The following is a 123,711-nucleotide window of genomic DNA, read 5'->3' on the forward strand; positions in this document are numbered from 1 at the left end:
TTGATGTTAAGGGGTTAAATGGAACTGGAGTCCTGGTCACTTGTCCCAAAGCCCAGTCGGGCCTGCCCAAACAAACCTTGTGTTTGCTTGAGTACAGGACTACAATGGTAACCTGGGCCTAACATCCCCACCCTCCCTTCCAGTCTTTCCATGTCAAATTCCTCCTCGTGCTTTGAAGTCCAACTCAAATGCCCCCAAGAAGCCTCCCCAGGTCCCCCTGATCAGTAGCTTCCTTCCCCCACACACCTCTTACTGCCTTTCATTTTGTAACTCACTAATGCACTCAATATGTAATTGTGGGCAAAAGGGGAAGTGACGTAACCATACAAAGATGGTGGCCAACAGGGAAGAGCAAAGGTGGGCACTGTAGCCAGCTGCGCGGGCAGTCTGGAAGCTCTGACATACACTCTGATTCCCCCTCCACCTTCCCAGCCTCCAACTCCCCATCCCACCAGAGCCACTCAGGCTTCAAACTTTAATAAGAGAATTCCCAATAAAGAGCTGGTGGGATATTAACAGGAAACTACCCCACAAACCCTGAGGCAAAGCAGTTTGGTAGTCAACCACTGAAATGAGGGCATTCTCTGAATTGGATAATAAAGTGAAGAATTCAAGGACCCGGGAAACTTAACTCTTAACTGTACCACAGCAAGCGAGTGGCCAGAGAAGGGGGCAATGCTGGTCTACAAGTCCCCTGAGACTTAGAATTCATGCACCCTGGAGACTGGAGCCATACCAGTCAAAACTGGAGACTAGGTACCAGGCCTCATCTATCTATACTTCATATCCCACCCCCAGGGAACAGGCAAGAAAATAAGCATTTATCATATACCTGCTAATATGCTTTTTACAAATATTAGCTCATTTGATCCTCACAACCACCCCAGGAGGCAGATGCTATTATTATCCCCATCTTACAGTTGAAGAAACTGAGGCAGATGGAAATTAAGTGACTTGACCAGGGTCAAAGAACTAATGAATGTCTGGTGAATTTGAACTCAAGTCTTACTGGGTTAAAGTTCTTCTTTCAATGTTATCTGTGTGCTGCCTAATATAATACATATTAGCAATGCCCTCTAGAGGTACTCTGATAGACAAAAATCTAGATATCTCTGGGGTAAGGCAGAGGGTTGGTTCCTTACTTTATCAAAATAACTACCAGGCAAATCTTTTTAATGATCTGCTCCATGAAGAGAAGTTTTTAAATGATTCAATTTACACATGACTTTTGAGGAACATTTCTTTTTTTTCAGGTTTTTTTTAATTGTACAACATTCAATTTGTTTTTATTCTTTCCACTTTATTGTGTGTGTATTCCTAGTTGTTTACTTCACCATCAGTTCATATAAAAATTATCATATTTCAGAATTCTAAATGTTCATTATTTTTTTAGTTTGCAACATTTGTTTTTATAAGATTTCTAGTTTCAATTTTTCTCTCTCCCTCCCCTCCCCTACCCCTCCCCAAGACAGCTAGCAACTCGATATAGGTTATATATGTACAATCACATTAAACATATTTCTGCATTAGTCATGCTGTGCAAGAAGAATCGGAGCAAAAAAGAAAAAACCTCAAAAAAGAAAAAAAAAATGGAGATAGTATTGTTCAATCTGCATCTAGATTCCATAGTTCTTTTTTTTTCTGGATTTGGAGAGCATTTTCCATCATGAGTCCTTTGGAACTATCTTGGACCATTGTATTGCTGAGAAGAGTCCAAGTCCATCACAGTTGATCAACACACAATGTTGTTGATACTATGTACAATGTTCTCCTGGTTCAGCTCACTTCATTCAGCATCAGTTCTTGAGGAACATTTCTAATGAATAAGGGTTCCTTTTAATGGCAGTGACCAACATCTTGGTATAGAAAAACTTAAGCTCTTCAGGCCTCAATGTCCTAATCTGCAAAGTGAGGGGACTGGGGGGGGGCAGCTAGGTGGTACAATGGATAAAGCACTGGCCCTGGTTTCAGGAGGACCTGAGTTCAAATCCAGCCTCAGACACTTGACACTCACTAGCTGTGTGACCCTGGGCAAGTCATTTAACCCTCATTACACACACACACACACACACACACACAAACTACTGCTTAAACAACCCACCTTTGGCAGCTAGGTGGCATAGTGGATAAAAGCACCAGCCCTGGATTCAGGAAGACCTAAGTTCAAATCCAGCCTCAGACACTTGACATTCACTAATTGTGTGACCCTGGACAAGTCACTTAACCTTCATTGCCCCACAAAAAAAAAAAAAATGAATAATGGCCAGAAAGATGTTTAAAAAAAAAAAAGTGAGGGAGTGAGGGGACTGGACTGATTGCTTCAAAATCCCTTCTAGTCCTAACTCTATGACCCCATGATTAGGAACCATGTAGACAGCCATCCAGCTAATCCTGGAGAAGGGGCAACAGGTAACAGCAGTCCCCTCCTCAAGTGAGGAAAATCAAAGGTGAATTTAATAAGGAATTGCAGTCTCATCAAATATTTATCATCAGCAATAATAACAAAACATCGACAATCCATGCCTAAAAATGTACAATAAATAGCCACTCTGGTGATGACTAAAGTGTAATCTGTATTGAATTTGAGAGTGAAGAATTATCCTAAAAATAGTCCACTTCATGCCTCTTGTCCTGCTTCTTGTAAAATTCCTGATTATTACTGATGTTAAATTATTCTTAGGTGCTGCTGAGAAGGACTAAGCATCTGGGCACAGCACCTGAAGAAGAAGCTGGGAAACAAGGAGAAAGGCATTCTTTTATTATTACAAAGGTAATAACCCATTCTTTGTAAAGCCCAAACAATCCTTCCTTGCCCTGCTCAATCAGGGAGGCACTCCTCAGGGACGACGCCCCGGGTAGGACTGACTGCCTGGGCTGCTGAGTTTCAGCTGCTAAGTCCCCAAAGCTCCCCAGCCGGGAAATTAGAAAGGCTTTGGGCTGAGGATTTAGCTCCTGCTCAGAAAGGACCTTCCCATGGGATCTTGCAAAGCACTTGCTGGTGTGCTAATACAATACCAAGACAATACATAGACTCGGGACAGAATGCTGCCTATTACAGATGTCAGGTCTCCCTACTAAACTGTAAACTTCATGAAGGCAGGGGCTGGGTCTTGTCTGAATAACGTTATCTCTCTCCCCTTCCCTTAGCACAGGGGGAATTTACTAGATATCAAATATCATTGAGGTGGAAAGGACCTTAGAAGGCATCCAGTCCAAATTCCTCATTTTATGGATAAGAAAAGTGAGGTAAACCAAAGTTAAGTGACTTGCCCAGGGTCACACAGCTAGTAACTGTCTAAGATGGGATTTGAAACCCAGGTGTTTGTGATGTCCAATCTAGTGTTGACTTCCATTACACCACACTAACTAGTTAGGTGACCCTAGGCAAGTCACTTACCGTTTAGATGCCTCAGTTTCCTCAACTGTGAAATTGGGATTGATGACAGCACCTACTTCCCAGTGTTATGGGCCCAGAGTACCCCAGAAGTTCTCTGGGGCATATCAAAGAATCTTCTCCTTGAGAAACTAAACCAGAGGACAGATACACTTAGAGAGATAAGCGGAACCAGTTTGGACTGAGCTAGTTCTGGGACCCCCACCCTTCATTCTAGTCTCCCTTATTCCTGGGGAGATAAGTTTGGGTATGGCTGCGTCCTTTGTGTTCTGACGAGATGGCTTGACTGATCTGCAGCCACCCCTCACCCAATTCCTCCAGCCACCACCAGTGGGGGATGGTCCTCCCTCACTAAAGGAACTTTCCACAGTCAGATGGTCACCCCCATCAGTCCTCTATAAAAGTACCTGCCAGGGGCAGCTAGATGGCGCAGTGGATAAAGCACTGGTCCTGGATTCAGGAGTACCTGAGTTCAAATCCTGCCTCAGACACTTGATGCTTACTAGTTGTGTGACCCTGGGCAAGTCACTTAACCCCCATTGCCCAGTAAGTAAGTAAATAAATAAATAAATGGATGAATGGATGGATGGATGGATGGATGGATGGATGGATGGATGGATGGATGGATGGATAGATACATACATAGATACGTAGATTAAAATCAATAGGGGCTTCATCTCCTGGCATAATGCAAACCCACACCTTCCCTTTCCACTTGGCCCCAGGCTACTTTTCCAGGCTTATTACACAGAATTCCCTTAAAGTTCTCTAGGATCCAGATAAAATGGTCTCCTTGTGGCTCCTCACATAGGACATCTTTCATCTCCGCACCTTTGCACAAGCTGTACCACACGCTTAGCGTGCCCTCCCTTCTAATCTCCACCTCTAAGAATACCTAGCTTCTTTTCAAGTGCAGCTCCTGTCACCTCCAAGCTGCTGGTGCCTCCATCCCACATAGACCCATTGCCTCGTGTCTGTGTGTAATGTCTATGCAGTTGTGTTTCCCCTAATAGATTGTGAGTTCCCTGAGGTTAAGGACTGAGCCTAGCACAGTGCCTGGAACATTGCAAGCACTTAATAAATGCTTATCAATGGATTGGTTAAATTACTTTCAATCAGAAAGTTTTCCAACAATGACTGCTCAGGAGCAGCTGGGTGGCGAAGTGGATAGAGCACCGGCCCTGGATTCAGGAGTACCTGAGTTCAAATCCAGCCTCAGATGCTTGACACTTACTAGCTGTGTGACCCTGGGCAAGTAACTTAACCCTCATTGCCCCACAAAAAGAAAGGAAGGAAGGAAGGAAGGAAGGAAGGAAGGAAGGAAGGAAGGAAGGAAGGAAGGAAGGAAGGAAGGAAGGAAGAAAGAAAGAAAGAAAGAAAGAAAGAAAGAAAGAAAGAAAGAAAGAAAGAAAGAAAGAAAGAAAGAAAGAAAGAAAGAAAGAAAGAAAGAAAGAAAGAAAGAAAGAAAGAAAGAAAGAAAGAAAAAGAAAACAATGACTGGTCAGAGGGAAGTGGAAGGGCTGGGAGGGAGCAGGGAGGAGGTACAGACAGAAAGGGAAAAGTGAGAAGACTTTCCAAGATAAGATGGCAAGACCTCCCTGCTCCCTCTCTACCCACTCCCCTCCCTTCCCCCATGTACTCACCGAATAGCTGAGATCAGGATCATGAAGAGACTGTAGAAAGAGCGGAGCACAAGCCCAGGGGAAAAAGCCCCAGGCCCTCTGGGCTCTTTGTGGTCCTCCTCCTCCAGGGTCCAAGGAGCAGTCACCTGGATCTGGGCCTGCATCATCTGCCACCTCTGCAGCGGCTCCTCATCACAGCAGATGCGCCATTGGTTGTGGAAGTAACAGAAGCCACTGGAGAAACTTCCTATTGTGCAGATAAAGGGAGAGAATTCCCCCTAAAGCCCCAAGAAGGGGGATGGAGCAGACCCAAGGGCTCCCCAGCAGAATTCAGGCACTGACCGATTCACCGGGCGGGGTCACACCCAGCCGGGGTAGGCGTCCACATAGCCCTTGGTCATCAGCCCTAGCAGGGAAAAGATGGGCTGCTCTCACCCCTGTATCAGCTCTAAAGACAAGCTCACGATGGTTACATCTCACTTGTTTTACATCTTCCCTGCGTTGACCCCCGAATCATAAGCTTCAAGAAGGATGGGACTGGGGCAGCTAGGTGGTGCAATGGATAGAGCACCGGCTCTGGAACCAGAAGGACCTGAGTTCAAATCTGACCTCAGACACTTAACACTAGCTGTTTGACCCTGGGCAAGTCACTTAACCCCAGTTAACGCCCCCCCCAAAAAAAGGATGGTACTAAAAGGGTCATTGAGCCCAATCCTTTCATTCTAAAGATGAGGGAACTCAGCCCCAGAGAAGTTCTCTGAGAAGAACTCACCCAGGCCCATATAGCTAGTAAGTCCCAGGCCTTCCCGACTCTAGGTAAGGAAACTCTGGCCTCTAAGACACATCTGCCTCAAAAAAAAAAAATAGATTTAAAAAGGGGGGCTGCTAGGTGGTGCAATGGATAAAGCACCAGCCCTGGACTCAGGAGGACCCAAGTTCAAATCTGGCCTTAGACACTTGACACTGACTAGCTGTGTGACCCTAGGTAAGTCACTTAATTCCCATTGCCCCACCAAAAAAAAAAAAAATAGAAGACACATCTGCCTCTTCCTGGATCCAAGAAAGATGTTTATCACTGTGGCTCTAGCACCTAGCACAAAAGCTTCATATAGGGACTCCACATATGTTTGTTGATTAAATTGAATAACAACTTCTCTATGCCTCGGTTTCCTCATCTCTAAAATGGGATTAATAACCCTTCTACTCCCAACTTCACAGGGTTGTAGTAAGGAATTCACTATAGATATTATTTGTAAAATTCCACAGTGCCTAAAGTACAGGGTGCCATAGGAAGACACTGTCACTGTCCTCAAAGTGATAGACGGATAGAAGGGGATGTAGATTTAGATATCCCCCTCCCCTCTCCAGTAGAGAGGAGAAAGCTTCTTGATAGCAAGTAATGTTTCTTCCTTCCTTCCTTTTTTCTTTCTTGTCTTTATATCCCTGATTGCTAGGATGCAGTGGCTGGCACATAAACAGACATTTAATAAGCCAATCAATCAATGAACATGTATTAAGTGCCTACTATGTGCCAACCTGCTTGCTGAACTGAATTGAATTAAAAGGAACCTTGGGAGCAGCTAGGTGGAACAGTGGATAAAGCACTGGCCCTGGAATTATGAGGACCTGAGTTCGAATCCAGCCTCAGACACTTGGCACTTACTAGCTGTGTGACTCTGGGCAAGTCAATTAACCCTCATTGCCCTGCAAAAAAATAAATAGATAAAAATAAAATAAAAGGAACCTTGGAGGTTTTATTATTATTAGAGATTATATAGTACAATTCCTTCATTTTACATTAAAGAAGCTAAAGCTTATCAAGCTCCATGATAACACAAGGAGATTAGATAGATAGATAGATAGATAGATAGATAGATAGATAGATAGATAGATAGATAGATAGATAGATAGATAGATAGATAGATAGATGGGTGGGTAGGTAGATGGATGGGTGGGTGGGTGGGTAGGTGGGTGGATGGATGAAGGGATGGAGGAGGGGGAGGATTCCACATTAATGAAATAAAATCCCAATATCCCTCCTATTCAATTAAATTCAAGTATTTATACAACTGCTATGTGCAAGGAACAGTGCTAAATGTGGGGAAATAAATAATATAAATGAAAAACTGTCCCTGACCTGAAGGAGCTTACACTGACAAAAAGAGATATAACATGTAAAAAGATAAGTAAATAGGAAAATATAAGATACTGTGAGGAACCATCAGTACAACTGAACTGAGCCTTGAAGGGAGCTGAGGATTCAAAGAGGCAGAGATAAGGAGGGAATTCATCCTAACTGGTGCAATGCAGAGAGCATTAGACCTGGAGTCAGGAATACTTGAGTTCAAGTCCAGTCTCAGACATTTACTAGTTATGTGACCCTGGACAAGTCACTTAACTTCTGTTTACCTCAGTTTCCCCATGTGCAAAATAGGGATAACAAAGCACTTGACCCCTAGGATTGTTGTGAGGATCGAATGAGGTAATAGTTATGAAGTGCTTTGCAAGCTTTAAAGCATCATATAAATGCTAGTCATCGTCACCACCATTATAATTGTTGTCGCTATGATGATGGTGGTGATGACGACGATGACGATGATGTAAGGGAGCCAGGGGAGACCCTGTGTGAATGTATAGCTGAAATATGGAAAGCTGAGTTCCGGGCTTCTGTCAGAGGTTAAGGGAGCAGGAAGAAAAGCAGGTTCCGGGGGCAGCTAGGTGGCACAGTGGATAGAGCACTGGCCCTGGATTCAGGGGGACCTGAGTTCAAATCCGACTTCAGATATTTAACACTTACTAGCTGTGTGACCCTGGGCAAGTCACTTAACCCTAATTGCCTCACTAAAACGAAAGAAAGAAAGAAAGAAAGAAAGAAAGAAAGAAAGAAAGAAAGAAAGAAAGAAAGAAAGAAAGAAAGAAAGAAAGAAAGAAAGAAAGAAAGAAAGAAAGAAGGAAAGAAAGAAGGAAAGAAAGAAGGAAAGAAAGAAAGAAAAGCAGGTTCCATTTACCTTTGGTCCAGATGAAATCTGAGTTCTTATTCACCTAAAAGAGGAAAAGGAATAGGAAAATCATTTCTATAGCCCCTGCTGTGTTCCAGGCACTACAGTAAATACTTTACAAATAATATCTCACTTGATCCTCCCAACAGTGCCCATTTTACAGTTGAGGAAACGGAGGCAGAGGTTAAGTAATTTACCCAGGGTCACACAGCTCTCAAGTGTCTGAGACTGAATTTGCAATCAGTGTCCCTGACTCCAGGCCCAGAGCACCATGCACTGCTCTATCTGAGACTTGGTTTAATGTAAACAAATTAAGGGACAGATCCATAAGGCAAGAGCATGATTCCTACAGGTTGGGAATTTCGAATCTCAGGAAAGGTGGAGAGAGCACAGAATAGCTACTCCTGCAAGAGGGAGCTTTCTGGTTTTGATTTGCTTTTATCTTCCAAGAAGAAAGAGATCTATTGTTCCTAATCATTGGAGGGACCAGAAATGGCCTGAAAACTTCAGGACAAACTTGGCAAAGAAAAGCACTGTGACTCAACCAGACTTTCAAGGAGAGGTGACTCCCTCTGGAAGGCTAATTCATCTTTCAGACTCTCTCTGTTATAAGGCTAATATCTCTTAAAGCTAGAAGAGAAGAAAAAATAGGAGTATAAAAAACAAGACAGATCTGTTCTTAGAGCACAGTAAACTATGATGGTGACCCTGGGCACTGTATTTCTCCTTCCTTATTTCCCTAATTGGTTTCAACTCTTGATGTCTAATTAATTCCCAAGCGATAAAATAAAAAACTGATCCATCATAGATTAAAAGCTCCTTTTTCTTAAGGAAAGTTAAAGGGGGAGATTAATGCTCCGTATATCCAATTTGGCTCTCACAGCACTATGATCTTGTATGTGACAGGGGTGAAGGGGGTGGGAGGACCACACTGCCACAGCAAGCAAGCTCCTGAAGCCACACAGTGATCCACAAGATCTTGCAATCCTATCTATCAGTAAGTACAATTTCAATGTACCCCCATAAATAATTTGTTGATAGAGGAATACATACATCTACTACCGAATGACACTCTATCGAATCCAAGGGTTGCCTTGGGGTGATCTGGGAAGTAGAAGGCAGGTATACTGAGGATGGAAAAGAGAAATTGTCCCACTGGCACCTGTCAGTGAGGCTTAACAGTTAGGTTATAACTGCCCAGAGGAGCCCCAGTCAGAAGGGAGGAGTTTGGGAATTACAGAGCAGCTGGATGGGGAAAGCAGGGGAGTGTTGGGGTATACTGGGTGCTGAAGGGTCAGTGTGCTTGTGTTAGAGATGAGCTCCATGTCTGACTTTTTTTTTCTTTTTGGTGGGGCAATGAGGGTTAAGTGACTTGCCCAGGGTCACACAGCTAGTAAGTGTCTGAGGTTGGATTTGAAGTCAGGTCCTTCTGAATCCAGGGCTGGTGCTCTATCCACTGTGTCACCCAGCTGCCCCCTCATGACCGACTATTGTGGCAAGGGTGGGATTCCATCCCCTCTCACACCCTGGGATCTGTTGACCCTTAAGATCAGACCAAAGCCTCCACTTTAAAGACCTATGCCTTAGGGCATAGAATAAAGCATTAGAGTCTAAAATGTTAGTGCCGAAGGACCCCAACCTTCTCTTTTTCCACCATCTCCCCTTCAGCTACATCTTTCCTTCTTTTAGGACTGCCCTAGATTCTAAGGACATTCTATCCATATGAAAACATTACTTGGGAAAGAAAGGAGAAACAGTGAAGTTTCCCCCAAACTCTCCAATGGGTAGGCCAGCTATGAAAAATGTTTCATGGTAGTTGTCTCCTCCAGTGCTCTACTTCCTAACCTTCAGTCCAATCTGTTGGGGAATTAAGCCCAGTTCAGTGCTTTATCCTCCCCTGCCTGCCCAGTGCCCAAATTCTGAAGCTACTTTCTCATCAGATCACTGTGGTCTCCATTTCTACTACTAATTCTCCAAATTCAACATCCCTGCCCTTTCTCCCCCACTTCCCCATGCAACAACAAAGTCTCTTACCTTCCCTGGGAACCTGATTGATCGAGGCACCCAATAAGGGAGTGCAGCAAGCTCTCTTGGAACAGGGAGGTGACCCCCAAAGCTGTGACAGGAACAGACACAGGACCTGGGCTTTCCTGAGAAAGAGAATCGGGATTTCCTCTGGACCTGAGTTAAAAAAGAAGACATTTAAAGAGATCATTTATGTTACAAACAAAAAGAAAGACCATAAGAGATAACTAGACTTAGAACTAGGGGAAAAAACCCTGGAGAGCATCCAGTGTAATCCTTTCATTTCTTAGGGGATGATTTGTTCAGTCACACAGACAGGTAATAGCAGCGACAGGGATTTAACTCTGATCACTGGACACAGAATCCGTGGTCTTGTTCACAGTGCCACTGGACATCACCAAATGTGGGACAGTTAAAAGAGCACCAGGGTACAAAGTCCTAGCTCCTGGCTCTGATGACCATTAACTGGGTGGAAACCCCTGGGAGCCTCGTCTCCTCCTCAGTAAAATGAGTCAATGCCTGAACTCACAGGAAAGTGCTTTGTAAGCCTTCAAAGGGCCATACAAATGGGAGCTATTATTAAATTCAATTTCTTGAACATTTATTAAACACTTACTATGTGTAAGAAGGACCACTAGGTGGCGCCATAGTGCACAGAACACCCTGCCTGGAGTCAGGAAGACCCATGTCCCTGAGTTCAAATCTGCCCTCAGACACTTACTAGCTGCGTGACCCTGGGTGAGTCACTTAACCCTGTTTGCCTCAGTTTCCTCATCTTTCAAAAGAGCTGGAGAGGGAAATGGTAAACCACTCCAGCATCTCTACCAAGAAAAGCCCAAATGGGATCATAAAGAGCCAGACACAACTAAAACAAATGAACCACATCAACAATGAGCAAGACAAAATGGTAAATGTTGGGGATGCAAAGACAAAACCAAAACATTCTCTGGAAAGAAACAAACGTTTACTAAGCATCTATGTGCCAGGCACTGTGCTGATCACTTTACAAATATTATCTCACAACAACCCTGGGAGGTAGCTGTTCTTATTATACCCACTTTACAGATGAGGAAACTGAGGCAAAATGATTTACCCACAGTCACAAGCTCTCCTTCATTGCAAGCTCAGTGCCCTCCCTACCCACTGCACCACCTAGCAACTTCAAGGAACTTAAATCAAGGCCTACAGAAATTGAGAGTTGATAACTTCACTTTAACTTAACCACCTTCATTATCAGGTGGGATGAATCTCGTCCAATCCATAGGCCTTTAATCAGGAAGACTTTCCAACAAATGATTCTTAGATTTTTTAATATAGCCAATTATGGGGTTTTGTTCCATTTGCATATTTGTTACAAGGGTTTTGCTTTTCTTTATTTTTCCAGATGGGGCAGGGGAATGAGAGAAAGAGAGAGAATAAATGTTTGTTACTTGGAGGGAAATTGAATTTCTAAAGAAATTTCTAATGGATTTAAAGCCAGGAAGTCTATATAGCATGAGGGGAAGAACACAGGGCTTGTGCTCAGTAGGTCCCAGCTCTCTCTTCTAGAAGCTGTGCAACCTTGGACAGAATCACTTAACATCTTTTAATGTCATTTAACATTCTTTGTTTCCTCATCTGTAAGCTGAACCTGCCTACCCTAATAGGATATTAACAAGATCACAATAGGAAAGTACTCTATAAAGTATCCAGAATACCCCTTCACTTAAATGTGAGTCTGGAATAAGAAAATAGATACAGAAGGATGTTGAAGATCACTGGTCTCTCTGTAAGTGTAAGAGACAATTATGAACTCCTTTTCACTCATTCTATGATTCCAATCAAACTGGACCAGTCGTTGCTCCCTAATCTTGCCTCCACATACCTTCCTGGGTACTTTCTCTCACCTCCATTGGCTGAAATCCTTCTCTTCCTCTAAGGCCTAGCACAAGTGCCATCTCTTCCTTGAAGTCCATCTGAATCCCTCCAGCTGAAAATGTCCTCTTCTTCACAAAGTCTGAGTGGAGCACCTTGTCAGATTTGTCCTTTGCCCCTATCAAATTCTACCTCGTGATATCCTTATGTGTGTGCATGTTTCATCCCTTTTATCAGACTGTGAACTAGCTCCTGGAGGGATGGAATCCTAGAGATGTCATTTTTCATCTCTGTACACCTAGCACCTAAGCACAGTGTCTTGCATGGATTTTTGGTCTAGTCCAGACCTGTCATTTCATCCATGAAGGGAATTACCAATTCAGATCAACAACTATGGTCTGGAATACCAAGAACCCTAACAAACTTCCTAAGTGAACTAGCATCAGAGAAAGCTAATTCCTATAGCCCCTAATGGCTCACTCAGCATCCCTACCTCCACCTTCCACCCTGCTCTTATAGCATAGCTGCTATAAGCCAATCCAAAGACTTACAACAACAACAACATACAGAGAGAGAGAGAGAGAGAGAGAGAGAGAGAGAGAGAGAGAGAGAGAGAGAGAGAGAGAGAGAGAGAGAGGCAGAAAATCCAAAAGGAGAAACTTGTTCAGTCTGGGATAGCAGCCATGGTACAGGTCTGCGCTGCAATAGTGCGCATTCAGAAATAATGAAGAAAGGAAATTCAAATAACACAAGACTATTCTGGACTCACAATAAACAGTAGAAGAGAATGGAATGTGTTCTAAAGAGCAAAGAAGCTCAAACTGCAGCCCAAGATGACATGTTCTGCAAACCTAAACTTAACCATTAGTGAAAAAGATTGATGTTCAATAAAAATTTCCTGTCTCCAACCCTACCAACCTTGGCCACCAACACTACTATGTTCCCAGTTAGGATTATTAATCATATTTAGGATCATATTTCTAGAGCTGGAAGGAATCTCTAAGGCCATCTGATCCAACTCTCTCTCTTTACAAATGAGGAAGCTAAGACCCAAGGAAATTAAGTGATTTGCCCAAGGTTATAGATTTTAAATCCAGACATTTTTAACTTAAATCTTCTGCCTCTAAACTCTGTGTTCTTTTTTAGTAGCCTCACCTCTCAATTTCACAGTCACTTCAACTCCTGGTCACCTACCAGCTTGTGGGGTCTTAGTGACCGAGGGACCCAGTAAGGAAGGTTTGCTTCATCCCTGGGCACAGGTAAGAAACCTCCAAAATTGAGCTGTCGAGAAGAACACTGACAACACACCGGCACTTGGTAAAAACTATCATGGGTTGAGGCATCCTGGTTGAGCCAAGAAAAGAAAGACAAGTGAACATGGGGTCAGATGTGGGACTTAAATCCTAGTACTGGCTATAACAGCAAACCAATCTGGGCCATGAGGCTAAACTCAACCAAGAGGAGAGACAGATAGAATCCCAAGTGATGGATGTTGTTCTGAGTCACACTGGAACCCATACATACAAAATCCATGATGAGAAGTGAACACCTTAGCCCCAGCTAATATTTCAAGCTAACTTCATCTCCAATATTCCCTTCCCGAACTCTCCTCTCCAGCTAGACTGGATTATTCTCTGTCTCCACAAAACCCATCCTTTGCTTTCTCATATAGTCCTTCCTTAACTTCCCCTCTTAGAATTCCTTGTTTCCTTCAAGACTTAGTTCCAATGCCACTTTCCGGAGGTGACCTTTCCTGCCCCCCTCCACCTCATCCCCAGCTTTATACTTTGCGTTGTGTAAAGAATTAATTGTTATTTGAGGTTTTTATGCCTCGGTGCGCACTGGCCTGGGGCTCCGCAAATCGCACGGTGCTCCACCCACTGGTTGTAGCCGTTGCCATGGCGCTGGCACCTCAGTCATCACCATTCACCAACGCCTACATGGGCCTTGCAAAATTATAATGATTGGAAGCCTAGTGAGGGCAGTCATGTGACTGTCAGAGCGGCTATCCCATTGGCTGGGGCTGGGGGGGGCGGTTCTGGGATTGGGGGAGGAGAATTGGGCATTCTAGCTGGATGCTGGAACGACAGGAGGTCTGCTGCGTATTCTCAGCTGATTCCTGGGCGGTGGTATCTTTTGAGGTTGTATAATTTCCCTTTCCCCATTTTATTTCCTTTCCCTTGATCCTACTGATCCTGTTTGTTTGTTTGTGTGTGTGTGTGTGTGTTTTTTAAGTTCATTCTTGTTAAAATAAATCCTGTTCTGTTTTGAGGGAGGCTGCCAGTCTCCTTCCTTGCCCCACTATTGCGGCGAGGTGCTTAGCTAACACTCCCCAATTAAAAATTGGTCCCCACAGTTGGCAGTCTTGAAATACCAGTGTTCCAAGACTTCAAAGACCCATAGACAATCTTTTGAAAGTTAAATATCAGTAGAAAAATCAAGTGTTTTGTACAAGAAGAAAATGAACCCAGTGTACAAATTTCATATCAGCAAGGGCATAAATGATGGGTATCGAGGTCTTCGGTTTCATTCTTGCTAATAGTTTTACTGCTAGGTGTAATGACAATAGACTAGGTTATTTGTTCATTGTATAAGAAACTTCTCTCAGAGAAAGGACAGCTTTCTTGGATCATGATTTCCATTTTATCTATCCATTGGTTAATCTTTTTAATTATAATCGGTTAACATGGAGAGGTATTAACACCAGAGTTGTCAATAAATTAGGGTTGTTTTTTTAATTGCCTCTCAAGATCTCAAAAGTATTTCACTTTTTAAAAAATAATAATATGATGAGGTCATTCTAATACCCGTCTGCCAGTTTAAATTTTATTTTTATATGGAACCATATATGTGTTCTTCCATGATTATCTTATATTTGTTATACATACATACACACATGTATATATACTCATATTTATATATATACATATATATACACATTTTATATAAATATATGATATACAAACATGTATGGTACCTTGCGGTATATGTGTACATATACACATATGTGTATGCATATGCATGCACACAGGTTCTTTTGTAATATCATCTGAGTGTACCCTTGTGCGCATAGTTAGAATGTAAGCTCCTTGAGAGCAGGCATTGTTTCACTTTTGCCCCGAGCTCCTAGCATAGCATCTGGCATGTAAGAGGCACTTTAATAAATGCTTTTTAATTGATTCCCACTTTGAGCCTGTCACACACAACTTCCCCCTCCCTGGAATGCCTTTTCTACTTATCCAGGTGCCATATATTCCTCAAGACCCAGTTGCACCGTGTAGTTGAAAGAACATAGGTGTTAGCTGCAAAGACTTACGATTGCCACTTAATAATAACTTCAATTAAACATTTAAGTACCTACTGTATACAAGTCACTAGGCCAGACACTGGGGAAAGAAAGAGAGAAATGTTTCCTCTGGTAGCTTAAATTTTACTGTGGAAACACAATGCACACATAAGTAAATACAAAGTAACAGAATAACCTAATCACAACATAAAAATTAATAACTGTATCAGGAAAGGCCACATGTAGGAAGATGAGCATGAGTTGTGTTTCAAAGGAAGCTAAGGATTCTAGGAAGAGGTGGCCAGGAAGAACAGACATTCCAGGTATGGGGGACCACTGGTGCAAATGGAGATGGAAGATGGAATGTCATATGTGGAGAATAATTAACAGGCTATTTAGACTAGACTGGAGTATGTAAATGGAAATAATATACCATAAAACTAAAAAAGTATAAGGGAGCCAGAATGATGAAGTTCTTGAATGCCAAACTGAGAAAGGTGTATTTGATGCTAGGGACAATAAAGAGCTAGGGAGCCATGGAGTGCTTAGAGGGAGGGAGGAAAGGAGGAAGTAATTGATCAGCTCTGTGTTTTGGGAATATTAATTTGGCAGCTGTATGGAGGATGTATTAGAGAGGGGGAGAATCAGAAGGCAGAAAAGCCAATTAATAGGCTATTGTGATAACTCAGGCAAAAGATGATGAGGGTCTGAACTAGAGGAGAGTCTGTAAGATGAAGGGATGGATTTAGTAAAGCTGTGGGGGTATGATGAATAAGACTCAGCAATGGATTAGATTGGAGAGGTAAGAGGAAAGAGTCAAGATGTATCCAAATTTATGAGCGCTGGTGACTGAAAGAGTAATAGAGGGCAGCTAGGTGGTGCAGTGGATAGAGCACCGGCCCTGGATTCAGGAGGACCTGAGTTCAAATCCAGACTCAGACATTTAACACTTACTAGCTGTGTGACCCTGGGCAAATCACTTGGCCCCAATTGCCTCACCAAAAAAAAAAAAAAAGTAATGGGACCCTCACCAGAAATCAAGACATTTGGAGGCAGTATGGGCTCAAGGGAGAATACAATGAGTTCTATTTTGGATATGTTGACTTCAAGGTACCTATGTGATCCAAAGAGAGCTCTCCTCTTTGGAGCCAACATGACAATGAGTATCTGGCTCTGGAGTCAGAGGAGGAACTGAGTTCAAATCCCACCTCTGAAATTTATGAGGCATGTGACCTTGGACAAATCACTTAACCTCTGTGCCTCAGTTTCCTCATCTGTACAATGAATGGGTTGAGCTGGTTGATCTTCCAGCTCCAGTGAAATCTATAATCCTGAGGAATTCCCACGGAACATCCTGGGGCATTCATTTGTCAATTAATCACAGCTTGGACTCCTTTTGCTGCACAGTTATCATGCTTATTGATTGACTAACTGAAGGCAGGGGCCATTTCTGTATCTCTCTCAGTGTCTAGCGATGCCTTTAACAAAATAGAAGTTGAATAAGTATTTGGGGTCCCATTCATTCCTCCTTCCTTCAGCTGAAGGCTTTGCCCCTTCTCACTCCCCAAAAAAGCCCCAAAATCCCAGGGAAGCAGTTGCCCCCTGAGTTATTATCAGTCATTGATCCTCACAGGTGAATGAGTTTTCCATTTTTTCTCAGAGTTTGTTTTATTGGGGAAAACTCTTTATAGAGAAAGAATTCTTACTCAGGTTTGGGTTAGGTTAGATGTTCTCTGAGGTTTCTTCCAACTCAGAGAGTCTGTAATTCTCAATACAAACTGATGGGGAGGAGTGAGACTAGGAGGAGGAGGCATGGAGGCCTCCATTAGTGAGGAGATGCTGAAGGAATACAGAGACGGTTTGGACAGTTTTTCCTTGAAGGTCCCATATTCCCTGATGGAAGACAGAATCAGGATTGAGACAAGTTAACCCCTCCTCCTTTTTCTCCCTCACCTTAAAGTCTATGAATTTCACTTCCGACTTCAAGTATCGAGGTTCCTTATTCCTAGATAAGAAGAAAAGGAAGTCCTTAGAACATGTAAGGTTTCCTACAGGCCAGGGTTTGCTGAATGGGGGAAGCTAAGATAATAGCCTTATCGAGGCTCACCTAGGGAGCCATGACAGTGGGCAATCCAACTAGGCCACAGCAGGACCTCCTTCTGAGTACAGTGTGAAAGAGAAGGTCAGAGTTTGGGTGTGGGTGTGATGCAGATGTGAGCACAGTATATGAAAATGACCATGTGGGGAAGGGATTCTTAACCTATTTTGATATCATGGACCCACTTGGCAGTCTGGAGAAAACTATAACTCCTTCTCAGAATAATGTTTCCCCCTGCCTCCCTCAGGGCCAATGAGGGTTAAGTGACTTGCCTAAGGTCACACAGCTAGCAAGTGTCAAGTGTCTGAGGTCGGATTTGAACTCAGGTCCTCCTGAATCCAGGGCCTGCACTTTATCCACTGCACCACCTAGCCGCCCCCTCAGAATAATGTTTTTAAATAAATAAATACATAGGATGACATAGGGTGACAAAGGAAATCAACTATATTGAAATATAGTCATTAAGTTATTTTTTTCAATCACAGACCCCAAGTTAAGAACTCCTGACTTAGGGGAAAAGTTGCTTGATGTTCCAAAGAGAACTAGGTGCTAGGTTTAGGTTCAGTGGAACTAGGCTCCAATGCCAGCCCTCCTGTTTAATGACTACCTGTGTGCACACATGTGACTGCACTTCTTTGGGCCTCAATTTCCTCATATGAAATGAAGGTGGTCAACTACATGCTCTAAATCTATGTGCTTTAAATCTTATGATTTCATATTCTAAATTCCTGCACATACACCCACACATGCATGCACACACATGCACACCTCACTCTTGTGGACAAAAGAAAATCCACCTGGGGAAGCTAGGTGGTTCAGTGGATAAAGCACTGGCCCTGGATTCAGAAGGACCTGAGTTCAAATCTGCCCTCAAACACTTGACACTTACTGGCTGTGTGACCCTGGGCAAGTCACTTAACCTTCACTGCCCTGCAAAAAGGAAAAAAAAAATCCACCTACCAAAAGACAGACCTACTGGCCTCATAATTCCAATCCAGGTTTCTGTATTCTGAAAAAGATAAAGAGAAAACATGGTCTCATTCTCTCCTCTGGTAGCATAGGAGATGAGGATAAGGGGTTTGGGAATGAACAGTTCACAAGGGATAAAATTGTGACTTTAGGGAAACTATTTCTTAAGAACCTCAAGGAATGGGGCAGCCAGGTGGCGCAGTGGATAGAGCACCAGCCCTGGAGTCAGGAGTACCTGAGTTCAAATCTGGCCTCAGACACTTGACACTTACTAGCTGTGTGACCCTGGGCAAGTCACTTAACCCCAACTGCCTCATTAAAAAAAAAAAATGACCTCAAGGATTTAAAAATAAATTATCCTCACTAGGCAGCTGAAATCAGACAAACCCCATTAATTCAATGACAGGTTACTTTTACATTAGGACTCAATGCTCTAATCTTTTTCTCTTTCTCTTTAGGACAAGAGTTCTTAACTTGAGGTCTATGAATTTGTCTCATTTTCTTTTGTTCTTTAATACTCTGATAACTGTATTTCAATTGAATTGGTTTCCTTTGCAATCCTCTGTATTTTATTAGGATGTATTTATTATTCATATTAATAAAATTCTTTGCATGCTATTTTATTACTATTTATAATTTATCTTAATAAAACCCTCAGCATTTTATTTTATTATTATTCACTATTTATATTCATAAAATCCTCTGCCTTTTTATTATTTTATTATTTATCTTAATAAAACCTTCTATATTTTATTATTCATTATTTGTATTGATATAATCTTTTGCCTTTTTATTATTATTTATCTTAATAAGATCCTCTGCATTTTATTTTATTGATTTTATGCATTTAAATGCATGACTCTGCAAAGAGGCCCATAGACTTTGCCAGACCACTCTAGGGGTCTGTCTAGGACACAAACAAGGTTAAAAACTCTGGCTTTAGAATGATAGATCTACCAGATAAGAGAAACTTTTGAATTGATCTAAGCCAACTCTCTCTTTTCACAGATAAGGAAACTGAGGTATAAATTCATGTACATCCAGAATTTGAAGCTAGGACCTCTATCTAAATCTAGTATGCTTTCCACTGTACCACAATCTTTCTGCTTTTGATTCTCTCTTTATCTTTTCCCCCTTTTCTCTAAGAATTTTGGTTATTGGACAATAAGAAATGAAGATACTTCCAAATATTCTAAGTAAACTCAAGGCATGCCCATAGGTTTAGCCAGATCTCCAAAACATAGATTTAGGCAAGCCTAAATATTTTCCCAATTTTGAAATCTCAATTTTTCTATCCTTTGAAAAAAAATTAATTCTTTCTCTCACACACACACACACACACACACACACACACCCCTAAACCCACTACACTCTGACCTTATACTTTCTTTTTAATATGCCACAGCAAAAGTTTCTCAGATCTCCAGTTCTTACAACATATAATTCTTGGGGGAAGTTTCTTTTTCATTTATTACTTCATTATCTTAAGATCTTCATGTTGACTTTAAGTGCAGAAGATAATGTTTGGGAGGCAAATCGTGATTTGCCCAAACTCTTATGGGCAGGTCCAAGTTTCCCCAGCCATACCTAAGTATACATACCCACTTTAGTGCTCGACAAAAATATCTTCCCTGGAATAGCTAGAAATTCTCCACTTTTCTATGTGCCTACAACCTCTGGGCTTCCCTCCTCTCATCAAGAAAATGAGGGGTTGGACTACAGAATCTCTAAAGTAAAGCCTACTTTAACTCTACATCAAGGTCTTTCAATGGCAGGGGCCACTATGCCACGCAGTGAATAGAGTGCCAGGCCTGAAGTCAGCAGGACCTGAGTTCAAATCCAACCCCAGACACTTACTACTTGTGTGACCCTGGGCAAATCACTTAACCCTGTTTGCCTCAGTTTCTCATCTGTAAAAAGAGCTAGAGAAGGAAATGGCAAACCACTCCAGTATCTTTGTCAAGAAAACCCCAAATCCGGGGCAGCTAGGTGGCGCAGTGGATAGAGCACCGGCCCTGGATTCAGGAGGACCTGAATTCAAATCCGGCCTCAGACACTTGACACTTACTAGCTGTGTGACCCTGGGCAAGTCACTTAACCCCCATTGCCCCGCAAAAAACCAAAATAAAGCAAGAAAACCCCAAATGAGATCACAAAGAGATGGACATGGCTTAAATGAGTGAATATAACAGACAAAATGAAAGTATATCAGTTTCAGTAAAATCTTGAACCTTGATGTTTCAGGGTATAGACCACCTTGACTTTTTATGTAAAGCACAGCTCAAGTTGGCACCATTAAAACAAGCCAGTTCAGCTTCCCCAGTAATGTGGGGAGGTTAGATGCAACCATCCTCACTCACTATTGCCCTCTGACTTAGTTTGGAAATAGCTCCAGATTCCCAAGGGACCTGACCTCTGGAGTTCAGTTTTCTCAGTCATCATGCCCCAAACTTATTGTTCTCAGTGTCCCAGAGGGAACAAACAAGCTTAGCTAAGCAGCACCACTCTCTTCCACTTTGTCCACAACTTTGGAATCATTTCCTCAAATGAGGCTGGACGATAGGCTAAGATCCAGTCCAGTTCTCCCACTCTATAAATCTATCAATCTCTATATGTAGCAATAATCACACTAAGGAATAAGACCTCCTAAGCATAAAGAGTCAAAGAAGGGACAGCTAGGTGGCGCAGTGGATAAAGCACCGGCCCTGGATTCAGGAGGACCTGAGTTCAAATTCGGACTCAGACACTTGACACTTACTAGCTGTGTGACCCTGGGCAAGTCACTTAACCCCCATTGCCCCGCAAAAAAAAAAAAAAAAAAAAAAGAGTCAAAGAAAACCTCCCATGTTTAAATCTTTCACCATAGACTTATCATTTTGATGACTGTATTTGGTCTCTTTTTTTTTCCTAATTGAACTCCTAGACATCTGATATTTCTTTAAAACCCTCTTCCTGCCATCCTGGCTGGCCACTAGATGTCTTCGGACTACCTGTTTGGCTAATCAACTAAGGGACCACACCCTTTCTATCTCTGGCTATGTCTTTGAGACAGGGGGAAGGAAGGAACTGGGGGAGCTGGTTACAGAGCTACTGAGACCCCCTAAGCTGCCAAGCCTCAAACTCCAAAGAGCAGGGAGGAATGGAAGGTGGCAGAGTATAGCGGACCAGAAGTTAGCTGTGTGGCCCTGATCAAGCCACTTCTTATCTGTAAAATTAAGAAATTAGACCAGGTGATCTCTAAGATACCCTCCAACTTTGAAATTATTTGACTCTGAGTGAACATGCAGTCTTTGCCATGATGCTCCATGGTATCCTACTTTGAGAGTGTCAAGTTGGCCCTCCAATGTGAAATGTAGGATGGAAGAGGATGTGTCAGCATTCCCCATCCCTCCATCAGAGGGATACCTTGTCCTTCAAAAGTCGGACTTCACACAAAGTCTTTGCTCAGATAACATCCCTTTTTGCTGGTCTGAAGCACGTACCCTTAGGTCTCGAAAACACTGGCTTCATCTTTGCCTCTTCTTCACCCTGGGATCAAGCCTAGTAAGCTTGGACATTCCTTCCTAGGGCCTCCTCTCCAGTGGGTCCCTGTAAGATCCGTCTGCTGCTTAGTCTCCTGAGTTCCTTCTCCTCCTGAGAATCTGTTGGGTAACATGTCATCATCAGTCCCCATCCTCACCATCAACATTATTTTTTACCACCAAGAACCATTATTACAAGTGCACCAACACTTAAAAGAAGGAACAGATGTGCCAAATGTCCTTTTCCCACATGCCATTCAACAGCATCTCTCCTAGCTCTACCTCTCATAGTCACCATCACATTATCAGGTATGAGAAAGCTGTGACACCCCACCTGATCCGAGTCCCCCATGATCCTTCACATCACATAGGGAAGACACACTGTCTACACTCTAAGAATTTATCTTCTCATAGAATCTTAGAATCTTTGAAACACAGTGTAGGAAAGAACCCCTAGAGGTCATTTCGTCTAGTCCCCTGCCTCCAAGCAGGCTGTGCCTAAAGCATTTCAGTCATGTAGTAAGTAAAATCCAAAACTTTCCTTCATAACTTTTCCCAGTGTTTAATGGTCTTCTCTTTTGTGATAGTTTTCCCTTGTATCACCAAAACTCCTCCAGAATTATTCATCCATTGCTGTTGCTTGTCCTTCATTCTCCAAGAGGACTGTGACTTTGGGGTGATGTCATGACTTGTACCGAATTGGATTTAAGCAAGGGAGGGCTGTCACCATCTCCTCAAGTGGCAAGCTACAGATCAGGATCATTGGAGATGGCCCCGTATCCATCAGTTAGTCATCAAGTGCCTGCTAGATAGTGAGCACTGTGCTAGGGCCATATCAGGCATACCACAAAATGTAACTCATGGGTCAGGGAGCTCATGGTCTAGTTGGTCAGATGTGTCACAGGTGCCATGAAAAGATAAGTAACAGTACCAGGAAGTGTGTGACAAGTAAGGGCTTGATGAGGGGGTCCAGACTTAACCAGACAGAGGAGGCCAGAGGGGGAAGAAGTCTCTATGACCTGGTGTGGTCAAGGTCACAGAAGAAGTGGAGTTTGAGCCAGCAGGGCTTCTCAACCCTGTTTCACATCCTTGGGCCCCTTTGGTGACAGTCTAGTAAAGCTGTGTGTCCCCTCTCAGAATCATGTTTTCAAACGTATAAGATAAAATACATAGAATTACAAAAGAAACAAATTATCTTGGAATACAATTATCAGAGTTTTAAAAATGGTTTCACTGACCTGGGGTGAAGAAGTCATTACAATGAGAGGACAGGAGTTTGGGTGGCATAGCAGACACAGGCTTGGGTCTGGAATCCAAGGGTCCAAGTCCAAGTTCTGACCATACCCCTTAGTGACTGTGTAATGTGGACATCCGTAGTGCCTCAGTTCTCCCATCTATAAATAAGGAACCTGGAGTACAATGAGCATCACTTAGCCCTACTGGCTCTGATTCCTCTGATCCTGTGAGAACAGCACATTGGATAATTATGGGAAGAAGAGTTAAACCTGTGCTGCTTCGTTCTAGAAATCATTTCTGGTTTCCTTGATGAAAGAGAACCTGGTGGCAAAAGATTCTCCAGAGGAGGGACAAAGACTCTCTGGGGAAAGCAGGGATGTGAGGAAGGATAGAAGCATTCTGAGAGAAGCAGAGACCCAGGAAGGAGGAGAGACACACCAGATAGCACAGATACCCCGGGGAAAGCAGAGACCTGTGGGAAATGACGTCTAATTATCCATTTTAAATCTTCAAATAACATCTAAACATTTTAAAATTACATCTAATATTGCATTTAGTGCTCGAGAGAACCCGGCGGGGGGTGGGGGGTGCTATTATTATCCCTACTTTACAAATGAGAAAGGCTGTGTGATTTGTTCACAATCATACAGTGTCTGAGGCTGGATTTGAACTCAGGTCTTCCTTGGGAGTCAAAACCCAGTGCTCTATGCTCTAGGTGAATTAGTCCATCTAAGTTCCTCCTATCAGTCACTTCACTCCCTCATCACCATGGTGGTGACTCCTTGGGACTCACAAATCCCTGACAGACATGGTTTCCTAATAAATCGTGCTGTGGAGGGGGCAGCTAGGTGGCACAGTGGATAAAGCACCAGCCCTGGATTCAGGAGAACCTGAGTTCAAATCTGGCCTCAGACACTTGACACTTACAAGCTGTGTGACCCTGGGCAAGTCACTTAACACCCATTGCCCCACAAACAAACAAACAAAAACAAAAAATAAATCGGGCTGTGGGGTACCTATATCCTGGCAAAAGCAGAGACCCTAGAAAGAACAGACACCCCAGAGGAGGCAGTACCAACTTGTAACTCGGGATCTCTGCCTGAGGGATTCTGGGGGCAAAGAAGATGTCTCCAGAAAACACATTTCTTGCTGAAAGGAAATATGTTCTCTCTCTGACTAAAAACAATTTGAAATGAAGGACAAACAACAACAATGTTTCATCATGAGCCCTCTGAAATTGTGGCTGGTCATTGTGTTGATAAGAGCTACTAAGTCTTTCAAAATTGTCTTGGCAATGTCCTTGCTCCTGTATAAATTGCTCTCCTGATTCTGCATCAGTTCATACAAGTCTTCTCAACTTACTGCCTTTCAGTTCTGTCTGTGTGTGTTACTGACATTTGTCATTATTCCTTAAGGGATATTTGCATGCCAAGGAAGCTCCATGAAGCACCAATGTGGGGAGGGAGTTGAGTGACTGATTAGGAGGCACTTAGTTGGACTAACTCACTTAGAACATAAAACACTGGGCTTAGACTCCCAAGGAAGACCTGGGTTCAAATCTAGCCTCAGACATCATATGATTATAGACAATGACATTTCTTGACTAAACAAAAGATTTAGAGGATCATGGGAGATAAAACAGGCACTTTTGATTCTGTAAAATTAAAAAACTTTTGCACAAACAAAACTATATAAGTTCCTGATTAACTAGAAACACCTTCCTGGGACTGTTATCCACTCCTTAACCCTTTGGAAAGAGAGACCCACAAAACTCCCACACCAATTTGCTTTCCTTTTATTACCAATTAGCATCTGTGGAACATTTTGGCATATTCCTAGGTGGCACCTTTAGAAAATGGGACAAAAATGAATGTGCCTAGGAAGTATAATTGTATCCAATACTCAATACTGGGTTCTCTTCTCCTTCTTCTTTACACTCACTCAGTGAACTCACTAGCTTCCAAGGGTTCAAGAACCATATCTATAAAAACAATGCCCACTGGGGCAGCTAGGTGGCGCAGTGGATAGAGCACCAGCCCTGGAGTCAGGAGTACCTGAGTTCAAATCTGGCCTCAGACACTTGACACTTACAAGCTGTGTGACCCTGGGCAAGTCACTTAACCCTAATTGTCTCACCAAAAACAAATTAGGATAAAAGATGTTTGTCTTTAAAAAAAAAAAATGATGCCCATTAAAAAAAAAGGTGGGGCAGGGAAAGGACCTATTTGTACCAAAATATTTATAGCATCTCTTTTTGTGGTGGCTAAGAATTGGAAATCAAAGGAATGCCCATTAATTGGGGAATAGCTGAACAAGCTGTGGTATATGATGATGATTGAACATTATTGTGCTATAAGAAATGACCAGCAGGATGATTTCAGAAAGGCCTGGAAAGACTTATATGAACTGATGTATAGTGAAATGAGCAGAACCAGGAGAACATTGTGCCCAGTGACAGCAATATTTTTTGATAAAGAACTATGAATGACTTAACTATTCTCCGCAATACCATGATCCAAGACAATCCCAAAGGACTAATGATAAAGCATACTATCCACCTCCAAAGAAAAAACTGATACTGATTGAACACAGACTGAAGCATGCTATTTTTCACTTTCCTTCATTTTTTCTTTTATCCAAGTTTTCTTATACAAAATGCCTAATACGGTAATATTTTACATACTTGCACACATATAACCTATATCTGCTTACAGCCTCAGCAAGGGGAAAGGGGAGGGAAGGAAAGAGGGAAAGAATTTGGAACTCAAAACTTAAAATTAAAATGTTTATTTTTTTTAAAGTGCATCTGTCTTGGGCAGCTAGGTGGCGCAGTGGATAGAGCACCAGCCCTGGATTCAGGAGGACCTGAGTTCAAATCCAGCCTCAGACACTTAACACTTACTAGCTGTGTGACCCTGGGCAAGTCACTTGTAAAAAATAAAAATAAAGTGCATCTGTCCTCCAAAGCTTTCTATCTTTCTAGTCACTAAGATTTGCAGCCTAAATGTTTAAACCCTAAGTAATAAGGTGCACAAGCACTCAGAGCTATCACTCACTTTGCTCTCTGATACTTTTGTGTAGGCAGGGTTTCCTGGGTACTCATTCCTCCTTTGGGATATGACTTTCTCTCCAACATCCCACTCAACCCTATTCATCTAGGGGTATAGAATCTTTTCAAAGGCCTTAGTTAATTGATCATGGCTGAAATTACATATTCGTGGTGTCATTCTTTTATCTCAAGGCTTCTGTTGTTCAATTGTCTCATTTGTGTCTGACACTCCTTAATGCCATTTGGAGTCTTCTTAACAAAAATACTGCAACGGTTTGCCATTTCCTTCTCCACCTCATTTTACAGATGAGGAAACTGAGGCAAACAGGGTTAAATGACTTGCCCAGAGTCACACAGCTAGTAGGTGTGTGTCTGAGGTCACATTTGAACCCCAGGCCTTTCTGACTCCAGGTCCAACATTCTATCCACTAGTTACCCCTCAAGATAAATATCCAAGGTACTTTACAATTCTGTTATATAGGTTGAACCAAAAGTCACAAAAGGGTCTGATGTTTTAATACCTTCTTGAAAATTTTTTATTTCCTATATGTATATTATATATATATAAATCCTATATATATATATATATATATACTGTATATGATGCTATGATATTATAAATTTTTTAAAAACTAGCTGTGTGATCCTGAGCAAATCACTTAACCCAGATGGAAAAAAGGAAGGAAGGAAGGAAGGAAAGAAAATGGCAAGATTTGAAAGTGGGATATAAGGGGTGAGGAAAAGTGAAGAGTCAAGGAATGAATCTAGGTCATGAACCTGGGATTCTGGAAGAACATTGATGCTCCTGACTGAAATCAAGAGAGGAAGTTTTTCCTAATTGGAGTAAGCTAAATCCTCTGGGTAGCTAAGTGACACAATAGATAGAGTACTAGGTCTAGAGTCAGGAAGACTCATCACTCATCATCCTGAGTTCAAATCTGACCTCAGACCCTTACTAGCTGTGTGACCTTGGGCAAGTCACTTAACCCCAATTGCCTCACCCCCCCCCAAAAAAAAAAGAATCAAAGGGTAAAGTTGCCAAGAAGCAGATTGAGGTTTGACACATGGAAAACCTTCCTAGCAAACAGAACCATCCAAGGTGGGTTGGGCTGACTTTCAAGGTAGTAATCGTCAAGGCATTTGTCAGAAGGGTAGAGAAGAAACCTGTCAAGGCTGAAATTCATGCTTAACTGTTAGAAATAGAGTACATGGTGTGGACACAACCAAACACAGCTGGGAAGCAACACCACGATCTCAGGATACTGGTGTCATTCCTTTACTTTGGAATCTAAGGCAGGGGAGCAAGTAGGTCTGGGAAGGATTCCCCCTCATCTCCTAGTAATTTCCTGCTTAGTTATTCTTGCTAACTGGGTGATAAGACCCCATTTCTGCGCTGCTGAAATACACTGTCCCAAAAGTCTTAGTATCAGTTTGGGCTATATTGTGAGTGTTGACAAGTATTGTTGTTGTTTTTTAAATTTGGCACCCTAAGACAAAGCCCTAGTTGCACCACTCTAGTTACAACTTTGCTAAGAGGGTGTAGGAAAGGCAAGACAAACAAGAGGACTCCAATAGGAGACACAGCCACAAACATTTTTTTCTGTCTCAAATTCTTCAGATGATTTATCAACTAAACTGGACAACTCAGGGTGTTCCTTTAGTGCCATGAATCTCTCACTTAGTCTTAATTACAGAACCACAGACTTTCAGAGTGAAAAAGGACTTCAGCCACCATCCTTGTCCAGCCCAGACCTGAAAACATTTCGTGCAGATTATTTGCATAAGTATCTCATTGTCAACTAAAGGAAAAGGAAATAAAGGAATAGAGATATAAGCCTCAAACTTTGAGGTAAAACAGTACTTCAGGCAGGGGCTTGGCTGTATTCAAGAGCAGGTAGGTCTACTCCAGATGAACTGAGTTGTCTTTTTTTTTTTCCAATACACTGTCAGATTTATTGCATTGCAACTTTTTTTTTGAAGTAATAAGCATGTTTATTTACAGTTTTGGGTTCCAATTTTTGTCCCTCCTTCCCCTCCCCCTCCCTGAGGTGCCAAGCAATCAGATATGGGTTGGTTATACATGTATGATTATGTAAAACATGACCAGATTAGTCATTTTGTACAAGAAAACTTGAATAAAATTTAAAAAGAAATGAAATGAAGTGAAAAATAGCATGCTTCAATATCAGTTTGGAGGTGGATAGTGAGTGTTTCAGCAGTCCTTTGGGATTGTCTTGGACCTTTGTAATGCTGAAAATAGTTAAGTCATTCACAGTTCTTCATCAAACAATATTGCCATCTCTGTGCACAATGTGCTCTTGGTTCTGCTCACTTCACTATACATCAGTTCATACAAGTCTTTCCAGGCTTTTCTGAAATCATCTGCTTGTTATTTCTTACAGCACAATAATATTCCATCACCATCATATACCACAGCTTGTTTAGCTAATTCCCAATTGATGGGAATTCCTTTGATTTCCAATTCTTAGCCACCACAAAAAAAGAGCTGCTAAAAATATTTTTGTACAAATAGGTCTTTTTCTCTTTTGGGGGATGTCTTTGGGATATAAACCTAGCAGTGGTATTGCTGAATTGTCTTCTGATACGAGGCTTCTGGGAATGAGCTCCGTGAGAGCATAATCCACTAGTCCTTCGAGACTCCCCCTCTTTTAAAGGAGATCTGTTTTCTCTGTACACGACTGGATTTCTCACTAGACATTCTGGCTTATTGAGGAATTAGGTCAGAAGCAGACGCAGCTTAAGCCACCTCCTATAGTACATGAGGTCTTTCCTTGACCCTCTCATCCCTCCAGCTGTGACACCTTCTCTCTTTCTCTCTCTCTCTCTCAAAATTACTTTGTATTTTAAATGGAGCTAGGTGATGCAGAAGATGAAGTGCTATATCTCGACCCTGTGATCTACCTATGGCCAAATCTGGTCTCAGACACTGACTAGCCGTTTGACCCTGGGCAAGTCACTTAACTTCTGTCTGCCTCAAGTTTCCTCAGCAGCAAAATGGGAGTAATAATAGTACCTACCTTCCAGGGTTGAGGTAAGGCTCAGATAAGGTAACATTTGCAAACTTTCAAGTGTTATATAAATGTTATTATTGCTATTATCATATACTTTGTCTTTTCTTGTGAACTTGGGCAATCTCCCTGTTAGAAAGTAAACCCCTTCAGAGAAAGGGAGGGATTTTTTTTCTTCATTTTTGTCTTTGTAACCTCAGCCATTAGTATAGTGCCAAGCACTATACTGACAGTGCTGGGTAAATGTGAACATGGGGATGTGGGTATCAGGAATTTCTCATGGAAGCATAATTTCAAGGCAGTAGGTCCATAGATCCCTGATGCAGACAGACAGCCCTGGTGTCTTAGGTGATGGCTTTTCTAAATCTCTGAAGCCAAGATAATTCCCCATTTAATGGTCAACCCTCTGAAGATCAGATGCTCAACCCTTAGCTGGGGCAGCTCCCCAACAAACACAGTCCATTATCTGGCAGCAAAGCTGAACTTTATTAGAAGAGCTGCAGGATGCATTGGCACATAGAGACTTATATGTGCTTTAACTTTTTAAAAAACATTTATTGATCTTTTGTTTTTATATCATTTCCATTTCTGAATGCATCCTTCACCCTCCCTTATCTGGGCAACCATCCCCTGGAACAAATTAAATGACATAGAAAAAAGGGAGAGGGAGAAAGTAGCTCAGTAAAACTAACCAAAGCATCAACGAGAGTTTGATGATAAATGTGATGTTCCACACCCATAGCCCCACACCTCTTCAGAGAAGACAGGGAAGTGCATTTTCTCCTCTCTTCTTCAGGGACAAGCTTGGTCATTATAATCGATTTTATTTTTATTCTTCCCATTTACATGAATGTAATCCTTATGTAAATTGTTTTCTTGGTTCTGCCAAGTCTTCCCAAGATTCTCTTAACCATTCATGAGGTTCAGTCTAGCTAATATCTCAGCAGAGGAACTATGCAGAAGGAGCTGTCCAGCCCACCATAACAAAAATGGTAACAACTGTCATCAAGCATCTCATAGTCAGTCACTGTTCTGTGTTTCTGAAGCACTTGATCTGATCCTACAACAACCCCAGGAGGTGAGAAGTGCCAGGATTATCGTGCCTATGTTACAGGTGAGAAAATTGAGACCCAGAGAGGGGAAGATGCTTTGGCCAAGGTTGCAAAACCAGAATAGAAATTGGAGACCTCAAACCAGTACTCGGTCCACTTCACTATGCTATATGGGTGGAGAGCATTGAATCTGAACACAGAAGACCTGGGTTCTAGTCTTTGCCCACTCTCCAGGCAGATGGCCTCAAAGGTTTCCTCCAGCCAGCTCTACAATGTTTTGCATACAATGAGCACTTAATAAATAATGAATTAACTGTAGTTGCTAAAGGTCTGATGGATCATCCAAGTTGGGTAACAGATTGGCATTTTTAACATGCCCTACAAGAACAACAATGGAAGTCATAGGCACTGGGGTTAGCTGCCCCATTGTTCCCTTTCTGTTAGACATATTCCCCAGCTCCTGGGAAGACACAGATGCTGAGAACACTCCTCCCTGTTTGGGAAAGGAGGAGGTGCAAGCAGGGATGCTGATGGGTAACTGCAGGGAACCCTGACTTTGGGGCTATTAAATCATTCACAAGCTGGGAGGGTCAAAAGGGCCAGAAATGCAATCCAGGGAATCGGGATCTATCATTGTCTTCTTCAAAGTCTGTTTGCTTGCTTAGCTTTCATTTCTACAGGGCCAAAGGCAGCAGGAGAGTGGAGGGCATCTGGAGCAAGAGGCTACCCGACTCCTCCCAGCCTTCTCTCCTGCCTCTTGCTCTCAACATTTAGAATCGAGAGACCTGAGAAGAAAAAATGTCAGAACTAGCATGTTAAAGTTGGACCTTAGAGGTCACCTATATTATAGGAAAGCTCGCCCACCACCACTCTGACTACTGACCTCTCTGGCTTCCCTTGAGTTCCACCTAAAATCACAGAAAGCTTTCCCCAGCCCCTCTTAACTCCAGGGCCTTTCCTCTATGGGGACCAATTTTTAATTGGGGAGTGTTAGCCAAGCGGCTCACCACAATATTGGGGCAAGGAATGAGACCGGCAGCCTTCCTCAAAACAGAACAGGATTTATTTTAACAAGAACAAACTATAAAAAAAAAAAACACAAACAGGATCAGTAGGATCAAGGGAAAGGAAATAAAATGGGGAAAAGGAAATTATACAACCTGAAAAATATCACTGCCCAGGAATCAGCTGAGAATATACAGCAGAGCTCCTGTCGCCTTCCAGCTTCCAGCCAGAATGCTGGAAAGAAAAAAAACTTCCTTCCTCCCCACACACTCCACACAGCCCCCAGCCAATTGGATGGCCACTCTGACAGTCACATGACAGCCCTCACTAGGCTTCCAATCATTATAATTTTGCCAGGCCCATGCAGGCGTCGGCGAGTGGTGATGACATGAGGTGCCAGCACCATGGCAACGGCTACAACCAGTGGGTGGAGCACCATGCAGTTTGCGCAGCCCCAGGCCAGTGTGCACCGAGGTATAAAAACCTCAAATAACGATTAATTCTTTACACCTCCGTTAACCACTTTCTATTTATCCTGTATGTAACTTGCTTTGTACTATTTGTCTGCACTTTATCTCCAATAGATTGTGAGCTCTTTTAGGGCAGGGGTTGTCTTTTACCTCTTTTTGTATACCCAGTGCCTGGTACATGTTGATTGATTGATTGAATACTTAAGGCCATCCAGGTAGTATATGAGCAATCTAGATTTGAATTCAGATCCTGTGACAAGTTCAGCACACTATGCACCGTATGCTGTCCCTCCCCTTTCCACACACTGCTGCCTATTCCTCTGTTGTTTGGCCAACCCATCAACCCCTTCACCTTCTCCACCTCAGCCGGTACACATCTTCCCAGGAAATCTCAAGTCAAATGCCTGTTTAACCATCTTCACCAAGGGACTTTGGCATTTTAGGGTTCAAAGAAACACTTAAGCCAGCTCAACTCTTTCCCATTTAAGCTAGGTCATTAGAAATACTACCTGAGGAATGAGGGGAAGGATCATACTACCTTCACCAGATTCTGTTGCCTCCAAAGGGATGATTCTTTTAGGGTAGTGATGTAGGGAGCAGCTAGATGGTACAGTGGATAAAGTGTGAGGCTTAGAGCCAGGAAGATCTGAATTCAAATCGGCCTCAGACACTTACTGGCTGTGTGACCCTGGGCAAGTCGCTTCACCCTGTTTGCCTCGGTTTCCCCATCTGTAAAATGAGCTGGAGAAGGAAATGGCAAACCACTCCAGTATTTCTGCCAAGAAAACCCCAAATGGGGTCACAAAGAGTCAGACATGAACAACAACAAAATACCTTCTCTAGGTTTGAATTTACTCCTCTCTAACTACATGAATCCTTTTATTGGATCATAGATCCAGAACCAGACGGGACCACAGAGGGCTGCCTCTAGCTCTTCATTTTTCAAATGAGGACACTGAGGCCCAGGGGAGTTCAATGACTTAAAGTTATATAAGGGGTCAGCAGCACTGGCAGGTTATAAACCCAAGTCTCTCAACTCAAGACTAGCTCTCCTTCCACTTTGTCATGTAAAATGTCTCTATGACTCTCACCTACGATTAGGAACTGGGCCAGGATTCCTGCGGGAAGGGGACACATTCACTAATGAGGCTAAGAGGATTAGGGTGATGCTGTTTCAGAGTATTGGAGCCAGGTAAAAGATGGTCAACAGAGGGGAGGGTGAATAGGACCCCCCACAAAATTATCTCAGAGGTCAGAAATATAAGGCTCCATTATGGCTAAGTATGACCAGCTCAGTAAGGAAAGAAGAGATCAAAAAAGGAAGAAAGAAAAGGGAGCAAGGGAAAATAAAATAGGAAATAAGAAAAGGAAAAACTGGGTATTTCTAATGGAAAGAGTCCTCAGTTTCTAGACTGTTACGTAAATGACCTGTCTGACCTTGTACAAATCACTTCCTTTCTCTGGGCTTCAGTGTCCTCATCTTGAAAATTAGCAGGTTGGGTTGGTGAAGGGTCCTTCACCTCCGGGGGTAGGGGGCCACAAATTTGCTTTTAAAAAATATTTTCATAACTGTATTTTAACATAATTGGTTTTCTTTGCAATCCTCTATCTTTTAATTTATTCATTTAAAAATGTTATTCTGGGCAGCTAGGTGGCACAGCAGATAAAGCATCGGCCCTGGGGTCAGGAGGACCTGAGTTCAAATCAGACCTCAAACACTTGACACTAGCTGTGTGACCCTGGGCAAGTCACTTAACCACAATTTGCCCCTCCAAAAAAAAAAAAAAAAAAAGAACCAATTAAAATCATTAACATTTATTGGCTAGATGTTGATGATGACCAACCCAGGCATTGGTGGAAAAAGAGACAGGGTTTTCAGCCTTCAGTAAATTCCAAATTTGTACATATTCCATAACTACTTGGGGGGTCCTTTTATTACAAAGAGGCTGTCTGGTATTAGAGTGAAATGAGTATGGAACTTAGGAGTCAGAAGACCTGGGTTTGAATTCCACCTCTAATATTTTGTAACTGTGTGATCACTTTGCCTCAGATTCCCCATATGCAAAATGGAGATAGCATTTGTACCACTACCATGAGGAAAGCACTCAGAACTGTAGGATGACTCAGTTCCTGCTGGAAAGGCACCTCAGAGGTCATGTATCTAGTCCAACCCTTAATTGTACAGATGATAAAGCTTGGTTCCAAGAAATAATTTGCCCTAGATGTGTCAGTCATCAAGTATCTATTAAGCACTTCCTGAGTGCTAAATAAGCACTAAGTATATAAAGAAAGCCAAAAACAAGATTCCCTGACCTCAAGGAGGTTACATTCTAATGAAGAAAACATCCAAAAAAAATTTTAATTGTACATACAAGGTACATACAGGATAAGTGGAAGGTAGAGAGAAGGCACTGGGAGAGGTAGGGAGTGAGGAGAAGAGACCAGGAAGACCTCCTATAGAAGGTGGAACTTGAAAGAAGCCACAGAGATGACGAGAGAGGTAGGATCTGAACCTAGCTCCCCTCACTCCCAATCTATCATTTTTTCCACTAGAGTGTGCTATCAGAGTAAACCTCAGCATGACACAGAAATGTGAATGATTGTGAGACCATGGGATTAAAACTGAAAGAGGAACCAAAGAGGGCATCTAGTCAGAGCCCTTCATCTTCAAGGATCAGGAAAATGAGGTTCAGAGAGAAGTGACATGTTCAGGGTCATACAATATACTAAGTAATTGCTAGGAGCCAAGAGAGCAAACTTGGGTCCTCAGACTCCAGAATCATAGCAACCAGGACCCACCAGGGGTCTGGTTGGCTCCTTTATTTCTTCTTCTTTTTTTTGTCTTTTTTTATTTTATATTTAGAATTTTTCTTTCCCAAATTACATGTAAAATACAAAATTTGACATCAATTTTTTTTAAACTTTGTGTTCCAAGTTCTCTTCCTCCCTCCCTCTCCACCCCACCCCAAGAACTCAAGCAATTCAATATAAACTATACATGAGCAGTCATGCAAAACATTTCCACATTAGCCAGGTTTTGAAAGAAAACAGACAAAAACAAAACTGGCTCCTTATTTCTGAAATGACATTTTGGCGCTTGGAGCTTGGACAAATTTTTTCCTTTTGTCCCAGAACCTAAGAAACTTGGGCCAGTCTTTTGGGAGAAGCACCTCATTGGGAATGACCCCCATTTACCTGGGTCTTCTCTCCTCTGCTACTCTCCCCCCAAAAAAAAAAAATATTACTCTATTGACCGAGACAGTTAGTTCTACTATGTACTTAGGACTGATCAAGGTATTTCAAGAAAACCAAACAACAGCAAGTGGCTATATGCTCTGGTAGCCCAACATGGCATTTGAAGTAGAGTGAATTTTACTGGGCTACTATTTACTATCTGCATGACATTAGGAAATTCATTTCTCTTCTCTGTAAAACAAGGGGATTAGAATAAATTATCTCTAAGGCTTTTTAGAGTCAAAATCTATGATCCTAAATAAAGAAGACTCACATGAACAAAGATACTCTTTCTGTGGTAGCAACGAACCAGAAACTAATGAGGAATAGCTAAACAAGTCCCACCATGTGAATGTAATGTAATATAATTGAGCTCTCAGAGATTTTGAAAGGGCTAGTTTCAGAAAAACTTGGGAAGATAAGTCTGAACTGATTCAGGGCAAAGTGAGTAGAACCAGAGCAATCTATTGTTCATTAACAATATATTGTGACCTGAGTTCAAATTTGGCCTCAGACACTTAACATTTACTAGCTGTGTGAACCTGGGCAAGTCACTTAACCCAAATTGCCTCACTAAAAAAAACCAAAAAAACAATATATTGTGAAATGGTCAACCCCAAGTCAAAAGGACAGATGATGAACTATGCTTACAGAAAGGTGATGAATTCAAGATTGCAGAAGGAAACACACATTTGGGGCACAATGAAGGAATTTGTTCTCTATGTACATTGGTTACAAGAGCTTTTCTCTTTTTCTAGTTGGAGGGAAATGAGGGAAACTGATAAATCCCTCTCTAACTGTTCTCTTGCTTGTCAAAGAAACTAAAAGGACATTTTTTTTTAGCTCATTGCTTCCATCTACTGGACACCACATGTCCCACCAGCTCTCCTCAAAGAAATCAAAGAGGAATTATCCTGACTTCAGCCAAGAGTGCAGGGTGACGTCAGCAGCTTTCACATAGGGCCAGGTGGAGTGAGTTAAGTGCTTCTCCTTCCTGCTGTGAGCAGTTCAATTAGTCCTCAGCAGCTGTGTTGTTTCTGAAAACAGTGTTTTGAGAAGATGCAATAAAGGAGAAGATCCGGTAATGCTCCCCAGAGAAACCATAGGAGGGCAAGAGCATCAGAATGTGTATGGCTTGCATGTTGGGCTCAGCTGCTTCCAAGTTCAGTGTCATGATGACCCGCAGGAAGGGGTGCCTCATCCAGATGGGGTCCAGCCTGTGCCTCCTTAGACAATTAGCTGTACCACCAGAGCCCCACAAGGTAGGCACTGCCAGGAAACACTGATCCTGCTAAGCTTTTTTACAAAGGAACTAGGGAGGTAATATTTGGAGCAGATTAAGATAGGATCATGTTTTTCAGACTGGAAAGGACTTCCATCTTCATTTAACCTAATCTCCTCATTAGAGAGGGGTAAAGTGACTTGTCCACAGTCATACAGGTCTTGTCAGACTCCATATTCAAACATGTTTTTTTCCTTACCCCAGAATCAGTGTTCTTTGCCCTTGCAGCATCCTGTCTTGGCTATAAGCCTAAGAATAACCCTAATGTTGAATCACCATGCATGGCATAAAGGATAAAACTGAGCCAAGTGCAATGCTTAGCACTGCCAATTTTTGATTTGACTCCACTTAACCTTTCTGTGTCCAAATTTTTGCTTCTCGAAAATAAGTATTGAGATCACTGGCTCCCATCTATATTGCAGAAATCCCATGATGACAAACTCAATTGTCCAAATACAAAGATAGATAGATAGATAGATAGATAGATAGATAGATAGATAGATAGATAGATAGATAGATAGATAGATAGATAGATAGATAGATAGATAGATAGATAGATAGAGATATTGGAGACCATCAAAAAGCAAGTTTTCCATAAAAATTCTGACATATTGATTTTCTGTAATGAGAATTTTCATTGCAACTCATCCTGTAGAAATCTTGTCCCTCTGCTTATCTCCTCCGTAAATAAGCTACCTAGCACATTAAAGGACTTTCTCTAGGTCTTTTTTAATTTAAAAAATATTCAATATTTTAATAACCAGTATATTTGTAAGGTTACACATATTACATATATGAAGACTTTGGTTGCTGAAAGGGACAGAAAAAGATGCTTTCTGTAAAGAAAACCAACAAAATCAAGTTGTGAATGGCCTTACATAAAATGCCGAGGACAGCCAGAGACTGTTCTGAGAACCAAAAACTTCCTCTTAGCTGGACATACCAAGAGGATCCATTTGGATGGAGAAATGATCGACTGAGATAACTACAGGGGATTGTGATCCATCAGATCATTTGCATGAGACTTTAGGCTACAACTGACAAAAACACCAATCAAAATAGTTTGAGGACTATGCAAAGATTAGATAAAGACCTTGTTAGGTCCATAAATTTCTTGAGTTTTATCTCATAAGGTCATTATCACCAGGAGGTTCTGATTTGGGGCAATGGAAGATATAAGCCAGATATAGGGAAAGAGATAGCGATTCATAGTCGCATGGCCGTGGGAATGGTTGGCTCCCTTCTGGGAAAAACCCCCGGACTTGGTTGGGATGAGTGAGCCAGCTCAGAGTGGGAAGGGCTTGCAGGTACCATATGATATCATACTCATGGGCTACATTGGCCATGGAGGTAGGTTCTTGGAAATGCCTTAGATGACAAAAAGATGGATGGATGCATGCATGCATGCATGGGATGGATGGATAATTTATAGGGAAGCATTTTCTTGAAAAGCCTAAGCTATGGAAAAATACCAGTACCAAAGGGCCACAGAATCATCCTATAATACCTCATCTTCTAAGTGATTTTATTTTCTCTAAATTGTGATTTAATTGGTGAGAAACTTAGGCTTTCCCTTGAGGGTCATTATGTCAGCATGTACTTGGTGCTTTGGAGTTTAGAATAAGTTAGAACTGATCTCCCTCCCACCCCCACATACCACACACCATTTCCCCCACTCCACCCCACCCCTCTTCATGCAACTTACTTGTTTACCTTCTTCTGCACAAAATGCTCTAAGATCTAGCATTGTGAGGAGAGACCTGGGTTTGGATCTCAGCTGTGTGACCATGCAAATCATAACTTCCCACAGGCTCAGGTTTCCACATATTTATACTACTTAGCCTCATAGGAAAGCAACTCTGTACCCCACAAGACGTTGTTTAATTGGCAAAAGTACATTTCTTAGTCATATAAAATGACATGAGTTTTTAAATTGTCATGTTTTGTGTGGGGCTTTTTAATCAGGCTTTTTCACTTCTCCCTATGCTTTTTTTAAGTTTTATAATTTTTACTCCAAACTTAATACCAAATAAAACGTTCATTTCCACATATGAAGTAAAACAGAAAGACTGTAGATGAAACCACAATTCTCTATTGTGTGCAGCTTGCTTTTCTTTTTAAGTACATAATAAATTCAACATGTTATTTTCCGAGTGGCACTGCTTGTCTGTTTCCCACTGACCTTCCTTCTGTTCTGTGAATTTTGGAAAAAATGTTTCAATGACCCTCTTTTTTCACCTTTTTTAAAATTTTGGTAATTCTACTGCTAATTCTCCTTTCCCTCCAGGACCCACCACTAGGGGGCAACTTCCCCATCCTCCTCTATCTAGCCCTGAGCCTCTAGTCATATGCCAGAACCCACAAGGATGCCATGGAGACTGAGGGAAGACTCCACCTGTCCCCCAGTTTCTGGGTTGCTTGGTTGTTCACAGGGCTTGGATGAGATGGGAGTCAATGAGATAAAGAGGCCCACCAGCCTTTCCATCTGCCCTGCCATCTGCCCAAGGGCCTCTAGGCATTGCCACCTTCCCAGTTAGCTGAACTTTTGTGTTGTCTCTCAAGCATGAGCTCAAGCTCTCCTCTTCTATCTGAATTCCCAGTACTAAGCACAGTACCTGGCACATAGTAGTCGCTTAAATAATAAATGCCGGGGGCAGCTAGGTGGCACAGTGGATAGAGCACCGGCCCTGGAGTCAGGAGGACCTGAGTTCAAATCCGGCCTCAGACACTTGACACTTACTAGCTGTGTGACCCTGGGCAAGTCACTTAACCCCAATTGCCTCACTAAAAAAAATTTTAAAAAAATTAAAATAATAATAAAGGCCTTTTTCATTCATCAATTCGTTTGTCCAAAATTGCATCTTTATCCCCAGTCCATCACCTCTCCACCAGAAGGCGGGTAGCACATTTCAGCAGTGGTCCTCTGCAACTCTGGTTGGTTGCTGCACTAATCAAAATTCTTCAGTTTTTCAAAATTTTCTTTACGTTATCAGATCAAAATGCTCTAAAAGTTCTGCTCACTTCACTTTGCATCAGTTCATGGGAGTGAAAAACACTTTTTACACCTCAAAGTTCTACAGAAATGAATTATTTTTCATACACAGAAAGCATTGTATTTAAGATCAGATGGCAGGAGGTTTGAGTTTAAATAAGCCCTAGATTGTGGGAAATGAAATCAAACAAAGGCACTATTTATCAATCCAGTCTCCCAGTTCAAAACTGGAGTATCATATGTAAACAGAGAAGATAGTAAACTACTAGATTAAGAATCAAATTTTCGAGGCAGCTAGGTGGCACAGTGGATAAAGCACTGGCCTTGGACTGAGGAGGACCTGAGTTCAAATCCAGCCTCAGACACATGACACTTACTAGCTGTGTGACCTTGGGCAAGTCACTTAACCCTCATTGCCCCCACAAAAAGTTAAAAAAAAAAAAAAAAAGAATGAAATTTTCCCTCTCCTTAGAAAGGGACATATTTGTGAGCCTGGGAACTTGAACGGGTCCCTTCTTTTTCTGTTTTAGCAGGTTGTATGTAATGCCCACCTACACCCACTAGAGGTCAAAGTACAAAGAGACTACACTTTTACAGGCCAGAAAGAAGAAAAACAAATTCTGGTGCAGGATATTTGCAAAGGACACAGAGCCAAAGTCTGACGGCCAATCACCTGCAAAGAGAAAGGAACAGAACATGCCCTCTTCCCATAAAGAGAGTCAGCAAGATTGAGATTCTCTTAAATATGATTAAGCTAAGTATTTATAGAAGCAATTTGAGACTCCGCAGAGAAGTGACATCATCTGGCTCATTCTTGGCTCCACTCACTAATAGCTGCAACTATGGCCAGGAGAGCCGACTCAGTTTCCCCATTTGTGAAATCTGAACATGTTCATGACCTGATGTTTGTTATGTATACTTATGAACACAAGGTTATCAAGTCTGGTCTCAAATTATTCAGGGACTTTTGTCCTTTCTCTTTGTCCATCTTCAAGTCATTTGGATGCCAAGAGTCAAGGTAGCCAAAAGGAAAAGATTTAAAATTTAAGGGTTATAGCATTATTAAAGTTGGGTGGGAGTTTAAAAGGGGACCATTTCATTTTAGATTATGACACAAAGGCTGCACCAAATAAAATCCTGCCTCCCACGGTTCACGTTTAGTGGTATTTTCTATTAACACTGCTCAGCCTCTCACCAAGAGTATTGAGGTCAGTAAAAGCTGAAATCAAAGTTAACTTTTTTTCATCTGTGGCTGAATTTTTCACCTTGAATATGCTTTATTTGAAGGCTGATCATCAGCCTATCATAAAGCAAGCTGCCAAGCCACCACCTGACACTCAGCTGTAAGGTAGTTTGCAAACTAATTTCAATGTTATCTCATGCAAAATCAGTAGTCTTCTGTTATGCCAATATAAAATATCAGAGTCAAAACAAAATGATGCTGAGATCATGGGCTATTTTTAAGTTATCTCTATGACTGCAACAGATAAACAAAAGTTTACTAATTTTAAAAAGGGAAAACTGAGGGTCAGCAGTTGGGGAGGTACACAGTTTTAGAACATTGCATGTATTGTCAAATTATTCAAGATATGAATTTTTCCTCTTTCTTTTTTTAAAAATGTTTTTATCATAAAGGACAACTCTCTGAGGGAGGAAGAAGTGTACAGAAGGGAATTTAGGTAACACAATAACAAAAGTATCAATCATTTTTTTTAAAGAAGTACCTGAGTATGGCTCCCAGTTCAAATGCTATCTCTTCACTTGATTCTCAGGCTGCAGCATTAAGTACACATTTTCCTTGTGATGCCATAGAGCTCCCAAATCACAAAGTCCACAACAAGGTGTTTAAAATTCATTTATTGAAAACTGAAAAGGGAAAAAAAATCAAACATCTCCCCATGTAACAACAGTCTAATGTAAAAAGTACAGAAGCTCAATGAATCCAGAAAGTTCCCCCCAACACACACACACACACACACACACACACACACGCACGCACGCACGCACGCACGCACGCACAAACACAATCCCTCATCATAGAGGACACGGAGAAATCCATGGCCAAATGAGTGCTGCTCTGGCCAGAGGGAACCTCCTTGTAAAACAAGCCCTGCCCTGGCTAGATTGACTAGTTACAGGGTTTGAATGATGCTGGACGATGCCTTCAATTTCAGGATTTTTTTACAGATCGAGAACTGTAAGGAAAGACCAAAGAGCTATTTCCGCCCTCCTTCACTGCCAAGCACACTCCGCTTTCCCCACCCTACCAAGTCTTTAATGTAAGATACCTGTCAGTCGGGCCAATTTTTAACACTTCACCTTAACTATATCAACAAAGAAGCCAAATTCATAAAGCTTGGCTCTGGTGGCCCTCCTTAAAAATTAGTGTTCACTTCAGAGAGTCAGACATACCAGCTAGTACTTAAAAGTGCCAATTCCTGTGTGTCCAAAGGCCTCTCTTAAAAATATCTCAGCCTTTTTTCTCCCTTGATGGCTGAAAATGTTGTACATTTATAATTATCCTATAAAAATTTAAGACTTAAATTACACCTACTACGTGATAATTTAGAACAAAACCCACCATCACTCACAAGAGCGTTCAAACCTATGTTGTCTATTACCTTCTTCTAGCCTCTCTCTGAACACACAATTATGAGGTAATTGCCTCGCAAAGACAAATAAGGTGGCTGTCAATTAACCCAGGGAAGGTTCTTAACCTGGCTCAAGGAGTCCAGGAACTCGGAAGGGGAAAGAAAATTCCATCTTTATCTTCAGTAACCTGTTAGCTGAAATTTAGCATTTCCTCTAATTATGGGTGTAGGTAAGAAAATATTATTCTAAGCAGAAGTACACAGGCTCAGAGTCCATGACACCAAAAGGCTATGAACTCCTGAAAATGAACCAGAGAACAAGGGGAAAGAGAGGGGAAGGAGATAGCACCTTATCTCCTTACCCAGGAGAGGGAGATGACAGTATTCTCCTAAAAATGTTTTAAAGCTGGGACACTCTTAGTGGACACACCATTAGTAATGATTCTGATTGACACTATCACTTGTCTTAAATATAGCGGGTAAACAATTTCTCCAGCAGTTTGCATCTTAATACTACCACTACCATACCAAACAGCCAGTTCAACTATGCATGACAAGAGGACAAATGAACTCAAGACAATCCAAGAGACTAATTTTGGCTACTTCCCAAGACACTCCCCTCCCATGTAACAACAGATGCGTCCCCCAAAGAGAAGCAGAGCTAAGTTTTGCCTCTTCTCTGTTTCTTCCTAACTAAGAAGTAGAAAAGTGGTTGAACAACGAAGCACAGAAGGGTGGGTGAATCATGGAGACACCTCAGCCATGCATGAAAAAATAGCTAAAATTTTTATACCACTTAAAGGTTTACAAAGCACTCTACACATATTATCCCATTTGATCCTGAAGATGGAAACTGACCCTCAAAGAACCATGACTTTGCATAACTGGTACCACAAGAGACCTTGCTTGGTGGACCCCCAACCACTCCCCACTGCCCAGCCCCGTCCCAGAAGACTCAGTGGAAAAGAAAACATCTGAACACATAACCCTATCACGATCAAAGAGGCCCTTTTCCCAAGCTCTCCAAGAACTGCCTAAGATGAAGCAGGGCTATTTCTGGACTGGGTGGAAACCATTCTAGAACACTGCTCAACCCTCCCGTCCTAACTTGCCAACTAGATTTATCACAATTTAAGGCAGTGTTTCAAAGGCTGAGTAAGGGGAAGGAACAAGGAAGAGAAGGTGGATAAAATCAGCTGAGCTCCTATCAAGAGTAGAAAGCAGGCACTAAAGATGGGCACAAAGGTCAATGAAAAGATGGAAAGACTGCTAAACCATTGTTCCTTCAATTACTCTTGATACAAATGCTAACCATGTTTGCATTCCAAGGATGGACCCAACTGGTCAAGTTGTGAGATCCTAGCAAACCACCATCATTTAAACTACTGCTAAATTCAACATTTCCATTCATATCCCATAGGCAAAAATATCAGTTAATGACTGGTCAGGTTCGATCGCATCAACTCTTAGACTCCAAGGGAATAACCAAAAATGGACTGTATTCAAGTATCAAGAGATTTACAATAAACCTATCCCAATTCAATCTACCACCATGCTGCAAAAGGGGCAGAGTTTGCAAATAAAAGTAATCACTGACGCAAAAGGAGGTTGAAAGGGGCAGCTAGGTGGCGCAGTGGATAGAGCACCGGCCCTGGATTCAGGAGGACCTGAGTTCAAATACGGCTCAGACCCTGGGCAAGTTACTTAACCTCAACTGCCTCACCAAAAAAACCCCCAAAAAACAAAAAACAAAAAAAGGAGGTTGAAGAAGTCAAGAGACTCTCCAGATGGAACCATTAACTTCCCCAAAAACCAAATACTGAAGCTACATCATGTGCTCCCATAGAGGATCACAACCTGACCATAAATAGAACTGCATGCTGTAGAAAGTGCTGTCCTGGTTTTTCCACAGGAAAACTGAAATTTCCATCAAGTGTTTGATCACCAATGTTTTGACTTTTGTTGGCACTCTGGACCAAATTCTCACCTCAGTAAAAAGTAAAGCTAACCACAAATTTCAAAATGAGTGTGATTAAACCACCGTGCCATAACAGCCTTTCTAATATGAAGTTCTCCCTCCTCCTCACTAGGAAATTTACAGATATAATAATTTCCACATGTAATTTTGGGCAATTTCCCATTTACATGGATATAGCCTAGAATCAAAAGGATGGTTTCTGGGAAACCAAAGCACCCTCGTAGTCAGTACAGACCATCCCCTGTGGGAAAATGCCAGCTTGGAAGGTGCTGGCCCACGTGAGCCCTCCTGCAGTAAACATCTGCCCCCAGTGGCCACAGCATTCCCTATGGTCCAGCACAAGCTGCTCCTCAGCCAAAGCAGAGACTCCCAGTCCAAATAAATGGTCATGGGACTCCCTGACTGACACTGACCAAAGAGGCAGAGGATTTGTGTTGATGCCATCGCCCTGAATAAGTCCAAGTCCTCACCTTCGATCCATAGAAAAGGCCCATGGGTGTACTGACATGCTAAGCGGTAATAACTCTGGGAGAGTCAGCAGTCTACTAGGTCAGGTACAAGTGTCTTATTAAAAAATACCTTTTTAATTGAATTTATTGAAACAAGGCTGAAACCCAAAAAGGTGCACTCAACTACCCTTAGCTTTTACTTTCTCCAAAATCACTGCCCTAAGTGTCAGGATGAGACAGATGCTAAGGCTTCTTTTAGTCAGTCTTGTCAAGATAAGAACAAAAAGTTATCTAGTATAAAACATTTAATTTCTGCTCCGGGCTTCACCTCCCTGCTTCACAGAGAAGAATCCAGTACAGAAAAGTCCTTTTAGATTCTGTGGTTAGAGTGGCAAAGACAAGCAGGGGCACTTAGTCCTAATCAGACCTCTCTTGTGCATCTCAAGACACACACTCCCTTCAAGTGACCGGTGCTCTCTGCAGGAGCAAAGAAGGGCTCTTCAAGAGCTTTTCAATATATTACTCTCAGGGTTGTATGAGAACCTAAGAAAAATAAAGGATAAGCTGATTAAGGCCAGTGCCCAGAATACTAAATCTGGGATAATCTTACATCAAACTGAAAGATGCCAATTAGGAGCTATCACCAAAGAAACAGAAATACACAAGAGTTCCCTAAGAAAATCTAAGGCAAAGGTCTAGCCTCTCAGCAAGGACACCATCAAACCACCCCTTCTTCCACTAGATCCAACTGCCAAATGGAATAAATTGGCCAAAGAGATCAGAGAGAATTCGTATCAACCACATGTGCCACAAGGACAAAAAAAAATAAAAATTGAGCACGCTCCATAAGAGTCTTATCAGTACAGAAAAAAATCCTAGTTGGCTAGAAAGCAAAAGGTAAAACCTGGGTTTTAGTCACGGTTCTTAATAAGACAGTAAAAATAATGGCAATATTAAAGCTGGAACCTGAAAATGGACAGTATTTACTCTATCATGACATAACCCATCCACAACAAAGTGTCAGATGATGGCAAAGAAAGCTCAGGGGATAGATGGTACTCACTAGCTATCACTCACAAAGTATCCAGCATGTCTTGGGACAAAATTTCTCAAACCCTGGGACTTAATTCACATACAAACCAAAGGCCTTTGAGGAACATCCGTTTCAACTACTAAACACCGTGAGTGGAAACCAGCACCAATCTAAATAGGTTCCAATTTTAAGTGACTGTGACACGGCTGTCTAAGATGCCAATCCCTGGGCACTTCCCTTACACCTTGCCCTCCAAGAATTATCTGGCCTAATGCCTCATTCCCAGTATCACAACACAGGTGTAGAAAGCACGGCATATCTCAAAATTAATGCAATGTGAGCTTTTTACAAACACAGACATGGGTGTGACTGTGAAGACAGTCATCTGAACTAGCATATGGATGACACAGAGTACAAAGCAAGCTCTGTGGGTAACAGGAGGAGGGGGAATGGGCTCTATTTTCTTCTTTTCACTCTACTTTGTATTTGTATGTGGCTGCTCCGCTAAGAATCTCAGAGCACTCTGACATTCAAGTGCCAAGTATCAGCTTCATTTTACAAATGGAGAAGCTCGGGTTGGAGGTTAAGTGTTTTGTCCAAAGTCTAAATGAGTCAGCAGAAGAACCTGGAAGACAGCCCAGGCTTCCAAACTCCAAAGCTGGCATTCTAGCCACTGGATTCGACTGCCTCCCCAAAGGTTCTTTTTACTAGAAATGGCCACACCCAAGCTAAATAATTCATATTCTCATCTTCCAAGGACAGCCTGCCCCATCCGCTCAGCTCTCCAGTCATGATCTTTTTTTGTTTGATCCCAGGCAGAGCAGCCATCAGCCATCACTTTCTGACCAACCTTCTGCTAACTAGCGGCAGATTCATCACTGTGTGAGTCAAAGAGATTTCTGACACAACAGCACAAACCTCCCTGAAACAGGATTTGTTTTCCCTGGAAAGCTGTCAGAAGCCAAAGACAGGCCACCTGCCTCAATCTACCTGCTTGGCAAACCCCTGGACTGCTCCTCTTGGTCTTGTTCTGATTGAGTTGTGTTCTGTTTAAGTGGCGACATGCTCAGTGTTCTTCTCCAAAGGTTATTGGCAAAGATACAGGTCTATATTACACACTACATATAAAGTACTTCAAGGAAGGGTGCTTGAATTTATACTCCTTTGACAATAAAGTGTGCATTTTGGTAAAAAGGCCTTATTTCAAAAGTGCATGCTGCTTCGAGTCCTAGATAGCAATGTCTGCGAGTCTGATCTCATCCTCCAGAAGCCAAAGGAGATGAGATATTCCCTTCCAGCGAGTCTCCCTCTTTGAGGAGAAGTAGACCATCAAGTTGTCAACGACTGAATATTCTTGAGCATTTCATCAAAAGCCTCTGGGGAAGGGGGCTCAGCATTCTGGAAAGTGGCCTTGATCCTGCTGTAGAGGCTGAAGGATTTCAGTTCCAGCCAGATGAACCCAAAGCGATCCTCGTCAAACAAGATGAAGATGCCTGGAGTCCGCTCCGGACTGGTGAAGCCATGTCCCGCTATCAGGCCTGTGCCGTAGAAACTACGGGGAGAGAAAAGGAGGAGACAGTGAGGGAAAGAAAGGGGCGAAGAAAAGAGACAAATGAGAAGCCGTTTAAAGACACACAAACAACATACTCCAGTTATTCGTATACGCGCTTTGGGAGCGGAAGGAAAATATTCACATTTTAGTCAAACTCAAACTGCCTTTAGGGAAACCTGTTTTTTAAAAATCTGAGCAATATCAGGAATCACTCTGCCAAAAGGAAGCTGTGTATTCCACGTGGGGGAAGCCTGAGGGCTTGTGGGCTCTAGCAACAGGTGCTACACCCAATATAACAAGCAGCTCTCCTGCAAAAAAAGACCCAGCTCTTAGCAAAGAGAAAAGGCATGAGGTTACAATGCTCTTTTCTAGTACTGAGGTAACTTATATGTGTATCAATGCTTTAGCTTTTCTTCCTCACCTCTGTCTTTGCTAAACCTAAATATGACTACTGATACAACAGTAATACATTAGAACCTAAGCATTAATCAACAGCAGATACATAGAGAATGTTTACAATAAATCAATTAAGTTTATCAAGCTCCAATGATATACCAAGAACTGTGTTAAGTGCAGGAATAAAAATACAATGAAACAACCCCTGTTCTCAAAGAGCTAACATTCTATCAGGAAAAACAACAACAACCACCACCCGTCCACATACAATAAACACGAAGAGAATAACCACAAGGCCAGGAGGGAGGCCCCAGCAGCTGGGGAGGAGCAGGCTTTCCTGCTCCATGTATCTGAGCTGAAACTTGAAGGAAGTAAGTGGTTCTACAGGCAGAGGTGAGAGTGAGTAGATCCCAGGCCTGGGGGATAGTCCGTGTAAAGGCAAGGTGGTGAGAGATGTCGGTGAGGCAGAGAGAAAAAACCAGTGTGCTAATAGTGGACGACAGTACACTGAGGCAGGAAAATTAAGTCAGGTGTGGGTTGTGAAGGACTGTACAAGCCAAACAGAGAAGTTTACACTGGACACTCTAGACCAAGGGGCCCCTAACAAGGGGGCAGAGAACTTGCTTCTTTCATATTCTGATAACTAAAAGCATGATTCTGAAGAGGCCACAGGCTTTACCACACTGTCACAGGGGATGGCAATCCAAAAAAAAAGATGAAGAACTCCCCCCCAGGGAAGCCCCTGCTAATGTTTAGTGCATTGGGAAGTGAAGCGGGGGATGATGTCCCACCATCCCTAGAGAACACTAAGCATCAAGTGAGTTAGTCTTGGAGCCTGTTCAAAGCAATGATGATAGAGCAGATGCAGACTGGTAGCTCTGTGTGGCCCTGGACAAGTCATTTCACTTTCTAGGTCTCCATTTTCTCTGTCTATAAAACAAAAGGTTTAGCCTAGATGACCCTCAGCACTCCATCCTGTGACCATATGACCTTGGGCGCCTTCATAGGGCTATCTCAAAGCATAAATCCTAAAGAGAGTCAAGTCCACAGTTAGGCTTTCATCAGGAGCCCTCCCAGGGTGGAGTCCACCTCCACTGGCACAGGCCAACAATTCATCTGTCACTCACTGCAGTGGCATGAACAGAGAGGAGTGGCTTCTGGGGTCCTGACTTAAAAATTAGGACCTATCCAGCACCCAATAGCTTATTATTCTACTCAACTTGACTCCTTAGCTGCTGGAGCTCCACCCTGCCTTCAGGCCGTGACTGCCACTGCCCTTTTGGTAGATAAAGCCTCTGATCTGGCTTTAGGTAGTAACCCTCTAATCGTAGTGCCCTCATGAACTTGAGGCCCTCTTACTACGTCACAGGACACAGGCTTTTTCAGATCAAAGCCTCACTAGGTATGAGGTAACCCTGCTAGGAAATGAGAGAATCACTTTAAAGTGGTGTACAGTCCTTAACCCAGCAACTCTGCTCCCTGGCCTGATACTCTCAGGGGAGCCTTTGCATGACTGCACCTCTCCCTAGTTGACATAGCTGAGAAACCTCGTGATGATCTTTTTGATTTTATTTTCTATACAGACAGATCCTCTTATACATGAGGGACCCACTATACAGGTGCTGCTGTAGTTTCTGATTGTGATACTATCTGAGCAGCTTCTCTGCCCTCCCATCTTAGTGCACAGGCTGCTGAACTTGTGGCTCTCACACTATCATAGGATCACAGATTTAGATGTCGAAGGGACCCTTAGGGTCATAAAACCCAAACATCTCATTTAGAGATGAGGAAACTGAGACCTGAGACATTAGTCAATTTGCCAAGGGACAAATGAGCAACCAACTACAAACAATGGGCTCTCTTTCTCTTTGCTTTTTAGTCAATTGTGAGACTCAGATATCATTTGCTACAGAAGAACAATTTCAAAATGTTGCCAAGTCCCTTCCCATATTTTCTTAAAGAATACCCTCATTATGTGTGTATAGCATTCTCAGAAAGATGTCTGTGGATCAGTTATTGCTGCATTCTCAAACTCCCAACACCTTTTTTGGGTACAAAAATGGTCATTTTTTCCTGCTCTCTTCCTCCTAAAATGATCTTATAAAACAACATTAATCCCTCCAAGCTTATGTCACCTCCAGCATAGAATCCTGGGCACACGTTTGGTCTGGGCCACTCGCTCTTCCTGACTTCACCTTCTTAAGGGTCATTTTAGCGTCATCATCTAATACACTGGGGGGTCAGGTAATAGGGTCCAAAGTTGCAGGTCCTTAAATAATTAAAATAGATTTGTCAACATTTTTAATCACAATGGGTGCCATGTTCCTGTTTCATCTATAAATTCTTAGGACAATAGGGCTCAGCAGGGTCTCATGCCAAGTTTTCTGTGTATGTTTCTGCTTCCATTGCTTTTTGCAGTTTTATGAGGTGATATCACTCATCATCTTTTCTCATTCTTCCCTATAGTGTTTTACCAGTAAGTTTCTAGGGGGCAGCTAGGTGGCTCAGTGGATAAAGCTCCAGCCCTAGATTCAGGAGGACCTGAGTTCAAATCCAGCCTCAGACACTTGACACTTAATAGCTGTGTGACCTTGGGCAAGTTACTTAACCCTCATTACCCTGCCAAAAAAAATTTTTTTTAATTTAAAAATAAAAAAATTAAAAAGATGCATTCCTTTTCCCCAGTGTTTAAAAAAAAAAGTTTCTAAACCACTGTTGTCCACAAGGAGAGGAAGTGTTTGCTCTCTAAAAAGGTTTCTGAGATTATCTGTCTTTGTTGGGGGTAACTGCCTTACATCAACTTAAGCTTTGCTAAAAACGGTGATATACAAGGTCAATATCTTTGGTGGTTTTTTTCATTTCCCATTTTTTTTCAGTATCAACAACTCGTGAATAGTTCAGGTTGAAGTGACTAACTTTTCAGTGTTATCTTTATCCTCCTAATTTGATGCGGATTTTAATCTTTATTTAATGGTCTGACTGCACCAAGAAAGCCGATTCTAATGACTCTTGTGGATTAAGAATACTCATTCATTTTGTATCTGGTAAGATAGTTAATTTCAATTTGTGTTGTTTTTGTAATCTAAAAAATTATTTACTGAGTGCCTACGTGAACATAAGGAAAGTAATGAATTCCTAACCCTTCATAGGTTAAAAAAAGACTCCTAGAACCAATCTATTGCATCAACGACCTGCATTATAGGGACTGATGACCAGCATGCAGAAATGCCGATTGAAGCCAGTGGCTGTGGTCAAGACAAGGTGAAGAAGGTAAGCTGCTCTCAGCTAGGAAACACGAAGGGATGCTCGCCCATGCTAGAGTGTGAGCAGAAAGGCCTGGCTGGGCTAAAGAGGAGCCCACTGGTCTCCTAGTCCCTCCTGGGGCACAGGGAGGAGCAATCATCTTAAATCTATGGAAGTCTGGGGCCAACAAAAAGAAGAGAAGCAAATCAACCTTCACTGTTGGTCACACTCTCTCGTGTACCAGAGAGGGACACAAAAAGAATTGATAAACAGGAGGAGAAGAAACATGGGGAACCTAGGAATCTGTTAGCAGATCCCATAGGCCACACGCCAAGGTCTTTTGTTCTTCACTATTGAAAGGAGAGAGTCTAGCAGGGAATTTCCATGTCCAGAGGCTCTCCCAATGCCCCCAAGTCTTGCTGTGAGACCTCCAAAACACAGACCAGCCTAGAGAACAAGGGAACTAACCTGACCCTAGCTGCTCCCCACTGGGTTTCCCCACAGAGGGGACCTGAAACTCCCCAACTGCCATGCAATGGACAGGTGAGAACTTTACCCCATCTACCAACTCACAGCTAAGAAGATAAGTCCTCGTCCCCAGATGGGTCCCCATTTCTTACCACATCCGACATGTTCGAGGATAGTCTTCATTTCTGGAGATCACTCCTGCAGGTAACACAAAAGGCTGCCCAGCCTCAGACGGAGCTTGCTCTGGGGCCGCTCGTGGCACACCTCCCGAGGCCTCCAGACCCTTCTCGGTCCCACCTCCTCCTTCTGCGCCCTGAGAGGGAGTGGGCACAGGCGGCTCTGGCTTCTGGTAAGCAGGGCCTGGTGGACATTCTCTGGTGCTTGACCGGGCATGGCCCTGCCCTTCCTCCTGCCCCTCCTGTTGCTGCTGCTGCTGTTCCTGACGGACTTGCTCTCGTACCTCCAGGATGATACGAGAGAGCTCATTGAAGTTACGGAGGTTCTCGACATCCGGCAGCTGGATTCGATGCATGAGGTCAATTTCCACAGTTTGCTGTCCCGCAGGAATATTGGGATCGCCCTAAAGGAATCAGAGAATGTTATTTCAGAAGTAACCTGGAGAACATGCATTCACTCATTTGATGGTCCGACTTCTTTACTCAAGACCAAATTGTCTCATTCCTCTCTCCTATTCAGCTGTTAGAAACAACTAGCAATAAAGGAAGACATTTAAAAGGCCTTTTGGTAAGTCTAGTTCCCTTTCTAGGGTAGCCCATTGTGTTCCTAGGCCTGGCCCTCGGCCCTCTCATATCAGGGAGTCTGGTGATTATGGGGCACAGGTTGGGAAACCTTTTAGAACCAACATGAGCCCCACAATGTCCATCCATCTTCTCCTCTGTCACTTCAGTATTCATGTAGTGCATCTTTGTTCAAAGGTTTGTAGGAAAAATCAGTGTAAATGTGGAGATATGTTCAGTCTAGCTAAGTCAGAATTGATCTGCAATTATGCAACTAGTCTATATTAATCCACGAAAAGCAATGTTTAGGGGGGACGGTATATCTGCAAGGTTCTGAAGATATATGAAACTTGTAAGAAGAGACTGTGAACCTTGGCTGAGCTCATTTAAAAGTATTTCTTGCAAGGACAGAAAAAAAATGGCAGGGTTAGGGTAGGGTTAGGCTTGGGTAGAGAAAGAAGAGGTAGACCTAAGCAAGGATGCCTGTGGACAGTCAGCAAGGTACCCAAACAAAGTGGGGCTTCAGGAGGGAATTTCTACAAGCAGAGTTCAGCGGACAAAGTCTGAGATGTGGGGGTCAGGCTGCAGCGAGGACAAGTTTCAACCTGAAATCCCTAGGTGGGGCAGATTTGAGGCCAGATCCCTACCCACCTTAGCCCCTAAAATCCTACCAGCTCTCCATGAAACTGAAGGCCTCCGAGAACAAGCACTCGTTCTTGGTCAGAGGCTGAAATGGAATAAACTATCTAGAAATAACTATGACCTCAAAGGTAGGGGCCAGAAGAAATAATCAGCCAGGAGGAAATCAATCAGACAGGAATTAAAAAACTCAAGCTGCCTAGAAAGGACTATTTATACGGGACTCGATGGGGCTAAATGTTGGACTGTGGCTATACCTTACTGAGCCAAAGTCACTCACACTGGGGAAACATCTCTAGTTCTGCACACGCTCTCCTGTGGTGGGTTGTTTGATGGTGGCAAAAGTGGAACACCACCAAGGAGAAAATTCAACCATCTTTTACCTGACAAGTGCCTGGGGCTGAGAGGAATCACTCTTTCTCTACAAAAGTTCCTTAGTAACAAGGTCCAGCAGGTCTATTGGTCCCTGATTCCTCCCCAGCAGTGGCAGGCTGTCCTGAGAAACACAGCCAACCATCAGCAGGCTGGCTCCCCTTGGAATATTAGGCTGGGACAGTTTGACTTCACTGAATCCCAGAACATAAGAGTCAGACAGGACCTTATTAGCACTTCCAAGGTCAGTTTTTAAAAGGTCTAAACATGAAACACAAATTTATAGCTAGAAGGGACCTAAAAGATCACTGAATACAACTTCCTCATTTTGCAAATGAGGAAACTGAGGCCCGAAGCACCTCCCTTTAAAGCTGAGATCATCCGGATCAATCCTCCTAGCAGAGGAATAGACAGATGAATGACCCACTGGCCACAATCCTGCTGAGGGATAAACTCCCCAAGACAAAGCAACAAAATACTTTGCTAAAAAGCACCAACAGCAGCAGCATCACCATTACCAAGAGCCTCACCAGTGCTCTGTGGGAGGAACTCTCATCTGACAGATGAGAAAACTGAGGGCAGAGGCTAAGAGACTTGCCTAGAGTCATGCAGTACCGGAAGCAGGACCTGAACTCAGAACTCTCCTCATTCAGCCTCCAACCCAGCATTCAAATGATGTCACTTCTCCGCCACAAGGTGGAGTATTGGTCAAGCTGAGCTCTAACAGATGAGCAGACTCCCAGGCTTCATCACCCTTTCCTCGAGGAAGCTCATGCAGAGACACACTCTTCCTGGATGCTGCTCACCTGGGAATGGAGGCTGGTACCTGACAGAACATCAGAGCCCATCTGGCTCTTCCTCTGCACACACATGAAGAAACTCAAGCCTGAGGACAACTGCCCCAGATCACACAGAGAGGGCGGGTCAGAGCCAAGATCCAAGTCCAAGTCCTCGAGCAGTGGTGACAGGTCTTCCTGTTACCTCCCCTTCTCTGGGGCTGGAAAACCTAAGAGTAGGACTAGACAACATCTAGGGTCTCTTCCACTTCTAAAACTAGGAGATGATGGTGGGTTCTTTCCTCTACCTTGTTCAGTTCGCATTATCCCTCCACCTGATCACGCTAAGGAAAGGTAAATGCTGGAAATTACTCTGAAGCCAAAGGAGCACGAGAGCCACGTAGGCCAGGAGACAAGGGCCACAGACTCACCGTTATCTTTGTTCCTTTGGCACATTTCCCATGGAAGCTCAGCATGACGATCTCCAAGCCATGACTCCCGTAAGTTCCCTTGAAGAGGCCTGGCTTGATGAGATCATCAGGTCTTCTAGGCGGGAGGTAGATCCTTCTGTATGTCAGACAGTTGCTGCAGAAGACGGAGACAGAGCAGAGACAACATCACGGAAGAAAGATCACCTATTGTTCCTTCTTGAAGCCCCGGGGAATGTCATGGATTCTTTGGCCACGGAACTGCTAAGATATTCACTCCCAAAAACCAAACTGACAACATCTTGGGCAGGTATGGCCCACAGCTGCAGAAAACAGAGGCATCCATCCACTCCTCCCCCTCATGCAGTTTGTCAATCCTATCACCAGCCTAAGTCCCCATCCAAAAAACCCTCCCCAGCACACAATTTACAGAATACTCTCTCTTTTTTTTTTTTTGGTGAGGGAATTGGGGTCAAGTGACTTGCACAGGATCACACAGCTAGTAAGTGTCAAGTGTCTGAGGCTAGATTTGAACTCAGGTCCTCCTGACTCCAGGGCTGGTGCTCTATCCACTGCGCCACCTAGCTGCCCCTACAGAATTCTTTAAAAACCAGTAAAGCCATTTTGTTGTTGTGCTACAAATATCTCAGATCTAGTTCCAAGAACTCCTTAGGAGAGAAAAGGGAAATATTCTGCTTTTGCTTCTATTTTCCCTGAATAAAAATCACATGTCACCGAGAGGAAGCAACATATGACACAGTAGTCCAAACAGGGTTTAGAACATGTGAACGAACACCTAGGGCATCACCAGCAAGGACAAGATTTAGAAAATATCTTGTCCAAAGAATAAGACAAAAAAATTCACAGTTCAAGTAGAGAGAATAATATTTCATGTCTATGCACAAATATAAGTCCATACAGCAAGGATCAAAGATCTCATTGGTGTGGTCTCACAATCCATGTATAACTCAATAGATGAGGCTTAGAGAACTGTCTGAGGCTCAAGGAGGTGAAGGAATTTGCATGCATCACACAGCTAGCAAATGCCAAAAGGAGGAACCTAAACCCAGGTTTTCCTGACTCCAAGCCCAATACTCCCTCACTACACCATGTTTGCCTTTCCAAAGGTATCTTTACCTAAACAACATTTTTGTATCCTATGTGTGTATGTGTATATATAGATATATACATATAATGTTATATGTGTGTATATGTATATAGAACATATATACAGAAAGTGAAAGACTTAAGAAGTCTGACTAATGCAACAACCAATGAAAATCCAGAGAAGTGATGAAGTGTGTTATGAAGTGTGATTTCTACCTCCTAACTGTGGTAAAAAGTTTTAACAGTCGATTAGATAATGGAGAGACGCCAGGTTTTTTTTTTTAGGACCACCCTTTTGGGGAGGAGACCTACAGCATGAGCTACGCACACCAGTCCGCCTGCGACGCACGCCAGATTGCCTGCTGAGCACTCGACTTCCAGGGTGCGAGCTTAAAAGGCAAGGAGAGAACGGAAGTGGGGCCTTTTTTTCCTGCTCCGCTGGTCTCCTGGCTGCGCTGCACAGACAGACGCGGACTGGAGTTTGACTCGGCCCGGCTCTCGGTTAACAGCACGCGCTTGACTCAGTCTCTCTCCCCAAAGGTGGCCTTCGGCTTTTGGTGAGTTTTATACGGAACATAGACTAAGCCTAGACTTAAGACGATTTGTATTGTATTTCTACTTTCCTATCCTTCTAATCAACATCACCTTGTGACTACCATACAATAAAAGCTCTATCTAGAAAACCAGAAGCTTCTTCCATTTACTAGTCTGGGAGATAAATTAAGGGAAAGGTTAAGTAGGGTAGATTTATGATCTAATATCCAATTTTAGTCTCACATAACAAAAGGGTAGGTGATGGGACTCGAGGTACAGATTTAAGATAAATATTTTTTGGACACTGCTAATGTGGGAATTAGTTTTACTTAACTATCTATATTTGTTACAAGAGTTTTGTTTTTCTTTTTTTTTCCCCTAGGAGGGAAAGAAAATAGATGTTTGTTAATTGAAAAAAATTAAAATTTTAAAATGAATACATATAACTAAATCTATTGATGCATAGACACATATGTATATATATCAAGATATAAAGAGAAAATACAGAAAAAGGAAAAGAAAGAAAAATACAGAGAGAGAGAAAAAGAGAGAAACTTTCTTAAATTCTAACTCTGATATAAGGAGAGAGACAAATTCCACTGAAGTCTAATAACTCTGATGTACAAGCTCTGGAAGTCCTACCAAACCAGGAAAGCATCCAGTACAAACTTGGTGAAAGAATGTTTGTCTGTCATCTGAGGACTAGTCTCGATAATTACAGAAGAGAGGCTCATTGTTATCATGTCTCCAAGGTAGTAAACTGACAGCTCCAGTAAATCTCAAAGACTCCCCCTACTGAGCAACAAGCAACAGAGAGGCTGTGAGGTGCATGAACTTGGGAAGGAATGCACACACACTGACTAGATTGCCAAGTACTCAAGTACTGCAGTGTGCGTATATAAACACGGGCATGTTCCATGTGTTTTGGGGTATCTATTTTGCACAGACAACAATCCAGCCAGCCTTTTGTCCAACTGCCTTTCAACCTAATCAGCTTCCAAGGAGACAGGAGGCAACCAGGACTTCTGTGCATGTAATGCTGACACTTACTCATACTGACTGGTGTAAATGAACTTCATCAAGATAAGCTCCTGCATGTGTTCATGGAAAATGTCTTCCAAGGTCCGTCCCCATTCTTCTCTCAGCCATGTTCGAAATTCCTGCCAAAATCATAAAATTTATGAAACTCTCCACAGAAAATTGGCATGCACAGATAGCTCTAAATGACCACCTCCCAACTGTTCAGGAATAGACTATGTACTAGTATATTTCCACTGTGTACTGGAATATAACATTTAACTCTTAAAAACTAGACAAACTAACACAGTTTATACAAAACTCTTAGTTCCTAATTCTACAAAGTGTTTTTCAACATTATTTAGAATTAATCCTAACATTCAGCAGATTCAGATTTTATTTCAAAATTAATGCAATTTGTCAACTGTTTTGGAGTATTTTGCTTTCCCTAAGCCAAGCAGGTTAATAAAAATGAATCAACTGCCCACTGTGATGGAGTTCTTTCAAAGAAAAGTATCATAAAGACCAAAGAAACATTAACATAAATGTGAAAGTGAAAATGGAGGTGTGATCATAACACAAACATTTTACTATAAACGCTGTGAATGGCATCAAATACAAGGCCACAGGTAAGAGTTAGAACTTCATTTTCTATGAACACAAAGGACAAATCGATATGAACCATAAGAATACCAACCAATCAAAACAAACCAAAAAAAAAATTCTTTAAAGTATATTTGTTCCAACAAAAGCTTATTAAGAGGGGGCAGCTAGGTGGCACAGTTGGAGTGGAAGACCTCAGACACTTGATACTTACTAGCTATATGACCCTGGGCAAGTCACTTAACCCTCATTGCCAAGAAGGGAGAAGGGGGGAGAAGGAGGGAGAAGGGGGGAGACCCCTAAACATTCTAAACAGAAGCAATGGCTCCAAGCCCTGGGTAAAATCAAGGAATAATCCCAGAACCTCCACAAAACTTCATACACCTTGCTAAGCAAATATATGGCAAATGGCAACATGAGGTGGTTTTTAACAGTAAAGCAGCTGGGGTAGCATGTTATACCCTAGACTTTCCCCCAGCCAGTGTTCTCTATCCTAGGCCCACAGGTACTAAATGTCCATGGGCTTCAAGGCTGGGAAAGATTATTACTACTCCTTATAGCTGGCACTCGTTAAATACTTACTAATAGCTTGCTGAAGCCACGAGCTCACTTAATGAGATTTATTATTTCTCATCTCACACCACTAATTACAGGCATCCCAAGCACAAAGATTCATAATGGCCACTATAAATGATTAAAAATCTAGGGGCTGGGCAGCTAGGTGGTGCAGTGGATAGAGCACCAGCCCTGGAGTCAGAAGGACTCTTAACACTTAACACTTACTAGCTGTGTGACCCTTGGCAAGTCACTTAAGCCCAATTGCCTCACAAAAAGAAAAAGAAAATCAATAAAAATTAAAATCTAGGGGCAGCTAGGTGGTACAGTGGATAGAGCACCAGCCCTGGAGTCAGGAGGACCTGAGTTCAAATCCAGCCTCAGACACTTAACACTTACTAGCTGTGTGACCCTGGGCAAGTCACTTAACCCCAATTGCCACACTAAAAAAAAAAAAAAAAAAAAGAATTTTTTTTAAAAAATCTAGTCAGATGGCTAATACAAAAATTATGTTTTACATGGTTTCCAAGTATTGCTTTCCTTCTCAATAGGTGAAAAAGGGATGAGAGGGAGAAAATTTAAAACTCAAAACTTTTTAAAAAGGAATGTTAAAAATAAAGAATTAAAAACAAAAATTTTAAATAAAAAAAATCTAGCTGTGTACTAAATCTATTCATTTTAGTTTTACTTTTGTAATCAATGGCCAATTATGTACATTTATTAGCAGACAAAGTATATGTGACTTTAAATGGGACTATAAAAGGTTTCATTTAACTGACAAACAAGTTAAAATATAATCAATATTTTGTTGATTCCTATTCTTCCTGAGGACCCTAGAAATATATTCTTAAAAAACTTAGCCTTGGGGGGCGGCTAGGTGGCACAGTGGATAAAACACCGGCCCTGGAGTCAGGAGTAACTGAGTTCAAATCCAGCCTCAGACACTTGACACCTACTAGCTGTGTGACCCTGGGCAAGTCACTTAACCCCCACTGCCCCGCAAAAAACAAACAAAAAAACTCAGCCCTAACAGAAGACTGCTCACAAACTTTTTATGCACCTCTTGAAAGGACTAATTCCTGCCCCTGCCACTAGAGTCAGTGGGTAATGCTCAAAGCATCTAAAGAACAGTGCAACTAGAAAGGGCGCTCAGAAGGAGACAAACGGGGGAGCGGTTTTTTAATGTGCCCTTAACCCCCTCCAACCCTGAAACAGGCAACCACAAACTGAGCCAAGCAGAGAGAAGCAGGCAACAGCAAATGAATATCCTTCCACTCGAGGGCAGCCTAGGAGACGGCCCCCCACACAGCATGTGGAACATCCTCCTTGAGAAAGACCAAAGCCAGAGCAGCATTTTCAGCCTCTCTGGGGAGGCAGGCAGGACGGTCACTTTAGGGCACCTGCTTCCATTTGTTATCACCTCAATCGACCACATGTTCAGAAGTACAAAACACTCTTAAAATGTTAATATTGGGAACATTCTCCTTGTCTTTAATTCATACTGTAAAAAACAGACTTTAAATAGAGGAATTAATGAAAGGCAGGGGGCTGGGGACTGGGACAGCTGCCAACCCCTCTTAGAGACATTTATAAGAAATAAACACAAACCACTATTTTAACAACATTTTAAAAGACGGTCTCTTAGATATTTTTAACTATGTGTGCTGCCTAGGTCCTTACAACTCAAGTTGATAACAAGTTGAAAGACAGTATGGTGTAAAGAACACTGGACCTAGACTCAGGAGAGACCTGAGGTCACATCCCACCTCTCCCAATGACCAGCTATGTGACTGTGGGCGAGTCACTTAACCTCTCTGAGCCTCAGTTTCCCTATCTGTAAAATATGGCTAATAATGCCTATGTGGTACTGACCTCAATGGGGTTGTTTTGAGGGTTCAAATAATAAAAATGCTTGGGGCAGCTAGGTGGCACAGTGGATAAAGCACCAGCCCCAGATTCAGGAGGACCTGAGTTCAAATCTGGCCTCAGACACTTGACACTTACTAGCTTTGTGACCCTGGGTAAGTCACTTCATCCTCATTGTCCCACAAAAAAAAATAATAAAAAATTTTAAAATGCTCTACAAACCTTAAGAACTATGTACATAGACACACATTCACCCACATCAGCTACTATTAGCAATATAATAAGGCCTACACAAACAAAAGGAGACCTTAAACCAAATCAGTTCTTTTTGATAGCTTTGTAGTTTACACTGAAAGACAGAATCACTGACTCATGACAACAGCCCTTCAGTTGTGTCTGACGTGCAAGCTTCTGGACCACCTGATCTCCAGTTAATGGAGTGAGAACATGAAGGTTCCAAATAAAGTGCTGTATCTGATTGTCTCTGAAAGTCATAATCCAAAGGAGCCACCTCACTACATAACTCAGCAAGATTAGCATTTCAAAATCTTTTCTTCAATAACAGCACTTCCCTGCTTAGGAAATTTAAAATAGCTACAAAATGTTGAGAAATCAAGCTCAGGAGCTTCTTAAGTCAAACCAATATATTATTTGAACTAAAAAATGCCTTTTGATCAAATTAAACTTTCACTATTCAGGGGGTTTCTTTTTTTAAAGCTTTCGACAGATAGTTTCAGTCACAACAAAGAGAATATAAATATCAGAGCTTAGTTTATTCATTCATTCTAGGGGAGAAAATCTATACATATGAACACATTCATATGGAACAACTTCTAAAAATGCATTAAAATACATCTCTGTGCTGAGTACTCTGCTAATAATATCTCTACACTCTCCTTCTCCAAGCGGGATACATCAACAGTGAGTAACATATCCCTGTTAAGCTATTCTTAGGGTGCCCACCCACCTGCATCCCAAAGACAGACTTACCTCTTGTCTCCCACCAGACATCCTATGGTGATCTGTTTGGTTGCACTTGGTAGAAAACTCATCCTTCTTTACAATCTAGTGATTCAAAGGAGGAGAAAAAGAGAACTGACAAGAAGAAATATCATGTGAGCACTGGCAGAAGGGATTCGAGCATCCATAATATGAAACAGGAAATGGGGGACACTCTAAGGGACCCCGCTCTGGTTTACTCAATTAACCAAGCAATCCTATCTCAAAGGTAATTTTGGCAATCAGTAAGTGAGAAAAGGTTAAAATGGCACAAGCACATCAACATCCTGAAATAAGAGTTCCCTTCTCAGAGGCAAGGGGACAGGTGACATTAAAGGAAGACAGAGGGGCATTCTGCCCTCACAGAGCTTCTCCGAGTGAAGCAGAAAGTGGCTGTTTGCTATTTAAGTAAATAATCCACTTCTCTCAGGGACAGTCCTGAGTATTTGCCAAAACCTGATGCCAAAGGGATGGTGGTTTACTGCAATGCAGGTTCTCCTGAAACAGGAAAGACCCAAGCATGGAAAAACCACCATAAGATAACCCAGAGTTCCATCTGAATGGATGATCAATAGTTTCCTCTGAATTATTCTTTCAAGAGTTACATCGAGTCAAAAGAGATTATTGAATCATTCATAAGAGGGACGGCCTTCCTCTCTCCCAGAGTCATTGCTGGCAGGAGAGATGGACATGTGAGCTCCTAACTGGAAGGGTGCGGGACCACGCCCGCGCTCCCAGGCTTTTCGTTGCTTACCTGAATGTGACCGTTATGGGGCCCTTTGTGGCCATACATACACTCAACAGTTGCAGACTTTCTCTCCATTAAGTGAATCCTAAATAGAGGTTTAAATCTCATGGGGTCATCCACATGGGGGTCATGGGGAGGCAGATACATCCAACCAATGATAAATAAACCGTCTACCTGTACCAAAAGAGAGGAGGTCATGACAAAGAGTTACAGACCCTTCCATGACTGACTCACTGAGAATGTTCCCACAGTTCTAACCCAGCTTCTTCAAACATGCTGCTATTTCCCTACCACTACCTCCTCTGTGCACACTTTAGTTCTGGAGACTGCTTTTCCAAGTGACCAGCTGGGGACTGACTCAAGTAAATGGTAAAATCTCAGGGAAAGACAAAAAAGAAAAGTACTTTCTAATCAAAATTTTGGTTTTAAACACTCAATGAATCAATGTTTGATCGATCAAAATCTTTGTCCCGCAGAACCTAACTGCAGGCACGTGGCTTTTAGTTTCAGATACGAAGGCTGGGAAGATGAGATGCTTCAGTTTCTAGCTCTTGGGATCACAGGTTTGGAACTGGAAGAGATCTTACAGTACACCTAAGCCCACTAGTACATTTCATGGTGCTATCAAACAAAGGCCAAAGGAAGTCACGGGACCTGCCTAAGTTCACACAGGTGGGAAGTTGCAGAGTTTGACTCCCACTCCAGAGCTGTGTGAACTGCATTATGCTGCACCAAGATGAGTCTGAGACAAGATCACAGGAGCAGTTACCCTTTCCTAAGGAATTAGCTCTTTCCTTCTACTTACTCACTGGCTTTTAAAAGATGTTTTTCTCCTTACTCTACTATTCACTGCCTATAAGAAAAAAAATCCTTGCCCTTGCTCAAAGGAAAGAAAAAAATCTACCACACTCATCTCAAAAAGAAAACAATCAAAAAGCAAGCCATATTTTTTTCTTTAATAATATTAGCTATAAGCCCCTCCCAAAATGAATTAATGCTGCTGTTTCTTCCAAGTTGCAAAGGACATTTATCATTTAGAAGAACTCAAGACAAAGGAACAAAATATTGAATTGTAACAGCAAAGGCTAGTCCAAATTGTACAAGGTGGTTCATTTAAACAAGCTGAAAACGAGGCAGTGCGATCCCCACTCATCCAGGGGCCCATCTCTGCCTTCCTCTGTCTCACTGGCTAGATCTACCTTGTAAAGTGAGTAGGAAAAAGTCAAGAGGATTCAATTCATTCAAAAAGAATGCTAAAATCTACAATTAAAATACTGGGCATGGAGAGATGAGGACAGAGGTTTTAATAAGTATCTTCATCTTCCTTCCCCCCCTCACCCCCCCACCCCACCCCCAATTAACTTATCTACAGTAGGTCATAACCGAACTTGTTGTGTATGGGCAGGTAGCTCTACAAACTCAATGGTAAAACAGACTTGTGGGTCTAAGTGGGCCACTTAGACACTTACTGTGTAAAAGAAGTGGCAAAGAGCCAGCTTCTTACCTCGACTTCCAGAACTCTAACACTGGGTATATACAAGAGGGTGGGCTTAAAAGCGAAAAGGAAGCCATTCCCAGAGCATTATCATCACCGCTACAATCATGGCAATGAAATCTCACAAGGAATTATGAATTAAAGGTATTCTGGAGCTGGCACACTACTCGCACAGGCGAGGCTGCCCTGCCACCCACCTGGGGAACCTTGGGAGCAGTACTGCCTTAGGGTCCCAGGTGAAAATCAGAGTGGAGAGAGGACAATTTCAGCTCCACCCCCTCCTTCCATCCTTTCTGCTTGGTCACTTCCCAGCCCAGAGACAGCAAGGGAGATCCCAGCCAACTGAGAGGCACCCATAATAGGAGTGCATGGGCTGCAGGCTCAGACCAGGGGTCACTAGAACTCCCAAGGAATTCACTAGATCTTTAGGATCAGCCAAGGATTCAAAGGAACTTTTCAGGATCATGAGGTGTCAGAAGAAGCCTCAGGAGCTCATGCCTTGGGTGGTCCCAGTAAACCCCCTAATTACTAAACTGGTTTAGGGTCTCAGCAACAGAAGTTGGCTTATTGTGGTCTAAGTCAGTGGTGTCAAACTCAAATAGAAACTAATCCCTGCTGAAGCATGTTGACTTGGAAAACAACAATCTAACATTAAGTATGTTGTACTCTATCTTTATTTATTTTGTTAAACATTTCTCAATTACATTTTAATCTGGATGTTGAGCCTGGTGGATGTAAGGCACTACCCCTTTAACATATAGATGGCAGAAAACACCATTATCATACGTTGCCCTCAGGGTGCCAAATTACCACAGTCTACTCAACATCTCCACTGTTTACTCACTCTTACTAATGCCCAAAATCAATCTACTCACTCCTACTAAAATCCAGGAATAAATGTCTTTCCTTTGGACCCGAGCTATAAACCTTAATAAATCTGCATACTCATAGTGCAAAGTAAGGATGGATTTAACAGCAGATCAGATGAACCCTATTTCTGAATGCCAATTTCAATTCTTCCCATTTGCCCAAAGTGGCCTGGAGGGGAGTGAGCCGATTTCGGTGGCTTTGCTTCCCTGGTTTTAATGTCACCTCTTGCTGAGGATAGGAGCCTCCTCTGCATGCTACTCTATTAAATTTAATGCACAGATAAATATACCATGTGATACTTGCATGCTTTTAGAAGCACACACGATTTGAAAGAAAACATCAGTTCATGGGGGTACCTGCTCCCCAAAGGCAGGGACCACAGTGCTCTGGGAGAAAGCAGCAGCTATGCGTGGAGGCCCTGTGGCATCCACTCTGGGCCTCTGCTCTGATACTCTTTGTAATTGCTAGTCAGAACCTAGCCCTACAGCTACAGGTCCATGACAATACCATGCCCCAGAGGGACACCAGTATCTGGAGATATACAGGGTCACTTCGTTTTGACTCAAACCCAGTAAATGGCTTCTGTGTGCAGGACCTGGTCCTAGGGCCAGAGGTGACAGCTTGGAGCAGTTCAAGAGGGAGGCCTAACCCTCAGCCAAGGCCAGTGGCAGACTCTGCTCCCCCAATGCTATCTTTCAGACTGAGGCACAGACAAATGAAAAAGATCACCCTGCCATGAATTACTCCTGAGGGGAAAGCCATTTTGATGAATCTCTGCTTGTCATTCACTAGCTTCAAGAAAGGAAACATAAACCAGGCTAGATGGAAATGTTTCTCTGACAGTCAGCATCTGTTTATCAGAAAGTCTATGAATAGTCAGATTAAAAAAGCTACTTCTAGTCAGCCTTTGCTTGATAAGATAATAAAATCTGGCTCCCTGAAAAATTCCTTTTGTAGAACTTCTTGATAATATTCCAAATTTCATAAGAATGAATGTTAGCATATACTAATGGAAAAAAAAAACAATGAATGTTAATGGAGCCCCAGAGGTATGTTTATTGGGTACATAAAAATATAAGGAACTAGAAATGAGAACTTCCATCTGGGGCCTTCCATAGCATTTCCCCAAAATATCCCAGTGTGAGTTTGACCCTAAACAGAGATCATTACAACAGCTCTGAATTTCATGGACAAGGCAACCACTAAAGCCCCTCTGAAGGCAAAAGGTTGGTAGGTTTCATAAGCGAGCCCCTTTTTTTGATTCTTTACATGCAGAAATGTTTGTGCTAATTTGTGTTTGTTACTTAATTAACAACAAAAGGGAAGTGTGCTTTTTTGTTGATTATTCTTACATAAATAAAGCTTCTCTGGGTACTTACCACAACATTCAACAGCCCTCCATACGGCCCAATGTCTGGCTGCCACAATCCCAAAATATGTCTATATCGGTGAAGCACTGGGGAAACAGAAAAACAGCTAGGGTACAAGGGTACATCTCCAACTGAATACACTAAGCTACATCAAAGAGGCCAACAAAGAGGAGGGAGCCAAAGAGGGGAAAGATGAGGTCACATCACATGGAGGTTTGGGGAGAGAGTCTATTATGCAAACAGAGAAAGCAGCAAATATTATCTAGATTTGTTTGGAGAAGGAATAATCAAAGATATTTCCAATTACTACAGATGCTTAATAAATCTTTGAAAGACACAAAGCTGAGCTTTGGTAGGTGTTTTGGTTTTTTTTAGACAAACATCCCAGTAAGCTCATTTGAACAGCAAGTATTTACAGAGCACCTACTGTTTCCAAGAGATGGTGCCACATGCCATGGGGGGTTATATGTTAAGACAGTGCTGTAACTCTGCCAAGGAGAGGAATGACCTGTACAAAAAAATAACCCTACCACACAGAGGGGTTAGAAATTACACCAGCTCTGGGAAGGACAGGCTGCAGTCCCACCCAACCAGATTAGATTGCACATAAGAAGTGGTGGAAGGAGCGAGGTGGGCAACCTAACTCAAGAGGGACAGCATTCCAGGAGGCACAGAGGCAGGTAAGCCCAGGACACGTCAAGATAAAGGGGAGAATAGCTAGGCCTGAAAAAGGGCATGAGGCCAGCGTGAGTGGCCCTGAAGGACCAAGCTCGGGTGCCTGGATTTCGCTGGTAACTAATGGGAAGACAGGAGAGGTTGTATATCCACATGTGGTATGGTGGCTGTATGCAAAGGGCTTAGGGCCACACCAACAGTCTGGAGGCCACTGCACTAGTATAAGCGTGAAGAAATTGTACCTGAAAGGTAGGTAACAGGAAGAAAGACAAGGGCCAACAGAAGAGCTATTTGGGAAAGATGAATCAACTTGGTGACTGATTATCAGTATGGGGATAAAAGAAGATGAGGTTGTAATAAAAAATTCCTGAAAACATACACATCCAGTAGTAGTGTTTTTCAAAGCTGTCATCCTGGTAGGCTCCATCCTTGTTCCAACAATGTTGTTAGGCACACTGACTCTGGAACCAGTACAGAGGCACCCCCAGAAAACAGGCTCATTATCTTACAGTCACACCTTTTTCTGGAGCAAATGGGGGATTATTATTCAGTTCAAGCACCAGACTTAGCTGCAAACAACTTTTGGTTCTTTCTCGAAATGAGAACTATACTCAAAGGAAAAAGATTTGCCACTTGTGGGGAAATTCTAAAGTACGAGGCCAAGGCTCTGAAGACAGTCCCCCAAGAGAAGTTCTAAAGATGCACTGAGAAATGGAAGCATCCCTAGAGTAAGCAGAGGCTTCTCCATCCCCATCGACACCCCTCCAAGGGGACACCCCTCCAAGGGGACACCCTGGGAAAGACTCTGGGATGTCTGTTTAAAAAAAACCAAACAAGTAACTGTATTACCTTGTAATCACATGTGATACACTTTGGAGGCAGTTACTAGTACTAGTACAGCACTACCATTACTACTGCTGCTGCTGCTACTCCTACCATTAATGTTGGATTTACTGGCCTGGTACAAGTACACAAAGAAACCCTGAAAGATAAATCAAAGACACTGGTATCATTCAAAAATAAATGTGTACTTTAGCAGGGTGGTTTTTGTTCTAGACCTTGATTTCATCTGTGTGGGAAAAGCTTTCCATGAGAAAATATCCTCTTTCCTACTGCACCGGGCCTAACTACAGATTGTTTGCCTGGGGCACAGCTAAGAAGTTAAATGACTTGACCAGATGGAGAAGAGGTTATCCTGGCTCCCAGGCCAGCCCTCTCTACCCCTCTGCCAAGGCTGCCTTTCTTCAGTAAATATACAGGATTAAAAATTGTCTCCCTACAGCACAAAGCCTCCACTTCCTACTATAGCCTTTTTAAGGGCTAAGCCATGAACTGATTGCTGTTAATAAAAGGCAAAGCACCTATTTTTAGTTGAAATGAAAGAAAATGACAGGTTGGGATTTGTTTAAGTGAACTTTTGCTCTCTGTAAACAGAGACGATCCCTGGAGGGAAGCCCGAGTTGCGTGTCATTTTAATGCAGCACATCGCATTGCATTCTAGGTGTACAAACTCAAAGGTCACACAGACAGAATTAAATGATGATTCAACACATCGAAACGCTTTTAGTCTTAAACAGCATTCCTCGGGTCTCAATAGTGACTAAGTAACTCAAGTTCGTTCCCAAATGGTGGGTCTAGAGCATTAAAATGTTTGCATGTGGTGAAAATGTACCTAAATTCCGTGTGATGAAGAAATGACAAATAGTGTTAGGCAAAGTCAAGGTTTGATTCCTTAACACCCCCATAAACACTTCTCATTCAGAATAAAATACTTTAGAATCAAGGATCAAAAGAAAGAAAACACTGCCAGGGAAATTTAGACCATTACCTATTCTTGGTAAATATAATGTTCCTTAGGACATTCCCCACCCCCCCCTCCCCCGCGCACGCACGCACACACACACGCACACACACACACACACACACACACACACACACACAACTAACTAAAAAGTTTAAAGCTCTGTATGAGCCTACTAAAAGAAACACTGAATTCAGGGGAAAAGGATGAAGATTTTATGAAATTATACTTCCACATTATCTTAAAGGTACTAAAAACACAATGGTGTTGACTACCACTAGAAGAGTTAGGAAATACAAACCAGAATTTAAAAATAAGAGGAAGTAAAATACCCCAGCAGGAAGGGAAGATGTGACTGTTTTTCTATACGTAACACAAGACCAGGGATCAAGCAACCTGATTTCTAGTCTCAGCTTTTAACTGTAGTCAAGTCACTTCATGGCTGTAGGCCTCAGTTTCCTCACTTCTTATGTCAAAGTAAGATTCTGAAGGTCAGTTCCAAATCTGATTCTCAGTATAAATACTACAAGCAGCCCAATGAAAGCTTTCCCTGGCTTATTTCTATCTTTATCAGAAACCTCCACCTTAAATAAGGTGAGTTTACAATCTGATACCTTGAAATTCCTCCACAGTGTAAATAACAGAATGAAACGATAGTCATTTCATTCCATAATTCCAAAGCAAAGAAACTCTGCTAAATATGTCTAAAATTTTTACTTATGGAACTAATTTGTGTTACTTAATGTTTAATAAAAACATTTTTTTACTTACTGTAAGATTTCCAAACTTCCTTCTCTCCCTCTCAATCTTTACATGACCACTGTCTCACATAAAGAACACAAAATGCCAAACTGTATCTAGGAAGATGTGGTTTCAGACTTGCTTCTGATCTTCCTGGCTATGTAGCCCTGGACAAGTCACTTAACCACTCAGTGCTTCAGACAACTCCCTGGGATATATTTGGTAAGGCACAGACATTGTGATGAGTGGTAGAGGGAATTTCCACACCAGAACTTCCCTATCTCAGCCTGTAGATCCCTTCACATAACAATATCCTTTGTGTATTTGTGGAACCAAACTAAAACCCACCTTTAAAAAATGAACAATTATGTTGAAAAGGAAATTTTTTTGAATACTTTGCAAAAATTCAGTCACTAAACAAAGCTGGTTAATATTCCAAGTGCTAAATTGTTTATTGGTTGGATTCAATTCAATGCCATAGAGCCATACTTATGATGATGAGACACCAAATCATTACAAAAATTCAGCTTGGTGGCTCAAATTTACAAAGAAGTCTGTTTTAGACCCTTAGCTTATACTATCAAAGAACAGATACAGTTATGGTGCTGTCAAACTCAAATAGATATAGTGACCTAGAAAACCACAAATTAACAACATTTATGTTGCACTCTATTTTTATTTAGTTAAACATTTCCTAATTACATTTTAATTTGGTTCAATTGACACCTCTGGCTAAGGTATATTCACTACTTGGGTAGAAGTGGTGCAGTGGATATAGTACTGGGCTTAGAATCAGGAAGACTCATCTTCATGAGTTCAAATCCCACCTTACTAGACACTTTCTAGTGGTGTAACCCTGGGTAAGTCATTTAACCTTGGTTGCCTCAGTTTCCCCATCTGTAAAATGAGCTGGAGAAGGAAATGGCAAATCTCTTCTGCACCCTGGCCAAAAATAACAAAAAAAAAAGGGGGGGGGGGTGTCACAAAGAGTTGGACATGACTGAAACTATACAACAAGAAAAGGAGAATTCTATACCAGTATTAAGATATGTTCTGACAACTACTCAAAGTAGCAAATATCCTAAGTGGCTCAACTGGAATAGACTATTCTCATGGTAGCCTTCAATGGAAACACTGTAAGATTTCTCAGTGTCAACTCTGGTGAACAGTGTGCTAACAGAAGCTGTATTTTTTTCAGTAGTATTAACCCTTTACATTCATCAATCCTAATGTTTTCCATGGGGTGGGAGAGAGAGGTGGGAAAAGTCCTAGATATCCCACCCACCCTTCCCCCCTCATCTACTCCCTTGCCCCAGAACACATCGGGGCGCTTCACCACTCAAACCAAGTGGATGAGAAGGGAGTTCCCAACTTTATTTCTTCCAGTGAGATGCAAGAGCACCAGGCCTTACCATCTGCCCTGCCTCTCCACCCTTAAAAATTCCCAGGCACGACAACTGGGCCTAATGACAAACTCGGGCCTTGCTATCTCCCCCTCCACTAAACCCTTAAGACTCCCACATCTTCTAGCCAACATGCGGCTGAACTGTCTTTTATGTGTTGTCTCCTCGATCAGCTTACTTTAACCTCATCGTACCTATTCCCATTTTACAGATGAGGAGACTGAGGCAGCCAAAGGTTAAGTAACTTGCCCAGGGACCATATGAACTGTCTTAGGAATATTCCGAAGATCACCTGGCAAGATAAGGTACCAGATGCTGGAGTTGCCAAGCACTCAAACTCTCCTGCAGAATGTGACCTCCTTGAGAGGAGAGGCTGTGGCTATCTTTCTCCATTCGGACAAGAAGGAAGAAAAGAAGCAGCATTTATACAGCACCTGCCGCGTACCAGGCTCTGTGCTAAGAGTTTTTTCAATTATTGTCTTATTGGATCCTCACAACCCTTTGAGGCAGGTGTGATGGTGATCCCCAATTGGCAGTTTAAGAAACTGAAGCAAGCAGAGGGTAAGTGACTTGCTCAGGGTCACCCAGCCAGTAAGTGTCTGAGGTCACATATTTGAAGTCAGGCTTTGCTGACTCCAGGCCCAGGCGCTCCATCCGCTACACCACCAGCTGCCTCTTCACACTGGGCCAGGCACCTAGGAAGCACTAACAAATGCTCTTTCATTCATCTGGACAGTTTACAAAGCACATTCCCATCTCAGCTGACCCTCACAACCCTCTTACAAAGGAGGAAACAGCCCTTCAGTAAATGCCTCAGTCAGAGTGCCATCCCAGGCAGTGAGTGACAGAGAGAAGTCTAGAACTCAGGTCTCCTGACTCCAAGTCCCCTTTTCTTTCTACTGTAACATGTTGTCTTACTTACATTGGAAAGAAATCCTTACAGTATGACAGCTCTGGGTTCCCAATGGGCCTTTATTCAAAACGGGCAATACAATGAGAGAACAAGAGCTCTATAAATATGCTGACACAAACAGGGAGACCTGAAGGGGAAAGGACTTGGCAGCGTGTCAACCTGAAAATATATTTTAAACCCTTTAATTTGTTTTGTTTGTTGGTTTGGTTTTTGTGGGACAATAAGGGTTAAGTGACTTGCCCAGGGTCACACAGCTAGTAAATGTTTTAAACCCTTTAAAGTCTGTATTTTTATTTATGTGACTTGGAATTGCATCAAAGGCAACTACAAAGACAGACAGACACACCCAGTACCAATCACACAGATGAGAGAAACCAAAAAGCTGCCCTGATGTTATATCTAAGACTGGTTAATAAAGCAAAAATCCATACCCAAGGAACATGCTCCTCTTAAAATAATTCAAAGGATCATTCCAGAGATCTCCATATTACCCAAAGACAAGCTAATTTTCTTTCTTTAGGTTATTTTACTCAGCTCCAGCTAAAACATTTCTCCCCCCCAACTCAGAAAATCATTTAAAACAATTTACAAAAGTTTCCTATTACTCATTAGAAGTGCATCTTGTTTCATACAAATCAATTTAATTTATGAAAGGTCACAGTGTAATACAAAACACAGGGTATACCTGGCCATAAAACAATCTCAGCTTTCTGGCACTCAACACCCTAAAAAACCGTAATGTTCCCATGTGGGGATAAGGAATTACTATTCCCAACATAAATATCAAAGCCAGAATACCAGATGTTAAGAACATTTAGAACAATTTCTAAATCATAAATTCTCTTTTTGCCAAAAAAAAGAAGCTCCCAGAGGGAAAAAAGATTAAGTATTAAACAGATCTTAACACCCAATTCAGGTCTGGAAGAAAATCACTTTTTAAAATCAGTAATTACATCTGCTTCCAATTAACAGTAGTGTTAGTAACAAAGTTAGTTCCCTATTTTTTTTAAGCCCACATCCACAGAGTCACAGCACATAAGAAACGTGCTGGAAGCCTAATGTGGCAACAGCAGCAAACCTCAGGGCCTTCTTTCTGCGGACACTCATCCCTCACCCCTGTGTGGGCTCCCCCACTGCTCTTCTTTCCTTTTCTCGAAGGAGATCTCCCCTACCTTCCTTAATCAGCTTAATTTCCCATCACTTTTTGTCTTCACTGTTTTCAAGGGTGGTTGATGCTAATTCTGAGCTTCTACATCTTTCAAAGTACTCCTTCTGGTTAGACTCTACCCCATAGCTGATATGCATGAGGGCTGGAGGGTGAAGAGGAGGGATTGGGAGTTTGGGGGGGGAGGAGCAGAGAAAGGGTTAATTATGAAAAAAGCCTGTATCCCCTCTGACCTACTTGTAGCCAATATTATCGTACCTGGATCACCTTCACCTTTTTTTACTTGTTTGATCTTCTATTTTCATCTGTGTGGGAAACTCCTACTCACTTAAATCAGCAACCTTGACCTGTAACTTATATAGTCTGAGACAGTTGCATTGCCCAGGGCACCCCAGGAGGTTAGGTGACCTGCTAGATTTCTTGAGAGGCAGGACTTAACACCAGATCTTCCTGACTCCAAGGCTGGCTTTCCATCTACTATGTCACATTGCCTCTCCCAAAGTTCTTTACAACTGTATTTGTTACATAAAAAGTATTGTTTAACCAATCTAGATAACTTTACCTTAATACCATAGACCTTGGAAGGATTTATGATGCAAGCATACACTCATCCTTTTAAATGAGAAACAGGATAACTTAATAGAATAATGGATGGAGATGATACTGATGACAGTAGGGAGGGTAAGTGTAAGTTTGGAGGGCAAGTTAATATGTGGGTCCAACAGATTTTTTAATATCAAACTGCCACACAGCAAGGCAGCCCATCTAAAACTCAAGTGCAAAATGATGACTACAGCTCAGAACAAGTGAACTGAGAGGAAGCAAAAAGGCTTCTGTTCTGTTCTCTCTGCTCTGATCCTGCAGGAACCTAATTAATTTTTCAGCATAGAGCTCCCTCAGTAAACTTTTAATGCTATCGTTGGTAGGCTCCTAGGACACATGGCACTGATCAGAAGTAATGCCAGAAACTTGATGAAGAACTGCTCCCTAAGCCTAGTAAACTTTAGCCAATGCCAACCATTTAGAAATACTTTCTATAACCAAAGCAAGAGTACATCTTCCTGAAAGTGACAAGCAGCCAAAAAGCCAAAGTGATCATCAGCTTGCTCTGAGACCAGCACGATCCTAACATTCTCTGTGAGTTAGGGTCGTCATGCAGCATCCTGGGCGTGCTCTCTGCAAAAAGCATAAGCTGACAGCAAGTACGTACGGCAGGTGTAAACATCTCTGTATTCCATGTGCTCGTAATCGGGAAGAATTTTCATAAAACGTCCCGACTTCACTCGTGGATTTATACCTGAACAGACACAGCAGGGAAAGTACTAAAGAAGATGTTTCCAATTTGCAAGACTATATACACATTATCATAGGCTGTAAAGTTCTCTTCCTCCTTAGTGCTCAATAAAAAACCACTTATGTTAACCAAGCACAATGCAAGGTACAAATAATTCTTCCCCTTCTAGTCCAGGACTTCAATCCCAGCCTGGACACCCAATTCTGGGAAACACTAGTCCTCTAAAGGAGTAATTTCCCACAACAAACTCAGAATGAGATATTACAAGTTTCTACGATCATTTTCTGTGTCCCCTGCATTGCCTAAGTGACAGCTTGATCTCACTCCCCACTCCCATTTCAACAGCTTGTGCTTAATCTTTTCTAACAGAGATAAATAAGGCTGGTTAAAAGCAGGCATTAAGAAGAATGAAAGTGTTTATAAGACATGGCTCCCCTGACAGTGGAGAGTCAAATGATTCAAACACAGCCCCTCTTCATGTATCTGAAGGTTAACTTCAGGTTGACTTTGCTGATCTGAGCAGAGAGGCCACTATCTGACAATCAACATGTGGTGTCTTTCTACCACCTGTCCTTATGGTAAGCTAAATTATTACTTAGAACCCTCTTATAAAATTGGATATGGCTGCCCCTCATGCTACTTTTGGAGAAAGGAAAAAAAGCCCTCAGTAGCTAGCTCTGTTTTGCTAATTCAATTGGTCGAACCATTAAATTGATTTTGTCCTGAAAATAGCTGCTCCTGTTCTAAGGAGCAACAGAAAACTGGACTCTTATCTATGTCAGCTTAACTATTTCAAGGTTGCTTAAGCACAAAGATGATGACTATCACCGGAAACATTCTGTGGAGACTTTCACACTGTAATGTAATGATATTCACTGTTTCTACATACTACAAAATTCATCATATACAACACTTTCCCCAACCCACACTCTGTTACACTGACCTCTACACACACACACACACACACACACACACACACCTCTGCTCTGTCTCTGTCTCTCCCCTCCCTACACCCCCCTCCCAGTCCCATAAACACCTCTCTCCTCTCCTCCCTCAGCTTTAGCACCTGACCAGATCCCCTCTCCCACAGAGACAAAGGCCAAAGCCTGGGCAGCCTCCTACACCCTCAGCTGGGGTAAACTAGCCAGAAAGTGTTTCATTTCTCTCATTTGTACACTTGTCAAGGTCGTATGGCACACCAGCTAACTACTAGGAAGGTATTAAGGGATTTCCTACCATATTAACGCCAATACTGTAACTAAGGTTAAAGGCAAAGCTAAGCCTTCTTGGTTCTCTGAGAGAAACCTAGGATGACACAGGCCCAGTGTCAAAACCAGCTCCAAAGGACAATACAACCAGGAAGACTCATTTTGTTATATTAAATTCCATTTTCAATAAAATGGCCAGTAGGGGCAGCTAGGTGGCGCAGTGGATAGAGCACCGGCCCTGGATTCAGGAGGACCTGAGTTCAAATCCAGCCTCAGACACTTAACACTTACTAGCTGTGTGACCCTGGGCAAGTCACTTAACCCCAATTGCCTCACTAAAAAAATAAAATAAATAAAATGGCCAGTGCTGGTCAGGAAGATCTGAATTCTAATCCTGCTGTAAACACTCTGGGCAAGTCACACTCTTAATGGAGAAAATCACAACACTTACAACACAAGATTGTATGAAGCTAAAATGAGATAATATATGCAAATCACCCGGCAAACCTTAAAGCAGCAAATGAATCCTAGCTCTAAGGTCTCCTCCTACAAGAACAAAAGTTCCTTCAGGGCAGGGCTTGTCTTCCATTCTGTTTGTATGTCCTCAGGACGGATTTACAGTGCTTATCACAAGAGGGTTTAATATACAAAGATTGAGGATTAAGAAGAAACTCCACAAGATTCACAGGAACAAAGGATTTAACACTGGAAGGAACCAGAAAATCCAAGCCCCTAGTTTTATAGAAAGCCAGGCCTCAGGGAGGTGAAATGACTTGTCCAAGGTCACACAGGCACAGCATTATCATGGTGACTAGATTCTAAAACCTGTACCTCACTAAGACACTGACACCTGATTTTCTTAGGAAGATGCTTCTCTCCTCTGTATCTGTGTGATTTCTAGGGATTTGTAGAAGAAGCAGGTTTGGGGCAAGCCAGGGTTGCCTTGCAGTTTAGGAAGAACACAGCAGAGAGCCCAGGGAACCAGGAATGGGTGGGAAGCTGCAGAGGACAGAAGGGTAAGGGGACAGTGGAGAAGAACTGACAACAGTCCTGGAATGAAAGAAGAGACAAGGGCTGAGCCAGTAGGACTGCAGCAGCAACAGCCAGGAGGGAGGACAGGGCAAAGCCACTCAGAGCCCCAGAGAGCAGTGAGAGCAGCCCCAGAGAAAGCAACAGTCTCAAGTTGAGGGACAGGAGGAAGACCACGTGGCATGGATGAATGCCACATCACAGGAAGAGCCTGGGAAAAGAAAGGAGGAAGTGGATTGACAACCCACTTGTAACTATGATCTCTCCTCTACCACGGTAGCATGCTGTCCTGATTAATCTGGGGCATACGATTTCCTGCAACCCCAAGAGTTTTCAAGAAGACAGAAAAGCAAGACAATAACCAAAGCATCCCTCTGGGAGCCGAGGATTAAAAATGACTCAAGCTCCTTTACACTGTAGCTCCCCTGGAAACAAGCAGCCACCCACCAGAGGACTACTCTGATCTAGTGTTGGATCTAGGGCTAGGGCTAGTGTGGAAAGGGACCTCACACAGGCAAAGCCCCTTCTGACGAATGAGGAAATGGAGGCCAGAAAGGGGAAATGACTTAATAAGGGATAGCAATAAAGCGCAGAGCAGACACTGTCGATGCTCATTCCCTTCCCCAAGGTCACATCAATAACTGGCATCAGAAATGGAATCTGAGGAGCAGCTAGGTGGCACAGTGGATAGAGCACCGGCCCTGGAGTCAGGAGGACCTGAGTTCAAATCCGGCCTCAGACACTTAACACTGACTAGCTGTGTGACCCTGGGCAAGTCACTTAACCCCAACTGCCTCACCAAAAAAAAAAAAATTGGAATCTGAACTCAGGGCCTCTGCCTACAGACCTAATGCCTCCCCCAGATGCTGCTCACTTCAGTTCATGGCTAACAATGGATAACTTACACGGGCAGCTAGCATGTCTGAATTGTAGGTCTTTCTTCTTAGAGAATAGCAACATGGACAGGGAAGATCCTGTACTTTTTTCCTGACAAACCTGACAAAAAGGCTTGGGAAAGGGGAGGTCTTATTCTCTCCTGGGAGCTTCAGGAGGAGAACTTTCTGTGTAGGGGCAAGTCTACTCCTGATATTAACTATGGAAAACTAATCTGCTCATGAGCAAAATCTTGGATAAAAACTTTAACACACAGCAAAATCTGCACCCTAACTGCTTCAAGATGGCTGTTAATGGTCCTTTACAAAAGTTTCCTTACATTAACAAAATAAAGAGGCAGAATTTTGGGTTCTACCTTTCTATCTTCACCTCTGGGGCTGAGACTAAAAACATCCCTAATGCACTGTGGGTGAAGCTATGAATCAGTCCAATCTTTCTGGATAACAGTATGAACAACTTAGTGCCCCCAAAGTCATGAAGCCTTTAACCCTAGTTGTAGGGCCACGATGAGGCCCCAAAGAAACCAAATAAAAAGAACCTATATTCATAAAATATGAATAGCAGCTCTTTGTGTTACATCAAAGAACTAGAAACTAAAGGAGTGCCCATCGACCAGAGGAATAGCTGAACAAGTGATGACCTAGGAAAGTAATGGAATATTATTATACCATAAGAAAAAAAAAAAGGGACAGTTTCAGAGAAATCTGGGAAGAAAGGGATGGAGAATGCAGGGAGCAGAACTACCCCCCGCTCTGTCTCCACTCTGAATCGTCTTCAAAGGTACCTGGTGCCCAACTCTCCTTACCTGCCACGGTGCCCACTGAGGTCTGTCATCACAGATAATGTCCTAAGTTCCAAACTGTGCCTCACAAGAAACAATCTTTTAAGTTTTCATTTAAAACAGACCAAAAAGGCAACCGCTTTGCTATATCCCATTCCCTTCAGGTTGATGACACTACCAACAAGTAATCCAAGCAAAGGCAGCAGCTGATAACAACTCCCAGTGCTCCCCTTAGCAGCTCGCAGCTATATCTGAACAGGAGCCCTAACTGCAGACAGAAGAAGGAAGACAAGGCAGAACCAGTGAGGGTGAAATTTGCATTTGTGTCTACATGAAATTTCACTTGTAGGGAAGCAAAGGTAGGAAAAAAGGGTCATGAAATTTTAGAATTGAAAGAGACCTTAGAAATCATCTAATCCTAGGCAGTCTGTGAACTGGTATTTGTGGGATTATTTTTTTTAATGTTATAACTATTTCCATGTAAATGTTGTCCTTTGTAATCCTAATTATTTTATTTTTTATTTTTCTAAAACTTGTTTCTAAGAAGGGGTCTGTAATAGGGCTTATCAGACTGCTAAAGGGTCTATGGCACAAAAGTTTAAGAAATTTTGTCCAGTTGTTCCAGTTGTGTCCAACTCTTTATGACCCCATTTGGGGTTTTCTTGGCAAAGATAATGGAGTGGTTTGCCATTTCCTTCTCCAGCTTTAGGTTACAGATGAGGAACTAAGGCCAACAGGGTGAAGTGGCTTGCCCAGGGTCACACAACAGTAAGTGTCTGAGGCCAGAGTTGAACTCATAAAGATGAGTCTTCCTGACCCAAGGCCTAGGACTCTATCCACTACACCACCTACTGAGGACAGAAGAAGTAGCATGACTCGATCACGTCTACCAGGGTCCCACACTTGTGATTCAGTTTGGAAGAAAGCCACTGTTAAAGGATTTTTGAAAAGGGAAGACTTCATCAAGATTATGTCTATCCTACCCAAAATCTAGTAAGTCAGGGGATAAATGCCTACTATACTCTCTACTATGCTCTCCATAAATCTAAAAAAGCAGCAGATCCTTGTAAGGGAATCAAAGAGCATTCCTCAAATCACAACATAAATTCCTAAAAACAAAAGCAAGTATTGCTCCACACAACCCTAGGACTTTGCAGTACACATGCTCCCTGCCTTCTAAGCATACAATTTCTTATCCTAGGTAGGCTAAAAAACAAGGATAGCTACATAACTGTAATGCAAATGTTATATAATTTTCTATATCAAGTGTAGTGTTAGGGCATTTAAATGGTGACAAATGCCTAATAGCTTTAAATGGAAATGTTGGAAAGATGGGACTGCCAAATATGAACCAAATTTTATGTATTATTCAAAGCTGAAATTTAGTCAACTCAGCAACTTTCATTACAGGAAATACTTATGACAAATGGATTAACTCACGCTTGGCATAGACATCTCGACAGGACACACCAGTAATTTCCAGCTTCCGTAAGTTTTCACATACACCATACTCTGAAAAAAAAATAGAATTTTACTAAAAATTAAATTCAAAAAAGCAGAGAGCCAAAACAGGGGATGGGGAAACCAAAATCTTCACTCCATCAAATTTCAACCTTTCCGTCTCTGTGGAGATGCCTGAGAATTTGCCCACTGTTCCACTTTGGGTCAGTCAACCAGAACTAAACACCAATCAACATTGTGCATTTCCAGTAAAGATTAACAGACTTAAGTCATGAACAGTTGTGTGTTCCTAAAGTGCATCAGTGTGGAAACGGACTGCATTTATCCAGAAGAATGCCATTTTTATGGTCGTTAGGCTCCCCAGGTATTCCAGGAAATAGAGATTTGCCCAACCTATAATGTAACTGCCCTGGGCAATTGTGGACCATATTATACAGAAGAGAGAAGAGAATGTGAAAGAATACCAAAAACGAAGACAAGGCAGTCTTGAGGGAAAATGTCTGAAACAAATAAAATCTTTGCTGCACTCCCGCCTCTGCCTTTCCAGAAGAGAGTCCCTTTCACTAGGTCCCCAAAGACTCCCCCATTGTTTAGAAGTAGACTTCTTAAGTTTACCTGGTGCTCCGTCCTACACAAAGTACTCATCCTTAAAACGAGCACCTCCATTCTCCTCCCACAATCAAAACCGATGACCGTCAGTATAGGAGACCTAAAAGGTATCAGAAGGGAAGCATTCTAATTGGGTGAATTCCTCTACTAACAGAGTGAATGACTAATAGCACCTTCATCATACAATAGCTATATATCATCTTTTTTAAGTGTGCTTACTCCTAAAGAAGTGTTAATAGGGAGAATTTTGGACAATCCAATTCAACAAACATTTAAGCAGCTACTATGTTCAGGACACCTTCCAGTCTAACAAAACAAAATAGGATTCACGTAGGGAGAGAGAGCAGGAAAAAACTGAAGCAGGCAAGTCTGGAAAGATAAGCTGATTTTCATAACTATCTTGTTTCTTAAACATCTGAACCCACAACAACACATTAAAAACTCCAAGTTTTCCAGTCACTCCCATATGTTTACACATATATACACTTAATAAATGCTTTCACGGGGGCAGCTAGGTGGTGCGGTGGATAGAGCACCGTCTCTGGAGTCGGGAGGACCTGAGTTCAAATCCGGCCTCAGACACTTAACACTTACTAGCTGTGTGACCCTGGGCAAGTCACTTAACCCCAATTGCCTCACTTAAAAAAAATAAAAATAAAATAATTGTTTTCACATCTATCCATCCACTCACTCATCCATTCACTCATTCATGGCACAATGGGCAGCTAGGTAGCACAGTGGATAAAGCACTGGCCCTAGAGGCAGGAGGACCTGAGTTCAAATCTCACCTCAGACACTTAACTAGCTGTGGGACCCTGGGCTAGTCCCTTAACCCCAATTACCTCAGATATCCACAGTCATCTCTAGTTATCCTGATATAAAGATAAAGATATAGATATAGGTATAGATATAGATATAAAATCATTAGAGATAGAGATAGAAATAGAGATACATAATCTTGTCACTGGACCCAGATGGCTCTGGAAGAGAGAGTGAGGTTGGTGACCTTTCACAGCCCTTCCTCACTTAAATCCAATTCACTAGGGGCAGCCAGGTGGCACAGTGGATAGAGCACTGGCGCTGGAGTCAGGAGGACCTGAGTTTAAATCCAGCCTCAGACACCTGACACTAGCTGCGTGACCCTGGGCAAGTCACTTAACCCCAATTACCTCACCAAAAAAAAAAAATCCAATTCACTGCAAGTCATGACATCACCCCAATGTCATGGTCTTCTCTGAGAATGAAGGACAAAACACACGTGTGTGTGTGTGTGTGTGTGTGTGTGTACACATGGCAGCAAGTAGTAGAGGCTTGCTCTGGACAAAGGCCCAAAGCTGCTGTATGGATGGGGAATTTGTTTTAAACAAGAAACCTATTCGACATCTGATTTAAGCACCAGCTCCCTTCTCTATGGGCCCGTGCTCCCTCATCCCTTTTACAAAAATCTACTAGGCAGATATATACACACATAAATGTATGTATGTGTAAGGGGCTAAAATTCTAGCTATACTATCTAAAATCTAATGAGCGGTCACCAATAAATTATAACCTTTAGCAAGAGTATTTAAGTGTTTAAGTTTTTATTAAAGAGCATTAGGATCTAATGATCAGAGAGAAAGGTAAAAATCTAACTATTTCTAAGAGACCCCATCATCCAACCCACCATGGTGAGATCAGGAACAAAAAGAGGAAGAACTCCGTCAAGCATCCGCTTCCTACTTCCTGTGTTCCTCCCAGAAATGGGAGGCTCCTCAAGTTGATTGGCTGACAGCTTTGATAGACAGCACTCATGAGCAAATGTCACTTCCTGACGCCAAGGACCTGACCACCCAGGACCTGACCACCCGGCTTGACCTCAGATGCCTTCTCCTCATGGCGGAGCTTTCTTACAGTAGCTCTCCAGCAGGTGGGGTCATTCCAATCGTTACATATGCATGTATGTAACCTATTAGAATGGTCTCAATCTGGTACCACTTAGGCAATGATTGCCCACCAATTTTAGAATTGGCAGACTCTCCTGGCTGCTTAGATGCCCACAGAAATCTGGGCCAAACAGGGTGAGCACTGCCTGCCTGCCCTATTCTGCTAAATCTGAGTATTATTACTAGCTCTTTAGTGGGTAGTAGGAAAAAAAGATTGTTAAGAAGAAGCCAACCAAGTTTAGAGACAGTCCAGGGATTCGATGACTAAAACCAATGGTCAAGTCTTAAATCTTAAGAGATGCCCAAAATCTGACCTCAGTAACTTTTGATTCTGGGTTTGGACAGTGCAATACAGGATCCAATTCTAGCTAGTCAACATGATATGAAAAGGCAAGAAGATGGGGCTGACACGTGTCTTTAGAATCACAAACACCTCTGACGCCATCTGGTTCAGCCTGGACCTGAAACAAGACTCTCCCCAACAACACGTACAAGTGTCCACAGGGCTTTGGCCCAAAACCCTCAGTGAGGGAAAACCCATTATACCGCCTGAGGAGGCCCCATTCCACTTGTGTTATTCAGTCATTTTCAGTGGTATCTGACTCTTCCTGACCCCATTCGGAATTTTCTTGGCAATGATACTGGAGTGGTTTGCCATTTCCTTCTCCAGCTCATTTTTTGGCTTTTGGTTTTTGGTATTTTTGTGGGGCAATGAGGGTTAAGTGACTTGCCCAGGGTCACACAGCTAGTAGGTGTCGAGTGTCTGAGGCCAGATTTGAACTCAGGTCCTCCTGAATCCAGGGCCGGTGCTTTATCCACTGTGCCACCAAGCTGCCCCCTCCAGCTCACTTTACAGATGAGGAAACTGAGGAGAACAGGGTGAAGTGACCTGCTCAGGGTCAAACAGCTAGTAAGTGAAGCCAGATTTGACCTCAGGAAGATGATAATTCCTGACTCCAGGTCCACATGGCTGTCGACAGTTCTATTTGCAAAGAAGTCTGTCCTTATGTCAAGCCTAAATTGCCTCTTTGAAACCATATGGCCAAAAGAACAGCCTAGGCAACAGTAGATCAGGAAAACCTGAGTTCAAACCCAGCCTCCCACACAGACTAGCCGCGTGACTCCAGGCAAGTCACTAACCTGTTTGCCTCAGTTTCTTCATCTGTAAATTGAGGATCATAAAAGCACCTACATCCCTGAGCCATTGTGAGGACCAAATGAGATAATACTCGTAAAAGCACTTAGCCCAGTGCCTGGCACATGGGAAGCACTCATAAATGTTGTTATTCTTGTGGTTGTTAATCTGCTCTTCAGGACAGCCCTCCACATACCTGGAGAGAGCTATCATACTGCTTTACCTAAGTCTTCTCTCCTCCAGTTTCTCCAACCAAATCTCCCACAGTTTGAATCGGAGGCCCTTCACTGCACTGGTCATTCTCCTCAGGGCAGACCCTGGCTTATCCACGTCCCTAATAGGCCCCAAACTGAACTTGCTACAGGAGATGTGTTCTGACCAGGGAAAGACACAGTAAGATGAGTGACACCTTCCTATTTCTGGACTTTCCACCTCTATTTGTACAGCCAAAAGTTACATTAGCCTTCTTGTCCAATGTACCATGCTGTTGGTTCATTTTGAGGTTTTTGTCTACTAAAGTCCCCAGATCTTTTTCAGAAGAAATGGTATGAAAATAGTGTGGGGAATGCTAAAGCTCTGACGGATTCGGGCTGGCCAAAGAAGGGACGGACAATAAAAAAGGTCTGGGTTGTTTTAGCTTTATTGGGGAAGAAAGGACAAAAATGGGGTGGGGCCTTTCCTTGGCACAGGTGATAAAACTAACAGAGGGGAGACCAGCTGAAGGGCTTCTGTTTTCTCTGCAATGACCTTTCCCTTGGAAACAGCAGAACAAAAAAGCCTAAGATGAAAAGAGCCAATCTGGCCTCCGACATTCATTTGCTGGGTTCAAGCAGCCAAGCTACTTCACCTCTGCCTGCCTCTGTGTCCTCATCTGTAAAATGGGGATAACATCACCCCCCTCCCAGGTTGTTGTGAGGATCAAATGGGAAATCTGTCAAAGGTTCTTGCAAACCTTAAAATGCTTTATAAATACTAGCTACTGTCATGACCCAAGATACATAAAGAGAGAACATGTAGCCATTCTGTAAATCCCAGTGGCCTCTGACTGTAACTAAAAGAACTGACAGATGTCATTAATGAGCCACTGACAGGGACGCTGGAAAGATCAATGAAAACAGGAGGGGGTCACCAAACTGGAGGAGAAATACTGTCCAAACGTCTGAAGACAAAAACTGCAAACTAAATGCCAATGAGCCTGATTTCAACTCTGGGGAAAACTCTAGAAAGAAGGGCTCATTTAAGAGAGAGCTGGCAAAACATCTAAAACGGGACCCAGACATGACCAAGAGCCAATGTAGCCTCGTCAAGAACAAGTCACGCCAGAGGAACCTCATCTCCTTTCTGGGCAGGATTCAAATTCGGCCTGTGAGAAATGAGGTGGTGTTCTGAGCTGAGCTTCTTCCTAAAATGGAGGGTTTGGAGTTCATGGGAATGTAGTAGGAGACAGCAGACCAAAGCTGATGGCATCTTGCAAGATGATGAGGTTTTCCTCGCCATGAGCTTCCTGGAGCAGGTGGAGAAGTAGGAGAGCTCCCAAAGTAATGAGAAAAAAAAAAAAAGTGGATGGGATCTTGGGATGCATGAAGAGCTACACAACTTCAAAGAACTCGGGGTTCATTCCTGTCATGTTCATGGTCACAAGTGGCTGGACTCCAGAAGGCAGGAAGAGAAATAATGTACAATCAGGCTGGAAAAGCAGATTGGAGTCAGGTTATAAAGTCCATCAGAGGAGTTTATATTGGATCCTAAGAGCAGTAAGGAGTGTCCAACAATTAATGAGCAAAGGAGTAGGTAATCTGTGTTCAAGGAAGGTCATTTTGGCAGCTGTGTGAAGGACCTAAATGGGGAGGGGAATGGGATCCTGAACTAAGGAGGTGGCTGTGAGAGGTGATAAAGCTGGAGAAATGACAAGGTACAAGGTTTAAGCACCTGAATGAATATACCGGGCAAGGGAGAGTGAGGAGCTAAGGTTAATTAATGCCTGGGAGAATGCAAGAACCATAGCACCCCTGAGAAAAATAAAGCAATTAGTGAATGGGTTAGATCTGGGGGGAAAGATAACTTTGCTCTGGACTTGTTGAACTTGAGATGTCCATGGGAAATCCAGTCTGAAATGATCAATAGGCTGGCTGCTGGTGATACTACACTCAATAAGCAAAGAGAAAACACTGAACACGCAGTCTGGGAGGGAGGGTGGGGTTACCAACCACCACATTAACATTCAAAATCTCTAAATCAACATAATGTAAATTAAGACTGATTCAATCTGACAGGGTTCTTTTCAAATTAGGGGGAAAAAAAAGAATAAAAGGTTAATAAACTTCACCTCTGACCCAAGAGGGATAAAACAAATTGATGGAACTGAGAATTGGTCCAGCTTTTAAAAGAATAATATTGAGGGGCAGCTAGGTGGCGCAGTGGATAGAGCACCGGCCCTGGAGTCAGTTCAAATCCAGCCTCAGACACTTAACACTTACTAGCTGTGTGACCCTGGGCAAGTCACTTAACCCCAATTGCCTCACTAAAAAAACAAAAAAAAAAAGAATAATATTGAACTATACAAGTTACAAAGACGTATATGTCCCTTTAACCCAGAGTTTCCACTACTAAGACTATACCTCCCCAAAAGATTAATAACAGGACCTGTCATTAAAAAAGAGCTATCTGTACAATAGTATTACCAATGGCACTATTTGTAATAGAGGGAACTCAATAACTGGAATAATAATAGCACCTGCCTCCAAGGGTTGTTGTGAGAATGAAATAATACTTGTACAAGGGCTTGGCATGGGACCTGGCACACAGTAGGTGCTATATCAATGTTTATTTCCTTTTCCTTTCACCCTTCTTTTCTTTTTTTTTTTGGGGGGGGGTGAGGCAATTGGGGTTAAGTGACTTGCCCAGGTCACACAGCTGGTGTCAAGTGTCTGAGGCTGGATTTGAACTCAGATCCTCCTGAATCCAAGACCAGCACTCTATCCAGTGCGCCACCTAGCTGCCCCCTCACCCTTCTTTTCAAGCACAGATTGTTTCACTCATTGTATCTGTTTCTAGACTGGACTTAGGTGCTTGATTAACTGACTGATATAGTTATGTAAAGACAAAAACAAAAACAAAAACCATAGCAACAAACTCAAGTTATAAAGGTCAAAAAGCAACACAAGACAATCAACCTGATGGGTTCTATTAAGTTCAGTCAATAATACACTGTGTTAGGGTCAGGATTAGCCCATGTCAAAGACGTGATTTCTTCTTTGGGGGTTTTGGTTCCACCTCATTGACTCACGTTTTTCTTATTTCCATATAACCTTGCTATTAGGCTCAAATAGACATATCTGAACCTGTTTGGGTATTCTAAGATAACAAAAAAACAGATCTACCCCTGACCAGAGAACACACACATACAGATAATGTTCACCCCATACTATATTTTCATTACCCAGTATTCAGCCCACTGCAGTCCACAGTGGGCACTTAATAAATGTTCACTGATTGAACTAGATAGTATAGCTTAGGTCTCTTAAAAAGAAATTTAAATAGTGAAAGAAGAGTCAGTTCCTCACTGGTCAAGGTTTATGACAGGCTCTGCTCCCTTTTCCAAGAATATTTGATTTCCAAAAGGCCTGATTACAAAACAAGGGTCTTCAAAAAGGGTACAAAGAATTGCGCAAACCAGCTCTGGGTTTGCACTCATCTCTGCAAATGGCACACGCTGTACAAAAAGTACAAACAGTAATAAAGAATAGAAATTTGGCCCAAAACCACAACCAGCTTGGACTCTCTTACTTTTGGTGTTTTCTTAAAACTAGTTTATAACGTATCTGAAATAAGTTGCTATTTGAATTGAATGAATCAGGGTATGGGCCAAAGCTTCTTAAACTGGGTTGTGAAAAATTTGACAGTAAATGTTTGACTTGTATACCTATTTTGTATACCCGGGGTTGTGTAAAAACTTCTTTGAGAAAAAGGGTAATAGCAAGTTGTATGGGACAATTGCCTCCGTTTACCCAAATAATTCTAGGAGACCACCAAGTCAAGCAGAGACAGATTTATTTCATTCTCATGAGAATGGGCGACCCCATGCAAGAGATGATGAGCACGCTGATGAGCTCATGAGGTGGGTTTTTATGGAAGTTTTGAGGGGGCAGTCCCCTTGTGCACAGGGTGAGCTCACAATCCAACATCCAATCCTGTCTCACCCAGCACACGTGTTCAGCCCGTATTCATGGTATGGATGCATGCTCAGCTACGTCCCAAAGCAGGGGGGAAAGGGAGGAGGAAAGGGTGAAACCACTCCACCCGTATAATAAGGGGGAAGAAGGGAGAGATGGTACCAGGAGCTAGTACCAGGAGCTAGGGCTTAGGAAAGCAAGAAGGGAGAGGTAGTGTCAGGGTGGGTCTACGCTAACACAGGAGACAGATCTCCTGCTTGACCACAGGGCAAGGTAGGGAGAAGTGTGTTCTAGCAACAGGATGGAATATGGACAGAATGATCTAACAATAACAGGGACTGGTGGCTTTGGAACGCAAGCAGGGAGGGAGGGATGGTATCAGTGTACACCAAGTTCAGCAAGCAAGATACATGATTACTCCAATATTCTGTTATTAGCAATGGGATGAAACACGGACAGAATGATCTGGCAATAAACTTCAGAGTCTAAACTGACTCAAGTCCACCATATCCCACTCAAAGTGGAAAAGGTTTAAGAAGCCCTGGTATAGGCAAAAGAAGTAGCGAGGAAGTCAAAGTTTATCTCAGACATGAGATAAACCAAAAGAACACTTTACTCATGCAGAAATCAAATGTTTGGAGGGCAATGGAAAACAGTGGTTCTAGTTTCTAGCCATGTGACTTTGGACAAGTCACTGTAGGTTTCAGAACTTGTGGATGTAAATAATATAGACTGAATGAGATTGGGGGTTCTCCATTGGTTTGTGTGTCGTGGAATCCTTTATCAGTCTCCTGAAGGCTAGGGACTCCTCAGAATGGTTTCAAATAAATGAAGTGCTAACATTCCATTAGAGGTTAGTGAAAGTACATGTAATTTTTTCCTATTCAAATATACAAATCCCCAAAATCTATCCACAGACCTCTTAAGGGTCCAAGTGCTCCAAGAAAAGAACCCCTAACTAGAGAATCTCCAAGGAGCTTATGTCAGAGGGTGAAGATATGACTCTTTTCTTCACACAGTTTAAGATAAACTATGTGGGTTTCCAGTTCCATAAAACAAGATGAACAGTTGAACAAATACAAAAAAGAATTCTCTAAAGGAAAAACCCTCTAGGTCTTGAAGCAGAATTAGGATTTAAACCCAGGTCCTCTGACACCAACCACAGTGGTTCTCTTTGAGAAAGATGGATGATGAAATCCAAAGGAAAAAAATGAACTTTAACTGCTATTTCAGTCCCAATTTCATAATCACCATGAATTCAGGGCTTTGAAAAACTCTCCCTTGTCAAGGGTGTGACCAAAGCTGCACAGCAATTCCCACCAAATGCAGTCTCTGATCTGAAGTGTGTTAGGAAAGCTCCTCTGGTTGTTAGTATATAGAAGAGATTGAAAAGAAGATGAAACCATTGTCAAAAAGACTAGTTAGGGGGCAGCTAGGCGGTGGAGTGGATAAAGCACCGGCCCTGGATTCAGGAGTACCTGAGTTCAAATCCAGCCTCAGACACTTGATACTTACTAGCTGTGTGACCCTGGGCAAGTCACTTAACCCTCATTGCCCAAAAAATAAAAATAAAAAGTAAAATAATTATGGGGGCAGCTAGGTGGCACAGTGGATAAAGCACCAGTCCTGGATTCAGGAGTACCTGAGTTCAAATCCGGCCTCAGACACTTGCCACTTAGTAGCTGTGTGACCCTGGGCAAGTCACTTAACCGCCATTGCCCCACAAAAAAAAAAAAAGACTAGTTAGGAAATCATTTTAATGGTCTAGGCACAAGGTGGTTGAGGAACAAAAATAGAGTAAAAGTAGGTAGTGTGAATGAAAAAGAAGGCAGAGAAATGAGGACAACTTAATAGTGTTCAATACTCCCTGAACATGGTGGAAAAGAGAAATTAGGGGGGAGTCCATGTTTTTAAGCCTGGGTAACTATACTGCACAGTGACACCAAAAAATCTAGTGCATTTTGTTATCAAATGGTAATTTTGAGATCAAGGAAAAAATAAACAGTAAAAGCAAATGAACTATATATGCATGTAGTGTATTTGTACATATATGTAATAAATGCATGAAAAATGCCTGTTAGCTCCACGACATAAATAAAGCAACTGTTCCTGAAAAGCTCTAATATACACAAAAAAGGGAAAAATTGAAATAATTCCAGACTCATTCAACTTCCCTTGTAAATGTAAGGAGAAAAAGTAATTTTTAAAATAGTGGCTGAGACCAACTTGAAAGCAGCCCATCTATTGCGTAAATTCTACCTTAAATGCTTTTGAAGTTAATTACATTTGCTAGCAACAAAATATCCTTCCCTCTAGTCACAATTCCATCCTGCTGAGTAAGACACATTAGTTCAGAGATGATGATGAAAAGCAGTGCACAGACACATGCATTCAGGCTGTGCCTTCTAAGTAAATAATAGATCTCCATATTGCAGGAGGCTGTCAATTCAAGCACTTGGGTTAGTAATACTCTCCACTGAGGAGCACAATTTAGAAAACTGCTCTCTGTTGGGGAGCACATGAGTTTTCTCAGACCAAAGCCATCTGTTTGCCTCAAATTTCTTACATGAAACATACAGAACCTTTTAAGATCTATGGAATGAAGGCATACTCACCCCCCCCCCATGACTGATGAGATCATCCAAACAAAAAGGAACTTAAATCCGATGTAGCTCCTACTCCCATATGCTGAATCATTAGCAAGTGACTGAAGTTTAAAATGGCTCTCCCGCCAATCTCCAAAAACAAAAACTCGGCCTAAGACTAAAAGAGCACAGGCACGTTTGAAGCACTGCTCTAGGCTGGAGCAGCACCTTGGCAAAAAGACACCTGCAAGCCCCTTCCCTCATCTTTAGTCTCTTTTTAGCTCTGGGCTTTTCCCCTACTGCCTATTTAAAAACAACAATCCATGACACCTTCCCTCCTCTCTCCTGGAATCCCTGATTCCACTTCCTCAGTCCTTCTCATTCCCTTCACATCTGACATCTCAGACTTCTGGTCCACCAGGCCCACGATTTCTGGATAGCCCTTTCTCCATCCTCATCCACTGTGCCCTATAGAATGTCTATTTCATATGGCAACAAACTTCCTTTCATTCTAAATCTTTTCCTCTTCCATTCCTTTTACCTATCAATTACCCTGAAAACCCTTTGCCCCCACACAGCCTTCCCGGCCACTTATGTTATACAGCCTCAACTGGGCCCTTGCTGCCTTATCAACTCACTATCCCATTCCCCAACTGGTCTCTCACAAACCTTTCCTTCACCCCTCCTCTTCAGGGAAACACCTACCAAAACCCCCATTGCTCCGCTCCCACCACACTCTCAGCTCAGAATCTTGCCTCAAGTTAACAGGAGAAACTGAGGCTATTCACCATGAGCTCCTCCTTTCCCCTCTTCCTCACCTCCTATCACTCCTACCCCCTACCCCCAGCATAGAGTACCACAAACAGACATTTTCTTTTCCATCAGATCTTTATAATAAAGTACCTTTATAAGGTGATTTGGGGTTTTCATAACCCTATCTTTGCTTCATTATGGTCAGACTAAAAAAAAATGTAAGCTTGAGAAGCCTGGGGGAAGATAGGTGTGTACTTTGGGAGATAATGGAACAAACAAGAGGAACTCTGACCACAGGGAACATTTATTGAAAATAAGTAACTAGACCCCACATGGGTCTGGCTAAATTATAATGGAGACAAACCATGTGGGTGTGCTGAGCCAATCAGAGACTCAGCATGGCTAAGAACCGTCCCTCCCCTTCCTGTGGAAAAGTCAGTTATGGATACAGTTGAGATTCGGTTAAGGGGAGTTAGAAGTAGTTAAAAAGCAGTTAGTTAGAAAGGGTTCTGAGGGAAACGGGGAAGGAAGGCAGACATTTAGAAAAGCTGCTGGTGTTTGACCTTCAGACAAAACCAGAAGAGACTGCAAGCTAATTCTCCTTAGAGCTACAGATTTCAGGTGTACTGAGTTTTGTGTTTTCTTTGAGGCAAAATTAGTTCTTTGGAGCTAGCTGGGCTGGAAGCAGGTTCCGGTTCCTGGGGCCTTTTTACCCCAGAGATGTATATATTGTTTCTAGTTTTATTAATCTCACTTCTGTGATTCAGATAGTGTTTTAAATTTGTTCCCATTAATAAACCTGTTGTTTTTGAAAGAAGCTGCTTCTTTTCTTACTCCAATATTAAGGTGAGGTGAGCCACCCAATTAACTCTTCCCATACTAAATTTGGCCCTTATAATAGTATATTTGGAAATGTTGTGAATTACCAGAATATCAGCTATAACTAAAATATCTGAGTGACCAAAAAAAAAAAAAATATATATATATATATATATATATATATATATATATATATATATATATATATATATATTGGGGGGGGGGCGAGGCAATTGGGGTTAAGTGACTTGCCCAAGGTCACACAGCTACTAAGTGTTAAGTGTCTGAGCCGGATTTGAACTCAGGTACTCCTGAATCCAGGGCTGGTGCTCTATCCACTGTGCCATCTAGCTGCCCCAACAAAAATATATTTTGATGCTAAATAATGATTTTTGAATTGGCTGTGGTTTAAGATCATTTATGCCACCATTCTGCCACATTTGCCAAGATTTGGACAACCATACTTCCCCTCCTTGGGCTTTTACATTTATATACTGGATTGAGTGTTTTAGTGGGGTGTTTTGTTTTGTTGAGCAATGAGGGTTAAGTGACTTGCCCAGGGTCACACTGCTAGTAAGCATCAAGTGTCTGAGGCCGGATTTAAATCCAGAGCCAGTGCTTTATCCACTATGCCACCTAGCTGCCCCTCAGTGGGAAAAGGGGGAGGGGGGGGCAAAAATATACGTAAAATGAGCTAATATCACTGACAAAGTATGCTGTGCAAGATATGAAGAGAACGTTATCAAACAGAGAATACAAAGAGTTATCCCCTGATAAATAACACTCAAAAGTTTTACAAAAGGAAAAATACAGAGTCTAAAAGGCCACCTGAAAACAAACAATTCTGAGGCTCCTGACCTCACACCCTGCATGCAAATTGACAAAGATGATAAAAACAGGAACAGTCAATGATAGAAAAGGAGTAAGTTAGTATACCTGTTGGTAGGACTGTGAATTGATCCACCCTTCTGAAAGTTTGCAACTGTTCAAGAAAAGTTGCAAACTGTGATCCCACATAACTGGCCATATATCCCAAGAAAATAAAAACAGAAACCAAGGTCCAATATATAACAAAATATTCATAATAGGATGCTTTCTGGTAGCAAAGGACTAGGAAAAAAGTGGGTATCCATCAACTGATAAATGACCTAAAAAAACTCTGTGCATACCCTTTGACCCAGTAATACCACTAAGTAGGTCTGTATCCCAAAGAGATCATAGAAAAGGGAAAAGGACCCACATGTACAAAAATATTTATAGCAGCTGTCTTTGTGGTGGCAAAGAATTGGAAATTGAGGGGATATCCATCAACTGGGGAATGGCTAAACAAGTTATGGTATATGAATGTACTATTGTGCTATAAAAAGTGACAAGCAGGGGACAGCTAGGTGGCACAGTGGATAAAGCACTGGCCTTGGATTCAGGAGGACCTCAGTTCAAATGCAACCTCAGACACTTGACACTAGCTGTGTGACCCTGAGCAAGTCACTTAACCCCCATTGCCCTGCAAAAAAGAATGTTTTGGGGCAGCTAGGTGGTGCAGTGGATAGAGCACCGGCCCTGGAGTCAGGAGTACCTGAGTTCAGATCCGGCCTCAGACACTTAACACTTACTAGCTGTGTGACCCTGGCACTTACTAGCTGTGTGACCCTGGGCAGGTCACTTAACCCCAATTGCCTCATTAAAAAAAAAAAAAAAGTTTGATAAATGAATGAAAAATGATAAGCAGATGGATTTCAGAAAAACCTGGAAAGACTTACATGAATTGAAGCTGAGTGAGATGAGTAGAACCAAGAGAACATTGTACACAGTAACAGCAACATTGTGTGATAATCAACTGTGACAGACTTGGCTCTTCTCAGCAGTGCAATGATCCAAGACAGTTCCAAAGAACTCATGATGGAAATGTTCTCCATATCCAGAAAAAAAAAAAAAAACCTGTGGATTCTGAATGCAGATTGAACCATACTGTTTCTACTTTCTGGTTCGTTTTTTTTTTTCTTTTTTGAGGTTTTTCCCTTGTGTTCTGATTCTTCTTTCACAACATGACTAATGCAGAAATATGTTTAATGTGATTGTACATATATAACCTATATCAGATTGCTTTCTGTCTTGGGGAGTGGGGAGGGAGGGAGAAAAATTTGAAACTAAAAATTGTATGAAAAATGTTGAAGCTATCTTTATATGTAACTGCAAAATAAAATACTTTTATGATTAAAAAATAAAAACTCTAGCATATCAGTATAATTGAGTATTAACAAGAAGGAAGAAATGATGAATTCAAAGAAACATGGAAAGATTTAGATGAACTGATTCAGAGGGAAATAATACCAAAAGCAATTCATCAACAAGCATTTATTAAACCCCTACTAGATACCAAGCATTATGCTAGTCATTGGGGATACAAAAAAAAAATTAAACTATCCCTGCCCTCTAAGGAAAAACAACATATACACATATAAGTATATACTAAACATATAAAGTAAATGCAAGGTAATTTTGGGATGAGGATGGAAAGTGGAGAAGCACTCACTAGTGGCTGGGAGACAAGAACTCATTTAAGAAGTGGAATCTAAGTTGAAAGCAAAGTACTACAATGTTAATGAAAAAGAACAATTAAAAAATGCCGGAGTAACTGAAAAACCAATAGTGCGACGTACAGATGACAATAAAAACTTAAATGAACAAATTTCAATAACATAAATATGCAAGAGCAAACTCAATGCATAACTTTATATGGGAAAAAGTAAACTAGGGAAAATATTTGCAACAAATTTCTCTGTTAAAGGTAATATCTAAACTAAATAGAGAACTAATACAAATATATAAGAGCCATTCTCCCATAGATAAATGGTCAAAATATGTGAAGTGGTAATTTTCAAAAGAAAAATTTCAAGCTATCAATACTCATATAAAAATGCTCCAAATCACTAATATGAGAAATGCAAGTTAAAATAACTCTGAGGCTCCATCTCACATCCATCAGATTGGCAAAGCTGACAAAAGCAGAAAATAACAATCCCAGGAGGGTCTGTGGTAAGGACAGGCATACGAATGCATTGTTGACAGAGCTATGAATTGGCCCAACCATTCTAAAAATCAAAAAGTCACTAAATTGAATATCCTTGAACCTACTGACACCATTACTAGGCACATACCCCAAAACGGGTCGAGTTGTTGTTCTTGCTGCTGCTGCTCCTATTGTTGTTGAGTTGTGTCTGACTCTTCATAACCCTATTTAGGGTTTTCTTAGCAAAAATACTGGAGTCATCTACCATTTACCTCACCCGCTCATTTTATAGATGAGTGACTGACACAGAGTGAAATGACTTGCCCAGAGTCATACATTGTCTGAAGCTGGAATTCAAACTCATGAAGATGAGTCTTCCTGATTCCAAGCCCAGTGCTCTATCCATACTGAGCAACCTAGCTGCCCCTCAAACAGGTCAAAGACAGAGGAAAAGAATGCGCACATACAAAAATATTTAGTTATACTTTTTGGTAGAGAAAATAACTGGAAATTAAATGGGTGTCAATTAATATGGAATGGAGTATGTGCATCATAAAAAACCTGTATGAACCGATATAGGGAAAGCAAGCACAACCAGTACAATTTACACAATGACTATGATAATGTAAAAGAAAACAACTTTCAAAAATTTTGGAATTTTGATCAGTGCAGTGACCAATCATACCTTTAGAAAACTGACCCCCTTACCTCTTGAAAGAGAGCTAACAGACAAGTGTGGAATGATGAGATAAACATTTTCAGACATAGCCAAAGTGTTGTTTTGTTTTACTTGACTAGATTTAAATGTCAGAAATAAGAGATGGGGACAGGGTGGGGGTGAGGGGAAGGAAAGAGAACTGGTGGGTAGTGACCCTCCCCCCCAAACGCAAAAATTATTAATGAAACATTTAACAAATACACAAAAGAGAAAAGACAACACAAACAAAACAGGACTGTTTTACTTCTATCATGTTCAATTTAATATGCCCTTTAAAGAAAACTGTACATAAGAGAAGTTCAGTTTCATATACAGTCGTCTTTTCTGGTCTTCTCTGTATAGTGAAATATTCACATTGGTTGATTTTGAGTTCATAATTTTAAAAATTTAATTAAAAAGATCGTCCCAGTCAAAGTCAGTCAAAAGACATTTATTAAACAGCTGCTATGTGCCAGGCCAGGAACCCACGAGAGCACAGTGATGTCTATTTGTCAGATGCAGTCCTGTTTACTGGATGGTTTTGCTAGTTCTTTTTTTTTTTAAGTGAGGCAATTGGGGTTAAGTGACTTGCCCAGGGTCACACAGCTAGTAAGTGTCAAATGTCTGAGGCCAGATTTGAACTCAGGTACTCCTGACTCCAGGGCCGGTGCTCTATCCACTGCGCCACCTAGCTGCCCCCGGTTTTGCTAGTTCTAAAGGAGGATTCCACTGGGCTGGGGAAAGAGAACTAACTAATGAAAAAACAAAAGACAATAAAATATTTGGGGAACAAAAAAAAGCAATGCTTTTATTACCTGAGAGTGGAAGAAACTCTCTAAAAGTGGGACAGGCTGCCATCCTCACCTTACGAAGCAGTACAAGGCCTGATGATTTCCTAGGAAATGTTATGGAGAACTGCCCCTTTTTTCCAGACAGCTGCTGAAGCCTCTTCCAAGTGTCAAAGTATCTGATTCTATAAACTGTGGTAGTTGGATATTATTGACAGTGAGAAACGAATGATGAATATAAGGAGCTGAAACATGGTAAGTCATAAAACTGATGTAGAATCAAGTGAGAAAAATTTGGGATAACATATTAAGTGACTACAATGATATAAATGAAAAGAACCATGAGTAAATCTAATGACAAATAATAAAGCCTATTTCCTTGATTTGGGCAGTAAGGTATAGAATGTTGCATACACTGACAAGAGGTACAGGTGTCAGTTGGTTTTACCTAACTTTTTCATTTATATCAGGGAGGGTTTCAATGACCAGGGAAGCCAGGCCATACCTCTAAATGACTCAGATATAAAAACAAAAACCATCAATAGAAGGTTCTTTTGGGGGGGGGGGGGGGGTTTGAGGCAATTGGGGTTAAGTGACTTGCCCAGGGTCACACAGCTAGTACGTGTTAAGTGTCTGAGGTTGGATTTGAACTCAGGTCCTCCTGACTTCAGGGCCAGTGCTCTATTCCACTGTACCACCCAGTTGCCCCAGAAGGTTCTTTTTAAATTACTGGGGAAAGCCACAGGGCAAGCATTAATTAAGCACCTACTAAGTGCTAGGCACTCAGCTAAGCACTTGACAAACACCTCATTTGACATCATTTTCATCACTAATAAATGTTTGCATCAAATATTATCTCATTCTATCTTCACAAGAGTCCTGGAAGGTAGATGCTATTTATTATCCCCAATTTACAGATGATGAAAATGAAAGACAAAGAGTAAAATGATTTGTCCAAGGTCCCACAGCTATCAAATGTCTTGAGGCTATATCTGACCTCAGGTCTTCCTGACTCCAATCCCAGCACTCGGTCCACTATGACATAAATACCAAAGCAAGTGCTCATCTGCACTGAGTTTCTTATAGCAATGAAATCTCAGGTTCAGCCACCTCTAAACCCTCCCCCAACCCCCAATCAAAGAATGATATGAACATGACAACAGCAACTTTCCTTCCAACTTGTCTAACTTATTTTCCAGAAATAGAATCTCTCCTCTCCCCATCATGTTTGAAAAGGCTCTTGAAAGGTAATCAGTTAACCTTAGGCTTAGCCTTTAGAAGAGAGAAAATCAGGGTGAAGTAGAATGATACAGCCTGTTCAACATGACCTCTGAATATAACAAGGGCTGGTCAGTGGCTTTATCTAATTCATTTAAGAAAAACCTTGAAGTTTGCCAACAAAAGCAAAATCTACCTTATTTCATATAAACACAAAATAGCTTTGCATTTTTCATCTAAATAAAAAGCATGATGATAATTATACATTTCCTATTTAGTCATCAAAACAGATTAGTATCATAGGAAAAGAGAATTTCTGACTATACACAACAAATTTAGATGGAAATTCTTTGGTGCCCTGGATAAAAATAAAGACTAAAAATTTTCTAATTTGAAATATAACTTTTCTCTTCAGCTAAAATATTTTACAAATATTGTGAGAATCCTAAAAACATCTACCCCTCATGTAAGACAGAAACACGTTCTCCTAGTTACATTTCATAAATGGAAAAGCTGAGGCTTAGCGACATCAAGAAATCATCCAACACTATGAAATTCTAGTGTCCTGCTCTCTCAGGTTCTATCTACAGGGGAATTTTGCTTAAGAATCAGTGCGAAAGCCTGCTTTCTGTTCTCTTTGTTTAAATGCTTTAAAAGCACCTCAATCTTTGTTAGCCACTCACTGGATAGGTTTAAGTTTCTCTGAGTTAAAGCTGACTGTAACACTTTCAAAAGTGTTCAGTAAATTGTTATGCATTAACCAAAATAAATCAAGTCATGGTCACAGACAAAACATACTTGCCTTCTACTCTCAGAACATTGCAAAATGATCACTTACGTATAGAACTACATACAAGCTGCTGCCAATGTTCTCCTGCCAAAGGAGTTGTGTTTCAGAAAAAGTGTTTCCCTTACTCGTAAAAATCATCCTTTCTTATTTATTTCTGAAAGATGGCAAATGTTATCTTGTTCTGTGCCTTTCCCAACACAGGAAGCACAAAGTCACCTTCTCAAATGGAATTACCCTGCACTGAACACCACAATGGCTAATCTGAAAAGCATTAGAAAAACAGTCAACCTAACAGATCCAAACTGTTGAAAATGTTGCAATGCTAAGGTTGGGTTTTAAAGCTTGATTTATTATTTAAAATAGAGAAGGTTTTGGCCCATATGTATGTTCTGCAAATAAGTCTAAGATAATGTTCATGAGAATCTTTAAAATTTAATTCAAATTAACTAAACATGAAAATTAAGAATTCTGAAATCATCCCTCTCCTAGATAGCACTATTTAAAAATACAGGTGTCTTTCCACCTCCTGAAATTGAACCAATACCCAGAATTTCTTTGTAGTGGAATAAAAACAAATTAAAAGAGTCTGTTTCCCTATTTCTATTTGGTTTTTTTAAAAGTAACTAATTAAAACACTCTGACCATGCTTTCCTTTAAGTCCCAAATGAAATCCCATCTTCTATAGGAAGCCTTCTCCAACCCCTCTTAATTCTAGTACCTTCCCTGTGAATTATTTTCTATATATCCCATATGTCCTGTAAAGAGTTTGCTTTGTTCATCTCTGGTTAGCATATTGTCTCCTCTGCTGGACTGTGAGTTCTTTGAGGACAGAGACTGTCTTTGGCATCCTTTTGTATCCCTGGCACCTTAATTGTTTATTGATTGATTGTGCATAACTCAAATTTACTAATTTCTTATCCACAATTAAGATACTACTCTCTTTTAAAAACAAAGATGATTCTACTGATATCATCAATGTATGACGTTTGAGTTGTTTTCACAAGACTATGCTAGCCTTATACACTGTCATTCAGCTTTGCTAAGAGACACACATTTGGGCGACTTGAACCAACTTAACCTGACACCAGCAGAGACATTACATCTAAATAAAAGATGATACTCCAGGCTGAAAGCAATAAAATCAGTTTATTTTAGGAAGATCATCCATAGAATTGAAACATTAATTCCTTATTTGCATCGACATTCTCTCCTGTGTAAATAGATATAAATCCCAGGTACACTTGTCACCTGTCCAGTTTTTATTTCAACAGAACACCACATTCCTAGAGTTGTCTATTTGCCCAGATGAGCAGCTCTATCCCTAAGCACAAAAATTCCTAAATTAACGCCTTTAAAAGGGCTGGTAGCTTCTTCAAGTTGTGTCCTGATGTCAATATCAAGCATAATCCAACATGCTAGGGAAGTTATGTTTAACATCTTATCAGATTTTATCTGATATGTACACCAAAAGATGCACTTTAGATTGAAATTATTTGTTGGAAGTCAACATCTTACAGCTTTGACAATGTAAACAAAGCAAACCCAAAACAAAACAAAACAAAAACAAAAACAGAATTCTCAAAATCTCAAAATTGAAGGGAACACCAGAGACCTAACCCACCCCTAAACTTTAGTCCAGAGGGGGGAAAGAAAACGTGGTTTTCCCCTGGTTTCATTTTTAAATGTTGAAAGAATATTTGGAGTTATACAATTTAATCCCACACTGTCATTTTCATGGAATCAATAGGTTATTTAGTCAACAGTTAAATCTAGTTAATGTTGAAATCTAGAAAACATATAAACCGTTCCCCACATTAACCTTTAACAGAAGCACACACTTATTAAAAACAAACGAACAAACAAACATAACACCAAAAAGTCGGCATATTCCACTCCTTCCAATTTAATTACAATTCTGTCCCTGGCTTCATCCTGCTTATTATTAGTCAGTACCTCTATTCCCAACTTCACCACTCATTTGCCTCATAGCCCTTAGACCTCAGAATCACAGAATTTGGGGTCCTTGAGACACACAGTGCACTTCATAACCTTTCCCTCAATACCTTAGGGAATCACTGTTCCCACAACAAACTGCCCTCCCCTTGGTGAAGGGGCATTCATTGCCCCTCATACCCCTTAAACCCCAGAATCACAATTTGGGAGTCAGAAGGGATCTCAGGTGACATCTAGAACAACGCAGGCTGGAAAAGGATCCCCATTGTAACAACAGGTCCAGCACATGACAGTGACTGGGACATGTGGGTAATCAATAACTGCTTGTTGACTTGACAACCTCCCCCTTACACACACACACCCCTTTAATTTCCCCTTTCCCTCTACACAGGCCCTGCAAAACCCGGGGCTATCTCCTTCTCCACCCCCCACCCCCCAATATACACATGGTCCTCGTGATTTTCCCCTGAGGGCCCTGTAATTAGTTCCCACATACACTCCTCTACCTTGCACAAGATCCTATGATTTTCGCTTTTCATGCTGTCGGCCTCATTCATGGGAATGAGCTGCCCTGTGCCTCTTTTGGTATCCCCAGCTCTTAGCACAGGGCCTGGCACAGAGCTGTCTGACACAGGCCCGTACTGAGTGTCCCCCCTTTCCCTCCCCTGCACACAAACACCAACTCCTTCCTTAAATACACTCACTCCCCCCTACCCTGCACACCACGGCAAACACTCCCCTTCCTTCCCTTGGGCACTCACTACCTCTTGCACAAACATACATTCTCCCCTCGCTTGCACACCCACTCACCCCTCCCTTGCACACTCACTCCTCCCCTGCACACCCCTGCAAACACTCCCCCTTCCCTTGGGCACTCACTACCTCTTGCACATATATTCTCTCCTCTTGCACACACACACTCACCCCGCCCCTGCACTTATTCACTGCCTCCACTCTTGCGCACACTCTTCCCCCCTACGCGGCGCCCTTCCTTGCACACACACTCACTCCTCCCTTGCACTGATTCACTGCCCTCTCTTGCGCACACACTCTTCCCTCCTACGCTGCCCCCTCCCCTGCGCGCATACACCCCCTCTTTTGCACCCCCACGCCACCCCCGGCCCGCTCACCCTCCCGGCAGCGCCTCCTCCAGATGGTGTCCGTGTTGAGGATGCGCCGGAACTTGGTGCAGACCTGGGCCAGGCTGGGCAGGTCGGTGCCGGGCAGGGAGGCGAAGATCTCCACCAGGAGCTCGGGGGGCAGCTCGAGGAGCGAGCAGCGCGCCGGGGGCTGCGGGGGCTGCGGGCAGGCCGAGGCCAAGCCCCCAGTACCCCCAGTGCCCCCGGCGCCCCCCGGCGCCAGGCCCGCCCCTGGGTCCCCCGCGCCCCCGTGCCCCACGGACCCGCAGGCCCCCGACGGCTTCGGCATGACCGGGGCGCCCTCGATCCTCTCCTCCTCCGGGTCCGTATCGGGCTCGCTCTCGGCCGCCGCCCCCGCCGCCTCAGCCGGGCCCTTGCGCTGCTGCCGCCGCCGGCAGCCCCGGGACTGACCCACCCCACAGAGCCGGGCACACACCGCCATCCCGGCTCTTGTGTGACGGGGCTCCCGCGCGCCCCCGCGCCCGCGCCGCCGCCGCTGCCTACGCGCACGCGCGCGCCTGCGCCTGCGCCCCCGCACCGCGCAACCGCTTTTGCCACCCCCGGCGGGGCGGAGTCGGCTCCCGGCCTTGGCGAATGCCGCCACACGCCCGAACGGACACGCGCTCGCACTCCAGCCTCCCAGGCCTTGGCCCCGCCCCCGCGTCCTCTGCCCCTCCTCCCGGGGAGGCCGGGCTCCGCCCCGCCTCTCTCCCCGTGTGACGACACAGAGAGGGCACGCCCGTCAGCCGAAGCCACGCCTCCCTCCCGCCCTCCCTCCTCTCCAATCACTGAGAGTCCAAAGCCGGCCCTTTAACTGTACTCCCCGCCCCAGGGGCCGTCGGCTCCCGACTCCCAGGATACTGCGCCTGCGCTGGGAGAAGCGCGGTGGGCGGGAAGAGCAGGCGAGGAGCCGAGCTTTTCACCTGCTGCAGTGACATGAACAGCCGCTGCTCCCCCTCCCAGTTAAGAAGGGGGACTCTAGAGCTCCCATGAGCCCGTAGGACATCAAGAAGCATTTATTAAGAGCCTACCGTATGCCAAATGCTGGGCATGCAAGTGCAATGAATCAAACAACCCCCACTGCAGGGAGCTGAAGCATGTGTTAAGCCCCCACTGTATGTCAGCTACTTGGTATACAAGCACAGTGAATGAACGGAGCTGAAGCATATATTAGGCACCTACTGTATGCCAGGTTTAGGGCGCATAAGAACAATAAATGGAAGAACCCCTGCTTCTAAGAAGCTGACGTTGTATTGGGGGTACAACAAAGGCATATAAAAAAGTATAAAGTCAGAGCTGGAGCCCGTGGATTTTTGTGGACCGCTGTACTCCCACAGGAGGTTTTTCTTTGCAGCCCAATGCATTTAAAACACCATCCTGAGAAGTCTATGAGCCGTCCTTTGTCTCCCCAGCGCACTTAGTAGGCGCTTGTTTGTTGACTAGACTTTTAACTTGAGAAGGGGGGCAGGGGAGTGTTCTGGAGGTTTCACATATCGACAAAGGGATCCAAGATAAAACAAACAAAACAAACCAGTTCAAGATCACTACCACCCCCTTCATTATTCACATGGGGAGACTGAGGCCCAGAAGCAGGAAATGACAAGTTCCCTGCTGCGCTCACAGTCGCCGCCTCCAAGAGCTTGCAATGCACAGTTCTGAGACTAGCACCAAGCTCTCCCCCTCCCAAGGAGCCAGACCTGGGCAGTGTAATTCCCACTTAGGAAAGGAAGGGGGCAGGGCTTTCTCGCTTTCCTTAACCCTAAAGGCTCCGGTTCTTGCTACAAGTTAAAAAAAAAAAAAAGATAATCTATAGAAAAAACAAGAAATCACTTTTCGAACTCCAGCCTCTCCCTTTCCAGTTTAAACAGCATCTTCCTTTAACCTCCCTTCAAGATTAATTCTAAAATAACCCCGGAGGGGGAAAAAAAAATAAAACAAAATCGTTACGGATGCCCCGTGTGAGGATCGAACTCACGACCTTCAGATTATGAGACTGACGCGCTACCTACTGCGCTAACGAGGCTCCTTAGCAACCCGCTCTGTGAAAGGGCTTTTGAATAAATTTATAAGTTCGGTAGCTTTATTTCTTTTCTTTCTTTGTATAATTTCAAATAAATATGCTCCAAAATGTTTAGTAAAACGCTGGATTCTAACTCTTTAAATAAATTAAAACCTCCGAGACGTTAAAAAAGCGTTCCTTGAATCAGAATGTCGATATCACTACGCTCCAAAACAATAAAACTAAAAGGGAAAGAAATCAGGTTCCAATTTCCACTACGTTCTTCTGGGTGGGTATCCAGCTCCATTGTAGAAATCCATTCACATTTTTATAGCTATTAATTATTATAAAAATCTATGTAGAACACGGGTAGCATGCGTCCTGCAGGATGCAAGTGCTCATTAAAGGTTGTTTTAACTCAATAACTGGTTGGGTTGGCTGCAGACTGTTCTTTCACCTTTAAAAAAAAAATCATGGATACCCTTCCCTTCTTTTAAGGCCCAAAGTACCGCCGCCATCAATTAAGACCTTTGCTGCTGAACCCCAGTGGGTTCAGGTGCACCTTAGATAACAACATTTTTTTGAATGATCCTTTGGATTTGAAGAAAGGAGATGATAAACATTGCCTCTTCCTTAATACATGGTATCCTATTTTAAACCTGAGTGTGTTTTGTCTGATTCCTTTTCCAGTTCGTGCAAATTAATTTTTGTTTTTTATGTTGAATAACGTTGTATATGTTTTATATAATATATCATTTTATATAATATTTTATTTTTTCCAGCTACATGTGAAACCGATTTTTAGCATTCTTTAAAAAAAAAATTGAGTTCCAAATTCTCTCCCTTCCTCCTTTCCCCTCTTCCACCTGCCTGAGACGGCAAACAATTTAATATAGCTTATACATGTACAATCATATAAAACTTATTTCCATCAAATTAATTTTTAAAAAAACAACAAGGTTAAATAATGAGGGAATTGGAGATGATTTCTAAAAATCTCTTAAGCTCTCACAGGCTACCATCCCAAGATTCTAAATCTAGTTTTAAAGAAACTACCAATTTTCACAGATGTTCTAACAGAATTGTCTACAGAGACAGTAAACACACTCTGCCTCACCCTAACAGCAGCCTCATCCAAATAGCTTCAGTTTTTTTTTAATTAGAAAGGACTGTTAAAAATCACTGCTACCTGCTAGGAAACCATTTTGTTTTGATTTTCTCCTATTTTAACATTTCCTTCTTAGCACGTGAGTTAGATTGTTACAGCAACCAGTCTACCTGGTTTGGCAGCCACCTGGGGAATGTACTTTGATAAGCTTTTGTCCAGTTATGATACATAAATAAATGTAAAGCAGATTTTAATATGATCTATGTTTAACCCCAATGGCAAATTTAATGATACTTTATCAACATAACTGTGTATGTGTTTGTGTCTGTATGTGTGTGTGTAGTGTCTGTATGTGTGATATATATAGTATGTGTATATATAGTGTATGTGTATATATACAAACACACATATATAGATATGTGTGTGCATCTATACATATGTTTACATGTATTGTGTATTATATGTGTACATATGCATTATTGTTTTGTAGGTGTTGTACATATATGCAAATATAAATGTATGTATATATAAAATGATACCTTGCATATAGAACTTCAGTAATTATCAAGAACTTGATATAGGTGAATATACACAAATTATTATGTACTATATGGAAAGATATACACAGATAAAGTTCTTGGCAATTATTGAAGCTCTATATGTGAGCTATCGTTATTTTTTGTTGTTGTTGTTGTTTTTTGGGGGGTTTTCTTGGTTTTTTTGCAGGGCAATTTGGGTTAAGTGACTTGCCCAGGGTCACACAGCTAGTAAGTGTTAAGTGTCTGAGGCCGGATTTGAACTCAGGTACTCCTGAATCCAAGGCTGGTGCTCTATCCACTGCGCCATCTAGCTGCCCATGTGAGCTATCGTTATTTATAATAATCAATATATAAATAATATATTATCATATCATAATTCATCTAAATGTATGGTATAATGTATTAGTAATATAGCTAATAATCAATAATCAATCAAAAATATGAATAATCATTTATTAAGCACCTACTATGTGCCAGGCACTGAGCTAAGTGCTGGGGATACAAAAAGAGATAAAAGACAGTCCCTGCCCTCAAGGAGTTTACAATCTGGTGGTGGTGGTGGCGATGGTAACAATTTCTCAAATCCAGGCTTGCTCATTAAATATTAAAAGTGAAAGGGACATTAGAGGACATCTACTCTGATTGCCTCATTTTATGGTACTCCAAGTGCCCTCATGAATTCTTTATAATGTACATTATGTCAGTGTCTCAACCATATCTGCAACTCATATAATCAAATCCCTAAAAGGTTCACACACACACACACACACACTCTATACGGAAGCAAGAATACATTAGTTTTCTGTTCTAATTTCATCTTTTCCAGTAAACTAGCTTTGTAGCTTTACACAAATCATTTTGCCTCCCTAGGCTTCATCTTAAACCTAGGGAATTGGATTAGATGATCTCTAAAATCTCTTCCAGTCTTAATAATCTGTGATTTTATGAATTTCAAGATTATAATGGTCAGCCTTCCTAGCCTACTAACCAATGAATATATTTAATGGGAAACTTTCAGTGAATCATCACAATGAGCAAGATTCAACAGGGGAACAATAGGGAGAGGGTTCATCTCATGACAATTGCTCTGTATTTAAATAGATCATCACATGATGATTTAATAATCTTTCTCTTCCCTTTCTGTGTAGGTTTTTTTTTTGGTCAGACCATTGCATTCTTCTTCCTTTCTTTTTTCTTTTCTTTTTGGTTTATTCCTCCTTTCTTTTTAAGCCTTTCTTTAAAAATCTTATTTCCATCTTTCTTTCCCCTTGATTTATTTATCTCTTTTTCTCTTTAAAATATTCTTTATTCAAATCATCTCTTACTCTTTTGTATGGAATAACATACATTTTTATAGCTCACTGAATTGCAGAGATTCATCAGACCCAAGAAAATGATATGGGGTTCTAGAGTTAATATTTAGGTCTTGTCCTACAATTGCTTCTTGTCATAATCCCACTATACCAGGGTAATAGAGCAGATTGTTTATTTCTTTGGGGACTATGGCCACCTCAGAGTTTACTGTGCAAAACTGGACCTTGCCAGTCAGTTGAAGAATTATATTGGTCTAAGAATAACCTCAATTATCTTTCATCTCTTATCCCTCTCTGAGGAGGTTTGGGAATGCCAGTCGACAAGATCAAGCATGAAATTTAAACAGTAGATGTGAATGTAGGAGAACAGAAAGGTTTTGCTCTGGAAAAAAATGCAGTATAAAAGGCAGAATTTTTTTCTTTTTTTTTTTTTTTTAAGTTGGCAAACATACATAATAAAGGCAGGAGTGACTTGCCCATTTCATTCGACTACTTGAACGAATCTTGAATCTTAGAAGCAAGATGAACATCATACCCCAAGCCTCTGCACAGCTCCCAAGGATTCATGGGGAGACTCCATCAGCTTAATGTGTTTGAGGAATACAGAATCTCCATCGTGAGTTTAATAAGAATTACTGGTAATTTTCCAACTCTAAGTCAGATAGAGGTCTGGAACCATGACTTTGAATCAGCACCAGACACAAGAAGTCAAAAGAATAGATTTACTGTTAGCCTAGGAACATTCTACTTCCTTTTGTTAGCTATCCTAAGCTTATATCCTCAGCTATGGAGTATAATAACTATTATCAACCTGCCCTTGTCAGGGAAAGGTTTTCTAGTCACTGCACATTTAGCAGGTACCAGCTGAGTCCAGAAGATGGCCCTGAAGAGCTTAAACCTAGAAGATGGTAGCAGAGAGAATTTTGATGAGTCTGATAACATCAGAGATACTCCACAGAAAGCAACACGATGACATCACCAGGGACCTTTGGCACATAGTCATGCACTATCCTAATGTGAAGATATTCCTGGTCATGTGTCTCTTAAATGCATTGGACATAACATGATATTTGGAGTTGAAGGACTTAGGTTCAAATCAGTGACCTCTATCAGTTACTATCAGCATGACCATAAGCAAGTTATTTGGCCTCACAAAATGAGGTGGTTGATCAACAACAATAGCCAACAATTATATAGCACCTACTATGTGCCAGGTAGTATTTTAAACACTTAACAAATATCCCATTTGAGCCTCGCAACAATGCTGGGAGATAGGTGCTGTTGTTACTTATTTCCATTTTACAGTTGAGGAAACTGAGTCACAGAAAGATTAAATAACTTCCTCAGGGTCCCACAGCTATTTAAGTGTCTGAAGCGGGATTTGAACTCAAATGTCTGTTGCTTCTAGCTATCAAATCTATAATTCTCCTATCCTATTATTCCTCCATATGTATTCCCCTTGTTATTAATTTCTTTTTTTGTTTGTTTGTTTTGTTTTGTTTTGTGGGGCAATGGGGGTTAAGTGACTTGCCCAGGGTCACACAGCTAGTAAGTGTCAAGTGCGCCATCTAGCTGCCCCTTATTAATTTCTTCATAGGTATTATAGTGGATAGAGTTTGGGGCCTGCAGGCAGGAAGTTTTGAGTTCAAATCCAACCTCAGACATTTACTCTCCGTGTAACCAAGTCAGTTAACTTTTATTTGCCTCAGTTTCCTCAACTGCAAAATGGGGATAATAATAGTACCTAAATTACAAAATTGTTATTAAGATCAAATGAAATAATATTTATTTTAAAAGCACAGGGGAAGCTAGGTGGTGCAGTGGATCAAGCACTGGCCCTGGATTCAGGAGGACCCCCCCCTTTTTATGTACATACATATGAAAAATATATATACATAAACACACATAAATATCAATACACACATATTTTCCTTTCTTGGAATCTGACTGCCCAGAAGGATTTCCTAATGAAAATTGACCCCTAGAGGCAGCTAGGACTTAGCACAGTGTGGGGTATACAGTAGGTGCTTGATAAATACTTATTTCCTTTCATTGTGACTTTTACAGGCCAAACCCATGCCTCTGCTTATAACTAATGCATTTGTACAGCTGTTCTATAGTTGTGTGTGATTTCAGCTAAAATTAGCACCAGCATGGGTATGAAATAGCGATTCTAAGAGCCAAACAAGGCACTCCTGTTATCAGGTATGCCTAATACACAGGGTGACATGATTATTGAGAGAGCTCTCTGTGATACAATTTAGAGAGATATAAAGGACTTTCCAAGGCATACTAGTGGACCTGACAAAGACCTGTCCATATAACAACCAGTGATGCATTTCAGCATCCTTTCTGAGATAAAAGTTTGGGAGAATACTTGAGCACTGGTTATTAGACCTTCCCATGAGTACAAAGTGCTAGCAAAAAGGTCCAAGTCTCTACTAGAAAAAAATGCTTAGAGAAAACAGTCTGATAGGTAATATGTTCCATGTTTTTCTCATTTTCTTTTGATTTAGTCTTTCAAAGCATTCTCACATTGTGACTTTAGGGTCCACTAATTTCAGGCCACATAGAAGATCAAAAGGCTTCCCAGTGGCTCTTCCAATTTAGTTCCTGGCCACTGCTATAGTATTTCATTAGTATGTCCTACCTGGTATTCCATGATTCTTCCACAGAAGAGTGTGGATACTGAAATCAGTGGACCCTAAATGTTCAGTTCTTTTGATGAGGAAATCAAAACTATATATGTCATGCTGTAGATCCCGATTGATTCTTTAATATATATATTATATATATATATATATATTACATAAAATCTTGAGTTTATTTGAGGTTAGGGGATTATGTTTGCTCTTGGGAAGGGGGCAGAATGTTCTCCTCTTGATTTTGAACTTCAGGCATAAACTAGATCTTCCAGCTTTCCCTGTATACCTAGTTCTTCTCATCCTCCAACCCCCCCCCCCCAGTCTTTTATTCTTTCACCAGCCGGTAGATGTGATGTTGGGCTCCATGCTCACTTGCAGACACTTCAAACACATATGCAATACATAGTAGGGTTTCTTGGGTATCTCTGTTGGTGACCACCTGCAGTATAGTCAAGTTCTCCAATACACTGTTCATCATATATTTCTCTGGCCGGTGCTTTAGCTTCTGGATGAAGTTGATCATATATTCACAGAGAGGAGACCGATGAATCCAGTAGGAGTAGTGGCCATTCTCATAGCCGGCGTACTCTGTCTCTACTTTCTCCACAACCTGTTTGCCAAAAGAGCAGTCTTTGGTGGAGCAAGTGATGATCATGTTCTCAAGACTCTCATACTGACTGGAGATCCCATAAAAAGCGCTGCCTTCGTCCTCGATGTTGGTGTTGAGGTCAGCCCAGATCTTGACGAGGAAGAAGGCATTTGAGGGTCCTCGTTCAAAGAGCCCCTTGTGTCCTCCCTTCTTATCTGGAATTTGTCGTAGATCTGGTGGATGTCCGCCGCTTCGAGGTAGGGGTCATTGTAGTTGGAACTGGACTGGCCAATGTGTACAAACAGGTGCTTGTTATACGTGTCTGGGTCTTGTTGCTGCTCCAAGAAGGCAGAGAACTCCAACATCCAGACCTTGGAGCTGGCCACACTTCGGCCTTGCCATGGAGGGGTTGATGGCAACAGGGTGGAACCAGCAGGAGATTCAAACCCTGGCAGAGGGAGCGGAGGCTGAACAGCATAGGTTTGTTGAGAGAAAGGTTTCATATCATGGGACGTTCCGGCTTGGCCTGGCAAAGTTCCTTGCCAAAACCCTGAGACTGCTGGGTAGGCTGGTCCCCGGGTAAGGGCCATTTTATTGTGGAAGGCTGTAGCAGAGATGATCTGAGCAGATGACATGGTTTTCATATTCTGCAGGGCTTTGTCCTTAGCTGCCTGATCCTTTCCTGTTGTCTGACTGATAATATGGTGATAATTATCATTATTGTGGTGATGATGTTAACAATCATTTGTTCTGTGGACTGTTGCTATACCACCCCTGAATAGCTGCTTTAACTTGGCTTGGATCTCCCGGGCTTTCCGACGGGCCAGCACCTGGATGTGGCTAGATACCTGCTTCCTGGTTCGAGTTTTCCCAGTCTGGATCTTAATGTAGTGAGTAATCAGCTTGTTCCGGCCATACATCTTGCCCTCATCTGATAATATGAACTTGCGCCTGCCACAGGGTGGGTAGATGGCAAGGGCCTCTTGGAAGCTCTGCTCATTGTCAGGACTCCACACACCCTATGCATCATTGACGATGGGTTTGTCCAAAGTCTCACTGCCCTGGGAGACGTTGCTCCCCTCAGGGGAGGTGGGAGAGTTCCACTCGTTGGAGGTAATGGTGCCGGCCAGGCCCTCCAAGGCTCCGCTTGGAGAAGGACCCGTTTTACCTGCTGTCCCAGGATGGGGGATGAGAGAGGAATGGTGTGTTTAAGTGAGTTATGAGGGGCACTCTGAAATGCACCAACTCTGTTCCAGCTCTCGAATAACGCTGATCAGGGAAAGGGACAGAAGACCCTGGAATGAGACTGCTGGCCGGCGGAGGGGGGGGGGGGGAAGGAGGCAGGGGGCCGGGCTGGGGTGTTAGAGCCTTGGGGAGGCTGCTGTCCCTCGCCACCCCCTGGCCTCAAGTTAGAAAGGAGGAAGCCTGGTATGTGTACATAATATATTTTAATTAAAATTAAAACAACTTTAAAGTATCATCTTACACCTATCAGATTGTCTAAAATGGTAGAAGACGAAAGTCACAAATGTTGGAGGGAATGTGGAAAAATCAGTACACTAATTCACCGTTGGTGGAACTGGGAACTGATCCAACCATTTTGGAGAACAATCTGAAATTATGCCCAAAGAGATAATAAACTACCTATACCCTTTGACCCAGCAATAATCACTATGAAGTCTGTTTCCCAAGATGATTAGGAAAAAGAGAGAAGATCCTATATGTACTAAAATAATTGTAGCAGCTTTCTTTTTGGTGGCAAAGAACTGGAAATTGAAAGGATGCCCATCAACTGGGGAATAGCTGAACAAGTTGTGGTATATGATTGTAATGGGATGCTCTATGCTATAAGAAATGATGAGCTGGTTGATTTTAGAAAAATATGGAATTACTTGCATGAAATAATAAAGCATGAAATGAGCAGAACCAGGAGAATGTTGTACAGAGTAACAGTAATATTGTTCTAAGAATAACTTTGGGGGCAGCTAGGTGGTTCAGTGTATAAAGCACCAGCCCTGGATTCACTTGACACTTACTAGCTGTGTGACCCTCGGCAAGTCATTTAACCTTCATTGCCCTGCTAATAATAGTAACAATAATAATAACTTTGAAAAACTATATCATTTTGAGTATTAGAAATACTCAAATCAGCTACAAAGGACCTACAAAGGAAGGAAGATGCTATCCATATCTAGAGAAAGAACTGAAAAATAGAAGTCTATATAGTATGATTCTGCACATATATACATATTTGTGTCTAATGATGGGAAAGGAGATAAAAAGTAAAAGTATACAGCAGAGAACAAAAGAAAACTTAAAAAGAAGCACAGTGTTTTTTACATAGTTTTTAAAAAAAAACAGTATGAAAAACAAAACTTCGGATTAAGGAATTGTCAAAAAATGTGTTTCAGTCTGTTTTCAGATATCATCAGTTCTTTCTCTGTAGATGTACTGCAATTTTCCTAAGTTCTTCAGAGTTGTATCTCGCAACCTAGATAAGGTAGAATTGTTTGCTACTCATGTATAATTTAATGTTGAATTGTTTGAGTTCTTAGGGTGGGGGTGGGAGGGGAGGGAAAAAGAGAAGTTGGAACACAAAGTTTTTTTTAAAAATTGATGTCAAAATTTGCTTTTACATGTAATTTGGAAAATGAAAGTCTAAAATTTTTAAAAATGTTAAAAATCAGTATGAAATAGAAACTCATGATTTTATATTGAATCCTCTTTTTATGTTGTGCTGTGTACATGAAAATGTTCTCTTTTTTGCCTTATTGTATTTAAGTTTAAATAAATAAAAATATTTAAGGACTAAATCAGGGCTTCTTAACTTTTGTGTGTGTCATAAACCTCTTGCAGTCCAATTTCTTCTAAGATCCTTTCCAATACTACATCTATTATTATCTCCAAGGCCAAATGAGGGACCACTCATGGTTGACCAGATTTGAAGATTCTGGGAACATTTGCTGAGGAATAGAACAATGGGCAGAACCACTCTTCCTGGAAAGACAAAAGATCCTGGGTCCAAAGATCATATCAGCCTGATGTCAGAACATCACAACAAAAGAAGACCCAGAAAATCTGAACTATATTTTGTTAAAACTGTGGTCTAGAAAGACACATACATGCTAGACACACTTGAGAGGTAACAGAAACTTGGTTCTACAGAGACTGACATCCATTTAACCATCATCAGGAAACAGCAATGGAGTGAGGGATAGGGGTCAGTTACCCCAGACATGGAAAAATTTAAGCCAGGCCCCAACCAACAATGCCCCCTTTCCATCTGGACTCCAGTGACAGTGAAGAGTGAGGAGAATGTGTCTGCTGAACAGGACAGTGGGTATCAAGTGGCAGTTGTAATCCCGTCATCTCTTGAAAGTTATGTGCAAAAATTCCTTCTGTAGTCAAAGCAGGACAAGGGCTCTCTGACCTGGGTAAAATGAATTGTCCATGTCTGGGTGACATCACTGTGAACCCCAAATTCCCTAAGGAAACAAACAAAGGGAAATTGTATTCTGGATCTAATTCTCACTAACAAGGAGGAGCTGGTTGTTGGAGTGGAAATGATGGGCACTTTGCAGGGAAGTGATCCCTCTATCCTAGAACTTGTGATGGAGGAGAAGAAATCAGGAAAGAGCATAACATACAATCTAAGTTTAGGGAAAGCATATTTTAAAGGATTAAATAAAGGTACAGCATGGATTACAGTGCTGCCAGAGAAGTGAGCCCAGGAACTATGGAGAATGATCTTTGCACTGGAAGTAAAAGAACAAAACAAAAAAAAAATACTAAAAATGAGTTGGCACCCAAGATAAGTAAGGAAAGAGTAAGAGAGCATATCTGGTCACCCTTTGTGAATTCAAATCATCTGATGCAGATAAGCAGCATTTTGTGAATGTATGGGGGGAAAATGACAGATGTCATTGATTAGCCATTGGCAGGGATAGTGGAAAGATCACAGAAAATGGGAGAGGGGCCACAATATTGGAAAAGCATAGACATTGTCTCAATTTTTAAAAAGGCAGGCTGGGGGTGGCGGGGACAAAGTCTGTGAATTATCGGTCAGTAAGTTTCATTTTGAATTCTGGGGAAATCCTAGAAAGGCTCATTAAAGAGAGAGTTGACAAATATCTCGGAAGTGAAACAGGGATAACAAAGAGCCAGCCTGGCCTCTTCAAGAACGGGACATGCTAGATTAACCTTATTTCTTCTAAACTGGTAGATAAGGGGCATACTATGGACTTATTTATCAACAGTTTTGCTGAAATCTAGGTAAATTGGCTTTAAATAAATCTCATGCTGTTATTATGAAAAAGATGGAGAGATATGGATTAGACAATAATACTAATCAGATTAATTCAGAACTGGTTAGATGACCAAGCTCAAAGAGCCTGATGAATAAACTCAGCTTTAATAACTGAAAAAAAAATATTAATTGTTCATGGGTAGGCCGAGCTAATATAATAAAAATGACAATCCTACCTAAGTTAATTTAATTTTTTTTAGTGCTATACCAATCAAAATATCAGAAATATTATATAGATCTAGAAAAAATACTAGAATTCATCTAGAAGAACAAAAGCTCAAGGATATCAAGGGAACAAATGAAAAAAATGCGAAAGAAGGTTGTCTAGCGGTACCAGATCTCAAACTGTATTATAAAGCAATAATTATCAAAACAATCTGGGGGGTAGTTAGGTGGCGCAGTGGATAGAGCACTGGCCCTGGAGTCAGGAGTACCTGAGTTCAAATCTGGCCTCAGACACTTAACACTTACTAGCTGTGTGACCCTGGGCAAGTCACTTAACCCCAATTGCCTCACTAAAAAAAACAAACAAAAAAACCAATCTGGTACTGGCTAAGAAATAGAGAGGTGGATCAGTGGAATAGAATAGGTACAAATTATACTATAGTAAATGACTATGGTAATCTAGTATACAATAAACCCAAACATCCAAGCTTTTGGAACAAAAATTCATTATTTGAAAAAAACTGCTGGGAAAACTGGAAAGGAATATGACAGAAACTAAGTATAGGCCATCATCTCATACTGTATACTAAAATAAGGTCAAAATGGGTACATGATTTACACATAAAGGGTGATACCATAAGCAAATTAAGAGAACACAGAATAGTTTATCTGTCAGATTTATGGACAGGAAGAATTTAGGAAAATATAGAGAACAATACAAAATGTAAAATAGATAATTATGATTATATAAAATTAAAAAGGTTTTGTACAAATAAAACTAATATAACCAAGATTATAAAGGAAGCAGAAAACTGGGAAAGAATTTTTAAAACACATTATCTCTGATAAAGGCCTCATTTCTCAAATATATAGAGAACTAAGTCAAATTTATAAAAATACAAGTCATTACCCAATTGATATAAATAGGCAGTTTTCAAAGAAATCAAAACTATCTATAGTCATATGAAAAAGTGCTCTAGATCACTATTAATCAGAGAAATGAAAATTTAAAACAAGTCTGAGGTACAAACTCATACCTATCAGAGTGGTAAATATAACAAAAAAGGAAAATGTTAGATGTTGGAGGGGATGTGTGAAAAGTAGGACAATAATCCACTATTGGTAGAGTTGTGAACTGATCCAACCATTCTGCAGAGCAATTTGGAACCATGACCAAAGGGTTATAGAACTGTGATCCAGAAATACCATTGCTAGGTTTATATCCCAAAGACATCCCAAAAGGGGGAAAAGATCTATTTGTACAAAAATATTTATAGCAGCTCTTTTCATGATGGCTAAGAATTAGAAATCAAGAGAATGCCCATCAATTGGGGAATGATTAAACAAGCTGTGGTATATGATTGTGCTGGAATATTATTGTGCTATAAGAGATGGCAAACAGGACTATTTCAGAAAGACCTGAAAGACTTATAAGAACTGATGTATGGTGAAGTAAGCAGAACCAGAAGAACATTGTGCACAGTGACAGCAATATTTTTTGATGAAGAACTGTGAATGACTTAACTATTATCAGTAATACAATGATGCAAGACAATCCCAAAGGACTAATGATGAAGCATAAAAGAGTTTGATGTCCAAGTGGTAGGGGGTCTCCAGTGGAATGCCCCAGAGATCTGGTTTGGCCCTCCACTAATTAACATTTTTGTCAATGACTTGGATAAAGTCATTGATGGTATTATTATTATTATTTTTTTTTTTTTGCAGGGCAATGAGGGTTAAGTGACTTGCCTACGGTCACACAGCTAGTAAGTGTCAAGTGTCTGAGGCTGGATTTGAACTCAGGTCCTCCTAAATCCAAGGCCAGTGCTTTATCCACTGTGCCACCTAGCTGCCCCCAAAGGTATTTTTCTTCTTCTTGTGAGGCAAATAGGGTTAAGTGACTTGCCCAGGGTCACACAGCTAGTAAGTGTTGTGTCTGAGGCCGGATATGAACTCAGGTACTCCTGACTCCAGGGCCGGTGTTCTATCCACTGCACCACCTAGCTGCCCCTGATGGTATTATTCTTATCAAATTTGAGGTACCTAACCCAGTGAATAAAGAAAACACCAAATGGGGTCACAAAGAGTTAGACAACACTGAAAATGAATGAACAACAACAAACCTAGTAGGTAACAGATTCAAGATCCAAAAGAATCTTGACAGGCTAGAACAATTTAATAAAATGGGCTTAATTCAATAAGATGAAATTCAATAGAGATGAAATTGACTTCATGAGTATGGTAAAATGGGGAAGTCATGGAGAAAAAGCAGTTCTGAAAAATATCTGGGGTTTTATTAAACTGCAAGTTCAATATGAGTCATTAGTGTGAGATGGTAACCACAAAAGCTAATGCAATGAGTTCTATAAAGAAAGACAGAGCTTCTCAGAAGAGAGAAGAGAGAGTTCCCCTCTAATCTGTCCTCATAAGACCTCATCTTAATTGCTGTGTTCCATTCTAGACACCACAGTTTAAAAAAGGACATTGGTAACATAGAGAGAGTGAGGTCTCTTCCAACTCCTAGATTTTGTGAGTCTATAAGGAAAGTCTTAGATTAGCAGGAGGATGCTGGTATGGAGCTGTTAATTGACAAGTGCTCATTTTGCAGAGCCTTTATCAAGTATATGAGTCTATTATGGAAGAAATATCTCCCCTATGAATCTGTATGATAGGTAAACTGCTGCTGAATAAATCTATCACAATGCAGAAATTTTAGAGGCAAAAACAGGTTCAACAATAACTGATCAAAGATTAGTATTCAAACAAGGTTTTTTATAGGTGTAATTACATCAGAAAGACAGAAATAATTATTGACATACAGCAATTTCCTGCATCTTCTTAGGTAATAAAATTTGAACAAACTTGGGTAAATAGAATCATGATCTCATAAATCCCTTAAGGAAACAGACCTCGTTTTAACAGACCATATAGGTAAACCAAGTCAAGGTTCCAAATTAAACTACATTAAAAGAATTTATAATGGGCTTATTGGGAAAGGAAAATTTACATGTTATAAAGATAACCAAAGGCTCCCATTTAGAAGAATCCTTCCACAAACAGCTAAATCATTTTGGTAAGCTGAAACTTTTCTTTGACTTCTGAGCTGAGGAATGTCAAAAAGTCTTCCCTCAATACTATTATTCCATGAGGTTTTTATCCAGGTGAAATTAATATGAACTTGAAACAGGCTTTAGTTAGCCAAATGTTCCAAAAAGAACAGCATAATAGGGGGCAGAGCCAAGATGGAGTAAAGGCAGTGACTTCTCAGAGCTCTCCCCCAAATTCCTTTAAATAATGCCATAAGACAATTCCAGGAGCAGCAGAGCCCACAAAAGACGGCTTAGAAGGTCAGCAGGAAAGGTCTGCTGTACCGGGGTGATAGTAGAGCTCAGTCCCATGGCTATGCCAACACCAATACAGCCCCAGGCAGACCACTCCAGAGGAGCCTCTTGGCTGTGGCTGCTTCTGGAACTCAGCCCACAGATGGTGAGGGGGTCAAGTGGTTGGCCAGGGGGAAATTACGGGGGTCTCTGCTGGCGCTGAGGCAGAATTCTGTTGTTTTGCCCGAGCTAGGATACAGGTGGCAGCCTTGAGTGGTGGCCCAAGTCAGAAAGGGACTGAGGCACACCAGAGCTTGCAGACACAGTGGAACAGGATTCTCTTCCAGGTCAGAGGGCAAGCAGGCCTGTGGTTGCTTGCAGACCAGAGCACAGGTCAAGAGAGTGGTGAATGTGCCTCTCCTTAAATCGTACCACCTGGGCCCCCCTGAAGCTTGGGACAGTGTGCCCTGGAAGCAGTGCCCCACTTTAAGAAGGAGTTAAAAGTCAAGAAATAGGCTGGCAAAATGAGCAGAGAGAAGAAATTTCAAACACTAGAAAGCTTCTTTGGTGACAAGGAAGATCAAAATACACCCTCAGAAGAAGATAACAAAGTCAAGACTCCTACATCCAAAGCTTCTAAGAAAAATATGAATTGGCCTCAGGCCATAGAAGCACTCAAAAAAGACTTTGAAGATAAGGGAAGAGAGGTAGAGGAAAAAATGAGAGTGATGCAGGAAAGTCATGAAAAAAAAAAGTCAACAGCTTGAAAAGCCAAATGGAAAAGGAGATACAAAAGCTCTCTGAAGAAAATAATTTCTTAAAAATTAGGATTGAGTAAATGGAAGCTTATGACTTTATGAGGAATAGCATAATAAAACTGAATAAGGAGTGTTGTTTTTTTAAATTCTCATAACAAGTCACAAAATGTCTCAATAAGGAGTATGAATTCAAAGTAGAAAGAAGCATTCATTAGCTGGCCACATCCCAGGAATCCACAGGAACTTTTTAAAAAATAATTTATTGACTATCAAAAATCTATGAAGAATTGGGCTTATCAATGATAAACCACTCCAAAGTTTCATTTTTCAGCATATTTTTGGAAAGAACCAAAAACAAAATTCTGGGCAAAAGGAATCAATCTGGTCTAATCCATTCAGTGCAATTTTTTTTTTGGGGGGGGAGTGGAGGAGGGAGGCAGGGGAATGAGGGTTAAGTAACTTGCCCAGGGTCACATAGCTACTAAGTATTAAGTGTCTGAGACTGCATTTGAACTCAGGTCCTCCTGAATCCAGGGCTGGTGCTTTATCCACTATGCTACCTAACTGTCCCATTCAATGCAATTTTTAAAACCATAGGGATGAGAAATGGTTTTGATCAATTTCCTCACATATGTACCAATATTGGCATACATATATCCAAGCTACCTATTGATGTTAAGAAGTAGTCTTGTGGGGGCAGCTGGGTGGAGTGGTGGATAAAGCACCAGTCCTGGATTCAGGAGGACCTGAGTTCAAATCCAGAACTTGACACTTACTAGCTGTGTGACCCTGGCCAAGTTACTTAACCAATTGCCCTGCCCTCCCAAACAAACAAACAAACAAAAACCCTTCCCCCCCCCCAAAAAAAGTAGTCTTGTACCAAGAGAGCAACGGTCACTAGAAAACTATTGCATTTTCCAACAGAGGACTTAATGACAGTGAGATTTTTTTATCCCATACACAGACTGGAGTTTGAGGCTTCAAAGTGAGCAGTCACTCAGAAGTTCTGAGATCAGGCCTCTGGAGGTCAGATTGAAGTCTGGATTAAGAATGATTTAGGGGGACAGCTAGTTGGCGCAGTAGATAGAGCACCGGCTCTGGAGTCAGGAGGACCTGAGTTCAAATCTGACCTCAGATACTTAACACTTACTAGCTGTGTGACCCTGGGCAAGTCACTTAAACCTCATTGCCCCTCAACAACAACAAAAAAAAAAGAATGATTCATTGACATATTTTGAGGAACACTAAGTTGGACATGGCTGGTGTCTGATACAGAACTAGTCTGAACCTTTGCCTCTGACATACTCCTCAGGGTGACTGTAGCCACATTACTGAACCTCTCAATGCTCCTGGTCAATTCTCTGAAACTCAGTTTCAGAATGGAGGGAGAACACTCTCTGGAAGGTCCTTACACCAATGAAATTACAAACCAAATGCACCCTCATGACATGAAACTCAGATAATGAATTCTGGACAGAAAGGATAATTATGTAGTTGAAAAATCAAACAACCTGCCAGGGGCAAGATGGTCCCTGAGAATGGTCTGGGCCCCTGCACAAACAATACATGACTATTGGGGAGCTAGTCTAGTTCTTTGGAGAATAGGAGAAAAGGAACTATGGAGAGTTATCAACAGAACCTTGAGAAAAAGGGGCCCAAACCCCGCCCCCATTTGCAGAGAGACCATCTGAGCTAGCTAGTGGCTCAGAAAACAATAATGACTCAGACGATGAAGAATTTGAGTGTTGGTGCCCAGTAGAGGATCAGAGAAGTAAAGAAAACCCATGGGGAACTTCTGTTCAGAAGGGAGGTGGAAAGGGCTAAGCCACCTAGAAAACAAATGGTGCCCATTAGAGCCTAGAGTTTTCCAGACTCAAATTCTAGACATAGTTTTCCAGGAATGAGGTTCTACTCCATTTGTTCTGCTTCCACATGACAAAGGTAACAAGGTGGAGGAGTAAAGTATAAGGAAATTCAGGGTCATAAGGGACAGAAGGAAGGTTTGATAATTGTGCATTCCGATGGGAATGTCTTATATCTCTTAGGAATTCTGCCATGAATGGCACTAAAGGGAGAGGGGGAATGTAAGAGATGGCTACATGAAGACCTTATACACTGTCATAAATAATAATCAAATAATAATAGTTGAATAATAATTAAAATAACCGACTTTTGACTCTACCTGACAAACCTGAGGAGACTGGAAGAACATTTTTTGGGTTTTTTTAGGGTTTTTTGTGAGGCAATGAGGGTTAAGTGACTTGCCCAGGGTCACACAGCTAGTAAGTGTCAAGTGTCTGAGGCCAAATATGAACTCAGGTCCCCCTGAATCTAGGACTCATGCTTTATCCACTGTACCACCTAGTTGCCCCCTAAAATAACAGACTTTTAAGAAGCAATTTAGGAAGGGAGGGGTACATTCCTCTTCTTTGACCTGGACAACAGCAGTCTCTGCCATTGCTTACCACCCTGCTCTTCCTGGGTACTCTCATCTCCCTTGTCTTGTGTGACAGCTGCTACCTTTATTTGGCTCTTCCTCTACTTATCTGACTGCTCCTTTTTAGTCTTTCTAAGGATCAGCATCCATTTTCTACCTGCTTAGTGTAGATATCCCCTAGGGTTTGGTCCTCTTCTGTTTTTTTTTTTTTACACTCACTCCATGGATTCAAGCCTGATCTTGCTTTGGGGCTTATCATCTGTGTGACCTAGGACAAATCACTTAATTCCTCTGAGCCTCAGTTTTATCCTTTGTAAAATGAGGGGTTGTACTATGTGGCCTCTGAGATCTTTTAAATCTCTAGATCTCTAGATGCTAATAAGCATAAGAAAAAGGAGAAGGAGAAGGAAAAGGAGGAGGAGGAGGAGGAGGAGGAGGAGGAGGAGGAGGAGGAAAAGAAGAGGAAGAATGAGAAGAAGAAGAGGAAGAAGGAGGAGGAGGAAGTGGTGGTGGAGGAGAAGGAGGAGAAGAAGGAGAAGAAGGAGAAGGAGGAGGAGGAGAACAAGAACAAGAACAAGAACAAGAAGAACAAGAAGAACAAGAAGAAAGAGGAAGACAAAGAAGAAAGAAGAAGAAGCAGCAGCATTTTGATAGTGTTCTAAGGTTTGCAAAGCACCTTGCAGATTTGATTCTCATAACAGCCTAGGGAGGTATGTGTTATTATCATCATCCCCATTTTACAGATGAGGTAGACAGAGGTCTGCCCAAGCCCAAACAATTGGTGTCTGAGATTAGGAACTGAACTCAGGTCTTCTTGATTCCAGGTCTGAAACACTGTACCCCTTAGCTGCCTACAAATCCTAATCTATATAGCCAGCCCCAATTTTGATACAGGTCTCTAGTCCCATACTGTTAACTACAGTATTTGTTGGACACCTCCTAGATGTCCCCATATGCCCCTTAAACTCAATTCATACAACAAAGAACTCATCCTCTTAGCTCCACCCCACTGAACATTTCCCTCTCCAGTGACCTCACCAAGAAAACCCCAAATAGGGTCAGGAAGAGTTGTCAGACATGACTGAAAAATGACTTAATAACAAAAATATCAAATTGAAGTCACCAACCTGCTTCTGGTCACTCAGGTTAGTAAGCACAGTCATCCTTGACTCCTCTCCCTCACTCCGCACAGCCAATCAGTTGCTAAAGGCGTTACCACCATCTCCTCTCGCCTGGGTCACTATAATAGGATTCTAAATGGTCTCCCCATTTCCATTCTCTTCCTTGCCAAATGGTCTTCTACATGGCTGCCAAAATAATCCTTCTCAGGCACTGGCCTGATCATCAAAAACTTTTTGCAGTTCTGCCCTGCCTCTAAGATAAAGAAGAAACTCCTCCCACTGGTATTCTTAGGGTTTTCCCTAATTGATATTCCAGGCAAACTGAAGTACATGTTGTTCTCTCAACTCAAGATTCTATCTTTCCTTTGCATGCACTCCCACAAACAGGGCTGGGACTACACTTCTCCCTCCTCTCCTCCTTTCATCATCCTTACCTCCCTTTAAGGCTCAGCTCAGGGGCCTCCTCCTCCTGGGGCCATGAGTGTCTGCTTCCTCCTCCGATACCTGCGTGTCCCCCCAAGACCTGTGTGTCCCCCTCTTCGGAGTAGAAGTTAAACTGTTTGAAGGCAGGGTCTCCTTTTCTTGTCTCTGTACCCCCGTGGCCTAGCATGATGTCTTGCACTTTAAATATTTGTTTAAACTATTTAGATAACTATTCATTGAGTACTTCTCTACTAAATTTTGAGGGTTATGAAGAAATATAAGGCATATCCTTATTGAACTTATGTTTATTTTTTCCAGAAGAAGCAGTTAAGTTGGGTAATGTGTGGGACAATTATGGATTTGAGTCAGATTAAACTCTGAGGATGGAGTATGTTAGATTGTGAGCTCATCCACCCTAGGTGTATGTGGGGACAGTCCTTTTCAAGATTACTATAAAAACCTAGAGGATTGGGCATATCTTTGCAATACTTCAATGTGTAATTGGGTTTTGCCCGTCCTCATGAGTATGTAATAAATCTGTCTCTGCTTGACTTGGTGGTCTCGAGTTATTTGGATAAACTGAGGCAGTTTGTCCCAAACAGGCAATGACAGCTAACATTTTATATTGTGTTTAAAGGCTGGCAAAATGCTCTTTGCTTGTGTTAGCTCATTTGGTACTCAAAATTGGCACTCCTACAATGTAGGTGCTATTCATTTCCTCATTTTACAAATGAGAAAACTGAGGCTGAGAGAGGTTAAGTGTCTTACCCAGGAACACAAAACTAGTTAGTATCTGAGTGTCCATCCTGACTCCGAGGCCAACAGGCGAACCCCTGTAATACCCAGCAACAGAGCATTTCTGCCAAATGGGGTCAGACCTAAATCATAGGAAATTGGAGTGAAATATTGAAAACTTCAGTGAAGGAAAGCCCAGACCCTCCAAATTCTTCTCCACACACCTTATATTCTGTCACTGGACAATCTGTGAATCCCATGATACGCCTTTTCTATCTTTTGTTGTGTCAATAAAACTTTTTCCATGTAGAGCAGCTCACTTTTGCATCTCCATCTCACCTAGGAAGAGTGGTCATGGTCAAGTATCCACAGGCTTGTAGAGGTAGTCAAGAGGTGATGAGGGAGGGGCTTTCTATGGTTCTTGCATCTCTATCAGTATATTATTTGTTGGTGGTGGGGTTCCTCTTCCCCAATGACTTCGCCAGGTCATGTCTTGACTCGCTTGTGAATTGGATTTAAGTGAGGCTGTTAGCGTCTTTCTGCCCCACCCGCCCTTTTGGGGTTTTCTTGGCAGAGACACTGGAGTCGTTTGCCATTTCCTACTCCTGCTCATTTTGTTGTGGGAGGAACTTGCAACCTGTCTCAGAAGGGCTAACTCGCCCAAACAATTAGAGGCTCACAGCAAATCTTAGAAAATAGGGAGATTTATTAGGAGAAAGGAATACATGGCTGAGAGACAGTCATGATGGAGACTGTCTTGCCAAATAGAAGAGTTGACCATATTATCCATTCACAGACAAAGAAGGCTACTTGCCAAGTAAGGAGTTTGCAGAATAACTGGGGAGGGGGTGTCTAGTGATTGAGTAAGGGGCTATCAGTAAGATATCTTGCTGATGTGCAAGGAGTCCTTATCTAGAACCTATGGAACTTGTGTATCGTCCTTGTTCCTTACAGATCTTGGTATGATTATCAGTGTTACATCACATACAGAACTTTCCCTGAACATACTAGAGTCGACATACTCAGGTCACATCACATTACTGAGGTGGGAGGCAGAACTGTTCTTCATTTCTGGAATCTTGGGTTTTGGTGTCTAAAATTTTGAGGATTCCTTAGGGGTTAGAGTATCCAACAGTCACACAGTTAGGAAGGGTTTGAGGTTTGATTTGAATTCAGGAGAAATGAATCTTCCGGAGTCCAAGCCCAGCACGCCATCCCCTGCACCACCCAGTTGCCCTTTAAGGAAGGCAGAGTTACACAAAGTCATCAATCTCACTCTTTCTTCCAGAGTTATTGAAGACCAATGGCAAGACAAAAGTCAGGATGACTGGCAGTGACCCTAGATGTAGTGAATGACCTTGGTGTCTTCATGACTGTCTCTTATCAGCACGCTCCCAGGTTGGGGGGAAGTATGGCAGGGGGAGTCTTCACATGCTTGGGGTAGACATCCTCCTAACTCACCAATGGGTTTGAAGCCCTTCAGTTACCCTTAACCTGGTTTACCCATCTGACCAGATGTTTCTTGCCAGGTTTGGCTGCTGCCCATGCCACAACTTCTTGGAGCCACAGGTGAGAGTTGGTATCAATAATCCAGACAATTAGTTTTAAGAAATGCAGGGGCAGCTAGGTGACCTAATGCAAAGCTTTTTAAACTGTGGGTTGTGACACCATATGGAGTAGCATAACTAAATGTGGGGATCATGAAAAATTTGGCAACAGTAAAAGACTATGTATACCTATTTTATATATCTATATATCTGAGGTCACATAAAGATTTCTCTGGCAAAAGGGATATCAAGGGGAAAAACTTTAAGAAGCACTGGCTTAATTGATAGAACACTGGCCCTGGCTTCAGGAGGACCTGAGTTCAAATGTGACCTCTGACACTTAATAACTGTGACTCTGGGCAAGTCACTTAACCTTGATTTCTCCCCCCCCCCCCCATTACTAAAATGGTATAAAAATAATTGGTACAAACATTCTCTTAAACCAAGGTCACACTCTCCCACAAGTACATGGAATCTGGAGGAAAGTGGGTTCAAACTTACAGAATATCATGTTTCAAAGAGGAAAACTAGAAGCTCCTGGAAGTCATTTTGCTAGAAATCCTTTTCTCTCCTTTTTAGGTCCCTCATGAAGCTCCCCTTAAGAGTTGTATATAGCTTTCTACTGGGCTTCTTACATATTCCTAAAGCTGTTTTTTCTCAGTGTGTCTAGTATGTCCTTGGCTCATGGGTGCAGACACAGATATCAGCTATTCCAAGGACATCAATGGACTTCAGGTAAGAAGTTCAAATCTAATCCTCCAAAGTTCACAAGTTCCTCCTCTGGTCAAGGAAAAAGTGGAAGAGACAG

The 123,711-nt window shown here is 42.0% G+C and overlaps 2 protein-coding genes, 1 long non-coding RNA gene and 1 other non-coding gene across 6 annotated transcripts; all 4 read right to left on the reverse strand.

Annotated features, from left to right (window-relative positions):
* Positions 1-5,190: 5,190 nt before the first annotated feature.
* LOC122740261 lies at positions 5,191-13,205 on the reverse strand. Its single transcript, XR_006354725.1, has 4 exons — positions 13,089-13,205; positions 10,050-10,196; positions 8,025-8,058; positions 5,191-5,263 (listed from the first exon to the last, which is right to left on the reverse strand). It is a non-coding gene; the product is annotated as an uncharacterized LOC122740261 (long non-coding RNA).
* Positions 13,206-40,958: 27,753 nt separating this feature from the next.
* FBXO31 (F-box protein 31) lies at positions 40,959-100,384 on the reverse strand. 3 transcript variants are annotated; one of them, XM_043981715.1, is made up of 10 exons: positions 100,199-100,384; positions 99,890-100,129; positions 78,288-78,359; positions 64,953-65,029; positions 61,215-61,382; positions 60,452-60,526; positions 56,471-56,580; positions 53,783-53,936; positions 50,980-51,407; positions 40,959-46,720 (listed from the first exon to the last, which is right to left on the reverse strand). In XM_043981715.1, the coding sequence occupies exons 1-10, from the start codon at positions 100,338-100,340 to the stop codon at positions 46,498-46,500; spliced, it is 1,689 nt and encodes a 562-aa protein (XP_043837650.1). In that variant the 5' UTR covers positions 100,341-100,384; the 3' UTR covers positions 40,959-46,497. The 3 variants fall into 3 exon arrangements, with proteins under 3 accessions (XP_043837650.1, XP_043837651.1, XP_043837649.1); XM_043981716.1 differs by having other exon boundaries at positions 99,890-100,058; positions 100,158-100,384; XM_043981714.1 differs by adding an exon at positions 72,852-72,938 and having other exon boundaries at positions 99,890-100,384.
* A 1,464-nt stretch (positions 100,385-101,848) lies between these two features.
* On the reverse strand, positions 101,849-101,921 carry TRNAM-CAU. The gene has a single exon. It is a non-coding gene; the product is annotated as a tRNA-Met (tRNA).
* A 5,906-nt stretch (positions 101,922-107,827) lies between these two features.
* LOC122739463 (transcriptional enhancer factor TEF-3-like) lies at positions 107,828-120,808 on the reverse strand. Its single transcript, XM_043981196.1, is given in 4 exon segments — positions 107,828-108,312; positions 108,315-108,775; positions 108,872-109,285; positions 120,633-120,808. Coding segments are annotated over 4 exon segments (1,536 nt in total).
* Between the last annotated feature and the right edge of the window lie 2,903 nt (positions 120,809-123,711).

Source organism: Dromiciops gliroides, chromosome 2 (genome assembly GCF_019393635.1).
Source record: "Dromiciops gliroides isolate mDroGli1 chromosome 2, mDroGli1.pri, whole genome shotgun sequence".
NCBI lineage: Eukaryota > Metazoa > Chordata > Mammalia > Microbiotheria > Microbiotheriidae > Dromiciops > Dromiciops gliroides.

Excerpts from the sequence above, each read along its gene's own strand:
- FBXO31 (XM_043981714.1), bottom strand. The coding sequence starts at position 100,340 with ATGGCGGTGTGTGCCCGGCTCTGTGGGGTGGGTCAGTCCCGGGGCTGC. Across the intron at positions 51,408-53,782 it reads CCAAAGGAACAAAGATAACG|GGCGATCCCAATATTCCTGC; the intron begins GTGAGTCTGTGG and ends TGATTCCTTTAG. Across the intron at positions 46,721-50,979 it reads CCTCGAACATGTCGGATGTG|TTTCTACGGCACAGGCCTGA; the intron begins GTAAGAAATGGG and ends CTCTCCCCGTAG.